The sequence below is a fragment of the Syngnathus leptorhynchus genome, chromosome 1 (genome assembly GCF_054491065.1).
Source record: "Syngnathus leptorhynchus isolate UIUO chromosome 1, UIUO_Slep, whole genome shotgun sequence".
NCBI classification, from domain to species: Eukaryota; Metazoa; Chordata; class Actinopteri; order Syngnathiformes; family Syngnathidae; genus Syngnathus; species Syngnathus leptorhynchus.
In genome coordinates, this window is record NC_141195.1 from 12,390,349 (window position 1) to 12,523,897 (window position 133,549).

The 133,549-nt window shown below is 39.6% G+C and overlaps 4 protein-coding genes across 12 annotated transcripts; 3 read left to right on the forward strand and 1 right to left on the reverse strand.

Annotated features, from left to right (window-relative positions):
• The first annotated feature begins 221 nt into the window (after window positions 1-221).
• Window positions 222-18,004, forward strand: usp19 (ubiquitin specific peptidase 19). Of its 6 annotated transcripts, XM_085913145.1 has the most exons (27): window positions 222-617; window positions 1,792-2,159; window positions 3,478-3,606; window positions 4,658-4,794; window positions 4,891-4,955; window positions 5,055-5,427; window positions 6,251-6,638; window positions 6,722-6,878; window positions 7,005-7,076; window positions 7,334-7,449; window positions 7,597-7,835; window positions 7,952-8,144; window positions 8,374-8,507; window positions 8,609-8,767; window positions 8,959-9,069; window positions 9,149-9,259; window positions 9,350-9,451; window positions 9,532-9,672; window positions 9,752-9,870; window positions 9,950-10,093; window positions 10,365-10,747; window positions 10,834-10,944; window positions 11,078-11,294; window positions 11,765-11,917; window positions 12,017-12,183; window positions 12,267-12,442; window positions 15,006-17,118. In XM_085913145.1, the coding sequence occupies exons 2-27, from the start codon at window positions 1,958-1,960 to the stop codon at window positions 15,282-15,284; spliced, it is 4,578 nt and encodes a 1,525-aa protein (XP_085769271.1). In that variant the 5' UTR covers window positions 222-617; window positions 1,792-1,957; the 3' UTR covers window positions 15,285-17,118. The 6 variants fall into 6 exon arrangements, with proteins under 6 accessions (XP_085769271.1, XP_085769281.1, XP_085769290.1 ...); XM_085913155.1 differs by lacking the exon at window positions 15,006-17,118 and adding an exon at window positions 17,125-18,004 and having other exon boundaries at window positions 4,891-5,427; XM_085913164.1 differs by lacking the exon at window positions 15,006-17,118 and adding an exon at window positions 17,125-18,004 and having other exon boundaries at window positions 4,891-5,427; window positions 7,603-7,835.
• Window positions 18,005-18,635: 631 nt separating this feature from the next.
• On the forward strand, window positions 18,636-22,777 carry LOC147061978 (uncharacterized). The gene is made up of 6 exons (XM_085928853.1): window positions 18,636-18,997; window positions 19,543-19,715; window positions 19,812-20,030; window positions 20,290-20,450; window positions 20,532-20,664; window positions 21,375-22,777. Exons 1-6 carry the CDS (start codon window positions 18,739-18,741, stop codon window positions 21,549-21,551), a joined length of 1,122 nt encoding a protein of 373 aa, XP_085784979.1. The 5' UTR covers window positions 18,636-18,738; the 3' UTR covers window positions 21,552-22,777.
• A 422-nt stretch (window positions 22,778-23,199) lies between these two features.
• klhdc8b (kelch domain containing 8B) lies at window positions 23,200-82,678 on the forward strand. Of its 3 annotated transcripts, XM_085913628.1 has the most exons (8): window positions 23,200-23,240; window positions 23,346-23,617; window positions 38,726-39,141; window positions 39,781-40,214; window positions 59,474-59,638; window positions 62,487-62,711; window positions 75,954-76,055; window positions 79,318-82,678. In XM_085913628.1, the coding sequence occupies exons 4-8, from the start codon at window positions 39,824-39,826 to the stop codon at window positions 79,512-79,514; spliced, it is 1,080 nt and encodes a 359-aa protein (XP_085769754.1). In that variant the 5' UTR covers window positions 23,200-23,240; window positions 23,346-23,617; window positions 38,726-39,141; window positions 39,781-39,823; the 3' UTR covers window positions 79,515-82,678. The 3 variants fall into 3 exon arrangements, with proteins under 3 accessions (XP_085769754.1, XP_085769743.1, XP_085769763.1); XM_085913617.1 differs by lacking the exon at window positions 23,200-23,240 and having other exon boundaries at window positions 23,266-23,617; XM_085913637.1 differs by lacking the exons at window positions 23,200-23,240; window positions 79,318-82,678 and adding an exon at window positions 78,253-78,862 and having other exon boundaries at window positions 23,266-23,617.
• Window positions 82,679-95,350: 12,672 nt separating this feature from the next.
• LOC147061980 (serine/threonine-protein kinase SBK1) lies at window positions 95,351-98,629 on the reverse strand. 2 transcript variants are annotated; one of them, XM_085916816.1, is made up of 4 exons: window positions 98,480-98,629; window positions 97,563-97,735; window positions 96,536-96,738; window positions 95,351-96,402 (listed from the first exon to the last, which is right to left on the reverse strand). In XM_085916816.1, exons 2-4 carry the CDS (start codon window positions 97,723-97,725, stop codon window positions 95,782-95,784), a joined length of 987 nt encoding a protein of 328 aa, XP_085772942.1. In that variant the 5' UTR covers window positions 97,726-97,735; window positions 98,480-98,629; the 3' UTR covers window positions 95,351-95,781. The 2 variants fall into 2 exon arrangements, with proteins under 2 accessions (XP_085772942.1, XP_085772932.1); XM_085916806.1 differs by having other exon boundaries at window positions 97,563-97,727; window positions 98,480-98,596.
• Between the last annotated feature and the right edge of the window lie 34,920 nt (window positions 98,630-133,549).

The following is a 133,549-nucleotide window of genomic DNA, read 5'->3' on the forward strand; positions in this document are numbered from 1 at the left end:
GGTAGCTGTAAAAGAAAGATAAAAAAAAAAAACACATCTATAAATATTAAACACGTGATACCACCATAAACGTGTGTACTGTACACGGGACGTCAGTTCTTTATGCCTTTGAGAATCTTAAAAGTCAGATCTTTTGTGCCTTTCAAAACTTTGAAGCGAAACGTCGTTTCACAAAAGGTCATATTTGTGCGTTCATGTGCCCGCACGAAAGGAGGAGGGGCTACAGATCACGTGATACGACCATCCAGGAAGTTGCTTGTTGTCTCTAGGCTTGGCCGGGCAGGATGTTGTCCTCAACAAAGTAGACTTATCCCGCAGATTGCCCACTCCATCAATGGCATTGCAAGACTGACTTGGCTTTTAACTGTCATCGTTTGATTAAAACACACGCACATATTTGCCTGTTCAACTAACTTAGTCCAAAATGGCTCCTGGATAAAAAGAAAAGAAGGTTCCAGAAGCACCGTGGACTACAGGGTTGCGAGTGCGTGGAGCTGAGCGGCCTGCTGTCGCGAAGAAAGCTTAGCAGCAGCCGGTGAGGACGCACAGCAAGTCGCCGGCCATCGTGTACATGTACACCAACAACAAAATCACACTTCTCCTTCAATTAACACTTGGTGAGTACGATGATTTCGTTTCAGTATCCACCCAGTCCTATTATCCTCAGATGACCCCAAAGGGTTACCTATTTTTTTTTCTAGTGTAAAATGGAGGCTAGCATTAGCTTTAGCAGCTGCTAATGACATTAGCGATTGATTGTTTTGCCTTTGCTCCAAAATGTAGGCGTTGACAATCTAATGAATGCATTGAGGTGAGTGGTATGGACAATTACGTGATTGTAACCTACTTCGCCAGATTAAATATTGAGGATCAGAACTACATGGAGTGTAAATGTCTCGATGTTTCTCATAACGACAATGCTCTATTTACAGGCGACAGCAAAAGCATTGGAGGGTTGTGAGCATCACGTATAAACCTCACAAAACTGCAGTGCAATGTTCAAAATGATGCATTTAATTGATTTCAAAGATGCACGGCGACCAATTCGCTAGTAACTGCCATCGTGTTTACGCTAGCAACAGCGAGTGCTAATACTATTGTTTATGCCAGCTCACGCTTGTCTAAACAAAATATTGTTCGTTCATGGGGTGACATGATGATCTCGTATCCCCAGTGAGGAATCCGGGTTTGTTAAATTCAAGACAAAGCTCTTGTTTTTTTTCATGAATCGCGTCAGGTTATTAATTGGTTACGCAGGTTATTAATTGTGCCTTGTGAAAATTACTGCAACCGCTGTTGAATTTTAGTATGCTTTTATCAGAAAATAATGTATAGAAACCACCTTCTGTGTGTGTAATACATACACACATACTTTATCTATGTATGTGTATATATATATGTATATATATAATAAAACAAAAAAATACATCTTTTTACACACAGCAGGATGAAACTCAGGTTTGATATATATATGAACGTCAATGAACATTTTTTATTAAAGTCAATGAACAACTTTTTTATTCATCATGATTTTAATCTCAATCAAAATTTTATTTTCATCATTTTATCATCTACTTTATAAATTTGTCAGAAATCCCACATGGTTTGGATAATTCTAACGTCAAATACATTGATGGAGTTTTTCTGTGAATTCACAATTCTTTGATCGAGAATGGTCAAATCAAATTCAAACACATGCTAAATGTCAGTCACACCAGCCACAAACTGTCACAATCAACAACCATAGCTATTGGATAAGTGCCTTATTTTGTTTGTTTTTTCTACCCTTAGGTTCCCCCTTCCCTGTTACTCTTTCTGATTGTGTTCTAAGAGAGGTAAGACCAGTATCATCGCCAAGATAGCTGGGCCAGGCAGGAAGCGGCACACCTCAGATCCAGACCCCAGCAGCGGCAGTGAATCCGGCGACGGGCGGCCCCTTAGCGCCAAGTGTCTGAAGATGTCCAGCGGTGGTGGTAATGGGGCCGGGGGCCGACGCGGCGGGGCTCCGAATCAGCAGAGGGGAGGAGGTGACCATGGGTCAGAGTTATCCTCCAGTGCCAGTAAGAAGAAGCAGAAAGACAGGGCTAACCAAGAGTCCAGAGAGGCCAAGAGAGCAGCTGCTTCTGCAGTAGATGGAGTCCTTGCAGAGGTCAAAAAAGGTAAATTCCAAAAAAAATCTCCAATCATGGTGCAATACAATATTGTAACTTTCATTGAGATCAGAATACAGTTGTCTTTTAATTTGTCATATTGAGAAATATTGATTTCTTCATTATGTATGTTAATTGGCACCCGGATTCATATCGTGTCACTTGAATTTTAATCTGACTCGATATCTTGGCAATGCCATTAGGAAGAAAAGGATTTTTGGCTTGGCACGGTATTTGCTAAAATCGAAAACCATTGGCTCTGTATGTAAAAGATTGTTTGGTCATTTTCACCCATCAATTTCTTTTTTCTTTGCCATGACTTTTCTCCAGATTATGTTTGTGCTGTATGCATGCGACAGGAAATGCAAAGTGACATTAGGCATTACGACCGCCCAGAAAGGATAGAGTGTTGTTCCTGACATTTAGAGGGGGAGAGAAAAGGAGAAAGTGTGTGTGTGTGTGTGTGTGTGTGTGTGTGTGTGTGTGTGTGTGTGTGTGTGTGTCTAGTCGAGTTGCAGTAGGAAAAGGAGCACACTCAAAACGACTTTGGAGATTATATTCAGCTCAAATTACTTCACCAATTTCGTCACATGGACAACGGTATACAACTTTTCTTGATTCCGAAGTTTTCCGTTGGATGCGATATTAGATTATGTCTTTTTGAAGTATGCACGTGTGAGTGTGGCGAGACTATACAGCTTGTGCGTGCGTGCGTGTGAGTGCAGTGGCAGGGCTTGGAGGAGTGCGAGCAGGTGCACCTACCTCAAGACTCTGACTGGAGGCTAGTTTATTTGTAGTGCTGCTCTAGTCCTACCAGTTTAATGCACAGAGCTTAAAGAAATGCATGGCAAAATGAATGAATTAGTGTCACATCTGGATTCGATAAACGTCTGGGCGTAAACTGTTTCAAGTTGGAGGATCAGAATGCAGGTTCTTCTTAAACTGTTGACTATGTGACAACCATAAGGAGATTGACATTTCGAGACTGTACCATTGATAGAATCTTAGTTCTTATCAGCAAGGCACTTGTACGATTTGCTATGTACTTTGCTGCCATGGAGAGAAGAGATTTCATTACATTGCAGCAACCAGCAGAGGGTGCACGTATTTCACGCCAGACTGCTCTGCAGCCAAAATGGGTAGAGGAAGTAGAAATCTAATTTTCATCTTGACATGAGTAAACAGCTGATTAAAATTTCACGAAATAAATGGCAATATCCTTTTCTCAATTTATAAAAACACATATTATGTAGACCACACAATAAAATAATGTATGAATAAAAGGAAATTATACCACATTATGATTTTTTTTTTTTGGTGCTTCCAGATGTGTTTGTGGATTGGAAACAAAATGCCAATGAAGTGATCATCAAGTTGCGCTGTGGGGAAAGTGTGCAAAAGATTGAGGATGTCAACACAACCTTCACTGATACACATTGCCACGTGCACTTTGCAGGTAAAGTCATCTTTGCATCACATGAACACTTGTTGAGTTTCAAAGGAATATTAAAGAAAAACAACATAAAGACTGTTTGCTTTATCTGATTGTTGGGAATTTTAAAATGTTACTCAAAACTCGGGACGTTCAATATCACTTTTTTTCCTTCTGATTCATAATGGTACAATTATTCTTTGCGTACTCATCTAGTATGAGTAACAATATCGCTAGTACTTCGGAAGTGTAAAATTTCATATACCACTCAATGAATTGTGAGCAAAAGTCTATTTTTATAAAGCAGATGATTTGCCTCTGTTCGTCGATGTCAGATGTTGTTTGCTTGAAGTATCGGTGAGCAAAATGTAGCTGGGTTTCTAAATAACACGTTTGACCTTACAGTTTTAACTGTATATTGTCAATCACTAAAAATCGATAATGTAATTGTTTCTAGAGTTAACGTTACCTGCATCCATGACCTGAATGCCTCAAAGTTGAACTGAGGTGCTTCTGTTGTTTTGGGTAAGGTTTGAGTACCTTCTAGACGCTTCCAGATAGTCAATACCCTTAACAAGGTAAACATACACAGAGAAAATATCCATCCATCCTCTATACCACTTGTCCCCATGGGGACGTGCTGGAGCCTATCCCAGCAGTCATCGGACAGTAGGCGGGGGACACCCTGAACCGGTTGCCAGCCAATTGCAGGGCACACAGAGACGCACTCACACCTAGGGGCAATTTGGAGTGCTCAATCGGCTTAACAAGCATGTTTTAGGGATGTGGGAGGAAACCAGAGTGCCCGGAGAAAACCCACGCGGGCGCGAGGTGAACACACAGGGAGGGCCGGTGGTGGAATCGAACCCGCACCCTCCTAACTGTGAGGCGAACATGCTTACCAGTGTCCCACCGAGCCACCCTCAGAGAAACTTTTCAACTGTATTTCCATTAATAGTTGTGAATATTATCATGCTTCAGTCTGCATCTATAATCCCGATCTGCCTATTGTAAAGTATTACTCCAAAAGCATGCATTTTCATTCCATTTTAATTTTGTGCATTTCCTTTTTCAGATGGCCGTGAGTGGAGCTGCCAATTGCAAGAGGAAATAGAGGCCTCTTGTAGTAGAGTGCAATACAAAGAGAAGGGAGGATTTCTGTTGCTCATCCTCCACAAGAAGATCCCTATACACATTTGGCCTTCACTAAAAGTGAGTTAGAAATGAATGTTAACTCATTAGATGCTCCCACCCATGTTACAGTCTATCTTAATGGTGACAGCAATTTGTCCATTTGTTGTGTTTAAGTCAAACAAGAAGGAGAAGGAGGTGGGACCCATGGAGACACAAAATGTCAAGGTGCCAGAATTAAGGTCTGTAGCCTCCGAGTCATCAGAGCATCTCAAGTTGTCCTCCCCGCTGGCACAGCATCAATCTCAGGCTCCCTCCCCCCCATCTCGCAACGCATCAAGATGCAGCAGCAGCACTAAAGCTGAGCGCGCTGTCAAGCGTCATCTGAAACACAAAACCTCCATGGACTCTTTGGCGGCAACTTCTAGTGATGGGGATGGCAGAGGTGCTTCACCTAAGCCCGTCCTGGTTAAGAAAGGCAACCAGCAGTCCCAAGAGCCCAGTGTGAAGCGCACCAGTGCACATCTTCCAAGGAACTCCAAGGAGGACAAGTCTTCTACTGATAGAGGCATCGACTCATCCCAGACTAGGACGTCTCATGCACACCTGCCGGCCGTAGAGCTCCCTCAAATGCCGCACAGAGATAGAGACAAGAGTATAGAAAGATTACTTAGTGAACATGTGCATGGGAGCACTGTTGCTAACAAGATTCAGGTTAGTACAAATATTTGTTGATAATTGATCACTGATAAAAATGTGTTATCTGAAAGCTGAGTTATCTTTTAAGGTCACAAAAACAAGATGACCTAATACTTTTGTAAACTAAGCTAAAATGATATCACTCTCGGCACACATCGGTGCTCATTTTATTATTTTTCATGTTATGGCCAAATAACAGGAGTGACAGTTGAAACTATTTTAATAAATTCCTTTTGCAAAGTTGACAATTTCCATAGCTCCAATTGCATTGTGCAGTTAGTTGGCTGCTGTCAAATGCTGTATTGGAGAAAGGGAAAAAAAAACATGCAACAGAATACATAAGAGAAATCGGAGCACACAACTCGCATTCTGGCCTCCTTCCATTGGCTGCTTTTGTATTTCGAGAATTTAGGAGGAGTTCTAAAGAAAGCTTTATTTGTTCTCTAAATGGTCTCATCCCATCGTACCTTCTATGGTCTTCCATTCCTATGCTCTTGTCAAGCTGACCAGCAGAAGCTTGGAGGAGATTTTTTTGCTGCTGGTCCAAAACTATGGAATTACCTCTTTGTACACATCAAACAAGGCTCTTTCCATAAAACAATCAAAACAAACAAAAAAAAAGAGCAAACTTTGCTTTCAACTCTAAGTGAGAGTCAGCCCTTGTTTTAGTGTTTTGGTCTGACAGTTTTAAACTATATAGTCAATGTTTATTGTTTTAGGTACATTTTTATTTAAAGAACATTAAGCTGTATTTTTTTTTTTAAATGCCTCTAAATGAAGTTAGCTTGACTTCTATATATGAAAGCTGGATCTGATTTTTGTTTTATTTTCTGTTTAGGAGGCAGATAAACCGTATGACTCCCCAGACACACAGTACAGAGGTGCTGAAACTGTGGAAAGTGAAAACCAACCAGCTGTTCCTATAAGTACAGGTGGCTCCCTGAAAACTTTGGACTTCAACAACTCTCTTGACTCAGCCTCTCTAGAAAAGAGCTCAGACGTAACAGGCGTCAAGCCAGACAAAACGGCTCAGCATCACGAATCGGTGCAAGATACCCAAACTTACCAGCAGCCTGTTTCAAAAGGAGTCGCCTCTGCGCCATCTCAAGATGTGTCTGCCGAACAAGACCCATCGACAAGTCTGAGGCAGAGTCAAAGTAGCTCTGATGGAGAGGAGAAGCGTGACCAGTCCAAAGAGGATCCAACCCTCATGAAGCAACAGGAAGGTTTGTCTTGGCAGTATAGTCTCTTGGAGCTGTCTGTACCAGTCTTCTGAATCAATTTAACGATTCATTTTGCTTCACCGTAGTGCCGGAGCCGATGGTAAACCTGCAGTTTGTGAAGAGTGACTCGTATGAGAAAGGCACAGACTTGATGGTAGTGAACGTCTACATGAAGGGCATCTGCAGGAACACATCCAGGGTCATTTTCAGGGAGCAGGATTTCACCCTCATCTTCCAGACGAGGTACTGGATAGAAACCTTCCAAAGTAGTGCAGCCTGCTACTTTGTTGCAAAATAAAATTCTCCAGTAAATTTTCCAGTGACAATGACAAAGCTCTTTCTTTGTCACCACCTCCTTTTTTATTACAGTGATGCTAACTTTCTTCGGCTTCACCCGGACTGTGGACCAAACACGGTTTTCAAGTGGCAAGTAAAACTCAGGTAGCCTCTCCACTCTTGAAATGGCAATGATGTTTTTATATATTTTTTTGATATTTCTGCTGTGTCTAAAATAACATTGGTAATGCTTGCTGTGATGAAATATTACTTTAAAAAGCATTTCCTGCGTTCAAGAAATTGATCACATTACGTATACGCGATGACGAAAAAAAGATATAAAAACAAAGCCCAAATTACAATTCATTTTCATTTTCATTTTTTTTTATAAATTTCTTCTCCTTCCAACCTGTCCGCTCCAGGAACTTGATACAGCCTGAGCTGTGCTCCTATTCCTTCACTGTATCCCGAGTGGACATTAGTCTGAAGAAGAGACACAGCCAACGCTGGGAGGGTCTAGAGGCCCCTGCCACACAAGGTCTGATGCCAAGCTTCTACTTGACAATGACGTGGCCTTTTTCATCATGTGTAATTTAATGCTGTCCCAGGCGAATATGGGCAACATCATTATATTAACGTGACCACCACCTCCTCGAACCACAAGGTCCATTCTCCTCTGTTTAAGGTGCAGTGGGTGGCGCCAAGGTGGCTGTGCCCTCGAGCCCTACCTGCACAGAAAAGAGCCAACCAGGCAGCAGCCAGCACAGCCTGCCGACCAAAGAGGAACCCCCAAGGGTCGGTGAAGAGAAACCCAAGGCCCCGAAAGCCCCACCCCGAGTGGAGGACAGTGGTTTGGAAACTGTGGTTTCTCGTGGAGTCTCTGACCATGATGCCATCACCAACGCCGAGCCCACTGTTATGACGGTTAGTTGGAAAATGCAGGCTTTTTTGGGCGGGAGGGGGGTTCAGGATGATGAGTTGCGTGTAGAGTTGGTGAAAGTGGTCTATTTTTTTTTTCTAACTTTTATTTCTTATGTCAGCCTAAGCCGACTTGCATGGTGCAGCCCATGACCCATGGACCCCCTGCCAGCAATGAGCACCATGAAGAAGAAGAGGAGAAAAAAGTGTGCCCGCCTGGTTTCACAGGATTGGTCAACCTCGGGAACACCTGCTTCATGAACAGTGTGATTCAATCCTTGTCCAACACCAGAGAACTACGTGATTACTTTCATGGTAAATAAAGATTTGAGTCCCACCAGTAACCTTACTGGATGGGTGCCAAACACCACACTTCTTTTCACTGAAATTCAAGTCCAGTAACTTGCTGATTTACACTCTTGCCAGTGGAAAACACATCAAGGAAATCCTCTGTTACATTGCAATGTCACTTCTCGAATCACATTCATCCGAAGAACATGGTTGTCTATCCCAAACGAATTTTCCTCTTTCCGATCTCTTTTAGATCGGGCGTTCGAGTCAGAAATCAACCGCAATAATCCACTGGGAACAGGGGGTCGGCTAGCCAATGGCTTTGCTGTGCTGCTCAGGGCCCTTTGGAAAGGAACACACCATGCCTTTCAGCCCTCCAAGCTCAAGGTCTGCGTGACATTTATGGGTTGTAAAAAGTGCTTTGCTTTTTCAAATCAACATGCACGCTCCATCTTTTCTCATACTTTAAATTTCATTTAACTTTGCAGGCAATTGTGGCCAGTAAAGCCAATCAGTTTACAGGCTACGCCCAGCATGATGCCCAGGAGTTCATGGCCTTTTTGCTCGACGGCCTCCATGAGGACTTGAATCGCATTCAGAATAAGCCATACACGGAGACGGTGGACTCCGATGGTCGCTTGGATGAGGTTGGTGTTTCGAAAGAAACCTGGCAGGCCCTTTTGTTATGAATGATGTAATTTTGCAGCTTTAGCTAGAAATGTATACTTAGGTAGATATGGAAAGGACTGAAATGAAAATCGTTCCTTCATGTTGTCTGCTGGGACACCGATTACTAACTTTGCTGAAACTTAGATAATGTTGCTGTTGCTTGTCACAGGTGGTGGCAGAGGAGGCATGGCAGAGGCACAAGATGAGAAATGACTCATTCATAGTGGACCTCTTTCAAGGCCAGTTTAAGTCCAAACTTGTCTGTCCCACGTGCTCTAAGGTAATCCGTGCTACTTTCAACATCTGGATTTAAAGTAACAGTCAGTCCTCAGTAATCATCTCCTCTGCTCTCCCCTCAGGTGTCCATAACATTTGACCCCTTCCTATACTTGCCCGTCCCATTGCCACAGAAACAAAAGGTGCTCTCAGTTTTCTACTTTGCCAAGGAACCACATAAGAAACCCATAAAGGTGAGATTAGAAAACAATTGCCTGTCAAAAGACAAAGATGTCTCATATTGAATGTTTTTTTTTTTTTTTTTTTTTATATGCCTGTGCCAGTTTTTGGTGAGTGTGAGTAAAGAGAACTCCAGCACTGCAGAAGTCCTTGAGTCCATCTCCAGGAGTGTTAGGGTCAAGCCTGAGAATCTCAGACTCGCAGAGGTTACTGTAATTTCTTTCTTTATTCTTAGTTTGAGAGCATTTTAAACTTTGATCGTACTGAGCTTGTTTCCTTTGTTCAGGTGGGGAGGAACTGCTTCCAGCGAATGTTTTTGCCCTCTCATTCCCTGGACACTGTGTCCTCCTCAGACATATTATTCTGCTTCGAGGTGCTTTCCAAAGATCTGGTCAAGGAGAGAGTTGTGTTGCTCCGAGTGCAGCAGGTAACAAAAGAATGCCTTTCTGGGATCGGTGCTTTGCAGTGATAAATGATAATGCAGTTTGCTTATTTTTCCTCGACAGAGACTACAGGTTCCCAACATCCCCATCTCAAAGTGTGCCTCCTGCCTAAAGCCTCCAGTGTCTGAGGAAGACAAACTAAAGCGTTGCACTCGCTGTTACAGTGTTGGCTACTGCAATCAGTGAGTTGCGTTTTTATAGTGGCAAGTCCATCTCGTAGTGCAGTTGCTAATTTCATTGTTGCTTTCTTCTTCTTCACAGACTGTGTCAAAAGAACCATTGGCCCAATCACAAAGGTCAGTGTCGACCAAACACTGAAAATGTGGGTCTGCCATTTTTGGTTAGTGTACCCAAGTCCCGGCTCTCCTATAGCCGGCTCACTCAGCTTCTGCATGGCTACTCCAGGTACTGAGTCTGACTCAAAGCATCTTATCGTGCAAAATGCATCCATTCATACACATTGATTATTAACTTATTCACTGCCATTGCATACATTGTGCATTTTTCCACCATATGAATTTTATTTGTGCAGAACACAGGTGTTAGTCATATTTAGAACATGTCAGCATTTTGTTTCCCTATAAATTCTAAAGCTCGGGTATGTCTCGACAGATTCTAGATGAGTTAGGCAATTGTTGTGACCTATTAAAATGCCATCCCTTATCTCCTTGTGTAGGTTTTCAGTCAATGTGTTCCAGCCTCCTTTACAGTCAGGGAGGACATCGCCTGAAATATCTCCAGTTCTCTTGACGCCACCAGTAGGTTCTCTAGGTGGCCCTGGCTCAGGAGATGAGGCCATGGCTGGAAGCAGTACTGTAGAATTAGGTGACTGTGGACCTGAAAGTGGCGGGCCGACACTTGACTCCTCTAAGCTACACACCTTTACCTCAGCCCATGTTTCCGGCGATGCTGTTCCACTTACTTCCCCCCAGACGTCTCACTCCACCGCACAGACTTCAGACTCTGGGTTCTCAGAGTCCATCTCCTCTACTTCCTGCTGTTCTCTGGACACCCACACTGAAAAAGAAACCTCTTGTGAGAAGGCAGTACGACCGGAAGGTGATGGATTATTAGAATTTTTTTTAAATACATATCCAGAGTAATTTTGTTGTCTAATATCCTTATTTATCTTTGCTGTTTCCTAGCTGCAGTAGCTGGGTATCAGCAACCTAATGATCCATCTTCAGGGCATGCTGGTCAGTTCTACATCAATTTGTTGGATTCTAACAACAAGGAGAAGCGACTGGACGATAAAGGTAGCAACTATACTGTGGATTTCATAACGTTTTATTGAGAACCTTCAAACTGGAACCACGTGTGTGTTTGAATAAAGCACAATAACACGCATGGCAGCTCTAGATTCTGATTGTATATCGACCCATTCTGCAGAGGACATTCTGGTCGATCTCCCTGACGATGCAACTGTGGAGCTGGTGTGGAAAAACAACGAGCGTCTAAAGGAGTATGTCCTGGTGAGCTCAAAGGAGCTGGAGTATGAGGAAGATCCTAGTTCTTTGAGTGAGACAGCCAGGGCAGGGCACTTCACCCTGGAGCAGTGCCTCAACCTCTTCACCAAGCCAGAGGTGTTGGCACCAGAAGAGGCATGGTAAGGCTTTTCATATTGCCATCATGTAATTAATGCATTTATTGTCACACTTTACTATTTATTAAGCAAACCGAGTTGTATTTTATGTTTTGGGAAATTGTATTTTATGTTTCTGGAAATGCTGAAAAAATATTACCCCTGAAATCTTGGCCAAGGTCAATTCAAAAGATGTCCAAATAGAGTCTGGGTACTCTTTTGTCATCACATAAACACCTGTTCATTCAATTTTTGTTTACATTACATTGCAAGCACTGTTTAACAGAGGCAAGGAAAAGACTAGGTTCCTTTCTGTTCTTCATTTGTAGCCAAAATAGCCAAAGCGACATGAAAAATTCCAACGTTCATATGATTAAATTAATATGAAAAAACGTAATAAAAACAAAAAAGAATCATCCCATCTGAGAATTCACCATTGTAATATGAACACTCCACTGGGCTCTGATAGTGTTGCTCTGTTTACCCCTCCAAAGGTATTGCCCCAAGTGCCAGCAGCACCGTGAAGCCTCCAAACAACTGCTTCTGTGGCGGCTTCCCAATATTTTGATCATCCAACTGAAACGCTTCAGTTTCAGGAGTTTCATCTGGAGAGACAAAATTAACGACATGGTTGACTTTCCTGTCAGGTGAATGCCTCTCGAATAATAGTTGCTTGGCCTTGTTGGAAGTAAAAAGAATGCACAGTGTTGATCTAATTAAAAAAAAAAAAAACTTTTGTCTTGTAGAAATCTGGATCTAAGTAAGTTCTGTATTGGTCAGAAGGACGAGATGCAGCATCCACCTATCTACGACTTGTATGCGGTCATCAACCACTATGGGGGCATGATCGGTGGCCACTACACCGCCTACGCTCGGCTGCCAAATGACAGAAACAGCCAGCGTAGTGACGTTGGTGAGTTTATTTATTGTGATGTAAATATGAACTCTCTGCTCTTCTGTTCCTTATTTCCAACCTAACTTCTGCCCCTCGCACAGGCTGGCGCCTGTTTGATGACAGCACCGTAACCATGGTGGAGGAGAGCCAAGTGGTGATGCGATATGCCTATGTCCTTTTCTACCGCCGCCGAAATTCCCCCGTGGAGAGGCCGCCACGTTTCCTCAGGCCCGTTGGAGCAGACTCTCCCCCTGCAATGGGAGCTACTGCCAGTCAGGTGAGGTCACCGGAACAAGCTGCAATGGATATCTCAAAACATAGGCATTCTTCTAAAGTGTGATTGATGGATTTGTTTCAATTTGAAATGCGATGCACAGTGAAGATTTGGAGCCTTATTGGAAATGCTGTTGAAAAGCATGCAACCTTATTTTCTGATTTTCTTCATACTATAGAATTTTTGATATTCTTTATACTATAGAAGGGATGAGTAGCACGTAATCACACTGTAATATCCTGCACAACAACAGTGACATATGAGTACGTCGATTCTATGGGTTTCTACAGTTGGGAATTTCTCACAGTTATCTTTCTTAGGCTTTTGAAAATAACACAAGGTCAAGTGTCAGAAAGTCCACCTCTTGTTTTGGAAGGGTGCCTCATTCTGCTGTATCACATTATTTTCTTCATAGTCTATCTGTGGGGTTTGTGGTGTAATCATCATATAACAATAATGTGTATGCTGAAAACATCTTTCAGCATGTTAACATTTTCCCCACTTTTGCGTTGAAATGTTCATGAATGACAATGATGCTGTGATAACAGTAACAGACAACGGTGTTACAAGTGTCAAGATAAACGCTTCCTCTGTGAACCATTATCAGTTTCATTCCACAAATCTGTACAATACAAGCAAGTGACCCTTACGGTTTTGACAGTTGAGAGGGTATCAACTCGGTTAGCAGCCTACTCCTTGGGTACTGACAAATGTGAAATGCTGCCAGTTTGATATGCACCTCTGAAATTTGCTCAACTTATTTCGAAATGCACATTGATAATTAATGAATTCCTTCTATGTGAAGATGTTGAACATGTTGATTTTGTACAATAATTTTCAACAGTAATTTAGCAATACTCATCTTTGAGAGAGTGTTTGCATTTTAAATTGACCACTTCAACACGCCTAGGAAATCACAATGTTCTATCATCGGTGCACCATTTAAAATAGGCCTGTGTGCCACTTGAGGGGCTCAAACTAGGTATGTAATTAATTGCATTGGCTGTATTTATTTTGATCAAATGTGGGATTAGACCTCTCTTAGGTGCAATCTCATGAAGTAATAGGGGCATAAAAGATTTCACAACTTGGTAGCAACAAGCTGGTGGTGCAGTTAATCAAGGTTTAAGCAGTTAAAGTACGCAATACTACCGTCATAGCTTCATTGCCTTTCATCCCTGCATGTTGAACACATTCAATTCGTTTTGTCAAAATGACCTTCTAAATACAGTATTGTGAAATTCAAGATTCTTGCATTTTCATTCTGCTACAGCCACACCTTTGCTGTATTTCTTCTTCGCAAACCTTCAAACCACGAAGAAGCTTTTGCCTTATTTCTATTGTTTTTATTTTCTTATTTTGTTGTCTTGTGACCCGTTATCTTGAGATCTTGGTATCTATTTTGTTCAGGATCATGTGGAAATGTGTTTGTAAAATAGACATTCCGTGAATACTCACCTTAAATATAACTTGAAAGAATAACCAAAAAATAACTGAGGAACAAGCTAAAATCAGAAAATACTAATATAATATCATTAGAAAAAGTAAAAAATCAAGAAATACCAGCTGTTCCTGCGTGTTGGCCTCTTTGGAGCAGTGCGGTGCCTTGCAAGCATGGAGTACACACTCAAAATGAGAAGAGTAGAAGGATGGTGCGCTTCAACTCCATCCATATATGTCGGTTTTTTTGGAAGAATGTGTGCCTTTGAGTATTGCTATACTACCCGTGTGTATGTGTTCTTACAGTGTTGGTAATATTTGAAAGAATCACCCTCCGAGTAGTCCAAGCAAATTTCTTGTTAGCATTCACTTCTTGACTAGATTTTACATTGTCCTGAGCATAAGCGCTGTTTGTGTGATTATTTTGGTTTCGTTTTGTTAATATAGTTTGACAATAAACACCTCCTGGGGTCATTTAACAGTTGAAGTCACACTGAGGGAGGTCAAAATCACATCACATCTTGTTGCACAAGTGCATTGAGGGTACTTTCACAATACTGGGAACTTGTACACAGCGACGTTAACCATATTCATCGTTTTTTCTTAAGATCGAGGGAAGCCAAAGTTAAAATCACATGGACTGCCCAGCCCTAATACCTACCTGTGGAACAATCTTCACCACTCTGGTAAAGTTAGCCCATAAGTAACTCCCGATGAATTTTATCTCCTGGACCAAATTCACTCGGGTACTTGAATAAATTCACAGAGATATTTGTCAACAGGAATCAAAAAGCTGGAAATTGACTGCGTTACAATTATTATTTTTTTTGTTTAAAAGTGATGAGGCCAACCTCTGATTCTTATGCTTTGCTACTTTTCTCTTGCTTCTATCCTATCTGCAAGTTCTCCTTTTTTGGATGTAAATTGAATGTGGTTTAGACAATGATTCTTAAAATCAGCTGCAGACTGAACAATCTAGTGAGCATTTATTTAGGTGACTCCGTGAGGAATTGCCCACCTCGAGTGTAAACAGCAAATCAACTCAAAACGTCAACTCTTAATGACAGTGTTTGTTAGACCACCACGTCTTTTCCCAGAAGTTGATACCGGTTTCCGCCAATCGCAGGCCTCTCTAATATGGCGGGAACTGGAAGAAGACGAGGAGGGTCTTGATGAAGGCCCACGCAGACCTTTCCTCTCTGGGCTGCGACGGCGACAAGCCCAAAGGACAAGAGATGAGGAAGATGAGGACAGAGCAGAAGGGCACCATCAACGCGTGGGGAGGATGCCAGATTGTCCCGACGACGATCGTGTGCGATATTTTGTTCTTGGAACCCTGGCTGCGGTCTTTGCCCTTTTGATCAACTTGGTCTACCCACTTCTTTACAAATCAAATTGGACCTGAGTCACAGCTGGATGATGAATTGCTCAGGAGTTATGCTTGGAAACTAAAGATTGGTGTTTTGGGTGGAAGCACTCTCAGTTGTCTTAGTACATTGGACTCTCCTGAGGTATTAGGAAAATATGATCAGGAAAGAGAACAAGAATGCAGAACCTGAGAAGTTAGTGAAACGAAACAAAGCAACTTTGTATCAGCTGTTCTCCCTCACATTTCCTGTCCTTATTTTAGTCATTTATTTTACCATATAATAACCCTGCCCAGCAGCCTCGTTTCTGCTCAAATTTACACATTTTATTACGGTTGGATGCCACATTGCTGCAAAATCAAGTTTTGATTTCGTAATACCTGATAGATCCCAATTTTTAGTGTCTCAGACACTTTGGGGCACTGTCCCGTCACCAATTGTTGAATGCTACCGGATGATGTCACTCCATTTACTTAGCTGACACAGCTATTGCAATCCCGCCAACACACCCACATTGGAAAAGCAAGCCTGATCAGGAGTTACTGAACTGGTAACAATAATGAAAGAAAATGAATTAATGATAGAATAAACCCCTTAGTAATGATAGATGCAATATTCATCACGGTAGCTGCACTGCACATTATTTTGAGTTTCACTTGTTCTAGGTTTGTTTTTGAAAATTTGCTGTGCTAAAATTTTAGAAAATAGGCTATACTACATTCAACAATAGCAAGATTATAAAATTGTGATCCATGAAATCAAATGTGTTTTCTATGTTTCTTCTGGTGAAAATAATTCAGAATCATAATCCATGGTCCGCTCTACCCATGTGACTCATTCATCTGTCAACCCTTTTAACACACTGAAGCTCAGGTAGAATATATAATAACAATTTGAATTGTTTAACTGTAAAATCAGCAAGGTAAATGTTAGGTCTGAATGTGAGCGTGACTTGACTGACTTTCCTTTGCATTTAATACTAGATGGCGATCCTAGATACAAAACATACTTGGTTCTTAACCTCGGTGGTTCAAGTCTCCATATTTGTGTTCAATGTTAGTTTTCAATGGTTGAGCAACCTAACATGAGAATTTTAGTCAAGAAATACTCGTTGCTTTTGCATGATGTACAATGTTCAGGACTTCAATATGCCCTCTAGTGCCCTATTTGAAGTGTTTTATTGTTGCTATCTTTTGGATCCATTTTTTACTTTATCCCCCTGCCTTTTTTCTGCAAATGTGTTACGTTCTATCTATCTTCATTTTAAGCCATAGTCTGTTGGGTTTTGGTTGGATTTATCCTCTTTCATTTTTAAAACCCTCCGTCACTGTTTACTAAAGATATCTGATGTTAGCTTCATGGTAAAGAGCATGTTGGGGTGTGTAACATTTGGTTGAGGTTTGTTATACTGTGGGAATATATTTTAAAATTGCAAATAGCAGTTTTAATATATGTAATAGGACAAATGCATCTTTGAAGTCTTAATGTTGGCTGCTGTGGCAATTCTGATATTATATTAAAAAGCAGATCTCAGGGATTTTCCACTGCAACCTTCCTGTTTGCCTTAGTCCAAATGTAAATATACACGTATAGAATTGTACGGTATATGGCTGGGATTGTATTGATTTCAATTTTATATGTGGACTGTTGAATTTTTGTGATGTGTACTGAGTAAAGACAGAAGTTATTAGTTTCCCCGCAAGAATGTATGGAAGGTCCTTTATCCAAACGTTGCTTTCTAATGTTTGCTTATGTTTGGAAATAATGATAAATAAAAAAAAGTGTAGCTTTACTTGTCTTTGAATGCATTTAGCATGATTATTGACAGAAAATGAATTCTATCCTCTGAATTTATTCTTGATACGTTTTATTTTACAGGCATCAAGTCAGTCACTATTTGGCGCAGACCTGGATTCAGAGGAACCACCTTCGTTGACCCCGGAGGTCCCCTCTGGTGTCTGCGCACATTCTGGAGACTGTGCAACAGCATCCTACAGCAACATGGAGGATGTGGACTAATCTGTGACACAGGACACAAATGTGACCCAAATAACATCTCATGGTGACGCATTGAAGTAGACCTAAGATCTACTTGGCCGACGCACATTGGTGCTCTTCATAACATCAAAGCCTCAATGGGCCGTCTGATGCTGCAGTGTTGGAAGAGCTGGATTTCAGAACTGTCATGTGGAAGTACTAAAAATGTGCTCAGACTAATCACACGCTTCATGTGGACAAATGTATCAGGATACTTGAAAATTAGAATCACCTTTATTGTCACTGTACACAGTACATCAAAATTTGAGCGCTGCTCACTTTGGTGCAAAAAGCAAATGAAAAGAGCATTAGACCACACAAATAACACTTTATGAGCATTTTCAACAGCTTCTACGCTGCGGGGAAGTCTGTTTACGGTTTTCTGTCTTGTCATATTGTCATTCAAATAGGAATGGGCTAAAGTTGATGTTGGATGAGGGTGTCACTCGTGTCACTGACATTGAGGTCAGGGCCTCTCAAGTTCTTCCACACCGAACTCATGGTTTTGTCCCAAGAATAGGGTCCATTTAGGGTAATTGATTTGCTTACATAACTATGGAATGGTGTTGTTGCAGGTATACAACTGTCATGTTCATAAGCGCCATAGGCTTTCAGAAGCTGCTGTTGAAACTGTTCTCGTCAAGAATGAAGTGGCTCATCTGCAGGGTCCCACTTGTCAAACGCAACTTGTGGTATGTCAAAATAAAAACTTCACTGTTAAGTCTGGCCAGCCCTGTTGATTTGATCTCGATTGTCATCTAGTGTGTTATGTATATTGCTTAGTTTTCTTCACAGGTTATTGCCTGGTTAGAATAGTGCGTGTCAGGATTGCATTTGAATTATAGCAACAAAAATAAAGAAAGGTGGAACGTAAAGGTAGCTTTAATCATGTGGATTCAATTGTCCAAGGCTTCGGTATAAAGTGAAACGTGCATGTCTGCATGTTCTCACATCACATGGAAGTCAACACCTTGCTTGATCTATCCCCCGTTTCTTGCTAAATTACCTGTTCTTGCCCCTATTTTCTGTTGTAACCAACCACATAAGTGGTGGTCTTTATGAAAGCTGCTGTGGATCATACATGTAAATTATTTATACAAATAAAAATAATTCTAATTGGTAACATTGAATGACTCCTGTCCATATCCCCTTTCCAATAATACACAGGGAATATTAGTTTTATCATTTCTTGTTTTACAATGTTCCCCCAGCACAACGAACGATAAGAATACTTTTGTCGTTTGTATGATTACAACATCATGTTCCCACATCAAAATTAAGAAAAAGGATGTTCTGTGGTGTGACCAATCGGTGGCGCTCAAGTAACCCTGTACGATATTAACCGACTGAAGAAGAATTTGGAACAGTTGATAAGGAAGTTAAGGGGACGATTTAACTCATATTGGCAGCAGATCAGCAAAATTGAAGTGAACTACCACACCGAGTGGTTCACTGATGGCCAACAACAGCGGGGACAACAGCCGCCATGCTGAAGACAACGGGGACACTAATAACCGCGATGTCTCCGAACCTGCGCCCGGGACAAATGACGGCCCACCGTTGTGTCCTGCCATACACAAGAAGCATAAAAAAATAATCCTGCATGTGGATTTAAACAACACCATTCTGGTGTCCGACTCAGTCAGATGTCAAGGGACAGTGGCTGCCCTGGATTATTTTATGACGACTGTTACATGGGGCAAAATGAGCAAAGGTAAACACGGCGAGAGTTGTATTTGTGCTGACTCAGGTGAGCGATACAGGCTATGTCTTTTATGCCGAATTCAATGTCAAGAACTACAGCCTTTATTTGTGCATTTTCAATCCATCGCTGTGGAATGTCAACTATGCCGAATGGCAGATCTGCAGGAGCAGTGTGAGCCAAAGAACATAATCATTCCATTCACACAAAATCCCTGACACACCAAAATGTACTTACATAGTAACAAAGCGTACATACATAGTAATTATCTCACTCTTTATTACATTCTGTAAGTAACTCGGCCTTCCCATTAAATTAGACCAACTAAATTTACTATAATGATGATGATGATGACAGATCTTTATTCATCCTGCAGCGGGGAAATTTAAGAGTGCAAGAATACAAGTGCCAAATTTAAAAAAGGATAAATAACAGACAAGGACAAAGACAAGTGCCACTAGCATGTTGAAGAGTCTGTCCGTTTTAAAGTGTAGGAAATGGGCCCAATCCTCCTGACCGGTCTGATCTACATCTCAAATGTCTGTCTGCATTCACAGGCAGGTGGAAATGGTTGAGTGACTCACCTTCTCTACTTCCGCCATGTGATGATGCCGTCAGCTACTACTCTCAGTTTGGAGGATCTCCCATGTTCACCTCCGTTGCAGGTAAACGCTTTCGTGGAATTCTGGAGGAACATCTGAACCTGCTCCGCTGGCCTGAAAATGTAAAGGTAAGTATCCTCTCAGACAGAATAGACAGTAATAGTTTCACTAATCAATAAGATCTTTAGACTATATTGTGTGTTGATGGGCTGGCCTTCCTACAGGGAGACAGCGAGCTGACAATAAAGGCAATGAATGGCTGCCTCTACCACTGGATCCTTCCCTCCTTTTTCCAGTTGCTCAAAGACCTGACGCAGGAAGGCACCGAGTTTGCCGTCCACTTTCGTACCTTTGGATGCGATTTACCTCGTGTGTTAAGTGCTGTATCCAAAGCACTGAGCCAGGGTGTTCATCCATTGTTTCCTGATCTCCCTGATCTGAAGGTAAAATAGAGTCACAATCAATCCAAGCATTGTCTACCCTCACCTACTCCACATTTTTAAACAAGAGCGCCACACGTTTTCAAGCTCTTATGCCGTAATTTACAAAGCAATGAACTTGTGGTACAAGAATTTTCCCAGATGGTTCATTGAATATTTCTCATGAAAATGATAACAAATGAATTATGGACCGATAGCCGATCAATCTCCCAGTAATTGTGCTATAATAGACACCTCCTGTCTGGACTTGTCTCCTGCTCAGTTAAGTGTGAATAAGACACCAGGCAAGATCCGTTGCAGTTCGAAGGGGGTTCTTCTGACCAGAGGTGCAGAGCGGCTGTCCTCCCGCGATGGCGAGAGAGGCCCCTACCAATTCTTTAGTGGCGCGAATGGACTCGGGGGCTTCCAGGATGACTACAAATGGTAAGTTAATTCCCCAAGTACCAATCTCCTGCATGTACCCGTAGCCATATATATATATATTTTTTTTTTTTATTCATCCAGGTGGATGATGAAGAAATTCTCCATCCAAGGTGGGAAGCCGCTGTGGGTGGACCCCTTTGACGAGGATGTTCAGCACATCTTCATAGATGACAACATAAGACAGAATGACAAGGATACCGTCGTCCATCCCAAGGTAGCACACGGCTCTTCTTGGCACAGATCATTTTCTTCCTTTATTTCCCCCCGCCATTTTCCATCTCATTTGACTACTCATTTGTAATATTTCATACTACGCATATTGAGCGAGATGCAGTGTCCTTACTCCCTGCCTCCTCCTCTGCCTCATTAATTTTTAATTGAGTGTGTTTTTGGTTATTCAAATGTCAAGTCCCATTTAGTGAGAGCAACACTTTAAAGCCACTTCAAGAACTGCAACTTCCTAACTCAGCTCTTCTTGGAGTAAACTGCTGACTCGCTGCTTGTTGTGTTGTTTCAGCCGATGAAAGTCAGACGTTGGTAATTACGAGATTGAATTAATAGAAGCTTTATTTAGTAAGAGCCCCGAAGCTTTTGTGCTTTGCTCTAGCCAGCGGCTACTTCTATTTAGTTTCATTGTGTTTGTGTTTTTGCAAATGAGTATAACGTTGAAAAGAAACGAACAAAAAAAATAGCAGAACTTGCAAAGTGTTAGTCTGATGTTTTCACTTTCATGCATTCTAAAATTGGTCACTGTGCAAAGCAAGGCAATTTGTGCAAGTATTACAAAAAGCAGAATAGTTTGGTTGTTTTTATTTTTTTGTGTGATGATTAAATGAGTCAGACCGCAATTTGCAAAGTAGCTTCCGATGCAGTTGTGTTTAACAACCGACAAAACAAAAAAACACAACCATGTGTCTGGTTTAGGTTTTCATGGAGCCGGGCGGCTCGGACACTCGCACAGCCTCTGTTTCAGAGTTTTATGACGTCGCCTTGATCCAGACCGACCTCCTCAAGGCCATTTCTGAGCCCGACTACTTCACCCGCCGCGTCCACATCTGCCAGGAGAACTATGAGAAGAATATCCAGCAGAGGTCAGGCTAGAGCACAGCTGGACAACTGTTATCCACTTCTGCTCTTGAAGAACTACTACTATTCAGGGTACGATTTTCTCAGGGCTGAGACTTTATCTTCTTAGAGGTAAAGCTTTTTATAATGAAAAAAAAAATGGTGTTTAACTTGCTTTGTTGTTCAAAAAAAAAAAAGAGTAATGATCAAAATATTCCCCAGAAACTAAATATCAGGTATTAGCAGCACATTCATAAATAGTACATTGAGACAAGACTAAGAAAACACATTTTCCATACACATTTCGAATAGTAATTCAACAAATTAGAGAGCCTCTCCTGAAAGGCCCTGTGAATAATGCATCTTCGCAAGAATTATGCCAACAGCTCAGTAATTGGGGTCAAATGGAGTCAAGCGCCCCTTTCGTCAGAGTTGTTTTCATCCATTACTTGAGTTTACAAAATTCTCTGATGAGGTTTTTAAACCAATATTGGGCCCAATACCCATGAAAAGAAGAGGCAGGCCATTTAAATTCTCATTCACACATTCTTTTATGATTTTTGTCAATGAATGATGCACTCTGGTTGCAAATAGCTTTTACTAGCTCCTGTGATGTGCAATGTTAAAGACACTGTGACCCACCATTAGGTTGAGCAGGTGTCGGGGATGCTTTTAAATCATTTTACTTTTTTTGTTATGTCTTAACACAAACTGACTGCGCATTTACTGAGTGGTTGTTCATTGTACTGATTACTGTATAATATGTTTTTTAACAATTTTATATTTCTGCCAGGCAGATTTATTATTTGCATTTTATTTATTGCTGAGTACTGAGAGACTAAAAAACAACCCCAACAATTTTATGGTGCAGACAATTTGTAGTAGTAAAAGTTTTTTTTTTTTTTTTTTTTTTGCATGATGGAGCATTTTATTTTTCTTTCAAACATTGTCCTGAATAATGTTTTCATTGTAGTGACCAAAGTCAACTATTTTATTTTGGAAGAAGTGAAGATATCGTACGAAGGTGTACAATATGAGGCGCATCCAAGTCAAGGTTGTTTGGCCTCAGTTCATTCTTCACTCCACTGATGACTTCAACATTAACATTCAATAGCATGAAACATTTGTTTGACTGCTTCTTCTGCTTGCAGTTTTTTGTACGCTTCTGTTACATCAAGCTATTGTATTTACTGTAGTTACAATATAATAACTGTTGTCTTATAATAATGTGTGACAATCATTAAACATTTGTCTTGAAATGAGACCATCGCAGAGGATCTTTGACACTTCTTTTAAAGTACGTAGTCACCGATACCGAGGGTCGATACCACTAATACTTAAGTAACAAAGAAACAACATTTTGAAGACATATTCATCCCAAGAGAGCAATATGCTTCTATTTGAATCCCGTGTGTTGCACCAGTGAGACATAAAAAACAAGCAGGACACCAGACATTTTTATCATTTATTCAGTTTAGGCCAGTGGTTGCTGCTTACGTATTGTTTATATACTGATATTGTTTATAGTCATTGACAAAAGGTCTATTCATGTTAGGATAAGAGGAGTCATTGAATAAAAAAAATCTGCCATCTTAAATTTGATAACCCCTGACTGACTTAATACAGTAAAAGGCTTGTCGGCCGCACAAATGACTGCAGTGTCTTCTTTGTCTGCATGAGGGCAGCAGCGTCTCTGGTTATTTGAACCAGCTTCCGTCCTCTCAGGTGAGTTACTGTTACCTGATTCTGTTGTAAGCTAACGAAATGCGCACAATCCAACTCACCATCATGTTTTTCTCCACTGAATGTCAAACGACTACAATTGTGCAGCAGTGTCTCAATTTGTACTTGAAGACGGCGGAAGTTGCAGCTTGAGAGCACTTGATGGCTGCGTCAATTGTGCGCACGGAGAAAGGGAGAAAGAGAGAGGGAGAGAGAGAGAAGTGAGGAGGCGATCGAAGTGCAGCTGGATAGAAACTGTTGGATGCCGGCGTTTTAGCCCAATATGGACAGCTACGCTCTGGGAACGTGATTAATTCGGTACCTGTGGGCTTACGTGGCACCATCGCTGCATCTTTGGACTGATCTCACCTGCTCGGAAGGTACGCGCATTTCTTTGCACAACTTTGCACATCTTTGAGCTTTTATTTGCTTATCAAACAAGGTGCATTCATTTCGCATATGAGTCAAGAACGCGCGCTTCAGCGGGGCGTTGCAGCGGGTGGTCAACTTCGAGTTCCAAAATAGCCATTGACATTTTTATTATTATTTTTTTCAAGTCGAAACCATTTGAAACAACCCCGCTTTGCACTCACTCACTGACCACTTCATAAGACATACCTGCAATGTCAATGGGGTGCTGAGCGGTTTCTAATATTTTGACATATGTTGCGTAAACAACTCGGCTGTCCCTCTTTGTGTTCTTTTTTTTAAATTTATTAGATCATTACCATTTTAGCGCTTTCAATGCAAATATAGTTAAAGTTCTCAGATGTGGAGTTATGTCTCGTTTAGTAACTTGCACCTTCAGTTCACTCAGTTGTATTCACTTCACTGGTTTACATCAAATTGGCCCTTTCGTGGCCAATCTTATCCAATTGAAATTCAGGATTAAATCATATTTGGGAAGAGGGGGTTTCTGCACTCAACAGTTGATTTTTTTTTTTTTTCTGTTTCTTTGTCTATTTGTGATTTTAAGGTCATATTTAAACATTTCTTTTATGGGCATATATGCCCAACTATATGCAAACTACAATGTAAAGGCTTACAAATATAAATTTATATTTTAATCATAATAAATAATTCAATGATTAAAAATGTATGTTTAACACTTCATGTCATAAATGTATATAATAATGACCTAAAATATTTAAATTAAAGAACACTTGTAATTGAACAAGGCCAGAGAGTTAACTAAAATACAGTATGGGAAACATCTCACTACACATATAGTAAAACGGAATCAAAACTCAGTTTAATTAAGCATAAATCAAGTCTTGACTTGACTTGCTCTCATGAGATTGCAATTTGCTCCATGATATCACAGCTTTTTCATATGTAGTCAGAGACATTGATATCACAAACTGTACACGACTTGAAGTAAACACTTACCTTTTACATCAGGTTTTTTTTTTCCTGATGGTTACCTTCAATCTGATGAAGTCATGTTATTAAAGTTGTCTAGTGATGTCGTTTTGATATCTTGAAAGGCACGATAAAAGCCTTCTCCATTAGTGCTGTAAACTAAGACAGTCTTTATGACTTTGTCCTTCATACACCCCTTCTTAGTTAGTATGTTATCTCTGGATGACATTGATTGCTTCACCCGTCTTTATTCTTCTGTCCTAGCAACTAGGGCCCTTTTATTTACAGTTTTCTCATTACAGTGTTGACGATAATAGGCCAAAAAGGTCATTATTTACTCAAAACCCACAACAATCCTTGTTTAGTCCGCGACTGAAATTTTGTCGCTGACAGATAAAGAGGACAAAAAAGGAGGTACCCCCCCAGACACACACACCTTAACCAAGGATGTCAAGAAAGTGTTTTTTAATCAACTTAGCAATTTAATTCATCCTCAGGGAGCATGAGAATGAATCATCTATCATCATCGTATCATATCATGTGCACTGCCATTGACTGTCAGCCATTCTTGGGTGTTTTTGTCCAATGTCAGCAGAAAATGGCACAATGGGACAGATTTGAGTTGTAATAGAAAATATTGCAGGGCAAATGGATGCAACTGTTTATTCTTCTAATTATATAAGCCAAATGGATACCATCTGCTGCTTTTTCCTGCATCTGGCCAAACAGTTGAAAGATGCGTTCAGTCTCATACGTGGAAAAGAACGAATGCAACCCTCCTGCCCTCCTTTCTCTGTGTCCTAACATATGTGCTAATCAGCATAATGAGGATCATAGCTGACATGCAGCGTCTGGTTCTGTCTCGTCAGGTTCTAGGCAGGCTTGCAAGGCGTGTTGGCGGCTCTCGTTGTGCCAGTAAAATGCCACCTTCACTCAGGAGGAGGCACCGTGAAGGCAGGCACTCAGAAATGCACAAGCTTGTACGAATGATGGATTACATTATTGAGTCGTGCGACTTGGGTCAGCGATGTCAAACTTGTTGATATCAGCAGTCACATTTACTTATGGTTGTAATGTATACAACTGGGATTTTCTGGTACACCAAAAATAATGGATTGGTACATCGGTACATAAAGTTAACAGTTTGGACACAGTAGGGAATAAAATGCTTATGGTTTCTGGAAAGAAGAAAACATTCAATGACATTTAAAATGAAAATCTAAAGAGGTTAGAGGAGGAGCTTGCAATTTAAAAAAAAATGGACATATTTGAATAGTCATGACAGTGGAAAAACAACAACAGTTATCTCCCGCTCAATCCTGTGCCTCTAATTTGATATTTGAGAAAAAAAAACACACCTGAGGAAAAATAATCACTGAGCGACAGAAGCTGCGAATTACATGTCAAATTGGTTGCTTACTCGTGAGCACTTGTTGGGGACACACCTCTGTAGCCTTGCCCAGAGATGCACCTCATTCATAATGGAGTGTTACTATAACTCTAAATATTAGCAGTTTTTTTGTTTTTTGCAAGGCTGCAAGGATTGCACAGTGAGTGTTTCCAAAAATGTAGAGAATTGACGGCCACCTCCCAAGTCACATTTTCTTTCTCTGATTGTTTTTTTTTTCCCTGTGTGATTGTTTTTTTATATATATCAAATAAGAGAAGTGCACCAATAACTATTTGGTTGGTCTGAATTATCATCCTATAAAAAAAGTAACAATAGCTTTGGCAATTTGAAGAGCCTCAAAGCGTGTACTGCACTACATTATTTTTAATGCTGTAATGATATTCCCATTGGCGTGACGCCATTTCAAAGGAGTTAACAAGTTTGACGTTTTGCCAAAAGCTTGCCCCTTTAGCAAGGACGTCCACCAGCCTAAAACTGAGCTATGTTGTGTTTGTTTAAGAGCCGTGTGGTTAGAGCGAGAGGCAGTTTACTGTTTGTAACATAGCAAATATGTTCCATTTGAGAACCCTAATTATCTCCCCATCATTTTGCATAATTGCCCCTTTTTGATTACTATCATTTTTATGGATAATGAGTTTTGAATAGAAGTCAAGAGGAAAAGATTGCTTTCAGAAGCTTTCACAGGCCAAATGTTTAATTGGTCATTCTGGATGATGCATTGGTCCCTAACTGGGATAAATTATTGTAAAAGCTCCAAAGTTGAACACCATTTATTATTATTATTGTTATTGTTGTTATTGATGATAACACTAGTAGTTGTCGTGTCCGTCTTTAGCTTTAGCACATCCGGCTCTGGCTTCCCTGCGTCGAGTTTGCATGTTCTTCTCCAGGTACTTCAGCTTCTTCCCACATCCCGAGACATGCTCTTGAAGTTAACTGAGATTAACTGTAAATGGTCTTGCACTCGAAATATATGTGGCCTCTGATCGCCCGGCAACCGGTGGAGGGTATTAACCTCTCACCCAAAGTCAAGGATTGATGCCAGCTCACCTGTGAAAATAAGCAGCATAGAAAACTGATGCGTGGATCATACCAATAACTTAAATTTATTCATCGGCTTTCAAGGGACCCAAGGAGGCTTTAGCCTCAATCGCACAAATATCCAGAAGTCGAAGCATTGTCAATCTCTTAAGTATTTTTTTCATTTTTCTTGTGCTTTCTCTGTGGTGTGACCATAGTGTTGGCAAATGAAGGTGTTCTATTTTCTTAAGAATCATTTCTTAATGTTGAATGATTATGCAAGCTTTATTTTCTAATGTGCTTACTTGTCAGTCTACTTATTTGGGCAACAAAACGCAGGTGCTGTGTATGTCATCAAAGTCGCACGCCTTGAAAAATGAAGCCATAGTGTTTAACCTAGTGTTTTAAAATGTGGTTGTTGTTTCATATTAATTTCATATACACACTCGCGCACATGAACAAAACACAAGCAGACATTGCAGACATCGCCCTGAGTGGATGAATGTGGAATGGAGCCAACTTTCCCATCAAAAGATTAAGTGGGATGCATGCAGTGGACAGTTTGGACGTTCCAAGCCGCCGACGTTGACTTTTACACCAACAAGAGAGCTTTGCAGCAAGGAGGGCATATGCGGAAGCGATAATGTAAATTTATGATCTATTATCTTCTCAGTTTTATCAGCCATAAGAATTTGGGAATATTATCCTGCAAGATCAACGCGATTTCATCTCAGTTTATATTCACATCTTGCTGGAATCATATTTGTATGATACACATTAAATGCCATGATCTGGTCTAAATGGGCAGTTGATGCAAAAAAATTAATAAAAAACCTCTAATATGACAAAGTTAAAATATTTTCTGCAAATAAAAGTGGACCACCATTCCTCCGTATTATGTGAAAGATTCATCACCGGTTATCACAAACTTTTCATTTCAGTTATTGCTGCCAAGAGTGGCAACAAACACTTATTAGGTCCAGGAGAAACTTACTTTTTCACATGGGGCCAAAAATCTTTGGATTTTACTCTCTAAATAAATAAAGCCATCATTTAGAAACAAGAGCTCCACTTGACAATGTGAAGAAAGCGTTTTGGGATTTTTTGGGGGCGAGTTGAAAACAAGTTTGTTTCTGTCATAGTGGACTTGCGGTGGTACAAATAGCTTATAAACAAAACTCTGGTTCCGGTGATGTCACATATCTGACCCAATACAACATACTTTGTTTGTGAGACTTCTATTTCATTCGAGATGACGTTACACTGTAGATATAGTCATCTTAGGTCAGTATCTGCGAATTATTGTCCAAATCTTTCCTCTTCCATAGAAAAACAGCTGTTAATTTTCAAGTGAATGGCCTCTTGATTTTCCAATTTCCCAGGGGACACGTCGATCTTCATTTAAACACTCTCGGTTCCAAGCATGCTACTACAAATTTGGTAACTGTGATTCAAAGTCATTTTCTCCCAGTGAAACATCCCTGGCCCTTGAGATATTATGCAGGAAATAAATTGTGTGGATGAATAACATCCATCTTCTGTGTGAGTGAAACCCTTAATGCTGCTATAAAGTAAAATTATCAAATTAAAGCAGGAAAAGAAATGCAGAGTTAGAATTATGCAGAAATGACAAACAGATTTAGGAGAAAATCACCATTTGCAGCCGGTGTTTGACGACTGAGCAATTTAGTGGCAAAAAAATAACCGTTTGGAGTGCACAGCAAACAATCCAGCTTTGGAGCGAATGACTATTTTCGAACAATTGCTTCCACATTTGCGCTCGTGTGTGTGTGTATGTGTGTGTGTGCCAGAGTTGGCTGTGTGCCACATGCCTGCCACTTGGAATTGTGGGCTTCATCTTGACTTTGCCAGAGGCGCAGCGATGCATCCGTTCACGGCAACCGTGTGCCCTTTGATGGTTTCGTTTGAGTGCTGCCACCACAAAATTCACACGAGTTCAGGGGAACATGACACTCCCATAGGTACTTGTAAAAACCTGCCAAAATATGGCTGAAAAATCAAATGACAAGGCAGCTGTAAATACAGACCAACACCGGTTAGATTAGATGTGAAGTGTTTTGACATAGAGCCTCCAATTTCTATACATTAAGTCAATGTTTTTTCTCATGTTTGTGTCCATCAATGTTGAACAGTGGCCTTAACACTATCAGAAGAAGGAAAACAAAGTTTCAATACTTGTTGCTTGAGTTGTGAACAGTATTTGAAGCGTTAAGTAACACCACAGATGTGCCAGATCCGCAATCACCATTTCCCCATTCATTTTACTTTTTGCTTAGTATAAAAACACATAGTAGACACACGCAGACTGCAAGTAGAACAAAAAAAAAAAGTGGTATCGGATAACCAACCAGTCGGCGGAGATGCCCTGCCGCTGGTTGCCAAGCAACCATTACATGCTGAGGCTGCGATGCTACTGAAGCTGCAGTGGTAAAGAGGGCACGCAGCTTTGACCAGCTGAGGGGATCTTTTTAAAATTGGATTGTGGCCCTAATTAACATCTTCATAAATGATTCAACGTAAGTTTGTGACCCTACTAATCAAGCATGATTATAAGCCCACACAAAAGGCCCGAGATAGGCCCCGATTGTAAACAAAAGTTTGTTCGTTTTTCTAATTGAGATTTACTTGGGACACACTACAATAGTAGCATGCAAATATGTCAACAATAGTATCTCATGACAACCACCAACAATGCATCAAAAACATTTCCAAACAGACTTTTAGAATACGTACATTGACAATAACAAAATGGTTCCTAACTAATGAAGCCTTAACTTAACTCTGTAATCATTCCTTTATCATCCTCAACTTTCTCAAAGGAAAATCCTTACTTCTCGTCCATTTTTTCCCCTTCAAAATTAAAACAATGATTAAAAAAAGTCCAAAAAGGGAAGGTAGAAAAATATTTGGTTGACACAATACAAGCAATTAAAAAAGTTCACAATAGGTTTCCTTTTTAAAGTCTCTAAAGACTCTAAAATTTCAAACAAACTACCTCCTGTCATTTTTAAAATTACATTGCCTCAGCTGCCATCTAGGAAGCCACCTCTGCCAGCGTAATATATTTTGGCATTCGCTTTAATTTCTTTTTCAATACCCTCCAAGACCTTCTGTTTGTTTATTTTTTCTTTCATCCTACTCACTCCCTCGTGTTATTTTCCCCTATTTTTAATTTCGTCTTGCCTCCCATCTATTTAGGGAAGAACACTGTTAGGAAGCTGCTGAGCCTCGTGGGGAAAACGTAGCTGAATGTCCCCATATGGCCTTTTTGTGCTCATGCCGCAATCGGGCACTTTAAAGCAACATAATCAGATGTACTGTGACAGATTGGTTTTGAGTGAGGGCAAGAATAAAAAAGACCAAATGTTTACACTCCAAAAGCTGAATCAAAGGTCGGAATACATCGTTTAAGTGAGGCATCTTTTTCGTATACTTTTGTATTGAACTAATGCTGTGAAAAATATGACAAGATGATGTGCACGCACCACATTGGTAATATTTTACGCATACTACAGTTCCAATTCTGGAGTTGTACAATCTAAACTGCCACAGATTGCACCCTGTACTCTCATACGTATGGCTTGAAGTACTTTTCCATGACAAGATGCCATCTTTTCAATAAAATAATGTATAGTAAAGACAAATGAATGGACTGTCTCCATGGCGACAGTTATGCTCGGCACAGAGCTACTACACTCGACTGCGCGTAATTGTTATTTTTCCTTCTCAATTCATCTGTATTGGTCTGTATTAGGTAGACCAGAATTGACTAATTTGAATGTAAATCGACTGAATTAACAACAACAAGAACATATCGTGCAAGTAAAGGAGCATAATGCCTCATCCAGTGTGCAGGCATACATACTACGTGAGGAAAATAAAGTGAGCATGTATAAAATCATTTGATTCAGAAGCTAAGAAGTCACACGTGAATTCTGCCCCCCTTGAGTATTTTTGATTGACTGAATATATTTGTTTTCCTGCACTTAATTATTGTCCCATACCAGAATTAGGCATAGCTATATGAGATATAAGAATAGATCAAAGACTGTTATGCAACAACATGAATGAAGAACCTTGTTTGGGTTAGTTTTGGGGGCCTGTTGCTTTTCAGTCATATCTGATCATAGGTGTTTGCACACATCTAATTTTGTAGGTGTACTGGAATGCTGGAACTCTTCCTCTACAATATATAACAATTTTCACTTATGAATGCTGCTGCCAGAAAGCTATTCATCTAAGCATTTTCTATTGCACCGCCACTCTCCCCGTGAGATATAGTAGTTTAGTTAATATTTTGACTTTCGTCTAACTGAACGAGGCAGCCATAATTCTTCCACTAAATCTCGTCCACTTTTATGAATTATGGTGAGCTCCCTCTTCTTTTCTCAGTCATTTATGGCACTTCAAGCCATAAGTCCTGATTGACTCTATCATGAATAGCATCACTTTTCACAATTCATACTACAACTCATCATTTTTCCATCACTCCAAAGCTTTGATGTTGCATTGTGACCTACTTGGTTGTTTTCTCCGCTTTTTAAGCAAATCTATATTATATTTCATCCTGGCACTATTTGCCATGTTTCTTTCTGTGAGAACGCCCGTAAGCTCTCTTGCTTTCTAGTCCCTCAGCACAAATGCAAGCAAAAGTGCCCACTGGCTTAGTAGGCCATGTGTGTGTGTGACCTGTGACACGTGACCGTGATTTTGCTATGGATTAAAAGTTGGATTGATTTGTGGAATTACAAAATGAACAGATGGAGTCAGAACACTGCAGTCTTATGTAGCCTGTCATGTACAGTGCAGCTGGTATGTTAATGCTTTGTGTGTGACACATCTGCTGACGGGCATTCTCTTTAGCCCCAACTCATAAATTGTGCGCTCTTTGAGGGTTCAATTCAAGCATTTACTTTATGTATACATAATATATTTTTGTTTTATAGTTCAAGACAACCACACACACAAAATGAAGTGCTGCTGATTACATGGCATACAATTCAAATATCAAGGAATATCGTGTTAAGTAATAAATGGTTCATTTGTTATCTTCAGAGCCTTTGATTGCATGGTTATATTACTTAGTCAACATGGCTAAAAAATGCGGTTTGATTCTTGCGGCATTTTGATGAAAATGTGACAGACACCTGGAAGTGTTATAAATTTTGCGAAAAAATGTCCAATATGCCTTTTTAAAATTCACTCAAACATGAACCTAAAAGAAGATAAGTGGCATAAACATGAGATAGATGAGCGACTCCTTTTTTGTAAGGGTGCAACATTTCGACAGCACTATCCTTTAAAACAAACAAAACAAAACCTCATTATAGTTGTAGGGATAGTAGGGATCATAATCCAAAAGGAATTCATAATATTAAAGGCACCTTGACAGTGTAAGCCTCCTCTTCTGGCTTTGTGCACACAAATCAATGGCAGCCCTGAGCCAAGAGTGACAAATAATGTGATTTTTTTTCTTATTAGTTTAGGATGACAGGGTGATGAACGTACTGAACACGATGGCATCACAATGGAAGATTCTCGTGACTTTAAACCTCAGCTCTGATCTTTCCGTGTGCAGTTTGCACGTTCTCCTGTGAGTTCCTTTGTTTTCCGAACGTATTAAAAAAAACACGACTGTTCACAGGGGACCTTGACTTGGTAATTTCGCACGAAACTTTGTAATGCATTTTGGATATTCTATATTTTTGTTCTCCTGCAAAACTGTTTCAGACAAAGTATACATGACAATGTGTTGGGACTTTGTTAGGTTGATACATGGTTTGCCAGCCTTGATGGTGATGGATGACACCGGTCATGATCGATTGCTGGTCGACAAGTTTGTTGAAACGCGTGTAATAGTTGTGAACAAACCATTTCATATTTTTCAATTGGATCCAACAATTTCGACAGAGTCACTCAGTTTGAAAGGTTGGAATTGAGTGCAAATGAGCGCAGCTCTCCGTTTAAAAAAATCCTCCATCAATTGTTACGCAGCCAGCCAAGATGAGAAGGATTACGTCTGGCAGATTAACTGTTACTCATGTAAATGAAACAAGCAGTGTGGGGTTTCAAATTCATTAGTGAAGTGGAGAACGCCTTTGTCATTCTGTGTCACCTATGTGAGCTGGGCCGTCTCCGTGGTGACAGGCAGCGGAGCAACGGACTGGACGTTCAACCTTCGGGACACGTTGTTGCCTCTTGGTGGCACAGATGGAAAACATTCAATTGCCGGGAAACAATTCCACCGAGAGTGGCCATTCGACAAAGCGACGGGATGTCATTTTGTTTTGCTCTTGTGTGGCTGTGACAATTTTGCATATCTCCCTTTTCATTTCTGGTCACTCAATGCATCCTCCCCACAATTTTCTGGTTCAGTTGTTTGTTCGCTATTCTGTCTTTGTTTTGCCATGCGAGCAATGTTGTACAAAATCACCCAAGTGCGTTATAAAGTCTGATGCTGCCAAGTCCATATAAAGAACTGTTTTCCAAATCACTGGGAAAGATTTTCAACCAGACCTGCGTGAATTAAAAAAAAAAAAACCCTCATTATCTTAAATGAAACATGCTACAAAGTTTTAAATCAAAACAGTTTTATTAAATCAGTTTCATACAGCTCATATAAAGTAGCAGTACGGCATATTAAAATGTTCATATGAGGCAAATCGCCCATCATAAAATCAGGTCAGACACACCAATAGCAGTGAACAAATCCTCCCCAGTTCTAAATGCCTTCCGGTAAACAATCAAACCCATAGTAATAGCATTGTTGCTCAAAAGAAATTCTACACTTTGACAAGTGGCTGGTTGGCCATACATTTCACAAGCTATAATCACCTGATGGCCTTTCAGATGTTTGTCTTTCATTTATTAGCCAAACTGAAGCAGCCAGGACAAATTTACTTGTAGCACATTTGCTCATATTCTTCTCTTTGTCGTCTTGCACTGTAATTACCTTCATGAATTGTGTGAAGAGCAAACGAGTGGTTTTGTAATCAGGGAACAGACTATTAATCACATTATATTGAATGATCACCATGAATAGGATTATTTGTTCCTTCCTCTCCTCATATGTAGCATATCAAGGTTATGCTGCTCACAGGGAACAACTCTGCCCTGCCTCTGTCTAATTTGATCACAGGTTGAACTTGTGGCTATTAAACATGTAACATTACACAAGGTTGACTTCGCTTTCACTGGCCCAACGTTTGGAGCAGTTTTAAATTAATGCCAAGCTACAATATGAGTTTTTTTTATTTTATGAGGTTCCAAATGATGTGTTGGTTCATGTTTGGTTTTAAGATTTGCTCTTGGATTTCCCCCCCACTTTGATGGTATTTAAAGTGATTGCTAACGTCAGTCACAGTCAACCCATGGCAGAAAGATGCAAAAGGTTCAGTCATAAAGCAGCCTGTGAATGTCCTGCATCCTTCTCTTTTGGTTTGGTCTTGTCATCGTGTTCACCCTGGCAGTGATGAGGCAAGGTTCTTCTTCTGTTCTAACCTAAAATACCTCTTGGGATCATGTGGACACTGTTAGTAGCAGACAACTGCTTGTAGCAATCATCATACCAACATCTTAATACTTCAGATGACACAAATTTCCCAACAGTGTGATCATGCTCAGACATGTAGGCTTATGTAACACAAAAGGGCTATTTTACCCTTCTAGTCACATATTGCATGTGATGAAAAGTCCCGATAAAAGATGAGTGCTCCTTATCGAATTAGAATTGCTGGTGATGCTATGGTATGATGTAAGGGGATTACAGTATCAGGAGTACAGGAAAAAAATCTCATTAGTGCTCATAGGCAGATATCACTGAGACTGTTTCACCAAGTGGGAGGATATGAACGCTTATGTTTGCATGGCAACCAGACTTGAATGCTGCTTGCCACAACATTTTGCTGCTCTTTTTCTTTTAACAATGTCTTGTGTAATGTGATTCAATGTGCCACTTAAATTGCACAGGATCAAATTCTATGTGATTGAGGAATAACTGCAATGTCACCTCAAATCAGTTTTTGTAGGATTTCTAATCAGGAAAACTCAACCAAATTTCATTTTCTGATTTGTACCACAGTAGGAAGGCATGAATTGAATTGATCTATATGCTCTAGCTAAATCGAAGAACGAAACCTATAGATTTGGAAGAAAATCACATCTGAGACAAACGAGGCTAATATCCAGGGGATTTGTCTTAGTGTTTGAGTCCATGACTACTCTGTAGGGACTACACATAGTTGAGTTGAATTCAAAGCGACTTCATATACACTAAGTGCAACATGGTCTGGTGATAATGCCTGGCACTGACTTCTTGTTGCCTTGGGACCCGTTAGACTCGAGTAATGAAAATATAAGAAAATCTCAGGAGAGTGATGAAGAGTAATAAGCTTAAGGAGCTGGAAGTTGATGCAATTCTCCTTTGAATTATGATAACATCAAACCTCCGCTCCATATGTGGACTGTAGCAACCAGAAAGGAGTTAGACCGAGATGGATGGATGGATGGATGGATGGATGGATGGATGGATGGATGGATGGATGGATGGATGGATGGACGGATTCTGTCAAAAACAGCTATGATGATGGACCACCTTAAATGAGTTGATACATAGATTGGCACAATATTTATTTTTCATTTGTACCAAAGGCTTTGACTTTTTTAGTTTGGAGAAAATACTACTTCTTTGAATGTAGGAAGTAAAATGTTAACATATTTGACCTTTTGTTATGGAAGCACGTTTCAAGAGTGTGCCACACTTCCTTTTTGGAGAGGAGTTGATGCCATGAGTCAGCCACTGACTTGGCCTCTCACGGATGTCTGTGCAGTGTGCACCATTTCTTGGCCATCTCGGACTCTTACTAAGGCCGTAATTTCCCTTGTTTATTGAACACTGCTCCTTCATTAGGAAGATGCCTGAGCATGCTGTCTAAAGGCACCCTTTAAATTGTTTTACTTTCTTATTTCATTATTTTCAGCACTGGTCTAGCTCTTTTTGCATCTGGTAGTGTTTAGGAGCATTTCAGTTTGTTGGTTTTTGACGTAGTCCTTTTAAGCTTGTTTAGGTTGGCAACATAAAATTTAATAGTCAACACTGGCTTCACGTTATTCATTTTCAGGAGTGAAACAACTGTTGTCATAGCCAAAAGGTAAACAGAGCTGCAGTGTGTTTTGTTGAATGCACAGTTTAATATGAGCTATCAGTATTAGCAATTACCATCACTCACTTCATTGCTTGATGACGGCATCTCACAGTTAGGTTCGGCAATCAGTTCCTCACAGTACATATAAGTTGGTGACTAGGTTGCTGCCTCCACAAAGGAAAATAGATTACATTTGTGAGGGGCTCGCATGTGCTCAGCCCCTACTCATTATGTTTTTCGGAATCTATAGTCACTGTTGGCCCAGCAATATGTCAGGCAGGATGAGGGCTGGTTTGTTCTCTCACTTGTAAGGATAAGCCAACAAACGAGCTGATTTGAGCAAGATACGATATCAAGCATTTGGACTTTTCTCTAATTTAGTATTTTCGTTTTGAACGTGTTGATAAGTAAATCGTTGAGTTTGGTATGGCATATGCATTCAAATCTATGTTTGCCTCTTAGTCATGGGGGGGTTTTCTCATTGTATTGATTCTTCGGAAGAAAATGCAGTGAGACAGGCAGCGAGTCCATAGAATGGGTAAGGCCACCCGTGATCTACAAAGAGGCACTTCACGCTGGGAACTCCAATAATCAATTTTAGCATTTTTTAATTTGTTCCTTCACTTCCTGTTGTGCAGCTATTCATCCGGAAGCTTTCATTACCGCTGTTAAATTTAGTTCTGAAAAAGTTCATGGGCACCTCAAAATAGCTCGACCTCTTTTCTAAATCTCTAAGCTCCTTTTTGTGAATATAAGTGTGTGTACATTGCCTTTTCAGGGGTGCGTGCTTCCTATTCAGAAATATCTCTTTCATGGTTGCCAGAAAGATCAGAGAGGGCTGGTGGCAGACGGAGCACTCCAAGAGATCATTATCGGTCTGAAAACAGTGCAATTTTACTTTTGGGCTCTTGATAGTCTAAATACGGTACAAAGTCAGAAGTACAAGGGAGTTTTTGGGCCTGTCAGAAACAAAATAACATTAATGTTACAATGCTTAAATTGTGTGTGCCAAAAAGCTGAATGAATGAATGAATGAATGAATGATGTCATGATGTTCATAATTTTATAAGAAAAAAACATGCATTGAATAAATTGTCATTTTAAGAGCTAAAGTTAAGGAAATCATGTGAGTAGTCTGTAACATGCAGACTTCACGCATACATGCTATTAGATTTGACCTAATACGTACCTTTGTTTCCGGGGGTTAATATTTGGACTAGTGACACATTTATAGATATGATCATGATGTTTAGAATGTTGAGTGGCAAACAATCCAGTGTGTGGTCAGTTGTGACAACTGGGGGTTCAGTGTCTTGCTCAAGGATAATTCGACAAGGTCACAATGGCTGGCGATCAAACCCTCGACCATTCTACCACTGAACCACGCCTCCCCTAAATACGTACATTGGTTCAATACATGTTGAGAAACATAATTCTGTTGACGAGCTTATCACTGACTTGGCCATTTCATTGCCTTCAAAAGGTCTTTGACTGTTTATCGAATAACAGTCATGCCAGGCTATCATTTTATTGTAGAAAACGTTTGAATTTCAAATAGTACTTTGTTTGTGTATACCAAAGTTAACCCAGAGCATAACATAGCTGTCTCTCTTCTTCAAGCCAACCAACGGTCAGAATAACAGTGTTTAATCGTCTAACGAGACACAAGAGTCAAGAGCCTAGCTCCCACTGCACCTGTGCTAACACTGAATTAGGAGACATTCATTTAATTCTACCAACTTCCCCAAAGTCATGCCCACAATTCAAATTGACTAGACTGCTACGTGAGCACCACATGGGAAGCAGGATTTGTGCTTTTTCTCGAGCTTTCTTTGCTCATCTGCATTGACCCTTCTGCTCTGTGTCATTTTCAACATTTGGCAACTTGAAATATCATTCTTTGAAAGATAAAACATTGTGTGCATCACAACATCGACCAATAACATTTGGTCCCGACGGCACATCCGCCTATTGCAATTTTCATCTATGCCTTTGTCGTGAACTCCGAATTGGTGGTTGTTAGCGGTGTAACATGCAGTGAGTCAAGCAATATGTTAACAACACTCAAACAAAAGTTTCAAAATGAATGGAAGATAAACCCGCAAACCTCTCTTATGTAATGAGACGTAAGAACGTGTTGAAAGCATAAAAAAAAGGAATATTATTTCACTCATGATGTCAAAACCAGTCCCATCATCCATCTTTCCATTTTGATTTGTTAAACAACATCGTCTGTGATACATGTTGCCGAATTGTTTTTGAACACATCTCAGATGAATTATATAAATGTCTCAGGTGGCCCCAAATACAGCACTCAAACAATGGTTCATACGTTACCCTAGTAACTGCATCGGGGAGCGGGGTGATTAACAGTGTAGGCTGTCTTGAGGTCATTTGAATAAGGACTACATCCAGTAAAAGCTCCCCCACTGTCTTTTCATGCAGACTTCAGATGTTTTGCTTCCTCATTTTAGCCAATTTTCTATCCTGTGACTCATCATTCTAAACCATGTTTCTGTATGTTCTTGCAGGTTGGCCCTCATCGAGGGACATTCTCCAAAGATCTTGCGTGCGTGTGCTCTCTTATGAGTCAGACGATATTCCTCCAGGACATGGAGACGTTGCCTAATTAAGGCAGGAGAAGCTTTTTGGACGTCCTGGGACCTCTTTATTTGCTCTTGTGAAGTTTTTTTTTTTTAAACTATGACCCCTCTCTATTTCCTTTTTTTGAGATTGGTTGCTGCTTGAGGTTTTGTGGGATTAGTTGTTAAACCCGAAGACACCCTCCTTGAAGGGTATATTCAAGTCCAAATAAGCTCCTTGCAAGACACAGCCAGAGAAAAGGGGTGGAACAATTTGTGAAGGGCAGATGGCTTTGCTGCTCACAAACCAACAGCCGTATAAATAAAATATTTATATAGGGGCAGACGTGACATCTGTAAGAAGGGTGAGATTCACACTGTTTTTTTCCCCTACTTTTTTTACATCTTCCACTTCCCTCTCTTCTGTCCTGCACTTCCTCTCCTGGGTGCCTACGTGCTTTTGCTTTTAACCTATGCCAAACTAATATTGTTATGATTTCATTATTGGTGTTCATTTGTTCAGTGATTCCGTATACATTGCAATCACATGTAAAAAAAAAAAAAAATCATATAGAGCCCTGATCATATATTCTTTTTTTATTTAGTGGTGTGTCATTGTTGTAATTTAAATCATATCGTTGACCCAATCATATTTAAATGTTTGGCGAAAATGAACAATATTTAAAACATACGTAGGTATTTTTATTGGGTCTTTTTCCTCCCATCTAGTTAAAGTTTTTGTGACAATATCAATAAAAAAAAATACAAACGCGTGTTCATGGCTTAGCCAATTGTGTCGTGGCCGACAATATGCTTTGCTTGACAAACACTATTATAGTTACAAGCAATTGCTCAAATAAGTTCATTAGTATTCATCCAGCCATCCATTTTATAAGGATTAAATGAAATTAAGTTAGCAAAATTGAGCAAAATACTATTCAAAGAATTACATTACAAATTTCAGTTGTACTTCACACTCTTTCCTCCATCCTACCTCATTTCAGCTTGGTGTGTGATGGTGTCCCCCCTCCTATCAGTCCCGGAGACATGCCTGTGCAGGAGATGGCGGTGAGTCCTGTCAAGTCCCTGCACTGGGAGAAGTTCCCCCCTATGTCCCAGCGCAGAGTCTACTGCACCCCCATCTACCACGAAGGGCTGCTCTACGTGCTGGGGGGCTGCAGTGAGACCGGCATGCCCCTGGACAGCGTGGAGGTGCTTGATGTGGAGAGCCAGACATGGAGCCAGCTGCCACCTCTGCCCACGGCGCGGGCGGGAGCCGCGGCCGTGGAGCTGGGGGGGCAGGTCATGGTCTTGGGAGGAATGAATCAACAACAGACCCCGTTGGCATCAGTGGAAGTTTTTCACCCAGATGAGGGGAAATGGGAACCAAAAGCTAGCCTGGGGCAGCCGTCCATGGGCACCACCACAGTGCAGAAAGGTATGCTTACTGCGACATTAAGTGGAAAGAATGCAAGTTGAGATAAAACCTTTCTGGTTGGCTTTACTGTTGGGTGCTTTTAAGAAAATAATGCTCAATAAATAATAAATGCTTTTAAGAAAACAATCGTCTCAGATTGCATTGTTGCACTGAGATGGGATTGTTATTCAGATGGGAGATTCTTTGTATTTTATGCCACTTTTAAGAAATTAGCTGAGTATCATTACATTTTATCAAAACTTTTTAATTACTAATAAAACAGTGTGACCAATGTTAACAGAAGCATAAACATAATCAACAAAGAAATCCACTGCACAGTACTTCTCATTTATAATTAATTCACCGTGGTATATGAAATGTAATAAATTAACCTATTAGCAACTCTATTATCAAATAATTATCAAATGTGTACAGATTTAACTCTAATAATTTACGATAATATGATAACTGTTCAAACACAGAACCTTAATGATAGAAATCTTTGGAGGGCAAAATGTTTTTTGAATTTAGATGTGCTAACCACTCAAGCCATACGTCTCCCTTCTATATAAATATATGAAAAAATGTGATTTTCATGACACAAAACTAACAACGAGAAAAAGCAGCAGACCAAAAGTCCTTTCTGTGAACCTTTAGACTTAATTAGATAGTTTTTTTTATGTGGGGTGAAGATGCTTGGTTGATTGACTGAGAAACCTTCTCCAGCATCCCTGGAGTGGAGTCCGCTCAAGTGTAATTAAAACTGAGTAGTGCTGAAATCAATGTCCACTCACAAGTCAAAAGGCGACCGATTAACTAAGATTCAGACTCAATGCAAATTGCACAGAGGTCCCGAGGTTGTAATTGTGAATACATTTGGTACATTCGATGTAGGAATTTATTGGTGAACTTATACAGTAAATACAGGATATTTCTGCGTGTGCTTGTGTGTGTGAGTGCTTGTGCATCAGCACAGTGTCAATGCATGTGGAGAAGAGTTGTCAAACAGTCCACAGCAGATGAGTAAACATAGTGATGCTTCTATTCATTCCTCAGACTTGAGCAGACCATCCCAGCTCATGGTTGTGTGTGTGTGTGTATTAGCATATAGGAAGTTGTACATGTGACAGTCGAGTGGGTGGAAAGAAAGAATAAACTGTTTACACGATATCGGTGGGGAGAAGATAATGTAATTGGAGGTATGACACTGTCAAAAACAAGAGAGACGTGAATTAATTTGGCTTCATTTTACATTGTTCAATTCAGGTTTATGTCAAGCTTGGGGCCTCAAGGGCCGCTACCCTTGCCTGTTTCCCACGTCTCCCTCCACTCGATTTATATAATCATTCATCACCGAGCACCAAAGAAGCTTGATAATGATCCTGATCATTTAAATCAGGTGCATTGCACCAGGGAGACATGAAAAATGGGCAGGACGGTGCCCCTTGAGGATCGGGTTTGGACACTCTTGGTTTAATATGCAGCATCAGTCTGCATGTGTGTCAAATTTCTTCATAATCTTTGTTAGTACCTTTTTCTTTGTAGACTGAATTCCATCCAGTTCAAGTCATTTTGAAGGCTGACTTGAGATGTTGACATGTCCTGTGTTTTGTCAATCACATTGGTGCCAATGAATTTTAATGAGAGACACATTCGGACTTTTACACATACACACGTATACACAGTGTGTGAAAGTTACACTGCCCTGCAGTCAAGACATTTCTTCAAATGGTGGCTGTCACATTTCCTCACATCAACAGCTCATGCTTGAGGTTCTGTTTGACTGTGACACAATCAAGAATAGAATATCCACCACCCACTGTTGGCTTTGTGGATAAATCAAACCAGGAACTAACGCAGTCATCAGTTTTTTTAAAAATTGGCTTCCGGCATAATTCGGTGAAAGCAAAAAGCGAAAACCCATTAATGTTATGTGTAAAAAGCGTAAATCTGTTGGGGTAGCGAGGTATGCAGTGCCGTGACCAGACCGAGAAGAGCCGCAGCAAGAATATTTTTGCTTTCCAAACACTCGTCATGTTTACATGGTGTGTGCTCGGATGAGCTTAGACAACGCCTACACATGGAGTAGTAGAGCCTCTGGTGGTTACATCCTCCTACTGGTCCTGCCAAGCTGTCAGCGCGTTTGCATTTTTCGGAAGGGATTGTGTTGGCCAAATTTGTTGCCATTCATCTGGCATGTCACAAAGTAAACCATCAAACAAAGATTTGCTTTGGACATTTAGAAAACATGCACAATATATTTGAATATTCGTATTTATAGTACATTTTTCTAGCATAACTGCATATCGACAGTACACAGTGAACTCCAGCTTATTGCGGGCAAATACAAAAGAGTGCTTGCGTTCCGATATACACGGCGCTAAACTCAAAACTCCGTCACCTATGCATTTACGTCCCATACATAAAATTAACAAGCTCTGTCTGAAGGCAAAATGACAAATGATTTTTAATGGCGTTTTATGTAAATTCAGGTGTCCAGGGGTTTTATTGTACTTTATTGATTCTCCAGGGGGAAAGTTCTGGAGGTATTGCATCACATTTGCATTGGCATTTGCTTGACCGGTGAAGAATGCATTTTTATGTGGACTGAAGCCACTGTGTGTGGTTGAAAGATTTTCCACTTTAGTGTGGGGAGAAAGCCTTTAACTAATCCCCGCAAGAATGAAACTAGACTAGGACTTTCTATTAAACATTCATCCATCTAATTGGCCATACTATATACTACATATTATATTTCCTTAACTCATCTCAACCACTCTGTTACTTTTCAACCATAACTAGTATTTCCATAGAAATGGAGCTGAGGAAAGTATAGCAGTATATATGATTTATTAATGACATTCGCATCAAATATATGTCACAGGAACAATATGGGTCAATCACAGTACTGTATATGATTTTGTGTGTGCATTGAACTTTGAAAAGCTAATCAGATGAATAATGGAGGAGCCCTGGTGGATCAGTGTGTTGGAACGATTAAATGATCCTCTCACTGCTGCTTCTGTTGCTGCAGTAAGGTCATGCATATGCATGACACAGCTGCGCACACACATTGAAATGCCCACATATTCAAAGTATCATCACAGTGAATGCTATGCTGTCGTTTTTGAGCTGTCTTTCTCAAAGGCTGAAGGTTCAGTCACATAACATTGAAAGATATGCATGTAACAAAAAGAAGCATCGCGGTATTGCAATTTTAGAGCGCCTCTTCTTGAGAATTTTTAATTTCTTATGACAACCATGTATATCCGGTTATCATTTTTGGATCCAGAAGCTATTTCATAAAAAGCACCAGGACCAGTTCTTATTAGAGGCTCGTTAGCAGTTTTAATGGAAGCTTTGGTACTTATTTTATTTGGTACTTATTTTCAAGTCTGTTTTTATTGGTTATTTGGATACCCAGTGTTGACAGTGCATGGAAGAGAATACAATCTTCAATCGTTAATACACAATATTCTATATTCCATTTATATAAGTCTGTTAGTAAATTATATAAGTCTGTATTGCTGTACAGTCTCCCTCAAGCCAAATTACTTTGGAATCATATTATGTTTTGTAGAGATTGTCTTATTTTTTTAGCTATACATGTGAATTATGTTGTAGCATGGGTGGGTGCATTGCTTTTGTGATTCAAGTGAGTCACTTGTACATTTTGTTACAAAACAAAATCCAATCTATTACTTTATTTATCTCGAATCGATGGTTGTCTGGTTGACTAGGCTGCTGAAAGAACATTTGTAATTGCAGATAATAAATTTTTCATGACTATAAATACTCTAAAGCAACATGGGATGCAATTAAAGAGCATAAGCTATTCAGAGGTCACTGAATCCTAAAGTATAAATGATTTGCTCAGAAAAACACGAGACGTAAAGGAGGTGTGGAGAAGTATGGCACGCAGGAAAGATAAGAACAAGTATTATAGCAAGATTATGAATCTGTGTGGATATCCATGGTTGTTAATTTTTATTCTTCCTCCATAAACTTTGTTGATACTGGCTTGTTTTTGCAAACTCTCGAGAAAGCCAAATTGATTGATAATAATCATAATTGGATAAAGAGCCACATCATTTTTGAAAAGTGAAAACCCATTCATGAGCTTAAATGTTCTTTCAACTGGGATTCCCTTTAATGAGCCAATAAAAGCTGTACTTGTTTGGCATGTAATCAGACTGCGGACGGAATGTGGCTAGATTTTTTTTCAATATACTGTACAGTGGCGGTTCTACATATTTTTACTTGGGGTGGCAAGGGGGTGGCAGGAGGCTCAGTTCGCGGGCGGAGCTTATACGCCCCCCCCCAAACACACAATATGTCCACAGATGCGCACGCATGCCCACACACACACACACACACACACACACACACACACACACACACATACGCAAGCACGCACAAGCACACACATTTTGAATTCAGGTTTAATTTTTGTTGTCGCGTGAATAAAATAGCTTAGTGTTATGTTATATAATGCAGTGTAGTCAACATGTCCCCGAAATCAGCTGCTATTAGTTGACCAATCGGATCATATGTAAAACACAGCATCTCGCAACAGAAGACAGCTCCCCTTTTATCATTTGAATTTCTGAGTACAGTTTGCTTCTGGGGTAGAAAGATCCCTGAGAATGGTCACTGTAAGCGGTTACTTCGGCTGATGTAGGCGCAGGGCTTCTGCACACAGCGCCGTGTGACTTTGTCATTAGCTAGGTACACCGCTGGGGCAATTCCTTGAGCCCGCCCGCCCGCTGCGGCAGACGCTTAGTGGATGCCCACACATATCATCCATTTATGTGTCCTTTTTATTCAAATCAGATGTGAATTCACTTGGGGCGATGTTGATTGATTTTTATCATTCTCTATAAATCAGCACTATGCGTTCACGTCAGCATAAAACTAATGTACACGAGGAACAGTCACGAGATGTCCGACGTTCTATCGGTGGTTTGTCGGATGCAACCAGTTTCTTTTGAAAGAAGGAGGGGGGGGTCAGACTGGGAGTAAATTCTTAACACTTGTTTACTGTTACTTGGTATGGTTGAGTAGTCATTCTGGTATCAGTCTGAAAAAAGGTGGCTTAGAAACAGACTGGGTCACCCAGTTACTCTTCATCATCACTGTCAAGCATGCATGAGCAAACAGTTGTTGGCAAGACTCTGTCCCGTGGTGCATCCATGAGACATTTTACTGACTATTCAGAGTACACAATGTTGCAGCAGGGTATATACCGCTGCTGCAGCTCGTGAATTCAAATGTTCTACTGGGTTTTCATCCAGTAAGTCACTTGACATTCCCTGCAGGGCTTGTGTGTGGGTGTGTGAGCGCATGTGCATGAGAGCGACATGACAGCACTGCTTGCATCCTGCGGGAGTTAGGTTGAGGTTTCCCCCTTTTCTCTGACACAGCAGAGGAGGTGAGAATAAGAGCAGCTTACACTGATGAATTGAGACTAGAGAGGCAACAAAAACCAGAGTGCGGGTGAGGTGTGTGTTGAAGAGTGTGGCAGCGAGGGGTGCACGCAGTGTCGGAGAGGGGGAAAACGTAGTGGACAGGTCGTCCCACTCTATTATTTTGCTTTATTGGCACATTACAACTCGCCATCCAATAGACAGTTTGTGATTTGTATTAACTAAAACTGAAAATAAAAAAACTCCAATTTTTGTGGACCCTGGATGTTCAACAGTAACATTGCAGGCACCTGTAACAACAAAAAAGAATGTATGACTCATGAAAAAGCCATACACATGCAGACAAACCAGAGTTGAGGTATAGCTTCCCTAATGATACCGTTGTTATTTCTGACCTGCTGAACCTGCTCACTTTTAAGACCTTAGCAAATGAATCATAGCAGTATAACGCAGTGTGGGCTGCCAGCACCTGGGGCAAGTCAACAATTTGCGCTTTCTAACCAGTAGATCTGTGGAACTCCTTTGAATCTTTTCTGAGCCCTCTGGGCTCTCGTGACCCGAGTCCAAAAAAAGAGATACCTTTTTGTGACATCGTACATTATATTGCCATTTTATGTACACAATGTCTGCAGTACGGTGGAAAAATGATAATCAAGTCTGCTTTGCAATAATGAGGGTTTGAATCCAAGTTCCAGCTCTCCAGTGTGGAGCTTGCTGGTCCTTCCTCCTCAAGCTAGTCCAGCTTCCTCTCACTTTTGGGACTATAAATTGTCCATTAGTGTAAATAGTAGAGTGTTGAAATGAGCTCTGTAATTGAAGGAAACTGAACTCTGTATCCCCCGTGAACATGAGGTCTCATAAGTGAGCTATGGTCATGGCAGATTTGTCAATTCAGAAATTGTGATTACTGTAATTATGATTAGGACCCACTTCATATTCTGATCACCGTGTATGGTAACTGTGAGTAAACATACCATGCTTTCACGGAATTTGAATTAAAGCTCTAAAATATACAACTTTTAAATCTTCAAAAACAATAAATGAAATCAAAACATGGTGTAACCGCTTGGAATCTCTTTTAACAAATAATTCCTATTAGGAATGACATTTTTGTAGAAGTAATGTATTCATATATCCATCCCCACATGTTGCAAAGCAGAAGTTCAACCTTTATACATTACATTATCATCATTTTTTTAATAGTCTGATTTTACTTATTTTTATGTTGTATTGTATTTATCCCTAATGTTTAAAAAAATTATTTGTAACTTATTTTTGGGGGCTGGAATGGACTAATTGCATTTCCATATTTCAATGGGAAACATGACCTCCATTTATGAACCGTTCAAGTCACAAACGGGCTGAGGAAACCAGTTAAATTTGAAACTTGAGGTTACACTCTACTGTATACAGTATATTACGTATATATAATTTGCTATAAATATGATGGCATGATCGCCCCAGGCTCTGAATTTCAAAGGAATGTTAAACACCTTAGCCGTAGTCGGAAAAATGCTGTGGTCATCATAATCATGCTAATCATGCATAATCATTTGAAAAGTTTCTTTTTCATCATCATATGAAGGCATCATGTGAGCCACACCATGGTTATTTTTCCTTGGCCTGCCTTGGACATGTTTCTTTGTGATGTCGTCCAGACTGCTCTCATCTCATCAACCTTTCCCTTACCTCCTCTACACATGTCATATCCGATCACACACCCCACTGCTTTACCTTTTGCCATTTTATGCAGTCACTGAGCACTTAGTGTGCTGCCACTCAACCTGTAAAAATTCCCAAAACACCAATAAATAAGGTCAAGGTGTTGCCATCGCTCCTTCCCGCTTTTCCCACTTCTCACTCACTCGTCGTTTTCCTGCATTATGAATTCTGCATAAGGCTTTGCGTTGTAATTCTCTTCAACGCAAGCTCACTTCATTTGAGTGCTTGAGATCATTACAGCGTTTGTTGAGGAACATGGGAGCTTAGCGTATGAAGATAAACAGCTGCGATGTTCTGGCTGCCTGACTTTAGGATGTGTGGGATTAATTTCACCCGCATGCACGCATGCACATTCACTGCTGGCAGAGCAAAATTAAATGCACCGTAAAGCAGGCAGAGATCCATATATGACACTCACGTGGATCAATTACCACAGACAGAAAATTCACAATGTGATTGTTTCACACGGAGGTCAGGTCTTGCACATGAATTGAACAATACCTGGTGGTTTGGGCATGATAGCGTTTTCGATGAAAAGTTGTAAAAGTATGTGAAATATCTGAGGTCTTTTGACATGATCAATGTCGTTCCGGATTCTTGCTCGACATCGTTAAAGCTGGTTGCAAAAAGTACACTAGTGGGGTCGATGTAGTTTGCACTTCGATCAATCCATCAATTCAGTCTTTTCACCCAAAAAAGAAATGGATGAAACTGTATATCCAAATTTACATCAGGTGCAAAAATCTGATCCTTTTCAGGAAATTGGACCTGTGGAGAAAAGGGCTGACGTCTCAATCACACATAAGCCTTGTAAATTGTGGATGGCTACCCCAGTTGGAATTGTGTGACTAGCTTGAGGCGAGTTGTTTTGTGGTTTCCATTAATATGTAAATAATACTTACTTTCTTACTTTAGCAAAAGACACTGAATGTTTGTGATGCGAGATACGACTTTTAGTGCATGGTTAAGGCTTATGGCTGGGGAAGAATTTGCAAATAAAATGTGATACATGAGAAGATAAATGGAACAGGATGTGATGGATCTTCAAATTTCTTACGAATGGAGGATCATACATGCTTTCATACAGAAATGTAATGCAAATTTGGATCAAACTGAATATTTAAGGCTTATGTCAAAGGTTGGTCCTTTGACAGAAGACAGATTATTCTTTTCAGATTTTTCTGTGTGCATACGAATGAGTTTTCGATTGGATTTCTATGATATTATTAGATAATAAGGGGTAAGGGGAAATGCTCTTTTGGCGTGGAAGAGAGAACCATTATGAAAAATCCAAATTGTTATCGATAAAATAAAGAGTTTGCCGAGAAAGGTGAATTGATCACTCGATTTATTCCACCTGAGTAGGAATTTTACCCAAAGCCTTTCCACATTTCCTTTTTTTTTTTTTTTTTTTTTTTTTAACCCAGGAGAGTTTGTAATCCTTTAAATGTTTAGGACTGATCTTTTTGTTCTTCGGTAAAGCCCGGTTTGACAGTGTAGATACCATTTAAGTTTCTTGCTTTGAGGAGGGAGCATGATGTACATTTTGGTGCAGATTCAGGGAAGGTGTTGTTGCAGTCCGCTTGAATTATGATGGTGTACAACAAAAGTGTTTTCATTTTTTGAGATGTGCATTTCATCATTGTCGTATTATGTATGACATGACAGGTTTTGTTTTTAACATTAAATTTGAAACATTGGCCAATCATTACACAGGACAATGCTGAAGGTTTATTCAGTCTTGGATGAAGTCTGCCCATTTTGTTTTCCCCTTCTACAGTATTTTAGAAGACTGTAAATCCATTCAATGCTACATTCAAATTCCTATTACTAAATGACATGGGGGGAAAAGGGACTCCAAGAAAGATGCACTGATTAATCAGTGTGTCAATTTCTGGATTGTCTGTGTGGATGTATGAGTAACACCCAGCTCTGTCTGTCTAAATCTCTAACTGCCCCTTTCTTTCCCTCCTCCTCCTCCTGCCATCTACCCAGACCAGAGACACACGAGCCTTATAACAAAGTTCTGTCTTATGCATTAATGAGACACCCTCTTTGCAGGAATACAGATAGAAAGACACATGTGGCATTCAGAAATAATGAAAGCTCCAAACTGTGGTCCCTGAAGACGTCGCTATTCATAAACTGTACCTACATAGCATGTGTAACGTCACAGGTTTGCATTCATTATAAATGGTGGTATGAAATGTAGGCAATCATATACTGTCCATGGAATACACGCATCTTATTTCCTTATCAGTAGCTTTACCTTCTCTTGTTTGCTAGATATCACCAGATAATGCTGGAGGCAAGAGTGGGAAGGGTAAATGCACAAGGGCGTGTAAAGGTAATGATACCATTCATTTTAAGATGAGATGTGACACCAAAGAGAAGAAAACCGAGCCGCCAGAATAGAATGTTTATTCATAAGCTGGTGCACCAGTGCATGCTGCAACAAAGTACCAACCAAGAAAAAAAGTATTTTGACATTGTATGATGTGGCTCAGGTGTGCTGAGGAAAAATGGTAACATCTTGACAGCTGCATTGCTCTCTCTTTGCAGCCCCAGTTGCTCATTACATCCATGTTAAAAAGGATTTACACGGATAGTGGAGCACTTGGTGGCAGCTGAGCTCTGCAACAGCTTGATTCATTATTGATTGCTTCCTATTCTTAGATTTGCGCTGCAACATTGGCTGAGTTGTATGTGAGCTTGTGTCTAAATAGGCAACGTACAAGTGAGTCAACTGAAAATTAGATGTGGCCGTTCTGATAAGAGCTGCCATGTCAGGTGGACTCCAAATGACAAGTTTTCCTCTTTTTTTCTTTTTTGTTTTGTTTTAAATGATGAAATACTGTCCAGTTCTGATAAATCTTTGCTTCCACATCCATGGTATTTTTCAGGGGTTGTAAATTTTCTATGAACAATAACATCCAAATGTATAATGTTTTGAGTTTAAGCTTGCAGGTTGAATGGTTATGATTGTTGCTCACATCACATTTCGGATTTGAATCTAGAATTCAGCCTTCTTTCCATAAGGTGCCTAAACAGCCTCGACACTTGGCTTTGACTCTTGACGACCAGTCCAATTTATATCAAGCCTCTCAGCCAAAGTCAGCTGGTATAGGTTCCACTACCCGTGATTGAATGTCTCAACTTGCTATGTGGAAAAAATAAAAACAAACACAAAAAAGAAACACCGCTATGCCAACTCTTAACACTGTCTCTCTCACTCATTCTTTCTGCTGTCCTCACATTTTTTGGTTTGTCACTCTGTGCGGCCAGGCCCAGTGGGGACCTTCAGGCTATAGAATATGAGAAACGTATAAGAAAAAATGTAAAAGAAAAATATAAATCTTCAGATTAGTAGATCATGTAGTTTATGAAATGTGACTGTCTTTAACAGCCTGAAAGGCTCCAAGCACGCCATCACCTCTCACCTTGCACTGGCAGCCTGATGATGGAGAAGAGTCCTACACTCACTTGCTTGTCATATTTGAGAGTGTCATTTTGAGTCAGATATTTCCACGCGCTAGAGAAACCACCGTAGTTGGCTGTGCTGACTAACAGTCTCTTAATTTCGGCGAGATTTCCAAAATATAATTGCCGGTTAGTCAACCTCAAGCTATTACGGTCATTGCTTAGTGGCATAGTCGATACGTCCTCTAGTTAATTAGTTAGTTCAACCCCTGATAGGCGGCATGACAAATAGATGCATGGACATTTCATGAAGACTTGAAATTACTAGTCGGGGAATGGTTTGTTTTAGTGTTGTGATTAATATATGATGAAGTCAAATAGCCTGGACTCCCGTTTTCCAGTAACACTTAGAGTAATTGGATGAGTGGTACAAAAATGGATGGCTGGATGTTAGTGTTTGTGAGCAAATGTTTTTAGTGAATGGATTGCAAGACATCCTCAAACTTGTTTCTGGTGTTCCCATCGGGTTCATCTCATTAGCCACAAAGCAGAATTGCCCAAGTCATTTTTAACATACAGTTCAATAAAATGTTTTTTTTCTGAAAACATTCAAATAAGTATACAATTAGGATAATGGTATTGTTTGGTAAGCAGGACACCTAGGTAGTTTTATCTTTCCTATTTTACATATTATAAGATTTGTCATTGTGCCTCCAAAGGGCTTTTGTTATAAAGAATGCTTGCACACAATCAGTGCTTTTCAACTATTTATCTGGAAAGTAGTATCAGTCTTGGATGTATTTCAAAAGTGGGCCCTCACACAGCAAAATGATATACGATGTAAAAAAGAAAACATAAGATATTCATTGAGCCATAGAAAAAGCGCATTTAAAATATTTTCTGCACTCTCAATGCGTTCAGATACAAATAAGAGTATTTGATTTATGCCTTCAGCAAAAAAAAAAAAAAAAGACATTTTGACAGTGCTGTGGAGTGTGTTTCTTTAAACGAGCCCCCTGAATTTACACCATTTATTTCTCAACAGCCCACTCAGCAGAATGCATGGAACACGTGTCTATGGGAATTGCATATAAATGATTACTTATTCAGCCCGTGATTTCATTTATTTATTTTTGTCCATGGGAGTTAAAAGTCAGCTTTCTTAGAGGTGTCGAGGGAATTGTCATGTTACCACAACACATCATTTGGGGCCTAACTGGTCCACCAGTAAGTAAATGAAGATGTTTTGTTGTGTTTTTGTCTGGCTGCGCATTGATAATTTGATGTCTTCTGAGAAACTGACGCTCTGGCATGCAATTTTGTCAACATGACAAAAACCAACAAGACAGCCTTTTCTTCATCCTACTTCAAGAGAAATTAGATGCATCGCACTAACTGAAAACATCTCGTTATGGAAAAGGTCAAATACTTGAATATCACAGCGAGAATCTCTGAAGCCTCATGTTAGCCACAACTCTCTTGTGTAGTGAGTTTGGAGGAAGAGATATGTCAAACTAATTGCTCTTCATTTGAATAAGATCCGTCAAACATTTGCAAATTAGTAGCACAGAAAAGACTTTCAATTCAAAATTTTCTATTGCTGGTTGAATAATAATGTTTAAATATATTCACTGGGCGTTCTATTAGTTAAACTTATGAGCATTGTGACACCTCCAAGGGTGAACATAATCCTTTTTGAGAAGCTTGTTTGACTTCCAGTTTTAGATTTGTTAACATTGGCTCATATAAAACGCAACCTCTCGTTACAGAACATTCCAAAGATGCTCTAATGCACTGAGATGTAGTGAATCCCGAGGCCGTTTAAATGTGGTTCACCAACACTCATGAACTGTATGAAAAAAACAAAAACAACACTTAACACTACTATCAAATGCTGTTTGGGACCTGCAATAGTGGAAGTAATCCGTTCGAGTTCCATTTGTTTCTAATATGCATGCTATTGTATTCTTTGTACTGGTGAAGCATTGTTACTTTTCTATATTCTCAGCAGAACATTGGCTAATGATCATACATTGTTTGTTTTCAGTTCATTACACCTTGCACAGTGAACAGGAAGAGCAAAGGCATATATCACGCTGATTGGCTCGTAGTAAGTCTCAGTATGTTTCATCCTAAAACGGTTTCTGAATATTATTACACAGGCAGTATCTTACTAGTTGTGCTATATAAACACAACAAAAGTGTGTCTCATCTTATTTCTGTGGTTGTTGTGTTGAAGCATTGGGATTCCTCTTATGAGGAATTCAGACTATTTCATGACATCACTGCTCGATGATCGCATGTAACATGTCAAGCGCATGATTTGTCTTTCGTTGCCTGCAGAAAGTAAGCTTGTGTGTGTGTGTGTGTGTGTGTGTGTGTGTGTGTGTGTGTGTGTGTGTGTGTGTGTGTGTGTGTGTGTGTGTGTGTGTGTGTGTGTGTGTGTGTGTGTGTGTGTGTGTGTGGGACTGTCAAGACTGTTCAAGTTTGCATGTTGGCACTTCATATGACAAATTATGACAAGGCTGCACAACATAAAAGCTATTGTCTCTGTATGTCATCATCAGCATCATCACCGTCCATCATCCCAGTCCCATTCTGTGTTGTCATAAAACCTGTTATTGTGTTACTTAGGGCATAGGCAGGTTCTGTCCTGCTTTGATTACCTACACAGGGCTCATGAATAAAAACAGCAGATAACAAACCAGTTGCATACGCATCCAATCACTTCAACATCCTGTCAACCTCCATTCAGCCTCTTCAGTTTGAAATTAGTCAAGTGGCAAATTGACATTGACGTGAAAATTAATTTGAGCATATTTCTCCATGTCAAGGAAACAGTGAATTGAAGCAGCCATGCGGATATGGTTGCATCATTAGGAACTTTTACAAAGGGACGTTTTGTATTTTTTCGAGGGGAACAATTTATTGTGAGTTTTCTTCAAGTCCACTATCTCATAGTGCATTGTGTACTCAACTGCCAGAAAGGTAGCTTTAACATTTACTCCAAAGTAGGGAGAGAGTGGCTGCTTCCAGAGTGAACATGGAAGATGGTTCCGCAAGAAAAGAGCCTGATAGCTGAAGTGTTGCTCTGCCATCCATTTTTTTGAGATTTCAGAAATCACAATGCCACCTGGGCATGTTGACCTTTTAGGAGAGGATTAAGATTTTCAATTCAATTCAAAATTTCACAGATATCCATTGCTTTAAATTACACAGAGAAATACAGTATTGTCTCTTCTTGATACAAGAAGAGCATTCTTTGAGGATATGTGTGTTTTCTTCTGTCAGATGTAATTTGTGGAGTCATCCTTGTGGTGCAAGTGCAGCTTAGTGAAAGAGCACATAGTTTGCAGACTTGATACCAGACTCCATAATAAATGGAAACAAAAATGCCCACTGTGTCCACAGTCTTAAAACAGACAAGCACTCTAAATGAGCACACTCGGTTCCTGTCACATTCAGTTCATCTAATTTTGAACTAATGGGCAAGACTTGCCCTCTGCAATTTGACAAGACTGAGGTGTACAGTTTAACATAACAATTAGTACTGGAAAGCCATATGTCATCCTGCCATTGCATTTATAAGGCATAATTGGTAAAAGTAGCAATAGAGGGTGAATTTGTGGCCACTTGGATGCTAATTGTATTACAGTATACAGCAATTGGTCATCATGTCATAAACTTCTCATGTAAAGTTTGAATGGTACTTGAATACAGATGATTTATGGATGGACAGGATCTAGCTTTGTGATTGCTTCTTAAAACTCTTGTTTCTTTTACGGGCACAGTGAAAGGTATTAAAATGGACTTACTGTGGTGTCACAAACTAAATCCAAAGCAAAGTCTGATAACATGTACCTATCTTTTGCTATTGTTTTTTTGCCTTCGTTTAGACAGAATGTTCCTACCAGCACACTCAAGTTTAATATGGCCAGTCTTAGCTTTGTGTTTATCTGGGCAGATGACATTTTCACACTGGCCAAGAGATGAGAAAGGGCACATGAGTTTACTGCTGGGATCTTCCCCAAGTATTAAGTGAGAGGACATTTTTGTGCTTGGAGATATTGCCGGTAGTGCAAGCGTAGTTCAAGTTCACACTGACAGAAATGAGGTCAGGAACAAATTTGAAACATTGTTTCTTCTAAGGAGAGATGAAATTAACTACTTCTGTGTGTGTGTGTGTGTGTGTTTGTGTGTGTGTGTGTGTGTGTGTGCGTGTGTGTGCGTGTGTGTGCGTGTGTGTGCGTGTGTGTGCGTGTCTGTGTGTGTCTGTGTGTGTTTGTAAATTTAATGCAATTTTGTATAATAAGTAATAATGCATAACCATTAAAAAACATTCAGTTTAAAATAATTTCTACTAATAATTATAAAAATAGACGATTTATAATTGTTTTTTTATTAAATTAATTTTAATTACGTTTTGAAATCATGAACGAGGACATTTGCATTTTAATAACAAGATACAAAATATAGCTTTTTGGTAGATGTTCACATATTCAGCATTGCACTCTTAGTCTGCCCATGACACTAAAGAAATTCAATTATAATGTGATGCGCAGAGGGTGAGACAAACAAAATAAATTGAATCCTTGGTGAAGGAAATTAGTGACATCTTTGCAGACAGGGTCAGGGGCTGGATGTGGAAGCAATTTAAACCCCATTTAACATGCCTAGGCGCTTACATGGCTGTCAAAGATCTTTAGATTAACTTGTAATTTACCGTGTTCATGTTATTACATTTAGTTCCCTCATGGAACTCCCTTGTTGAATTAAGGTGACAAATGTTTTCAGCCTCGGCCGCAGTCTTCTATTGCTTTCGATAAGGATACAATGCGGTAGATTACCCTTTATCAATTGAACATGCCAGCAAACAACATAAGTGAAGTTTAGCACGACGGTCCCCATACAATCGACAGCCAAATAGGATTTTGTTGTCTTCATTAAGCAGCTGAAAGGAAGCTGCTTTCAGTGATGAATTCACTTCTTTCATCCTGCTATTTAATTCTCTTTCATTCACATCGACTTTCAGAGAGAGAAGTCAATAAATTCACTTTGGTCCTTATTTACGTCATAGTGGAGGATTGGACAAAACTATTATCGAGGTTCGGTAAAGAGGACAAACAATATGGTGACTACATTTAACGCAATCCCGTCACACTAATCCAAATTTGGGAGGTCTTTCCTGTGGCGCCATGCAATTGCCAACAAGGCACAAAATAGAAAACCGCCAGACGGACAAAATGACGAGAAAATGGTCTTTACAAGTTCTTTGTCTTCATGTGGAGAGGAGAATTGATCTTCCAAAAGATGAAAGCTGTTATGCTTCCATGCCCGTCTTGCCGTCCTTCAAGGGCACTATAGGGGTTCTTTATTGATCACCTATTGACAAATTGTCATACGGATGAGTGCAGGTATATCAAACTGTGGGAGTTATAACTTTTATTTTTTATTTGCTATTATATATTATATTGAATATAACCCGCCATCTGCTTTTTTAACAAGATACAAATGTTTGTTAAGGTTAAAGGCAGCCATCAACCTTTTATGCTAAACTAATGAACAGTTCTCTCTTCTCTTTATTTTTAATGTATGTATAACATGAACTCTCCTTTCACACTTGTCTTCTGCAGTTGTAATGCTTATCATTTTTTGACATGTAACTGAAATGAAACTCATTGTACCATTTTAAGCTTCAATCTTTTTCTGTAAAATGATGCATTCAAGTGTATGTAAAGGAAGATCATTTTACAAAATTACATTGTTTGCTTATTAAGTCCTACAAGAAAGATGCACGATTCTGACTATATTCCTTCTACAGCTTCCCTCAGGATATCTGTATCCAAACTCATATCACAATTAATTTCCTCCCAAATTCCCCAAAAATATGCACGGTAGGCCCATCGACTGCTCCTAATTGCCCGTCGGTGTGATTGTGAGTGTGCCCTGTGGTTGGCTGGCAAACCAGTTCAAGGTGTACCCCGCTAGGATAGGCGCCAGTACACCCGTGATCCTTGAGAGTATAAGGTGGTTCGGATAATGAATAGATGGATGGAACAACTGGATTGAATGACACCTCATTTTCTTGCTGGGCAACTGTAACTCATAACACTTGTTCTATAGCAATTTGTTATTTTCTGTCATTTCTTCTTTTCTGTGCTATCTCCAAGACTGCTGCAATAATTAGATGCCATACAATGTAAGAGGTGTGTTTTTCTTGCCCCCCCCCCCCCTTCAGATAAGAGTGGGAAGATGAAATAAGAAAATAAAAGGATATACACAGTAGGCTGAGAAAAGGACAAACGACACGATCAATTAAGCAAAGAGTGGGAAAAACGGGCATCAAAGTGGAGTTTTAAATAGCCAAAAGGAGGCGATGGAGGGAGCGAAAAGACAATAGTGGGATGCCACTGATGAAAGATGTGGAGGGATCAAAGCATTGGATCGAGTCGTCTCAATTGCAGCGTTGGAGACGAAGCAACATCACAAAATAGAAAGCTTCACATGTTCACTTTGCTATGACTCACTGGTCTGCCGCTTGGTGATAACGCATTTGGTTGCCAGGCACTGCGACGTCAAACAGCCACACCATAATAAGTCTGTAGGTTACGCTGTGGTTACCATGGTGACTCCTGGGTGATGGGCAAAGAATAGAGCCCACTTTCCTTAATTAGAGAAGATTGCACATGATTAAACCAAGGCTGGGCCAGAACAGGAACGGACACACACACACACACACAGACTGAGACTTAGTGAGACTTATGTGCGGACTGTAACTGTGGCAGTTTGAATTTGTTGATAATTCAAACGTAATAATTCAGTGTTGTTAGATTATACTTGTATGATAATTCTAATAGTCTAATATAATACATTATTATGCAGTGTCGTGGAACCCCTATGTCAGGGTGTCAAACTTATCTTTTGTCGCAGGCCACGTGAAAGTTACAGTTGCCCACAGAGGGCCATCATGACTTTACACCAGTTTCCATAGGTATGGCTGTGAATGTGAATGGTTTCATTTTGTACAACTGATGTTCAGCGTGTGTGCCATCTCTTGCCAAAAGTCAGCTGGGATCGGCTCCAGCACTCGAAAAGCAAAGAAAACATGGCACAGAGAATTGTTGGATTCAACAACTGTACTACTTGTACTTATTATAATTATAGGTAGGCCGATTGAAGACTCTAAATTATCCCTAGGTATGAGTGCGAGTGCGGATGTTTGTTCGTCTCTGTGTGCCCTGCGATTGGCTGGCATCCGGTTCAGGGTTTCCACCGCATGCACTCCAGCATGTCCGCGACCCCCATGGGGACAAGCGGTATAGAGAATGGATGGATGGATGGAATATTCACCCCGATAAAAATTGCTGGACCAGCTTTTTACCTTGCACACATAGACGTGATCTGACTTAAGTTTAGATTGACTTTCTGCCACCAAACTGTCACTCTGCCAGGCAAATCTCCAAAGGGGCACACCCAGCTTGGCGTCAAATGGTCTGCCAAATCGAGAAATGCCTTACACTTGCACAAAAATAAGGATCTGTCAGCATTTCTGCTCTGACGCAGATGCACTGACTAAGAAATAGAGCCCTGTAGTCTTTCATGACCAATATTTGTTTCTGGACTTGTTTTACTTTTGATAATAAACAAAAAAGACAAATTCATCATCCTCAGCTCGAAATACAACTCGTGTAGTAAAATGCAGAGTGCAATGCAGCTGATGCTTTTTTTTTCTAATGCTTATTACAGGCTATGACCTAAAGTGTATTCCTTTGAAATGATGGTCTCCTCAGCCCCTCGACTCCCTTTTGAGAAGTGAACAACTAAAAGTCTCTCAAATGTCCTCTGAACAGAGAATGGCAGTTTCTTCAATTCCATCTTGCATCACATGCAAGCATCCTTTCTATGTTGAGAGTGTCATGAAACAAAATGATCTGTTAATTTTATTGTATGAAAGTGGGGAGAAACTGCTCAGTAGTAAATGCACATTTTTGCGATGATCGCACTCATGGTGAGTGACAGATTTATTAGTGTTGAATTTTTCACAGCTTGAACCACAGCTTGGTGGTTGTGTCATCCGTTTGCGTGACTGAGCAGCCATCCCCGCTGTCCCTCAGTGACTCACTTTCTCGCACTTGGACAGTCACAACTCTCCAAACACTAATGGACCGCTAATCTGGAACGCTGCAATCTCCTGTTTTTCACCCCATGCTCAATCTTCCCTTCTTTATTTCATTCCTTCCAGTCCACCCCTTCGATTTTCCGGCCTTGAATTTCTCCAACAGGCTTACCAGATTTACTCACTCAGCATTTGGCTCTCCTTCTATTTAAGTCTTAATGATTACTGACACTGCAGTACTGGAGCATTTTTACGTTTCCCTAGTATTCCTAATCGTCTATGGTAGAAATAAGCTAATGAGTCATAAGGGCAGTACCGGATGTGACATGGATATAGCAATGGGTGGCCTGAAGAATTTATACTTGAATACTAAAGTTTCTGTTCTGGACTTGAACACTATTGATTAATAAGAAAGCCAAAACAAGTTTTGCTCATGTTATTAGTGGCCTTTTGGTTTCATTGATGGCAACCTCTGTTTTAACAGATATTGTAATTGATTAAAAACATTGGTGTTTCATTTCTCCATGATGCATTGCTTTCTCACTCGAAGTTTTTTCTTTTACAAATCACTGCCCCATATTTCTGTTTCACTGCAGATGGCAAGGTGTACGCAATGGGGGGAATGGGGGCAGACATCACACCGCAGGCCCTGGTGAGAGTTTATGAGGCAGAAAAGGATCAATGGCAGCCGCTGACCTCAATGCCGACACCGAGATATGGAGCTACCCCCTTCATAAAAGGAAACAAAATCTACATCATGGGTAGGAACTTTCTCGGTAACGACGCTCCAAATTCATTCAATGCATTCTTGAAAACTGATTCAAAAAATGACAATTTTTTTTATAGCGCTCATCAGGTTTTTTTTATTTATTTTTTCTTGTTTGCACAGCACGGATTTTACCATTCGTAATTTATAGCTATGACATTTCACAAAAAGTCCACCTTTTGTTGCAACCAGTCCTTAATTCACTAATATTACTCAATATATACTACTACTAAGTATTATTATTATTTATTATTACATTTCTGATGAGGTACAGAAAAAAATAATAAGGGCTGAAACGGAATCAGCACAAAATAAATCTATTAAGATTTCCTTGCTTACTCTGTAATTGAAATTCTGTAAAAAATAGTCAGCCAAAGTTCTAATGGAAACAGTTGTCTCGAAATATTCCATTGTGCAAGTAAAATACAGGGATAATGTTTTTCAAGGTCTTATTTGTCAAAATGCCTATTTATATACACTTAAAGGAGAATGTAGAAAACTACTAGTATGAGATCGGTTCTTATAAGAACATTTAGAAACTCATGATTTTACATCTGTCTTCAACTTGACATTTTACTTGACAGTGCGGTGACTCACGAACATTCACCTCGTGTCTTTAAGTATGAGTCTGACACTTTGATTGAATAGATGATAGAGATCAAAAGGTTGAAGCACAGTAGCTTGTTGCATGCTAAGTGAAGACTTCAGTTTTGTGTGGAGCGTAAAAGAAACCTGATTTATTTTTGTCTCCTCTTGTCATTTACCGCATTTCCACGGCAGAACATTAATTTTTCATCATTCTATTCCATTCCATCAAAATTCATTCGGGCATTTTTCTACCTCATGCATTTTGTACATAAAAAGTCATGCTACGCTTCCGTCCATCCGCCTGTACATCTGTCCGTCCTTCATCCCTTCTATTCCTTGTATCTGACGTCAGGTCGCAGAAGCAGCCCCTTTAGCATGGAAGCCTAGACTGGCTTCGACCCAGCTACTCCCTTAAGATGTCTCACAACTATCTTAAGACACCCTGCGGAAGAAACTCGTTTTGGCCATTTCTTGCCTTGATCTTATGGCCATAAATTGAGAGCTTCTCCTTTCCACTCATACTGTTTTATATTCCTCATTTTAGGGGGGATTCATGAGTTTTGCTGTCAAGAACAGGTTTCTTCCGCTAATCCCTAGTTTTAAATCACAGAACGCATGGGACAAGTGATTGTCACGCAGTAGTGTAAGTGAGTGCAGCAGATTGATGCAGCTGCGCTTATGTCAGCAATTGTGCTTCAAATTGTCTGCTGCCATGACTGTTCTCTGAAGAGTTGAGCAGCATCTGACGGAGAGCAGCAATATGCCCACGCTAGTGTAACAGCTTTGTCAGGATAGACTTCAAACAAAACGGATCAGTTGAATGGGTCGCCTTTTCCATGTGCAATGTATAAGAAACAGTGATTACACCGTATCAAACCCGCCATGACTATTTCCAATCCAACCGTAGGAGCATTCCTCATTGTAATCTTGAAGTATTATTCTATCACGTCTTTGACTGTAATCCTTCCCACTCGTCTCACTTTTTGCAGTCTTTTCTAGCTGATATCAGTCTTTCGTTCGCAAGCTCTCCCTTCTCTGTTCTTTCGATCATCACTTTACATTTTTGTATGCCATTGAACTCCTCCTCTTAGCTCTTCTCCATTTTATTACACAGCCTTTGCTGCCTTCATTTGTTGTCTGTCACCACGCAAAAGATGTGTACAAGAAAACCTGAGGGGAGCAAACTGTCTTTTTCTTGTGTTCTGTCCAATTGAATCACTTGCAGATGACGTTGTCATTTCACTTTGCTGTACTGTAAGTGCCAAATAGACTTAAAGAGTGCAAGATGGGTGTGGGTGTGCAACACGACATGCTTGTTATCTTCTAAATAGTATTCGGTGGTGATGATTAGGCATATGAATTTATTTACCGTTCCATAAAAGACAGATTCATAATCAAATATATTTTTTTGTGGTTATGTGAGATGTCCTGTTACTAAACAAAGTGAACATTGTTTTTTTAGCATTTGCATTCTGCTAGTGGTGTTAAAAAAATCCTCAGCCAAGTTTGCCTCTTCTACCTTTTCATAGCACCTCAGAAACCGCCAGCCTGGGGGCTGTCGCTTGTGTTTCCTTTCTATGGTATTGCTATATTTACTACAATGAATTTGTTTTTGATTGACCCACCAGCTGTCCACGTTGCACTCTGTCTCTTGCCCGGGAGCCAGCTGGGATTGGCTCCAGCGCACCTAATGAGGACGGGCAGTATAGAAAATGCATGGATCGTTAGTTTTTTATTGAAAATGGTCAATTTTTACCGTCAGTTCACGGCAACTATCATAGCTGTAAACTAATTGGATCGACATTAAATGAACCACCTGTTTTGAAGTTGATACAAATGTTACATGCCTTAAATTCGATATGATTGATTCCCAAAAGATTAATGTGCCATCCTATTTGGTGTGACTCATCCATCCATCCATCCATCCATCCATCCATCCATCCATCCATCCATCCATCCATCCATCCATCCATCCATCCATCCATCCATCTTCTTCCGCTTATCCGGGGTCGGGTCGCGGGGGCAGCAGCTTTAGGAGGGACTCCCAAACTTCCCTCTCCCCAGGCACTTCATCCAGCTCATCCCGGGGGATCCCAAGGCGTTCCCAGGCCAGCCGAGAGACATAGTCTCTCTAGCGCATCCTGGGTCGTCCCCGGGGTCTCCTACCATCCATCGCATATTGTTTTTAACTAGAAATTTAAATTTTGTGCATTCTAGCCTTGAAGTAAGCTGAACACTTTCCTCGATATTCCCAGGTGGTCGTCAAGGAAAGATGCCAGTGACAGCGCTGGAGGCATTCGACCTGGAAATGAAGAGCTGGACACGCTACCCCTGCATCCCGAGCCGAAGGGCTTTTTCCTGCTGCGTAACAAATGAGCGAAGGCTCTTCAGCCTGGGGGGGCTTCAGCAGCCGGGACCGCACAACTTCTACTCCAGACCTCACTTTGTCAGCACCATGGAGGAGTATGATCTGGATCAAAGTAAGTGGACCACCACTTTAAGAAAGAAGGCCCATTATTTGGCTTACCGACAGGGTTGTATGTAGGATATTACATATTATACTGTGTGTTTTTGGTAAAAATAAATCCTACGTTTAAATCTTCGGGCTTTATTTCCACACACACCGCAAGTGTAGTACAAAGCATGGTCGAAATGTATGCATGGGTGACGTTTTCTTTATTTTGCTAGTATTTTCATACACCTGTGCAGTGAGAAATGGGTGTTTGCGCTGTCGTGGGCATGAACACAGCTGACTAGCCTCCTGACCAATGGGGAAGTGGAAACTTTAAAATAATTGCTTGAGTCCATGCAGAAGATGAAAATATGCTTATAAGGGGAATGATGGCAGATGGATAGGGCGATCACGGATCACCTCTACAAAGTGGGCACTTGTAGGCCACATTCCAACCCCATCCCTCGTGTCTATGTATAACCCCACCCCCAAAGATGTGCCGTAGCCAAAGAGGCTGATTTCTATGATTCACACTGTTGTCGTATTTGTAAAATGTGATCAAATCCAACACACATCTGTGAAGCAGAGTGTGCTGCACCACGATCAAATTCACCCAAATTGCATTACACCACCTCCACCACAAAATAGATCTCCTTACAGCAGGCCCAATTTCTTCTATTTCCAGCCACCAAATTGACAGGTGTGCCTGAGGAGGGTAAATGAAAAGGCCCCCAGTCCACCTCAGCGCCCACTATGGTACAGCACGGTCTGATAAATTCCCAAAAATATTTGTAGAACTCAACTGAGTTCTTTGAGTTTGTTGGGTATTTTCACTAATGTGTGAAATCATGTGAGATGCTTCTGTCAAAAATGATTGTTTTCATGGACTAGAATTTATGTATTTGCAGCGCTTTGCAGTGCAAGTCACTTTTTTATTGGCTTTGCAGAGGAGCCTTGATGCAACAAATTGACATTTTAATTGCTTACCTGTTGTACAAATCTGTCATGAGAACACAAACTACAATTGTATTATTTGCGCAGGACAGATTTTGCAATGATATTTTTAATCATTTAAGGTATTCTAGTTTTTGCGAACATAACAGAAAAGAAACTCTCATAGTCATCAAATACCAGCCCGGACCCTCGAGCATATAAACCTAAATAAGAACATAATCTGCTCAATGTTCATAATCCTATCCAAATGAAGGTAGAGTAGGCATTAGTGAGTCAGAGCGCATCAGAGGTGATAGTGATGCAGATAGGAAGAAAAGGTCTTTTCTGCGTTTGATTTTGAAATTCTCCCAAGCGTGACGGTTCTTCAACGACTTGTCGCAGGATTGCGAAGTATAACCTGTCTGTGTTCTGTGTGTCTGTGCACTTGTATCACCTTGATTTTAGTGTGCTTTTGATTGTCTGGTGGTGAGGATTTGAGGTTTTCTTTTTTTTTTTTTTTTTAATCATATATATTTTTTAAATGATTGCACTACGTTTGTTGATGCATCTTGCCATTAAGCAAGACTAAGGGATGGTAAAATAGTCAGAAATTTGCTTACATGTAACTATAACATTTACCTTTTTATTTAATTTCCGTTTGTTGCTAATTAGCTGGGATACATTAAAAAAAAGAGAACCTTCATCACACTGCTCCTTTAACTAACCCTGTGCACATTCTACATACATACATGTCACATATAACTCTAAATTTTGGTCTAACATCTCATTATGCTATTCAAACAGTCTGGCAACTGAAACCTACTTGCCGGAATGCAAAAAGAGATACACTAACTTTTCAAGAAATTGTCTTCTCTTTGGGTTGCAACTGAGGAATGCTAAAGACCTCAATTTTGGTTTTGACTGTGTCAACTTTAGCCAAGCAAACTACTAGTTGAGCACAAACAGTTATCTCTGTAGGAGCAGTGCACCTAATTTTTTCCCTACATTAATTTCGGACAATATTCTAACATCAATAATACATGATAATGTTATTTGCCCCATCTGATCCCATAAATATAGCAAAAAGCCCTTCAACATGTCTGGACACTTTTGTGCAATAACTAAAAGATATTGTCTGAAAAGCTAAACACCGCCAACAACCATTTTTGTATAGTCTTGAGTGCAATTCTAGTGATGGTGCATACAAATGCACAAAGGAGCAATGGTAATAGAATCCAGGTTTGATCTCTCACATGCCATTTTACCCACTGTGCAGCAGAGGATAAAACCTCTTTGTGCTTTTAATGTCAATTAAACAACCCAGGAAGTTTGCCAGTTTGCAGACCGTATCAACAGATTAAAAAGCTTTATTTCAATATTTGTTTAAACCCCACCTCCAATGTACCAATGATACTTCAAGTGATTATGTGCATGAATAACAAATGGAGGTAAATTTAGAACAGGCCTACACACATTATGACGTGTGGGCATATGTATCAAAACGTGTGCCTTTGTGCTTAGCACGTAAACTCGTGAATTCTCTGCAGAAACATCAGTAGCCGTGTTTTTTTCCCCCCTGACTATACTGCATAGCTTTTTCATCTTATTTGTATACATTCATGGAGAATATGACGAACACAAATAGCATTGTAACTAACGGTTCAGAAATATTATATGGTATATTCGGTTGCATTATTAATCACTGGCTTTATCTTCAAGGCTCCTGACAGTCTGGATAGCTTGTGGCGAGGTTTCATCAGCTGTATATTATTACCGCTAGGGACAATCTCAAGCAACTAGCTGACATCATAGCAATTCAAAAAAGAAGGGTTTTCGGAGCTAAGCGTGTGGGTGACTCAATGCTCGAAGGCTTAAGAGAGAAAAAAGTCATCCGCACATACTGAGCTGAATTAGATGGAACTGGACAATCGCAAGTAAATTACTGACCGTTGCTCATCTACCAACCAGCCTCAAAAGGCATTTTTATCAGGAACCAAAGTTTTGAAGTATCACCTTCATTATTTATTGAAACACGAACAATATTGCATGATTTTTCAAGATAAAAATGGTTTGCCAGAACAAGCCCCATAGGGACAGGTAAGGTGGGCTTGTGGGATGCTAGGCACAATAGGAAAGGTGGCCAAGATACTGAACACATGGTGCTCCTCCAGGCTGTTTAGGCGTACGGCCCTGGTGTGAAGCCCCATAGGGTTGTGGGGACCAGGCATGAGGTTTTACCTGACAACATGAGACGTACGACACATGGTTCAAGGGTAGCTCCACATTGTGCGCTGCTGGAGAAATGTCCAATGGCATACACAGGTTGTGCACAGCCAGAAAGAGACAGATAGCAGCCGCAAGGCATGCGTTACTGGAGAAGGTTTGGACTTTATGCAGTCATGCTTGATTTGGCTGGAAGATTTTTCCGTGTCATTTTTTTTTTTTAAATCCTGGACATTTAGTCGAGTGCTACATGCTGCTGCAGTGAGTGCCCCAATATCCAGCCACTGTTTCGCAGAAATTCTAAATGGATAGATTGTGCTGGGAAGTGCAACTGTACAATGAACTTTACAAGAGACTCGCTGTGGCGGTGTGCCAGGTGGGAAAAGCCGAAAGTGAAAATAACAATAGCAACAGCAACGTTTTTTTAATTGTTTTTTTTAAATACCCCCCCCTCCAGAATGACATTAACAATCACAACTGAGTCATTTTCATATATTCCGAGCACTCAAAAGAGAGATATTTGTTGTGCTTAACTTTCCCATGCGAATATTTCCTAAATTAAATAGTGAGAATTAACAAAATCTTCAGTCTATAAAAATCTGGTTATCTCTTATTTGTTATGCACCCTGCTGAGTATGAGGTTTAGAAATGGGATCTTGGTGTGATGTCTCTCCTTGTTGTTGGCTTAGTGCATTAAATCTCACTGGGATGTATTACTGTATTTTAGCTACCTTCTGTATTTGCTTCTTGGTGTGTGTTTGGGGGATATTCGGACAGATGGTAAGTAAGTGAGCTTCATTGTTGTCTGTCGAGAGTGTTGTGTGTCGATGTCACTGTAAAAGATGTGCTTGCTCTCGCGTGAAAAGATCCCTAAGAATTTATGAGGAAAATAAAGCCATATCTTAGTAAAGGCACATTCTTTCACACTCTTCCTTATGACGGTGATCTTTTTGTATTAATAATTTTGCTGTTTAATCCTCAATCGGGTTAAATGTGCACAGCTTGAAAGGATAATAGCCTTCTGCCAACTAAGAAAGCCTCTCTCACCTTATCTTTGACAGGGAGCCCATACTTGTGCCTCCAAGCTGTAATAACTTATCTTTAATGCTGCCTGTTTGCACAGTATGCATGTGCTTTGGTGGAGCCATACAAATGCGGAAGCTATTGAAATACAAATCCTTCAGTTCTGTATGCCATGTTTGAAACATCTTGTTAAACATTAGTCTTTCTCTTTATACAAACCAAACTTTGCAAACTTGAAAAAGAAACAAAACAGTTTAATAATAAAACGGCACAAAATCAGTGTGGTCTTCAGTCGTGCAGGAAGTATGGCTAAGAACATACGTAACAGTTCTCTATTGATGTACAGTATTTACAATATATGCAGCTGAAACAAAGCACTTCACATGGAGCAATGGGACAACCACAAAGACAGTGAATATAATGAAGTGAAACACAAATTAATATACAATAGCAGTACAGTAACAGTATATGTACTTTCAGCTGCGTATATACAGTAGCAGTACAGTAACAGTTGAAAGTCAGTTGAAATTCAACACCCAGCTAAGTGTCTATAATATTGACAAGTGGCCTTGAATATAGACTCTATATGAATATAAAAACGACATTGCCTAATATTATGTTTTGTGGAATTAATTTATTCCCAGTTAAGCAGCAAAATTCACCCATTTTTACAAGAACGATGCTGAAGAAAATTGTCTCCACTCAAACCAGTCAACTGCAGTCATGATGTAAGGACATGGTTTCAATTTCAAATAGACACCATTCAGTGTTGAATCCAGGTGACACCCCATTTTAACAACGTGAAAGTGTCACACAGGCTTTTTCTTTTGATTACTTTAATTATTATTTTTTTTTAATTGATGCAACTGTTTTTAACACAGTCCGTAAACTCTTAACACTGGCGGATTTGCAGTATGAGCAGAATTACGATGTTAGTTAAAAGGTTGAGGCTGGTCTTATCACCCATGATGAACTAGTAACCTTATGATAAGGGAAACCACAATGACACCAGGACAATGCTTGCATTATCCGACAACTGCTAAATGGCAAGCTATAGGTCAGTGAAGTAGACTTAGTGGCAAAAGGTCACCGCTTTGATGCCTCGGATGAAAAAGAAAAAGTGGATGTGAGTCAGCAATCACAATTTAAGGTACCCAGCGATAAGTCGGAAGCGAAGTAAAAAAATAGCAAAGTTTTGTGGTTAAAATAGTATGATTTACTATGAGTGCAGATGAGGAAACATTATCTGGTGTGAAAGAACATTCCACTGTGATTATGGTCTTTAGTGGCGGCTACAGCCTTTCTTTCATTTTCCATTACCGAGCAGATTCATTTTAACAGTGTCTGAAATGTAATCAAGGTGATTTGCATTTAAGTGTTTTCTCTGGCGTTCAGCACAGCCTGCAGCGTTGTCATCATGTTAGAAATACAGTGAAGAAGGAAACTTCAATGTTTACCAGAAAAACAAATATATTTTTCCATGTTCAAGTTATTTTAATATTGAATTAGCAAGTGATAGTAGGGTAAATTTGAACATTTTAAATATTTTCAATTTGATTATTGGTGTGACAGTTTTGTCTATTACCATTTTAGAATGAAACATCTAAAAAAATAAATTAAAAAAAAGTTGCATTAAATCAGTTATCTGAGCCACTTCACTTCGATAATAAAAAATTAATAGATTGCCAATAGAACTAGCTGAGCCACAGTTGGCAGGGGTCCTTCAAGCCTCAGTTATTGGTGGCAATAGCTTTCATTTGACAACAAGTGGCCTTGCATTGTTTGTGCAGAAACTTATAATCATTCCTAGTTAGTTTATTTACCCACAAACACTTCTGTAAACAGCTGAAGATACAGTATGTTGAGACGCTTTCACTTCAAAGCCTGATGAGATTGATACGTAACGACAAGCTTTTTACACGGCTTGGACATGCTGTTGCATGAAGTTATAAATAGACCTTAGGGGACTGATGGGGGTGAAGATGAAGGATGATTTATTTATTTATTTATTTATTTATTTATTTATTTATTGCTTGTGCGTATACATTTCTATGTCTATACTAAGTCACCAGGGTGATGGCAGTTGACAGCTTTCCTTTGAAAGGATAGTAAGCAAAGACATAAATTTCCAAATAGAGCAAATAAAATGACTTTAATAAGTCTCTTCATCTAAAATGCGCAAGTCTGTCAGTGTATAACACACACACACAGCAAGCTTGAGACAGCAACTTTAAGCGATCACAAAGATAGAAATGCACTCAAGTAACATGTAATACATACTAATCTTACTGTGCTGATGGTAAAATGTGATCATGACCTTGAGTTATTGGCGCTTTGCCTTGAGTCTCAAAGGAGAAGCACAGAAATGAATAAATCATCTATTTTAGCATATCGCAATTGTAAGAAAATACAAGAGCTTGACTTGACTGTAACATGTCATGTAGAGGAAAGTGTTTTATTTGACAGGTTGACCACTGCAGGAACATGAAGCCTTTTATTGAACAAGAATTTGCAAGCACGCCATAGTAGTCTAGGAGTTATCTTAGCACAGGTTGGTGTCTATGAGTCGCCCTCAAGCACCAAGCCTGCTATAAAAATAGCTTCCCAATGATGGGACATTGTGATTTCCTAGAAATATTGATTAATTGATCTTTTCAAAAGGTAAACACTTGCAGATATTTCTAGAAAAAGAAAATCATATTGACATTTGTCTGTTTTCTACATTGTTAACCCATTGTAAGAAAACGTATTTCATTTTATTGAAAGAAATCAACATTTATGATTGATGCGGTTTTTACGGTGGTGAATTCTTCCCTGCTAGCTAGGTGCTTAATATTACACTGCATGTAAGAAAAATGGGTAATTATGCAAAGTAATAAGAGTCAATGTAAAATGTGTGTCATAGGACGAATGAATCATGCCCAACCCTTGACAGATTGACAATTTATTAATGATTAGCATCCACGTACACATGCCCACACATGCACATGTGCACAATAATATTATGACATTATAAATCGAGCTTTATGATCCCCCAAAAATGAAATGAGTGCCAAACATGTTGGAAAGAATCTTTATTCTGTGTTCCAATCCATGGCAGCTTTCCCGGGGTTCCTCGAAGGTAGTCTAGGCTGTTGCTATGTGCTAAAAAGGGTTCTTTCATGTCTGTCAGCATTCATCCTTGCTGTTGTTCTTTTCACTGGAGCAAGCACTATGATTATACGTCAAATTTATTTTTGCTGGTTACAAATTTTGTCTAAAATAATTACAGTACAATTCAGTAAGACAAGAGACTGCAAAGGTACTGTGAGCAGTGTGATCGCCCCTCTACTGCTGTCAGATCTTCTGAAGTCTAAATCTGTTTACTCTCTGTGGATTGGCATATTTTCACTCTCCCTTGGATGTCTTGTTTTGTGAGTGGGTTTTGTTAGCTTTGACCTCCCGGATGAGCAAATCGGTCTCCTCTGTGCTGAAATGGGGTTACTCACACTGTCTCTACACTCTCTCTGGAAGTCAGGTGTGCCATATTTAAAGGGATGGGAAGAAGCCGCTTGATTGATTGGACACAGTTGGAGTCGGCTGTGTTGACGCCCACATGGCGCAGACAGCCTCTGTCTAGCTGTGCCCAACTGCATCGGTCTACGAAAACTGCCCAAATGCTGTCTGGCCCCACCCCTTCCACATTTGAAAAATGGGAAAATAGGCCCTCAAGTATTAATAATTAACATTCTTTATCTACAAATGGGCCACTCTCTGGGCAATGAATCATATTTATATATAACAAGTAACTTACTTCAGTATACCAGTATCCAGCAAAACCATGTCTTTTCTCTCTGGCAATCGAAGTGGCAAGTGGTGACAATGATTGCTTGACAGGAAAATTGACAATGATGATGCACGGGTGTCAAACTCATTTTTGTCGCAGGCCACATCGTAGTCATGGTTTCCTTCGGAGTGGCGTTATGACTGTAAACCCAAATAAATGTATGAACGTCTCTTATTATATACACTATAGGCTACACAACAAACTGATGAATAACGTATTGAAATCAAAGAGTCGAGTAAGAACGGTTCAAATTTTTTAAAAAGATGAATGGTAATCAAAATGGCTAGAAACATCTCTATTTTTCAAAAAGTGAACACAATCTGTAATTGTAGTGTTGACACAAAGTTGAAGCACAATTTGCCTTTACGGGGACAAATATAATTACACTGCGGGCCATACTTGGCCCGCCGGCCAGAGTTTGACACCCGGGTTCTTTAGTATTACAAAAACTAACTTTTGTCTCGTTAGGAATTAGTCTGCAGAGTGAATATTTATTCAGCTGAGTATCTTTTTCTTCATTAGACTATAAAAGGCACATCATCTTTGGCTACCAGCCATCGCTCATCCTGCCGTTATGGTAGAGGAGGATGCAGTGCAATCACTCTTCATTTATGGGAGCAGCGTACTATGCGACAAAACCACATAGCCTGTGCACAGTGACGAATTAAACATGTCTCAAATGAACTGAAAGAGAGACTTCATTGACTGAGGGCCGTTAATGGTTCCTTTTGATTGTTCAAAATTTTCATTCTGTGTAGTACACAGGTGTCAAACTCAAGGCTCGGGGACCAGATACGGCCCGTCATATCATTTTATGTTCCCACGGCACGTTAGCCAGGAATCAAATAACTAACTTTTACAAGATGAGCTCATGTTAAAGCAAAAAGAGAACGTCTGTATGTTTGTATAACCCTCAACTGTGGTTCTTTCTGAACTTGGGTTTTCAGTCATTTCCCTTGGCAAGCTCGTGCTTCTAAGCAAGAATCAGGGGGCTGGAATTACTTGCACTTTATTGCAGTCGGCTCATGTATTTGAATGAGGATTAGCTCGGAGGCTCCCGCGTCATATTAAGAAAAAAAAAAAAAAACATTCATGGGATTCAACCATAATGTGTTTGTAGTTCAGGGTTTGTGCTATGCTTATGACAGTGGGACAGATTAATGGCAACTTGCACTTGTCAAGCTAGCCTCAAGACAAATCAGCCAAATGGAACCATTAGCAGACTGGTGCAGCCTGCAGTTGATGCACCCCACTGTTCTTGAACATCCCTCACGGCCCTGCTGAGGTGCAGTAATTGCTGTGTCAAGGATCATCTGCTAAACGCACATCTTTCTACAAATGCAGCCAGACTCTCTGTCCTCACCGAGGAGCACACGAGAGCCCAGCCACTCAGGTTCAAATACAGAGTGCCCATCCTCTAGGAATACTCTCTCAATCTTTATAAGAAGTGCAAATTAGTGAATTGATCACAGGATGATCAATAGCAGAAGGCTATTAATCTCACCCACATTGCAGCACTTGTCTAAAGCTGTGCACAAAATAAGTTACTAAATTTTTGCCAAATAAATCAATTATTATTATAATATCACAACTTTATTGTTGGAAAGTGTCACATTTTTCTATTTTGATTAACACTATTCTTTCCATTTTACATTATTATTATTATTAGTATTAGTATTAGTATTAGTATTAGTAGTAGTAGTAGTAGTAGTAGTAGTAGTAGTAGTGTTTCAATTAAAGAACTTTAAGATTTTCATCTTCGTGTTAGCAAAATGTTATACGGTCAAGTTTCCCTTCAATTAATGAGAACATCCAAAGAGATAGTCCTCTAACAATTTGGGGCTGATACTAATTAGGCTGCTGAGGTGGAGGTTTGACATCTAATGCAGCGCCCACATTTTTTTGCATGATGGCGAGGTTTCACCTAAAGCAAAAGATTGACAGACCAGCACATAAACAAATATAAACATATTATTATCAATATAATTCACCATTATGCAGAAAGTAGCTGTAATAGTTAGTGTAGCTGTTGGGAGCTCTGCACTTGCTTTAATGAGACAGACCCATCTTGAGTTAATGGGACACAACAACGGCAGAATTTTGTTGTGGCATTTATGTCAAGACTATACGCCATAATTGTGTTTTGTTTGCGATCATTGCAGAAAATCAGGTTTCACAAAAGTTTGACATTGGAAATTGAGCCAAGTATATAGTATTCGGTGCTGACTGACAATCTTCATTGCTTCATTTGCAATCCAGTTACCACATATTATGTAAAGTGGGCTTCTGTGATAACCACCAGACATTGTCTCTTCAATATTTTTTGTTTTTCATTGTCATAGGTTCTTCGATTTTCTCTTGGGCTTACTTTTTTTTTTTTTTACTACTGTATCCTGTTAGCGTGCTGACTGGTTTGCCATGCGTGGGGAGGGACAGGCATGTGTCGCTGGTTTTGAAAAGAAACCTTTCAAGTGATCAATAAAAAAAAAGAAAAAATCAGTCTCTCAGTGGGGCCCGGTAGTTGGAGATGGCTCCTCTAATGGATCACTGACAACCTCTTCTGTGTTTCAGCTGACCAGACAGCCTTTTAAACAAAAGAAGACCTTTTTTTCATGACCGCAAAGTGACTAAACAATACTTTGGATCAAGTGCACCACTCAAATCTGTGCAACACTCCAAATGTACCTTGTACAGTAACAGCAACAACAACCATTATATTCATCTGCATTCCCGTCAGGGATTCAACCTGCTGTCTGACTGCCTGTTGCAAACCGATCTTATGGCAAAAGCTTGTCTTTACTCAATTAAGCAAGTGCCGACTTTATTTTATTTTATATACCACACATACCAGACTACAAAGTGCTTGCACATGTCATTCACACTTTGCTTCAACTTTAGTCGAGTAAAATAAATCCTTTCAAAAGTGAGCACATTATTCTACACATGCTCAGAGGTGACTCCAACACTAATGAATGATTGCCCAAAGGGATCCAGGCTCCAGCTCACCCGTGACCCTGAATAGGATAAGCCGTAGAAAACACATGGACCGATCAAATATATGCAAGGAGGGGATTTGTGTTATTATGTGCTTGCTCTTAGGCAAGAGATGCTCTTGAATAGGTTTAGTGCATACATATTTGTGAACCTCTTTGGGATTATGCCCAGGGAAATAGTGGCCATCGGGAAGTTTGGGAAAACTCTCGTACAGCCGGTCCATTTCATTCCTAGGTGGGCGTACATTGAGCCAAAGGCTGCAGCAGAGAGCACAAGGTTGTCTAGCTACACCTAACCAGGATAGTAGTGTGTTGCACCACCTAATTATGTATAGAGAAGTCCCCATAACCTTAAATGTTAACAAACATCATATTAACTTGACAAGACGGAAAGTAAGGTGGCTCTGAGAAATGTCAGCAACGTTGGCGTACATGCCACCTTTGAAGACACACTAAATTAGTCTGAGTGGGCTTCTGAACTCTGAACACAAGCAGGGAGTGGAGCCGTTTCTGGATGCATTTTTGCACAAACTGCTGTCATTGTTTCTCATATCCATGTTCTCCTTGCAATGACATTTGTCTTTTTGTCTGCGTGACTTGACATTGAGCATATACAGTGTGTGGACATCTCAGCTGTAGCTGTATTTGCTGATTTGTGTGTCCTTCTGTTTCAATCTCTTAGGTCTTTTTGAGTGTGTGTCTTATTGAACTTGGTGAAAGCAGCAGAGTGCTGCTGTCTAGAATGGCAAAACAGGAGGAAGGAGAGGATTGATTCACAGCTTTAAATAAAAAATGCTCTCCTCCAGCTGAGTCCACCAGGCAGAGATCGTGAATTTAACCTGCCTTAAACTGAAATAGAAATTGAAAATACCCCTGTAAAAAAAAAACCATATATATATATATATATATATATATATATATATATATATATATATATATATATATTTTTTTTTATTTATTTATATATTTTTTACATATGGTATATCTATCTATATATATATATATATATATATATATATATATATATATATATATATATATATATATATATATATATTTGTATGTGTGTATATATATATATATATATATATATATATATATATATATATATATATATATATATATATATATATAGATAGATAGATAGATAGATAGATAGATAGATAGATAGATAGATAGATAGATAGATAGATAGATAGATAGATAGATAGATAGATAGATAGATAGATAGATAGATAGATAGATAGATATATATAGATAGATATATAGATATATATATAGATATACCATATGTAAAAAATACTGTGAAGTGTAACCTGCACAAATAAGAGACAAACTGACTTATGCTTGTACTAGAAGTCACTAATGTGGTTACGGCATTTTTTTGAACATGCACAGTATTGTTTTGATGTCAAGCACACCATTACCTTTTTACATTGGGGCCAAGTTCTAGCTTTGGTTTTGTTAAACCATAATACATAGTGTACACACTGTCGACAACTTCCAAAACATTGCTTTAGTAATAATACGCATAACTTGATTGTCAAGTAAAGAATGAATCCAGAAAGGTTCAGTAAGAATCCAACGGCAAATTATGGCCATTTTTGTGTGTTTATTTATAGATGCTTGCCAGTCAGCAGTGATTGCTCCAGGCTCAAATACCATATGAAAACATTACTCTCTTCTCATACATTTACATGTTATCTGACTTTCCTATTAGCTACGGCAGAATGGCTGATCTTCTGCTCTGCAGAAAGTATGTCAGAGAACTCATAGCATGGTGTGCCCCCCCTCCCCCCCCTTCCTCTGACTGCAACTCTCCAGCCACATCTGCTTATCTGTTAACAGCATTTCCTCTCCAACAACTATCCTGGGTAGCGAGGCATGGTAAATTTTGAAGAGCAGTCTGGAAATGTAAACAGGAAATTATCAGCCGTTTGCATGAGCAAAACTTGAATGGAAGAAAATCAGCTGTGCTAAAATATGTCTTGCTGTTTTTGTTGATGCTAAAGCAGTTATACCCCAGGGATTTTGTCTTGTGTTCAAAACTGGTGAGCATTTCCTGGGAAGTCAGTATCCCCCAGGCTCAAAATGAGCTCCACATATAAACAAATATATATATATAATAATAATAATAATATAAGAATAAATAATATATATAAATTATATATGTAAGATATAAGATATCAGTGATCTAATCTTTGAAATATTGTTTGTTTGGTAAACAATGCCTCCGGACTAATCTCTTTGTCCTCTCTGTCACTTCCATCAGGTGTTTGGCTCAAACCCAGTCGAACGTCAAAGATGCGAGAGAAAAGGGCGGACTTTGTAGCAGGTTGTCTAGGTGGACGGATCATTGCTGCTGGTGGTCTTGGTCAGTACTTTTTGACCCTTGTTCTTATTCACGTGTAGTGTACAGCCGTTACAGACTCATGTTCCATGATCGGCTTTTTCTCAAAGGACACAAAACAATTACTAAGTGACTTCAGAAAGCTTTTTCACTGTCATGTCACATTACCATACTGCACATCCCCAGAAAATAAAGTCCACTGTCTTATCTTAAAGCCCCTGTCCGAGTGAAGGGAGAACAATTGTGTGTTTTCGAAGGCAGCAAATTTTGCTCTCTTAGCAGGGTATGTCAGGGTTTGTTTAAGGTTGCAAAATATTTGCCAAATGATCAAAGTAAATGATATTAAAAACAATTAAATTAAAGCCTAAAAACTCTCCCCAAATCACTGACAAATATTTAATACACAGAAAATGTGGTGTGTGGGGATGACCTGACACACACAAATATGTTAAGATATTGGAACATTAAATAATTATGAATTTATGTAAAACACGGCTGCACATTTTGAGAAATCTTGGATTAACTATGGCACCAAAGAAAATTCTTGCTATGAACAAAATGGTGTTTGCTGTAATGTCTGATTTTGTGGCTCTGATCAATGGCATCATTGACCAATCTGCAACTGATGACCGCTTTTTCCTGAAGTGCCAAATATCTGCCGATCCGATCCAGCAGACCCCATCTGCGTCAAATCCCATTACTGTGGTGTCTTGAGGCAAAAGAAAAATCTTCACAATGCACATGACCAGAAGAATTACAAGACATCAATATCATAGCTTCGACTTAATAAATTGAGTGGTCCATGCAGTAAAGCTATTATGTGCTATTTATGACAAGTGGCATTACCTGAATGCGGCAAAAATGGCCAAAAAAATGTTGTAATTTTATTCAGTCTATCTCTGATTATGCATGTTGAAAAGAATTGTTGTGGACTTTATATTACAACAATATCGTACATTAGACAGTCAATGATATTTTACTATAATGATAATAATGAATCATGTGACAAAAATTCTCTCAGGCAGTATTTCCTCGATGTATACTTCATGACAAATACACAGGAAATATTTTATGAAATTTACACTCTCGTTTCTCGACTCCCCCCCCGACCCATTCTAAAGTATTTTCCATCAATTTTCATTTTCTCCTTGACCGACTAAAATTTGTTCAAGTAAATACAGCGTGAGCAATCGTTCAATTAATCAGGGGTGAGCTATTTTCCTCTCAATGACTTGCTTATTAAGCAGACATTGACTTGTTGTTGCGCAGCCTAAAGTAATATTAATCATGCGAACTGTTACCAGATTGAATTTAAACGCCATTTTCTCTTTGTAGTGCTAATACACGCATTTACACACACCTCACAATTCTCTTTTCAATATGATGTGATCGTTTGCTATGAAATTATTAATAATTAGATATGCAAGTCCCCCTAAATCAGGGCTCTAGACTAACATTATTTTTTTTTAATGAGAAACACAGTAGCTCCTATTTAAAAAAAATTAAGAAGACTGAAAAAATGTAGGGTCTTGAAAATGAAATATTCACATTTTGCTCAATTTTCTATGTATTACTGATAAATACTTTCAATTTACATTTTACTGTGCAAATTTCAACAACATAAACCCTACAAATATCTCATACGGCTCAGATACTTAAAGGTAAAGTTAACATTTAAACAAGCAGTGCAAGTATTATCTGCAAATTCTGCACACAGCGCATGTTTGTGCCAACAGAATTTGGCAGTAAAGTGAATTTGTTCACCTGACCAAGGTGCAAGCAGTGTCTGCTCACTTCCTACTCAGTGTCAACTCAAAGTCAACAATTGTCTCTCCATATGTGCTCTACAATTTACCTGGAAACTAGTCTGTCTCCTCTGTTACGCGAGATTAATTGCAGAAAAAGTAAGCACCAAATATCCTCTTGACTGTTTTTCCTCGTTGGAGTGATGGTCCAACATTTAAGCCTTTTTGTGTAATAGTCATGATAAATTACTTTTGACATTTTAGTGGTTATTTCATAGTATCGTGATTGTGTACAACTAGCATTTGTGGCAATGATTGTACGAATCTCACTAAAATCAAGGCATTGCATTTGCAAGCATTAAAATTAATGCTTAAAAAAAAACAAGTCAGTTACTAACGTAGTAAAATATTTATAAAAAACAAACATTTGCCGCATGCAGAGTTTCCAACGATCACTTGCAATTTCTTCTCTGCAGCGGACCAAGTCCTTAAAGAACAAGATACCAAAACACTCAAACTCCAGTCCGGAGCTTCAGATGTGTGCTTCAGATAAAAAATCTGACTAAAGTAATGCATAATAGAAGAAGATGATTTGAGACAAGACACCTTGGAGAGGAAAGAACCAAGATGTGAGTAGGGGCTGATGCAGATCAGAGGAGAGTCAGTAGAAATTACTGCATTGACAGAAGAACTCGTGTGGTTAAAAAAAAAAACAGATAAAAAGGTCTGAGAAGAAAAGAATAAGATGAAAAAAATCTAAAAGATTTAAAAATGAACTTGAGAAACAACAATAAAGGAAGAGCCAGATAAGGAATGGCATTAATGGAAGAAAAAAGGACCAGCTGGAGAATCGACATGACATCTGTGGGCCGAAAAATCAAAGCAATGACGGGAAGCCTTTGAGCAACAGGAACAGCAAGCGCCATGTGTGTGTGTGTTTTCAAGAAGAGAATGGGGGGAAACAAAGTAGTCCAAGCTCAAGCCTTCCCATCACAGCAAAGCTCACCCTGTGATGCGGGTCTCCATGGAAACGGGAATGACATGATTTTACGTGATATATAATGACAACTCTGCACCTGAGCTTAGAGGGGGGCAAGAAGGGAAGAAAGAAGTGATTGGAAAAAGAAGAACATTTCAGCAGACTTTGGAAATGTGGTCATGCGTCACCTTTACATGTTTTTGTGCTTTAATTGAAGTGAGTACATCATGGATTAGGCTTGCAGATGGGCCATCAAGTAATGAACATTCAATGACTATTGTTCCACATTACATTTGCAATCATATTTGTTCTGCTGTTAAAAAGGTGAGTCTAGTTTAATAGAATGTAACCACTGATTCCCCCTTGTACTATTACCCAATGTTTTTACACTAAATTGCACATGTGTCTTCTTTTCTTATTGTTTTAATTTTAAATTAGTCGAGACCTTTGGGGCTGCATGGTGACCACTGTTATTTGGTTTTATATCATCTATGCACATATGCATTTTGTTGACTAGTGTCTTCTAATTGCTTTGTCTTAAGTGTGGTGTATGTCTTTGCAGGCAACGAGCCAACGCCGTTGGGCTCAGTCGAGAGCTACAATCCCATCAAGCGACGCTGGGAATACGTGGCGCCTATGCCCACCGCACGCTGCTCGTCTGCTCTCCTGGAGACCGCTGGCATGCTCTTCGTGATCGGTGGGGTGGCGCAGGGACCAAGCAATGCCGTGGAAGCCCTCTGCTTTCAGGAAACCGTGTGACACGTGCGCCGAGGGCACATCGCTCACAACGGAGCAGGTCCACATTGGCCTTGATATGTTCTCAACTCTTGCGTGGAAAAAGGCCTAAACACATGGCTTGGATATGGAGGCTATCATGCTCACATACTTTTCAATCTTCAATGTGCGACTGATGGATTCCTCTTGATGGTACACATATTCAGCAAGCATTTTGAAAAGAAAAAATGGCATCCAGGGACATTTGCTGACAGAGCTGGACGAATAAATACAAGGACAGCTTAGATTGCTGTGACTGATAAGGAGAGGGAACTGACGGCTTGTGTTTCTTGCAGATGTCAGGGAAAGATGGAAGAAAAAGAGCAAAAAAATAGACACACACACACACACACACACACACACACACACACACACACACACATACAACAGTATCCGAAGACTTTACATGCCTTTGAACAATTGAACATTTTTTGAGAATAAAAGCAGGGTACTTTTCTGGATATTAAAGGAACATAGGGCCATATCGGTGTTGCGCTCCCCTGCTGCTGCATCAGCAAGCTGACATTTTTCTATGATTCTTTGTTTTCTTTTTTTCTAGTCGTAATATGCGAATGGGACACTTTGTTTTTGTTCTTGAGTGTTGTTACAGCGTTAAGAGTTGCTGTTTCTGGTGACTTCCACTATCTCGTCAAGATGAGTGACTCCTAGTAAGCAGTGACAGTGGTGTTGTTAATTACCCTTGAACAAGGCAGGTACCGTGACTCCTATAGTATTTGGATTGATGCTTTATTCACTGGGTAACTAAAGCCTGAGTTTAGATGGATACCACATGGTTCACGAATCGATTATTTTTCACATGTCATTATTATAAATACTTTAATAAATATCGTCTAATACACAACTTGGCTTAAGGTAAACCCCCCCTTCACTCACCTTTGTTGGATTTGAAATAAATCAATACTTGACTTAACGCTTAATAACAATGGTAAATGGTGTGCGTTATTAAAATAATTGAGGATATCGACTTGTATGACACATACTTTCTCTTTTCACAGACATACATTGATAATTGATAGGCACTAGATTAATGTTCCCGGTATTTAATTGTGCCAAGGCACCTATTTTACATTTTGATACAGCATTAAATACCCCCCCACCTTCGAAACAAATGACTTGGATATGGAGGCTATCATGCTCACATACTTTGCGATACTTAATACTGAAATAATGCTGATCTCATCTAATTTTACTCACAAAAGGATTTACTCTATGGGAATTTTGAGGCTGTTTAATCAAACACTAAGTTTGTATGAAGAAGCCATGACTAATTCTGTTGTATGAAAGGCAACAGGTGGACACACAGGTTCATCGTACCTTTAGCCATCTAATGGAAGAAGATCATTGTTTTCTTCTGCCTATTTAGCTAACATAGAAATTTGAACAAAAATATCCTTTTCAGTGAAAAATAATAATTTTCAGCCAAATTAGGTCAAATTGGACAATTTTCTCCGGGCACACAGCATCCTGGTTAGCAATCACCACACCACATGTCCATCCATAATGGCGGAAAATTGTAATGCCATTAAGCAACAATATAAACAAAACTCTCAAACTAAAATTACTGAACATGTTTTAATCCAAGTCTTTGAATAAATCTTCGCTCGTTAGACTTGAAAATGAAAAGAAACTTAACATTGCATGTGGTTGGTGTAAAGAGTATACTATTTAAACTACTTCAAATTTGAAATAATTTGTGAAAAATTCATGTATTGCATTCAATACTGAATATACGCTTCTGTCTGGCATACAAAAACATATATTTTTTCAGCAAGATCTTTTTGAGATTTCCTGCTGCCAGACATGACTGCATTCAACCATGTTGAAGATCCATCCATCCACACCAACATCATCTGTTGTTGACCACAGTCACTGTGCTTCTTTAATCTCCAGCCATGAGCAGCAAAGTGATTTATCAACACTGATGTTATCCGTCGCACTGTAGTAGGCTTTGTTGTTGGGTCGTTGTTTGTACACACTCAATCATAGCTACTGCATCCAATCCACTCCTTAGACAGCATTACCGACGTTGGTTGCATTTCCCCCACCCGCCGCCTCCGTTTAATGAATGACAGCAACAAAGTGTATTTATTACCTCAGCTTGATGTCGAGCACATTTCAGACTCAACAGATAAATCATCTCAAGGTAATGTGAGACAGACGGCTTTTGGAAGTATTAAATTGACTTGAAAGTACAGAGCAAAACACTTGATGCCATATCATTGTTTGTTGGGTGGATTATAGGCCGGTCCACTCAGCTTGTTCCCAATAACACCAGCCCAGATTTGTTTTGTCCACTTTCTTAGAATACAAAATTGTTTCTTTCCCCCATTTGTAATATTTGGGTGAAGCTAAGCAATTCTGTTTGCTCCGATGAGTTGAATTTTAAACACCATTGACAACTTGAAGTCTTGGCACAATTGGTTGATGCACAGCGGCCCACTCTTCTGGGCAAACAGCCTCTTGTGCCTGTAAATTCTTGAACTGTTCTGCATGAAGAACACTTTTGTGGTTTCTCCAAAATGACATTTAGATTAAGGAACCTGAGACAGCTCCAGGATAGATTCAGAGCCAATGAATTGTCAACTTGGCCTTGCCTTTTGGCTCCGTATCTTGTTGAAGGCCTCAACTACAGCTTTTGGACTAATGAATAAAGACTAATCTTATCATGTATTTCCTTATGTACGTATCTTATGAGTGCAAATTGACAGCTAGTATTTTCTGACTGGCTTCCATCTTGCCATCACTATGGACCCTGTACGTTTGTAACTCAAACATCCTAAAAAAACCAAGTGATCCACAGCAGTGTTTCACATTTGGAATGTGTGTACTTAAGCCATGCTGGAGCCTCTCCAAATGTACAGTCTATGGTTGTGGACCTAAAGCTCCATTTTGATGTTGGATTCAACTTAAGATGTTTTATTTTGGTGTTGTTCTGTCTGCAGGCCTTCTTGTGGCATTGTTGTGATAATTGCTTTCGTCTGGTGACTCGACCATGTAGTCTATTTTTCTTCAATGGCCTCCTTATTGTTCACCTTGAGACAGAAAGTCCTCCATCTCACAAGTTATCTGTGGCATTTCTTTGTGCCCTGAAAGGTTTTTTGGAAAGTTTTGACTGTGGCTTATTTCCACTTGGGGTTCTTTTTATATAACGTAGAACGTTTTCATGTTTTATAAAGTTCAACAACATTCTCCTGCAGATGCTTTGATTATTGCTTTCCCCATGGCTACAAATCCAGCAATGTCAGTACGGAAGTGGACGAAAAATGGAAAGTCCTTTTAAAAACCCAGAAAGTCTCTCTCTCTCACACACACACACACGCACGCACGCACGCACACACACACACACACACACACACGGACACATTTTTCTGACATCATGATGGTTACCCTTCACCCTTTACTCCTTGAGGAGATGTGTTATTAAACTCACTTTTTTACATTTACACACCCGAGAAATTACTCGGAAATAAAAGCAATAGCAGGTCAATAAATCTAGAATAAAATCAGACTGGGTGTTCAGATGACAAGATGTTTGGACCAGCTGACCACTCAATGACAGATCTGATGCATCATTTTTAGTTACTATTCGTTTGATGCATCAAAGTGACTCATGTAATTCAAACGAGAGAAGTCTCTCTGATCATAGGATAGTAAATTCAAACATAGTCAGTCATGAATTCACAGAAGGAGAGGGAAAGAAACATGCTTCAGATGAGTGAAAGATAGGCACAGGACCAGAAACACGCGCTCACGCACACACATGCTTTTCCTGGCTGTTGCAGTTTAAATTGCTGGTCTGTATCCAGACGGATCTTGTTATCTTTTTTGAGGAAGCACATGAGGTTGGTGCCAGTAGACAGTCAGTTATTTTTGGTGTTCACCATTTGATTATGTTGGGTGCAGGTCATATAGCACAGCGAGAGCACACGCACGCACGCACGCACTCACACTGGATGCTCATGAGAGAGCAAATCCATTTTCCGCTCAGTTATGATAGCACAGTTCTATCTAGGAACAACTCGAGGGGGGGAAAAAGGCTTGGAAGCCATGAAGTAAAGCCATTTGGTTGTGTTTTTTTTACCCCAGTCTGATATTGCGGGGGACTGTTGTGTCATTCTGGCAAAGTAAAACTGAAAACTATTGCAGATTTAATACATTTTCTATATAGGTCTATGGTCGGATTTACAACGGTGAAACTGACGTGGGTGGTTGTGAAACTGGTCCAATGTGTCAGTTTGCAAGCAAATTGGTGTCTGCACATTTCTGGCACAGTTCTTTAAAACATCCATTTGTTAGGTGAGCCATCTGGAGCGGTACAATGACATCGTCTAAATGCGTCTTGTGTTTTTCTCTGCTATAAAAAAAAACATCGAAAGAAATAGAAGGCTTTACTCGGTTTCCCACTCCCAATCGCCCTCCCCCTTTTTTTCATTGATCCATAGTCACCCATGGATCTGATTTTTGCTGTAGTTGCAGGTTAGTTTTAAATCGTATTAGAATTGCACTTGTAGCACCTTTCACAGGCTGTTGGGGAATAAAAGCAGGATGAATCAGAGCAGGTAGAAGCCAATTACATGCTGTATCGTTTAAAACAGGCCATGAGGTAATGATGCACAAGCCTGCATGAACGTGGATGTAAATGCATTCTTGTTGAAAGCAAAAATATATTACCAATCTAATTCTCATAGCAGCAGATATTCAGGATATGGTTTGAGCTCATTTAGTTGGTTAGTTGGTTAGTTGGTTAGTTAGGTAGGTAGGTAGGTAGGTAGGTAGGTAGGTAGGTAGGTAGGTAGGTAGGTAGGTAGGTAGGTAGGTAGTAGAAATAATTTATTATGTTTGTGCATATGGGGACTTGTATTCAATTTTGCTGATCCAACATTAACTTACTAAAGAAAACATGACTATTTATTAACAAGTTCTTATATCATCCATGGTCATTACTACCTGAAGGACCGAAGTGGGATCTTACTTAATTATTGACTTATTTATTTATTTATTTATTTATTTGTAACATACGTACATTCACCATAGGTCAGCTGTCTTCTGTTACATTTCTTTAGCATCAGTAACTTTACTGCCATCTATACGATAGTCGTGTAATTGTTTATAATTCGAAAAGCACCTTGCAAATTTGCCGTTCCATGGTGTTGTTGACGATCCTTACATATTTGTAGAAAAAAAAGAAGCTTCAAAATTATAAAAACCTTTGTCTCTGCCCTCAAAGGCTGTGCACCTGTCTGCTGAAGGTGCTAAAACACCAAAACTCTGCTCAACTGTCAAATGTTAAACCTATAGTGGATAGGAGTGCATAGGCTACATGTTCCTTGAAAATGATGGTAGCTCACACAATGTAAAATCCCATTGGAAGCATCACCTTCAAAGCTGAATAGATACCTAATCATGAAATAAGCACACAAACCAACTTACACTTGTTAGTGGGAACATCAAGTGACTTCCGATTGGTCGTCCAATTCTGTCACTGGGAAGTTCAAGTTCTGACATAAGTGGGTAGGCGCAACTTATGCCAGATGCCCAAGTGTGTCACTGGGTGGCGAGTTAGCCACTAAAAAACAGGAACAAAGAAATGGTGTAATATAGTTTAACACTATTTTTTGGTAAAAACCCTACGCAACGTGTGGAGACAGGTTAGAATTGATGAACAAAGGGGGGGTTGCGCCGCTGTGGGCATAATAATGAATTCCTTTGAATGCGCCTACGAGAGTCAGATCGCGGAAGCACGTGTTGAGAATGTTGGAAGAAGTTGAGTACCAGAAGAAAGCCCATCCAAACAAGATAGTCGGAGATGTGATTTCCGCCCCTCAACTGGGAGCTTGTTTTGTGTGTCGTGGTTGTCCAAAATAAAACTCAGGCACTCAGGACTAAACAATGTGGGATGACAAAATGGGGATGGAAGATGCTGATGCAGATATGCTATATCCATACAAGCTGTCGTGAGTAATTTATCAATTGCAAATGCTTTTGTTTTTTTAAATCACACACTGATATTATGCTCTCATTGAGCTGTTGTTTAGGGAAACTTAAAGACAGAAATGAGTGACAATAGCGTCCCTTCATGCAGATGCCATTGGGTGTCTTTTTTTTCGCTTCGAAAAAAGGTCCCATCAAAATAATAATATTAATAATAATAATAAGAAGAAGAACAAGAAGAAGAAGAAGAATTCAATGTGTTTGTGGTTTTAGTATGGGAGTTATTGGAGATTGTTTGTAATGTTTTTATATACAATATATATAAATTATGGGTATATTGTGTTGTGCATTGAGATTGTTAAATGACACCCATGCCTTGGTGTTGTTTTGTTCTGAGTTCCTGCTTTCATAAGGGTTTCTCACCAGTAGCTCCTGTTGACATCAAACAGAAGTGAGCAAGCTGTGGCGTGCAGGCCACTCTGCCCTAAGCATTTAAATGTTTCAGGGTCCTGATATATTGTTTCAATTTTAATTTTATTTCCACAATCTAATTTTTATCCAATTATCTGATAATTTGGTTAATTTACTTCTGTAAATAATAAAGTATGACATGAATTTACCAATTTGCTAATCATGTTATTTCTTGTTTACAAACATTTTACATATACTACTATATAGATTTTTTATAAAACACCTACAAATCACTTGACATAAATAAAATGAATTTAATATGACCCTTGAACACAAAGCTTTGCTCACCCCTGAAATCAATGTTGATCATGTGAGTGTTGCATTAAAAACTATCGATGCTATGAGCCTTAATGAACACTGTTCAGTTTGACTCAGCATTTGATGTAACCACAGTTGATTTGAGGATTAAAATGAAACTAGTTTGGACACATTTTGGAATGAAAGAGAGGAATTCTGCTCTTTTTGTGATCTCTCTTGCTGTGCCGTTTCCCTGTACAGTGATCAACATGATAGAAACCTGGGGAAAAAAGCTTTGTACTCAGTGTGTGATCTATGTCTGTAAAAGTGATTACTGCACTGGATGAAATGTTCAGAAAATTGGCATGCTGGGAGGTGAGATCAAACTATTATCATATTGATGATTATGTATGTGATAATGATTTATTTCCCGCGTACCTTGTCATCGCTATGACTATGTGCTGAATATCTTGTTTCATAATCATAATTGCAGTCAGCAAAAACTTCCCTCGCACTGATACCTACATATCCTGTTCTAATAAGAATTTAACTGAAAACTCTTCAAAGAGTAGGATTCCTTGCTGTTGATTTCTAACCTTTTATCATCCTGAAAACTGACAAGTTGTCAGTCTGCTAAAACTTCCACTGATCACCGACAGAACAGCAGTCAGGCAAATGTAATATTCCAAGCCCGAATTTGAATACAGTTTAGTTTGACTTCGACGTCTCTGATATTTGCATTGATTAAGTAACTAAAAGGAATGGCATTTATGTACATAGCTCTGCTAATTACAAAAGTAAGTCACGCTGAGATGGAGGGTAGATTTTACTTGCAGAGGCAAATCACTCGAAAGAGCGCTTGCAGAATTTGCCTGACAGGCAAACTGCAATCGCATTGGCGAGAGGCGTAACGCGTAATCTCTGCAAATAGTCTAAAACAGCTGAGACCACTAAATGCCCCATTGTGTGTCATTTAGGGTAATTGTACATCTGTGCCGTAGATGTACAACCTTACTATACCAAAAATAATTAACGCCACTTGATCGTCCCTCTATGAGCCAGATACCAGGTGTGCTTTTTCCCAACCATACAAGATGTGATATCATTGTATTTCATTGAAATAATAGGAACCATATTATTTGTAGGTGTTGTGCTTGTCATAACAGATGAATGTGAGACTTTGTTGTGTTCAAGCTGTATCAGTTGAATTAACGTGTATGTATTTCAAAGAGCAGTTATGTATTCATCTGCTTGATAGATGAGGCTGTCATGTAGAAATAGAAAGCCTCCCCGCAAACTTGACACACACCATTAATGTGGCTTCAGAATAGGTTTTTGATCCATGGAGTTCAAGATTCAGCCATACCAATGAACCACGACATAAACTACATGACATCAATTCTTTTTACCTACCGCAACACACCAACTGTTTAGATTGTATTTCAGTTTGTCACTCAGGTTGATTAAATAGGGATGATGTGTCTGGCTGGTGTTGGTTTGCCACAGCAGGGCAGTAGTACAGTGCCTATAATAAATGTGAGGTAGTGCCTCAAATATGAATACTGTTCTATAATAAACTATTTTGACTTGCTGTCTAAAACTCTTCTGTTCAACAATTTGTTTTTGCCATTTTCTTTGTTTCCTTTCCGTGCTGCCTTAGCGACAAAAGTGAGATGAAGGGAAATGCATTGGCAAAAATACACCGTGCGACCATTCAGTACATAGTATAAGCTTGAATTTGATTATTTTCCAACAATCAAAGATCAACCAAAATGCTTCACTTCCCCCCACCCTCACAAATGCTGGGATTAAAACCAACCCAATTTGGGTTAGAAATTGTTCTGATGCAAGATGTTGGTTAATTCTGCATCAAACAACCATTTATTTGTGCAAAATAACTAAAGGATTTGGATTTTTTTTAAGTTGGGTGCTATTGACCCAAGTCCAGCACACGACCATCGTGAGGATAAGCGGTGTGGGAGAAGAATGAATGACATACATTATTATCAAATGTCAAGTTGCCCCCCACCCCCAAAAACCACTCTTTTTGATGCCAGAACTATTAATCTATCAAACTATTAAATTAGCCACAACAAAGAATCAATGTTCATCATGAAGACAGTATAGTGAGACTTCTGTAGTACAATTTCCCTTTCCTTTTCTGCTATCTAGTGGGGAAAACATGAAACTACAATTGAAATGAGGTAGTATATCATTATTTTTTTAACTTATTACAACTCCTGTGCTATTGTTGTTTCTCTTTTTATACATTTACAGGAGATCCCAGGTGCTATAACTGATAACTATATCAGGGATGATATAACAGAAATAATTAATCAATATGTATATATATATATATATATATATATATATATATATATATATATATATATATATATATATATATATATAAATAACTGTCAGTCAGTTAAAACCAATTCAGCCATTCGCACATAGATCATTTTTAAAGTCATACAAAATAATAATTTGGAAAAAAATCAAGTACCATCAAGGTTTTAAAATGTAGATGTTCTTTATTGGAGGTTAAAGGTATAGAATGATGATGAGCATCTACCAGTGATGTTCTATGACACAATGCAGAGAAAACCACGTGAAGGGAAGTATTTGGTGTTTAAGGCAACTCTATCATTGACTGTGCAAGGCTCTTGGGAAGATGTAAGGTCATCTTCTCTGCCCTTGGTGCCTCCAGTCATGAACGGGTATTGATTTCAGCCTCAAATAATACGTTTTCTTCATCTCTACGTTATATCACTGCTCTTTACAGCTGCCAAACATTTGTAGATCAACTGCTTTTGAGATTGATATACTGGTGGACCATCTAGGACATCTCACAATGAGCATGACTTCCAATGTCACTGTGTGTTTAAAAAAACAATTCATTTAAATAATCGTGTACCTTGACTGCTGTCTGATTGTTTTTAGCACCGCAGTTTTAAAGTATTTACACGTGCCCTTTTTGAAGCTTTAGGGATGATTTCAGAATTCAGATGCACATCCACTTTTGTTGTTCGGAGAAAAAACACACGTCTAAAAATTAATTTGATGTGTTGATTTGATTGAAGAGTTTGTCCTTATTTATTTATCTATTTATTTATTTATTTATTTGTGAATAATTGGAACTGTAATGTAAGCTTTAAATAATTAACTGGTGTCATTTAGAAAGGAAAATTACTGGATCATTTACTTTTCATATACATTGTCTCAACAAAAACTTCCACACAATTTACATCACAAATTTATTTCAATAATTATAAGAAAGACTTTTTTTCCTAATGTCCTATTGACAATTTAGTTTTCAATTAATTTAAATTGCTCATTTTTGGAATGTAGTAGAACGTTGGTGTACCTGGAGAAACCCTACTTCCAAACATGTGCTTTGTAATATTTATAATATTTCTGCCAGAAAGTGCCACAAAGTGCAGCCCTTCTAATACATAGAGTACCGTTAGGCTTGTTATGGACTTCCAAGTATGTGTTGGCAAGTGGTGGAGAAATATTTTGCAACCCGCAAGAGAAACTGATCTTCGTTTCCAGTCCTTTAAAAATTCCATTCTGGTATTTCTATTGCTTTCCCTTGTAGTTTAGTTTGGTATCACCCTTTCAAACAAATGTCATGGTGAGGTGAGGATAAATAACACGCTCATTGGAACTATAATTATTCACACTTAGTTTGCCAAACAGCACATGGCAGCAGGGCTCTTGATGGTGTTGTCAGTCATAAACAACTTGATGAAAATCAAGAGCAAGCATGTCACTTGTGAGGATGACTATTACAAACTTGGCCAGTGTGAGAGATCTACACAAACAGTGGCTAATATGGTGTCAAACAATGCAGTCATACAAAAACTATAGAAATATTGCATTTCTATGTTATTACTAAAAATCATGTTTTCATTTTATTATCATTCTTGTATAAAGTAGAGAACCTAATTGTAACAATCACAATGAAGCATGTCAAGAGCAGTAATTCCCAAACAGCAGCCGTGGGAGTTCATTGGCTTTTAAAGTCAATCTGATAACAAAAAGGGTTTGGTGCTGCTATTTTAGTCTGTTGGCATTACCAGGCATTAAATCATAACCAATCAATGAAAAGTGATCCAAAATCCAATTTATTGGACACATAGGAAGTGTTTTATGTGCTACTTTAGTGATTCTAAAATGTTGATGTTCAGAATGTCAAATAACAATAATACAAAGCACATTAAAACTGGGGACAGCGTTTCAAACTAGGGTTTCAAACTAGGGTTTTAAACTAGGGTTAGGGTTTCAAACTAGGATTTCAAACTAGGGTCAGTGTTTCAAATTAGGGTTTAAAACAAGGGTTAGGGTTTCACACGGGTTTAAAACTAGGGTCACGGTTTCAAACTACGGTTTCAAACTAGAGTTAGGGTTTCAAACTAGGATTAGGGTTTCAAACGAGGGTTTAAACTAGGGCTAGGGTTTCAAACTAGGGTTCAGGGTTCAAACTAGGGTTTAAAACTAGGGTTAGGGTTTCAAGCAAAGGGTCTAATTTCAAACTAGAGTTTCACCATCGTCAGGGTTTCAAACTAGGGTTAGGGTTTAAAACTAGGATTTAAAATTTGGGTTAGCGTTTCAAACTTGCGTTTAAAACTAAGGTTGGTGTTTCAACTAGGGTTTGAAACCAAGGTCGGGGTTTCGAACTAGGGTTTCAAACAGGGGATAGGGATTCAAACTATGGTTCGGGTTTCAAAGTAGGGTTAGGGTTTCAAACTAGGGTTTCAAAGTAGGGTTAGAGTTTCAAACAACATAGTTAGGGGTTCAAACTAGGGTTTAAAACTAAGGTCAGGGCTTCAAACTCGGCTTTCAAACTACGGTTAGGGTTTCAAGCACAAAAGACTCAACAGTGTCGTAGAGGACCTAACAGTGTTAGATAAGATAGACAGATGTCACCGCATGCCTTCAAGAGGTAACCACAGGACCATGATATCACAGATGCAGCCATACACCCAAAGGGACTCATTTGCGAGCCGCAGTCCTTGACAGCTGTGTAAACATTAGATGTTGCCTGATGTTTAGCTGATTGATCACAATGTAGGTTTGAATCTGCTTTGCATCTGAAGCTAAAAAAACGACTACCAAAGTGGGAAGAAAGTGAGCAAGAATTTCTAATCGCTGCAATTAGTTGAACCCATAAATTAACATAGATACAGGCAGTAGGTTTGCAGTCATGAGGAATTATACGTACAGTAATCCGCCACAGTTCGTGGGGCCTACGGACTAAGCCCTGCTGTGCCTGTGAATGATGCCGCACCCAAAATGTAATTAAATAGTATGAACTGTAAAAAAAAATAATAATAATATCAATCATTCGAACTCTATTTCAGTTAGTTTTACATGGTGCCTTGTTTTATCATTCTTGTTACTTCATATTGACTTCCAGGCCAACCAGGAGTGTTTCCATCAATGGGTCGTACTAGACTGTACTTGCCTCAGTAATGCTTCAAGGCTATAGATATGAGAAAGGTCCCAGTTGTGGAGATTTTCCATAACAGACAGCATGGCAACAGCTGCTTTATTAATAGTTCTCCCACATGACGGTCATCAGACTTGACTGCCTTGTCTTCTGCTGTTTCTGTGTTTGTACCGTTGTGAAGTGTGGTGTAGTGAACGAGTGTGTGAGGGGCACTATGGCAATGTGATGCATATTGAATGGGCAAATACTTACAGCAATGTTCCATTATTTCTTCTTATTCAGTTGGTTTGCTAAAAGTGATGGTTTTGTCGTATCAATAGTGTGACTGTACTCACAAAATTGTCTGTTATAATTTGAGTATCAGACTAGTAAGAGCATAAAATATCAAGGAGATCAAATGAAAACAAAATGTATGGATCAAGGGTTCAAGTGATCAAGTGGAGCAGTGTTCTACGAAGATGGAAGAGAAGAACAGGGCAGTTGGAAACTGATTTTCATATTTTTGAGAAATGTGTAACTTCATGTGATAAAGAACAGTTTTATGCAAAATAGTGCAGTGAACAGCAAAAGCAAATTCATAAGGTTATGAGATAAAGCATTTAATAATTCTATTTAAATCCAGAATGTGAACACTCGTGAGTCTGCATTTATCATAAAGCAAAACTGCAAAACTAGTTTAAACCCCTATTTTGAATACCTAACCCAATGGTGAAAACCTAACTTTAATTTCAAACCGTACTACACTTAAATAACCCTAACCCTAACCCTAACCCTAGCCCTAACCCTAAACTCGTATTCCTAATCTCTTACCCCAATTTTAACCATAAACCCTAACCCCATATTCCTAACCACTAGACCGAAACACTTAATCCTAACATCAAACCTAATTATATTCTGCAGATTATTTTGTTCAGACAAGTAAAAAAATAATAATTCTAACCTAATTTGCAACCATCAAACCTGATCATATACTGCAGATTATTTTGTTCAGACAAGTAAAAAAATAATAATTCTAACCTAATTTGCAACCATCAAACCTGATCATATACTGCAGATTATTTTGTTCAGACAAGTAAAAAAATAATAATTCTAACCTAATTTGCAACCATCACTTTAATTTGAAACCCAATTTTAAAACTTAACCTTAGTTTACAACCTTAACCCTAGTTTTGAACCCGACTACAAAACCCCAATCTTAAACCCCTACATGAAAACCTTAACCTGAGGGTGAAAAGATGACTTTAGTTTGAAACTACTACAACACTTAAACAAAAACCCTAGCACCTAAACCATATCCCTAACCCCTAAACGATATCCCTCACTCCTAACCCTAACACCTAAACCCTAACCCCAACACCTAACCCTAACCTTAAACCCTAACACCATATTCCCTTAGTTAACCGTACTACGACACTTAACTAATTACCCAAACCCTAACACTTAAACCCTACTTTGAAACCTTAACCCTAATTTGAAACCTTAACCCTAGTTTTAAACCCTTCTTTGAAAGCCTAACCCTAGTTTGAAAAGCTGACTTTAATTTGAAACTGTACTACAACACTTGATCAATAAGTGATCACTAAGTAACCCTAACCATAAATCCTCTGCAGTTAGAATTACACAGGCTTCCTCATTGTGCAGTCAGGTCAAGGGGTGATCTGAAACAACTCAGGGAGTACGCTGCATAGCATGAGTTGCCATCAGCCCAGGACCAGCTGGAGCTAAATGCCAAGGAATTATTCAATAGAAGGTTGGAAAATGAGATGAGAAGAGGATAAAGATGTCGAGTGACAGCCACACTAAAGTCACACGGAGGTCAGTGGTCTTTACCATAGCTTCAAAGAGTTATATGATACATATCTGGCCAAGAGACTGAACGCAAGAATGTTAATTGACAGATGGATTTGTGTAAATATTTCTTTCCATGCACCTGCTATCACAGTGTAGCCATATACAGTATTAGATATATCGTGTTATGCGATTGGAAACAAGCTGTGCATTTGCTGCTGTTTCTTTCTTTTTCAGCAAAAGATATTGCTTAGTAATCCATTGACAGATACTGTTTTCTTGTTTGTTTGATCAAGATTTTCATTACATACATGCACGTGTTTACAAAATGTAAAGGTAGTAAACTTTCTTATGCTCATAAATAGGGTTGGGGATCGTGTGAATTTGGATGATTCCGATTTCTTATCCTAGATTGGATACTGATTTTTGAAGATTTTCTATTTCGATTCTTAAAAAAAAAGAACAAAAGGTCTAGCTAACATGTATTTTTTTTTGCTGCTCGTTAACTTTACTATAAATTTCTCAATAGGCTACTGAATTTCTTACCTCTATACTAATCTCAAACCTTATGAACTTACATTTTTCAAAATGGAATATTATTTTTAAGAAGCTTAAGAAAATACAATCGTGTTGTTTTTCTCTGGAAAAAAAAGTATATAGGACAAACTCAAAAAGTGTATTTGAGGGTGGTTTTATCATATTTGAATTGCAATCTTCTCTGCGCAGTATTATTTTATATACACATACATGGCACTAAGCAGACTGGCCTTTCTTTTGTTTTTCAATTTCGATCTCTGCCGAGTGTTATTTGATGATTGCACACACTTCTTGCTAGTTCTTTTTCATTTGCGTCTGAGGAGGTGTCTATTATTCCCTGCCACACGTTCACGTTTCTTATTGGTCCTTATTCATTTGTATTTGAGGACTTCCATGCAGCAAACTGGGCATTGATATTTAGCAGTTGATCAACATTTCAAAAGCTGAACAATTACATGAGACTGGAATGTTAGTCCCACTCAATTCTCAATGCCCAGCATGAAAGATTGGCAGTGGAGAGTGATACATGAGATCCGCAAAAATATTCAGGACGCCAGTTGTTATCACCAGCTCATTCTGTATTTAATGAGGGTACTCGCTTACATCATTCATTTCCACGATAAACGGAGCAGTGACAACACTGCAGTTTTTTCCGCACATGGGAGATGTGTGCGCGCCACGTTCAAAAGTTTTGATTGCCGGCAAATAGAGTCCATTTCTACCCACATTGGCGCTAACCAATGGTGCATCCATGTTCTGATCTGACCTAGTGTAGTTGCCAAAGGTGGCAATCAAAGATGGCTGACCTTCTGCTCATGTGCAGGATCTTCTTTGCAAAAAAACAAAAAAAAACAAATGTCGCCGTCAACTACTGGAAGATCTTTGCCAGCTCACCTGGTGTTGTGTTACACAGAATAGGTGTCTTAAATTGAGGTTGTAATAAGAATGCGAAAAGAAGCTGGAGTACAGGAAGGCTACAGATGTGAACCTGAACCTGCAGACTGCGAGCCAGACAAAGAAGAGGCAGGGAAGAAAACCGTCTTATTCTCATGCTAGTCGGACCACGGCACTGGTACATGCTGGCGGACATGGCGGCATCAACATGGTAGCTTGCATCTATTACGGTACTCAGATTTAGACACATCACATTCCTAAGCCTACTCAGTTCATGCAGAACATGTTGTGATGTGTTAACTTGATACATTAGATTTTCACTCAGCAGGGTGACCTTGGTGGCTACGCTATCGCAACACCCATGAGCACGTCCTTTTACTCATGCACATCCCAGCCAAAGAGTTCAGTATTGTGCCAAGCTGTTATTAAGTAAACAGAAGACAGCAAAAGAACATTTGCATACTGCAGGGCTTTGGCCTGCTTATTTATTACACTTGTGAAACATTTCTGGCCCGGGTTCCCTTCATATCACGTAGTTAAAAAGTGCACTGGTTTACTTTTAAATGAGTGAAACAAAAATGTGGCAAAGTTTTTCTGAACCCTTTTCATGCTAAAGAAAAACACATACGAAGTATACACGTGTACAAACAAGAATTGAATTTGAATTTGAATTAGGATGTACAATCATTTCAATAGATGCAACTTAGTGTAGGTCCAAGGATACAAACCTGGTATTACATGACACAATACTTTAGGTAGTCGCATGTTTTGAAATGGAAAGTCAAAGGACAAATCCATGGTTGTTTAAATCATTCAGTCATTTTCAAATATACTTAGGGACTGATGCTCAATAGATGTACATGGTTTCAACACATGGTGCAAATAGACATTGTATTGGTCAGCTCTGTATGCCCAGGATTATTCTTTGTCTTTTTCTACTGACATCTGCTGCTCCATCCCATGTTTCTTCTTAAGCCAGGCCTTGCCTACATAGTCCCCCACCACCCCTTCAGTGCACCTCTTTTCTGCATCCACAGCCAGCAATTTAGTGAACAACTCCATGGCTTCTGGAGTGAACTTCTTCCACAATTGAGGATTATTGTCCTGTTCAGTGTTGGCATTTTCACCCAATCTTGACCAGTCAGCAAACTCTTGGTAGCAGTCATCTGAGTCTGTGCAACACTCCCAAGGAAAGTAGCCCGTCAGGATGCAGAATATAAGCACCCCAAAGGCCCAGGTGTCTAAACTTGGTTCCACTTTCAGTGGAGGGGCAGTGACTTCTTTCTGGCCCTCTTGGAGAGCAACGTTACAAAGCTCAGGAGCCATGTAAGGCAGGGTCCCTGTGATGAAACTGATCAGAGTGCCTCTTTTCTGGGCCAGACCAAAGTCAGCCAGCTTGACCTGGCAGCAGTCATGATCCAACAGGAGAATGTTTTCAGGTTTAACATCTCTATGGACCAAGCCTCGGCTGTGGATGAACTCTAAAGCGCTGGCAATCTGGACGACACAACGTTTAGCGGCTGACTCGGGGATGCCCACCTGAAACAGATAAATGATTTTGCAGTATAGCAAATGAATGGGTGGCTATACGTTCTTCAGCTAAAGTTCTGCCAAAACACAATGAACCGACTTTGTTTTCTATTTCAATATTTTGCTCAGTTACCAGCCATACCTTAGGCTGAATGACAGCAAATAGGTCCCTCCCAATGACAAGCTCCTGGGCGAAGCAGTAGTGCTCATTAGATTGAAAGACGATGCCAAAGAGGCCCACGATGCAGGGGTGGCAGGACAGATGTAGGGAGATGCAGTACTCTCGCAGGAATCCCTGCAGCTTCGTTGAGGATTTCGGCATGACTTTCAAAGCCATGGGAGTCCCTGCGCAAAATCCATGTATAAAATATCTCCCTTCTACTAAATGAGAAACATTAGCAAATTAACTGATTCTATTTGCCTACTGCTAGAGAAATATGTAAATCTTAACTTAAGACTTATTTTCACACACTCACATTTTGTTAAACAAAGTAATTCATTATACAAAAATAAATCCATCCATCCATTTTCCGACCTGCTCTGGCCCCATGCGGGTCGCGGGCGTGTTGGAGCCTATCCCAGCCGTCATCGGGCAGTAGGTGGGGGACACCCTGAACCGATTGCCAGCCGATCGCAGGGCACACAGAGACAAACAACCATCCGCACTCACACTCATGCAGTGAGAGTCGGCTGCAAAACCGTGCAGAACTCAAAGCTAATGAATGAACACAAAAGCCTAGGACTTGGTCGCGTCAATTAAAATATTTCGCGAGTCCAATGTCCAAGTCCAAGAAGAGTCAGAGTCAAATGCCAAGGAGTCCGGCTCAAGTCTAAGACATAGACTTGAGGATTCTGCAGCCCTGAATGATACATGTCCGATTTATATGTACATAAAAAAGAGGCATTGGTTGAATTTGAAAAAAAAACCAAAACTGAATTGTACTGTCCTCATTGATAAGATTTTTTTAAAACATATCACAAATGGGAAGAAATTTAACATGCAATTGATCTGTAGTATGAACACTGCCAGTTGCTTTATCTACAGTATGTATTTATTTTCTATTTAGTCACACACAATTTTTTGTATTATCTGAAGTCTCAGGAGAACAGGTTCCAAGACAAACATACTATTGTATTTGATATAATGGTTAGCGATTACAAAGGCGTACCCCTGAAGCGATGTGTGACCAGCAGCACTTTTCCATATTTTCCTCGACCAATTTCTTTGATGACGTTGAAGTGTTCTTTGATCTCCAGTTGGGTGAGGCTCTGGGACGTTAGCACCATCAGTTCATCAATCAGGCTGCCATCAGTGAGGCCCAACTCCATCATCTCTAGCCCACTCATAAGAACAACAAAGAAAATACTCGTATTATTTCTCAAAAGTCGGTACCAAGACTTTTTTTTTTGTCTTATTTAAAAGTGTCATCACTTGTAACGTCAGCTGAAACGAGTATTGGTCACCTTCTAGTGGCCATTTTACCACCAGGAAAGAGAATTTGAGAAATTACCATTAACATTATGTATTTTAAGGAAGATTTATATTTTGGTATATTTCCATTATCTGACACTGTTTTGTGGGGAAATATTACGTATCAAAAGTGGTGGTATAGGTCTGAGAAAAAAAACTGCTGTCAAACTTCCCTCGTTTTAACAGATATACCTGAATGATCATCATAATCAGCTAGAGTTTTTTTTAATATTATTTTATATTATTCATAGTATGAAGGGACAGATCTAGATCAGGTAAAGCACTGTGCTTCAAAATGAGCAACTTTATTTTCAATCATTAGTCAGTAAAATACTAAAAGGTTTTCTGCAAAAAGACTTTTTAAGTAACCCAAAGCACGTATTTTCCTATTAAAAATATTTCCATGTTTGAGCTAGACAAGAGAACTTATGCATTTGTTACATTTCCATTGATGCTATCCAAAGAAGACAATGTTAATTAGTCATTAGATCAGAACTGGCAACTACATCCATGATTAGAACAATAGCAATAAGAAAGTATGCCATTGTGAATTACTTTGATAATCTGAGCATAATCCTAATAAGTATAAACAGTAGATTTACATTGAAGTCTTACCGTAGACCAAACTCTTCAAACACCTTGTAGTTAAGAGTGCACCAAAGCAGACGATGTCAATACAGTATGTTGTTCGCATCCACTGCCACTGCTTGGATGAACATACCGAGGGGACCTGAGAGCTTTTCCCTGCCCAGCACATAGCTCAACTCTCAGTGGCTACAATGAGAACTTTGCATGCTTTGACAGCTCATTACAAACAGTCTCTTTGAAGAACAGTTACGCACTCACACACAGTATACACATCCTCTCGGTCGACATGGTTACGTTTTAATGTATGCAGTCAGTAAAAGCTATACCTGTTTTTTTTTACAAGCTCTATTTACTGACAAAGGACATCGCAATATGCTAATGTATATCGACAACTGCTGTGAGTCTTGTTATTTATGCCTAAACGACTTCATGCATGCATTTTATAGATTACAAATTAGCATTTCATTTGCATGAATTGACAAAAAGATGTGTTCATTTATTAGGCATACAGCAAGTATGATAAAAATGCATAAATGTGCCTATAGGACTATATCGAGTCAATTTGCATTTTATTGCATTTATTAATGTTATTTTACTTCACTCATTTTCAAAGGATTATTCTCAGGGATAAAAATCACAGATAATTCTTATATGCACAAAGAGTGTAAAAAAAACTACCATGATGTACTTCTACCATTCAATTTTAATCATCCATGCACAGTGTTGAGTACATGTTCATTAATATGGAATCCTTGGGAATGTTGCTCCCATGGCCCCGAACGAGAGGAATATGTGCCCTCCTACTGTGAAAACATACTGCAATACTACAACTTGGGCACAGCCTAATGGGACGTTCTTGTAGACTCTCGTATGTGTGTGTGGAGGGGGGGCAGTTTATGGAAAGCCACTCAGCACTGTGACCCTTGGTTCTATTCTTGGAACACAGGCATCAACATGTGCAGGACTTGATGACACAAAGAAACAGATACAGTACGCTTGTGTTTTCTCTCGTTGGCACTTGCAGGACGGGCGGGATCATAATGTGTCAGTCGCTCTGGCTCAGGGCTCGGTTGGGCTAAAGCCAACAGCTGTATTGAAAACTTGAAAAACGAAACAAATGAAAAGCAGTCAAAAGGGTCTTAAGACATTTTCTTTTCTTCGATTCTGCATCTCAATAAAACTATTATGATGTGTTTTGACAAAACCAAGTGTAAGTTTTCAAAAAGGAAAATTGATGTTTTGCTATGTGGGCAGAGCAGATCTTAAGGAATAAGAAATTTTAAAAAGTAAAATATTGAGAAATCAGCATTTGAAATCTGGAGGACATAATATTAAAACTCATTAGCATACCTTTGACTTTAGGTTTTACTATTAGCATTTGTTAACTTGTTTTTCCATTTGTGTGACAGTTAAGAATCTTAAAATTATACTTAAAAGCAGTACAGTTACTACAGGTTTAACAATGGTAACATTTTGACCCTGCAATCGTTTATTTCTATTATTTCTACGGGAAACATTATTTACAAATCGACATCATGGGAAGTTACTTTACTTTACTTTACTTTAACGAATCCATTCACTCATTAGTGTCATTCACTAACTAACTAACTAACTAACTAACTAACTAACTAACTAACTAACTAACTAACTAACTAACTAACTAACTAACTAACTAACTAACTAACTAACTAACTAACTCACTCACTCACTCACTCACTCACTCACTCACTCACTCACTCACTCACTCACTCACTCACTCACTCACTCACTCACTAATTGACAATAACTCCTTAAATCTTGGATCTCGCACGGTTCTTGATTAATTTTGTTGGTGAATAGTTGAAGCAGATGTAAATCATTGTATAAACGGACATATTAAACTGAACTTTGACATAACACTGCCGAATGCTTTGTTCAGTTTTGGTACTGAACACATGTCCAAATGGGCAGGAGGATGAATGATACATGACATTTGGCACAGGGCTTGAACTTTAATATTGTGTCATCATCTCCAAAAGTGTCCAGCTTATCACACATCCAATCTGACAGCTGCACTGAGCCCCATGCAGGCCATTAGAGGTTGTACTCTGTGTGTGTATTCATGTTTTGACATTTTGTCTGGTTTGCAGACACTTTGGTTTTATGTGCTTTAGAGTGCGGCTGTGCGTGTGTGTGCTTTCACGCTATGTATACAAAGGTGAAATTGTTCACACACCACGGAGTAAAATGGGGACATGTTTGGACGCACTTGGCAAAAGCACCTGCTGTGAAAGTAAAGGTCCATTTAACACCCGCGATCATTCTCAGAATAAAGTACCTCAGTTTGGCCTGACCTAATGAGTCCTCAAAGTCCGAGTCCTGTCCACACACTCTATATGTATATCTCCAGATTCAAACAAAGACACACACATTATTGGGTACACATTTATGAATTTATAAATTAGGAGTTTTCGGGCAGCACACATATTATCGCTACACATATACACGTATTCAGAGTGGAGCACAAACTGTGAAGTCCACATTGCGAGATGCATCACAGTGACATTCTGTCTCTAAACAGCTGAGCTGAAGCGATAATTATGGTTGTAAGCTATGGTAAACAGTAAACTGAGCTCACTCAAAGTGTCATGTACTATAGGATGCCACTGATGAAACGTATCATTAAGACGGGCCTTAAAGTGCAAGCTAGAAAACTATGACTATGAGTGTTGATGGAGTGAGAAGACAGGCTGCAAGATGTGGTCTGATGCCAAGATTCTCTCTCAGAGACATCATTCCTTTAGAGAGTTGTCCCTCTCAAGACAACTTATTTCGTCAACAAAGTCATATCTATCTTTGCTGGAAGAGAGACATATTAGTGTATTTCTTGATTGTCATTTATTTATGCTTCTTTCTTGGGAAAAATTGATTTGTAAAAATTGAAAGAAAAAGTTGTAACACAGGGGTCACCGAGCTTTTTGAAGCTACTACCCATTGGTGCAACTGGCACCCAGTTTGATGTGCACTTCTGAAATAAAAAAAAAATATATATATTCAAATGACCTTTAATAATAATTTAGTAGACAACATTTAAAATATTTATTCAAATAGGAGCACAATGTTGAGCACCAAATGGCTTTTCCTCTCCTTTAACCATAAGTATAACTTTAATAGGTATATTTTCCCATCATGCCCCATCACCCGATAGCTCATACTGCATCATTTCTATGTAGAGCGATACCACAAGGGGGTGCACATTTCCCATACAAACGCCACAGATTTGACAGGTCATACCATAACTCTACTTCAACTATTTATAGAGCACTAAAACACACTAAAACAGTAATTTTACTTCGCAATCTTTTACATAGCTATTCCTGCGCCATGTACAACGGCATCTAATGCACATGCCAGAGTCTGTCATTGGATGTAAGGACTTTCCTCGGCAATTAAAGCGAGGCTCTGTGGCTCCTTGTGCATTGGCAACAAAAAGAGTTTTCTTCAAACTGTTCCCACATATTTGTAAGAATTAAGAGGTCTAGCCTAGCCCCTAAGCGATAAATTAAATGGATGAAGCAGTGTTTCCCACTGCTATTGCATATTGGGGTTGGTCAAATATGGCCCATTGACCATCATATGCATCTCTATTCTTAAATTGGACCTGCAGAACATTTTCATGACCAAGATTGTTAAACTTATTTTTCATTTCATTCAGCCTTTCTTTCATCAAATTGGTTAATTAAACCAGATGTATAGACGGACGAAGTAGGCACAATTCGTTCCTTCAAGGAAACAATTCTTAGATGGATAGACAGGTGGATGGACAGAAACGGGATATGAGTGTACATATATGAGATGAAGCATAATTGTAATCACATTGCCCCGGGAGGGAAGTCACTAATACATTAAAAGCTGCAGACTTCAAAACTTCAATACAGCATTATGTCCTATATGTGAATGTACATTGAGAGGACATGCACAGTTTACAAGTTTGTTTGTGCGTACATCTCTAGATCAAACATATGCAGTCAAAACAGGAAGTGTTTTTTTAGAAGTGAGTCATGAGAGCTTTTGACTCTTCCAGGAATGAAGTTTGCTGACCTGATGTAAAGGCGAGACCACATTCACACCCTCTTCTTCCCTTTTCTTTGTGTTTATTTCGCCCCATTGTTTTTGTTCTGGTGTACTTAAAAGAGCAAGTTCATGTTTTAAGTAGTGACAGAGGGGTTTGTTTTCTCACACATAACCACAAGATTGATATTTTAAAAGACAACCATAGATATAAATATTATATATATTCTTTGAAAAGTATATTGTAAACCCTGTAAGTTGTTTACCAGACATACATATTTCTACTAACATTTCATGGAACTTCAGAAACAAAATAAATGTGTTTTATTATTTTATGGACAAATTACAACTCTCTTGCAAGCACTAATTTTGCATGTCGATTTAGAGAGCAGGCGGCTCGGTAGGACACTGGTTAGCACGTCCGCTTCACAGTTAGGAGGGTGAGGGTTCGATTCCATCTCAGGCTCTTCCTGTGTAGAGTTTGCATGTTCTCCCCGTACCCGCGTGGGTTTTCTCCGGGCACTCCAGTTTCCTCCCACATCCCAAAAACATGCTTGGTAAGCCAATTGAGTACTCCAAATTGCTCCTAGGTGTGAGTGTGGATAGTTATGCATCTCTGTGTGCCCTGCGATTGGCTGGCAACCGGTTCAGGATGTCTTCCGCCTACTACCCGATCACCGCTGGCGATGAAGCGGTACAGAAAATGGATGGATGGATGGATTTAGAAAGCACCTGCACCGTTTCTATAAATCATTATGATCAAGTGGTATTTGTTCTGTGGCAGAAAACACAAGCTTTCATGGAATATGAATAATGATACACGGTTGATGCTACTTTACCCAGCAAGGGGCGCTCTGACACTAGTAAAATATTTCCTTGAGTTTTGACATTGGCAGTCGTTTTGCTTTTTCTCAAGTATGCTGTAAGGGTTAGAGTTAGGGTTAGGTATTTTTCCATAATTTATTCGGGGTCTTGCTGAAAGTGAGCAGGTGAAAGAATGGCAAAGAACACCCTTTATCACTTCCATCCAGAAGAGTTTCACTATCTGATCATGCGGCCACGTACTTCCTTTTTCTTGTAAACAAAAGTATTTTCTGTCTGTCTCATCACCACAGCGAAAAGTTAATTTGCGTATATAATTTATTTGTGTTCCACTTTAGGTTACATGCATTAAATTGTTATATTTTATTGTTCATAGAATTGTTTATAATAATGGTTATATAATCATATTGTTTTATTGTTGTCGTAAAATGCGTTTGTTAAATAAAGAAATCATGAGTCTAAAGTCTAGCAAGTCTAAAACATAGACTTACACTGAATATATTATATTGTTCATATAACTGTTTAAAATAATGGTTATATAATTATATTGTTATATTGTTGTTGTACATTGCATTGCTTAAATAAAGAGATCATATATATGTACATATATTCATAAATATATACGAGTCTAAAGTCTAGCAAGTCTAAAACAAAGACTTACACTGAAGGCTCAGAAATTGTCTTAAAGTGTGAATGGGATTATTCATGTTTTTTTGTCAATAGATGCCCTACATTTGCAGGGTAAAGGTGTACAAGTTGATGTCCATCTCACACCTAAAGGCACCTGCAACCCTAGTTTGGTAAAAAAAATGGGTGCATCCCTGGATGTCATACCAGTGTTTTTATGCACATATTTAAAAAGATTATAATTTGACAACTGGATTAGCACAAATTAAACGTTGAAACTTTGGTGTGCTGGACCTTTCATACAAAATTGAGTTGCATTGGTTTTCTAGAAATGGATCTCCGGTGTAATCTGAGGAGTTATGTGGCTGTGTGCTGCACCACTGGAAGCAGGGGCGTCACCTACTGGGGAAAGAGAGAAAGAGAAGGAAAAAGAAACCATGTGATTTGAAAAATAAATGGAGTAGAGGTTAGAAAGAAAATCCCAATAACATTGTAGTCACTGCATAAGAATGTGTTGTAACAGAAGCTTTCCTTGACATTTTCCAGTCCCTCATTCCAAATTGACGAGTCACTGATAAGAGCGGGAAGGTCGCTCCTCTGGAATCCCCAGAATGGAACCTCTGGAGCGGCTCAGGCTCCACCCACATTTTGGAGGAATTTGGCCTTAGTGCATGCACGTGGTATGTTTTGATACATCTGTCAAGGTTTCTCACCCTCATTCAAACTCAATCATAACTTTTATAGCATCAAAGTAACAATCTGGATTTTAATGACAGCAAATATTCTTAAATCATTCACCTGGAAATTCATGCTCATGTTCAATCCCATTCAGTTGGTTTCTTTCATGTGTGAAGGTTTTGCTTTTATTGTTGTTTAGCTCCATATGTAAAGTGCCTTTAGACTAGCTATTGCTTTAAACTGGCACTATGTCAATAAAATTGACTTGCCTTCATAAATTATGCACTGAACAGCAGTGGTCTCCAACCACAGGTCTGCAGTGATTTAAAAAAAAAACATTAATAGTCTATCTATGTATCTATGTATCGATCGATCGTGGAGCATACTGCATACATCTTGATTGGAAAAGTATGTCATTCTTGCTCGGCGTTGTCGTAGATACAGCTTTTTCATTTCATGTTCGTCACTGATTACTAATGCCGAAGACTAAGAACAAGTCGTTAGAATGTTCGACATGAATAACGTTTAATTTTTCATCCAGCTCAAGAAATGAATGCTTGAATAAAATACTGTGCTTGTGAAAGGCATCTGATTCAAGTTTAGATAAATTGATGTGACAGAAAGAAAAATATCTGATCGATTAATCGCAGAAGTGTGCATGAATATTACATTTATGGATCTTTTACCCCGGCTTGTGTATTTGATTACGTGTAGAACCGGATGATGTTAGTCTGGCCCAGCTAGAGGGGAATGCCAAAATCAGTCAAAGTGGGTCGCTCCCTTTGGAAGGCAGGTTGCCTGGGTAACATGGAAGGAAGTCTGCCAGCCAAATTTTTCAGTCCCACAGTATTGATTTCATTCTCACTATCCACACATCTCTCCCTCAGTTGACATTGATGTTTGAGTGTCATTATTTCCAGCCTACATATACGTATGAACATGCGCAAATATTGGTAAAGTGGAGCATAGGGTAACCCCACCTCCTTGTGCACCTTTAAAATGTCCTTCTAATACTAATACAATTCTAGCATTTGGGGGGGGGGGGGTCATTAAATACTTTTTAGTTTTCTTGTCGTCGTAAAAGCATACTGTAAGACACATACATATCTGTTTGAATACATTCTTGGACTGATGACGACACACAGTGGTTTGTGCTCGACTCTGTCTTTTAGGAAAAATCCATCTTTCTCCTTCTGTGGAAGGAGTGAGTGTATGGAAAACTAAATATTTTATAAATACATTTTAGAATATCAAATAAAATGCTGGACTGGTTTGACTGGAGCCACAGAGATTTCTGACTGAGCTAAAGCACCCCAGCTAAACATCTTTCAAAAATAGACATACATTTATTTTGTGTGTGTCCCATGTGTGTTTTTGCTGATGTTGTTGACAGGTGTGGTTGGTGAGTGCATGACCATTTCTGATTACAACTGCTTGATGCCAAGCAACTTGTTAGTGGTCATTCTACCCAAGGTGTGAGAACACTCTTTCGGAGAGAAATGTCAGGACATTGTTGGCAAGACCAAAAGTACACGTACCTCCCCCTCTTTTTCAAGGGGGCTGTTCTATTTTGCATCTTTCACACCTCTCTCAAAGCACTTTGACAATGTTGCTCCTTGACAATGTAAAATGAACTCACGCTGCTCTTCACAGTTTCATTTTGTTGTTAAAACACTCATTCTCATTTCTGGGGGTTCTTTCAGGACAACCATCAAACCAGTTAGAGACAAACAATCTTGAAAAAGTGATGTTTGCGCTCTTAAATTTGAGATGCCATCACAATTGAGAGACAACGGTCTGAGCTCCATGAGACATTTAGTAACCCAAGAGCCTTCATCAGAAGCCTTTAAATTCACTTTGACCCCAATTTCATCATGCCCTTCCAGCTCTCTTTGGGAGTCCTGCATCGACTGTAATGGGATGTGACGGATGTTTGAGGGCAGTGCTGTGAGAAAACACGACGCAGTGTGGTCTAGCGTCTGGACACTCCATGGGAAGAAGAGCCTAGTCTGGCCTATAAGCCTCCACTCTCCCTCTGGGGCTCCTTCAGATTGTTGTATGGCTCGTCTTCTCATTACCTTCCCTTGTTTGACATCCTCCTTCCCTAGCGTGTCCTCCCGCTCCTACGATGACCCATAATCTCTCCATCTTCTCCCTCCTTTTCTTTTATTCCCTGCCTTTTGTTTTCTCAGATCTGCCTGAGCGTGAAGCATGGAATGCTGCTGGCAGCCCCCATACTGCCCCCTCCTTTGGAATTCCCATGCTGGGTCATTGTGGGTGGGATTGAGTGATTGGAGGTCATAACCAAGGAAGTGAACTAGGAAGTTTTCCCAAGAGTTCGGCTTTTTCACATTTGCCTTAGGGAGAGACACTTTATTGTAATGCATGAATCATAAATGTAATGTAATATTTGAAGAAAAAAAAAAAAATGTCATGTAGTGTATGAGACAGCTTGCTTTCAAAATATAATGACAAGGATTGGCTTGCTTTTCAAATCTATTTTATTCAAAGTCAGGAATGTAAACTGGGAATAGAAATACCTCAGGAATCGCTTGTCATTGCAGAGTGTCGTGTGACAGGCCTGGAATGCTAACCAAACTAATGAACCATCATGATTCATGATGGCAATATACATTTGTTGTAGTGCCCTGTCATGTTCCTTTAAGATTACTACTATATTATATTCTTCCACATCATTCTACATCATTCGACATCATTCAAAATCTTTCATTCAATATCATGCCAATGTCAATCAAAAATAGTGTCATCCAAGATGAGTCAATAGGTTTTCATTAGACATTTCAGCATTCGCATGGAAATTTTCCAGAAAGTATATTCTCTAGCAGCAATACATCTTTGTGCACAGCGGGACTAGAATTATGCTATTTTACTAGTACTGCTTTTACATTTGTCAAAACAATAAGTTTGGGAATGACTGTAATTGTTTGTCACTGTCTAATTTTCCGCTTCCTTTCATAATCATATCAATAGAAACATGCAATCTGCTGGTGGTCACATTCCTGTTTGTTTAAATGTGGAAAGAAAAAAGCCATAGATGAAACAAGTTGGGGGTGCACGCAGACAGCCACGACACATCACACGCAGAGAGCGCTGGGCTGGTGGCTCCAACGGTCAGCGCTGGTGAAAAGATTTGTCTGTAGTTGCTGCCATTCTATGGTCTGTAGCCTTTGTGTCTCTTCCAAGAAGAGCAAGTTCACTGAGGCACAAAGGGAGTGGCATGAGGAGGGAAAATTTCCTTCCTTTTTCCACTTCAAAGACGACACTTGCTACTTGCCAATCATCACTTGGAGGCCAACAAAAAGTCTGGAATTATTTTTCTTTTCTTTTTTTTTTACCTACACACACGCTGTGTTGTGAAAAAAAAAAGTTAGAGATGATGCCAGATCAAGGCCCAACACACTGTGCGACGTGGCTGAACCCAAGTGAACTGTTGCACAGTTTACAGGGATTGGCAAATCATTTTTGTGAGTGGTCGACCGTCGGCCACTAGTCTTGCTGGATGGCCAATCAAAAGCATTAAAACGTTGCAGATGTGATGTCTCATAAAAGATGCCATGAAATATCACATGATCTTTCCCAAACAACATATTGGGCTTCATACAAGATTTAGCAGGCCTTCATCATTGCTCTGAGAGTTTCGCATTGAAATAGTGTAAAAAGTGCCTGAAGCGCAGGAGCCCAGGTGGTTTAACTCAGTTTTTACATAGGGCACTCAATGAAATAGCCTACTTATAAATTCTAAATCTGAACCCCAGAAAGTCAAGTCATATGTGTTTTGCTTTTAAAAATATAAAATAATTAGAGGAGCTTCAGTACCCCCGCACTCTTGAAGTACCCCCCGATAAAACTACCGACAGCATTCTCCAAGGCAACAAAAGACACTGAGGAACTGTGTCAACAGCAAATGGCAAAATGCATCGCCTAAGGTACATGAAAAATAACAAAACTATAAAATTATCATAACTTTAGATGACATTTTAACTTTTATTACTGCTGAAAAGTGAAGTATCCATTTGAAAGAATCCTATCTCTGCAAATTTTGGTTGAAAGGCAGACAACAGCCTGGCCTGGTCTCCAGGGTGCACATGAAGACAGACCACTCACACCGTCACTAATTGGGAACTGAACCCACGCAGTTGGCACAAAAGTCAAGTCAAGTCAGTCTGATTATGGTAGCTCCTTTCGGCTTTTTCCCCGAAGTGGTTGCAACAGCGAAACAACTGGTTTTGTCCAGATGATTCGCATGAGAACTGTTTGGCACAGTTTTTACACCGGATGCCCTTCCTGACGCAACCCTCTGCATTTACCCGGGATTAGGACCGACACAGGGGAGACACTGACATGTGTTTGGTTCCCTGACCAGGAATCAAACCCAAGCCGCAGGCGGTGAAAGCTCTGCATCCTAACCACGGGACCATCAGGGACACGATGTCTGACGATATTATCTGCTTATTAACCACAAGATAGACAGCAATATATAACATGCGTTATAGTACACAATATAGTATGTATAGAAAAGACAAATATGAAGCATATAGCACACACGTTTGTGCACTGTCCGGTTGGACCTGACACAGGGCCATCACAAGCAATTTCAGCAAAAAGCAAGAATTGCGGTTGTTACCCTTAGTGGTCCACAACGAAGGTGAGGAGGTCAAAAAAGAGAGTCACAGATCACTGAGGTGACCACATTTATTTGCCACAATGTGTGCAAGAAGTGCTTGACCTGGATGACCCCATCAAGCCCCATTTGCATTGGGGGAGTAAAAAGGACATGCTGCACAACAATCAGTGAAGGGCTTAGCAAAAACGAAAGAGACAAGATCAGAAGAGATGAGACGGGAGAGTGAGGTGAATGGAACAAGGCCGTCGGTCTATAGGCCTGTGTCTGTAGCTCTTCTTGAGGTGAACTAATGGAGACAGGACAGATAAAAGAGAAAACAAAGGATAAGAAGAAGTGAAGATTAACCCCAAAGAAAGTGTGGGAACAGACACTGGAAGCTCAGTAGGGGGGCAAAAGGGGGACGATGACCTAAGGGACGACCTCAATTTTGGGGTGCTTAAAGCAATAAACCACCTCACATTCAGACACGGGAATGGGAAATAAATATGACTATGTTGAACTACTAGTAGGTTTTTATTTCTGCTTTTAAGGAGTTGCAATAACTTCTAAATGTTATTTTTAAATCACAGAAATTGAGAATTTGTTGAGAATTTTGACAGCTAAAATGTTGAACCATAATTTATTAAGTACGTATAATATTGACATAGCATTGCATATTCAATTAGAATTTACACATCCTCAATGGTTTTTATTTAGATGCTAGAAAAGGGTGAAATAAACTCCCAGATTGAATTGTGGTCTTCAAACAATACGCACCGTTTACTGTCACAGCACAGCATCATATCTGAACAATTTCCATGTAGTGGTGGTGGTGGTGTGGGGATCATATCAGATAAACATTCCAAACAAGATTTTTTTTTTCTTTCTAATGAAGGCAATGATTGTTTCATCATCCCGATTCTGCTCATTTATTCCAACATTTGTTGTAAGAAGCAGCGTATCCCCTCCCCAGCACCCCCAATTTTCCATTAAATCCAATTATCCTATCTCAACTCATGTAAAATAACATGCTTGAAATTCAGCGTAATATTAATTTATTGTTGCCTGCCTAATTGATTTTTTTCCCCCATTGCAATAATTTATGGCGCTGTAATTGGGTGAGATTCTGCAAAGCGCTAATGTGTGTGCATGCAAAATGTAAATCTATAGGATTGAGCAGAGGCGCTTGTGTTTGTTTCGCATGAATGGCATACTAATGATGGCAGTGACTCTTGTACCCCAAGTGGCCAAGAGCTGAGGGATTGGCTCATGAAATTAACAGTGGTCCCTTCCCAAATGATGGCAGTTTTTTTAAAGGCTCTTTGGTGAAAATTCAACAATGTCTTTATTTTTTGTCATCTTCTTCTCTTCAACTGTTACTCTAGTCATCTGAGCAAAAGGTTTGAGAATTCATTGATTTTTTTTTGCCATACAAATGCACAATTCAATCATTAACAATAAAGGTGTTTCTTAGCTGAAGGGCTTATGTGCACTTTAGTGGCGCGATAGATGATGGGAAATTTGAGTTGTTACAGGGCCAGAGGAGACAATGTGATGAGGCTGAAGGAGGCTGCCAGCCTTTGTAGTGATACCTCCACTGTGGTGAGCCGTAAGTGCTACGAGATGACTGACACATTTACTCAAACATGCCTGCACATGCACACGCACAAATACACGCACGCACGCATACACACACACACGCCCTCGCATACACACACAAAAACCTACACACAATTCATATGTAAATGATGGATTTTCATTGGTCCCCAAAGTGTTCACATGAATCCCCCTGTGTGCTACCCCCCTACTTCAAACGCCCTCATTGAACTCGTGAGTGTGCGTGCATGGCCCGCCTGGATGACCGCCTCAATGTCTGTAGATCACCCGAGGCTTTTAATGGTGGGGGTGTCTTTCTTTGTGTGTGTGTGTGTGTGTGTGTGTGTGTGTGTGTGTGTGCGCTTGCGTGTGTGCATGAATGTGCATGTGTGTGCACGTGTGTGTATTCATTCATTCACACGCACGTACACATGCACACGGACACACAAATTGACTATTTAATGGTAAGACATATCTAATGTCAGCATTTCGCTTCTTCTGTAAAGTAATTTTGACATATGTATTTGGTAAACAAATTAGGATTTCAAAATGGAGCCCAATGACCCAACTATAAGGCAATAGAATCATATGCATCCCATCCAATTAAAAACTGAAAATTAATTGTGTTTGACAGATTGTCATATTTATAATGACTGATTTCTTTTCATTTCTGATTTAATACAACTTAATTGTATACAGTTATTATTAAAGCAATTAATAATCACAATGAAATACTGTACACTATCATTGTTAAAAGCAAATTGAAAGCAAAGGAAAAAACGGTAATTGAGTTGGGTTGAACTTTTAAATGTATTTCTGTGTTTGCTCTTCAATGGCAATGTCATGCCACACAGTAAGGCCAAAGAGCCGAGATTCAAATTTAGCACCTTTCATCTGTGGGTCAGATAATCACATGCCCCACTGTGCTGCCTGAAAGAAACGTGTCACGTTTGCTAGTGATGCTCTCTAAATGATTTCAATGGAGTGACATTGTTGTTTGTTTTTTTGATCAACTACACAGTGGAAAGAGCAGGGACAATATCTTCCAAGACATGGAAATTATTTTTTTCCATAGAGGTAAATCATGGAAAGAGAAATAGTCTGTTGGGGTCAAATTTTGATCCATCCTTAAACTTTCAGAAACTCTTCTTGAAATATGTTGATGCTGCAAAGATTGTACATCTTAGTATTTTTAGTATTCCAAAATAAAACTTGCTGAATGTTTTTGATATGTTCATCTGTTCACTGGTCTATCACAATATGAAATATTCATGCATTTTGTGTATGTGTTTGTGTTTCAAATTGAAAAACATAAGCTTGTCTATGGTCATAACAAACTTGATGAGTCAGAGACAAAAACAGAGTTGTCTCTTAAAATGAAAAATCTTTGACCACGTGATGGGAGCCCCACGCAGACACTATATGGTATATATATGGTACAACACAGACCCACAATTCTTGACAAATCCAAATACCTAGAAGAGGCTGCATTCAATTCAGCCTTGGGGCTTTCCGGTCCTTTTACTAACAGAGGTAATATTTGTGAGATGATGGCTGTGCACATCAAATGATCCAAATATCAAAGCTCGTGCTAGGGCTGGCCTAGAAGGCCATCATCCTCTTTGGCCTCGTGATAAGCAGCAACTCAAACCTGCAAAGGTTTCCTTCATTGCCTCGAGAGAGTTTTTACTGTATACAATGATGCTATACAGTATGACTTGAGTTAAATTATGAATTTACATTACTAAAAAAACAAAATCTTCATTTGAATTTAAAGTTGGGATTATTATGAACAGATTTCAGGATAATAATATTCACTTTGCTGGACTACTTTATATCAGATGTTAGGAAGACAAGAAAAGTCAAAGGAAAATGGCAAAGATGATTTTCTGACAGCCAAACAGAGAAACGTAATCCCTTTTATCATCCCCATTTCTGTGGACATAAAGTAGAACCGGTCAATAGAATAACAGCTTGGCCTCTGAAGTTACACAAATTTTAAACCGAATATTTATTATGCTTGCAATCGTGTGCTCAATGAACATCCAAAGAATTCTACAACAAAAGTGTGTCTTTCTTTAGTGTGTGTGCATGATCTCTGGTATTTCATTTTTTTTTCTCACATTCCCAAAACAAGTATGTTAGGTTAAGTGAAGGCTGAAAATTGCCAATTGGTGTGAACGTCGGTATGGAGAAGGTATGGTTGTCGCCATTTTCTGTCCATATTCAGACTATATATTGTATACGATAGAGTCAATTGTATGTTACTAATACAACTGATCGTATTGTATACAGTAGAGTCTATTGTATACAATATAGAGTCTGAGTATGGACAGAAAATGGCGACGACCATACCTTCTCCATACGCTATTGCACAGGTGTCAAACTCCAGTCCTCTGGGGCCGCATTCCTACATGTTTTCCAAGTTTCAGTCAGAGGAAATCTTAAGACCATCAGTTTGAAAAGGACAAATGGCAGCAATGTAATAGAGAGTCAGCAGATTAAGCAAAAAGGCAATTTATTCATCCATGTCAAACACAATTAAACATGAGTGTTTACCTAAGGATATTTGCCTTCTTAGGGTAAGTCGAACATAATACTGTATTTACATTGACTGTATATAGGAAATTTTGTGTGCTCAACACACACACACGTTTATGCACACAAACGCACGCACGTGTGCACGCACATTAAATGAGTGTAACTCATAAATATAGTTTGTTACCCACCTCTGACAGAGACAAATGATAGAAGTTTCAAGAAATACATATTCACTCACGTGTGCACACATGCAAAGAATTACACGCAGTTTCCAAACCAAGTCAAATCAGAACAAATCAGCTGATCATTTTTCTAATTCAGTTGCTTGCACAGTCACCTGATAGAGATGGTCTCTCACACACTTCTTTGTAAGTAAAGACTGCACAAGATTCCGGGCTAAAATGTCAAACATGAGCTAATCAGAGCAGACACGATACACGTGGGTCTCATCATCCTTCTTTTCATTCCTCACGTTGGTGACATTTGTGGCTTGTGGCTGCTGTGGACATTGGGTATCTTCATGGCACCATGCAGAGAAGGCCCGCTTACTGCCAAACAACCAACGTGCATGTCTTGTGATGGAGCTGCTGACGCAGAGACCTTTTTCAAGTCATGCTTACTTGCATGCATGCAGTGGCTTGGAGAGGTACGAGGATGGTATCAGAATTTTGAAGCCTGTTTTTTGGAAGGGTCAGTCTGACACTGATGTCATACATGATTGTTGGGCATGAGATAACTGTGACTCCATGGAGCCTCGTTCTCCATATAAGGATTGCTCCCTCCATTCATTCGGTTATTATTAGCAAGACTGCACAACAGCTGGCTCTCCAGTGCGGGAAAATCAAATTGCACAAATTCTCATCGTTGCTGGGTTTTGCCATAACAAGCTTATAAATAGATAGGAATCACTTTTTTTTATATTGCTCTGTATTAGTACCAAATTATTTGTGTCTTGAGTGTATTGACTTTATAATGATAGGAACATCCTGTCGATTTTCTTTACTCATACGAAGAGTGACAAAGTTCTTGAAATGATTGAGAATTATGTTTAGATTGAGATGTTTTCAGGAGAAAGTGCAGTTGAAGGTTCATTAAACTATTTTATATACTACAATTCCAACTACAGCAACAAATGCTGGGAACAGTTGGACGGATCCACAGGAATCACTATGGCAATAAAACAGGAGTATATGGAAATGCGGCTATTATAGCAACTAGAATAGAATAAAGTGTAAATACATACAGTATGATAAACTCTTGTTTATTTGAGCTAAAGAGTGTTTGTTCACCTTTGGTCACGTCTAAACTCGTGTTTAATCTGTCAAAATCTCAGACATCACCATGTTAAGTGGATCTGAAACAGTTGACGCTCTAAGAAATATCATTTAAGAATCATCACTTCATTATTTAATCATCAAAGCAATGTCGCTATACATATGTGAGTTCATTTCCTTATTTACAAGTGATCAGTTTCATTGCTAGTTTTGCATGTTCATCTTACAAACTAAATGCCCAATGCGTAATCATTGTGCTCAAAGTGTTTCAACATATTGCTTGGGGGAAAAAATCCTCTAAAATGAAACATTTTGCATGGACTTCCATGCAGCGGGGTTTATTTGGAACTGTCAAAATGATAAACAATGATGTTGAGTTAAATGATCATTATTATGTAATATGTGAGGTGGGATTGACTGCAAAACATTGGAAAAATCCTCTTGATCTTGTATTTGACCTTGCAACACATGTATGTAGCCTTAAAATAGATACTGAAAATGTGAACATTTGCATTGAAAGTATTTCAGGTGACCTTCAAAGGTGTACGAACCTTGATAATAAAGTGCAGTGGGTCAGCATGTATTCCCTGCGACAATCAGATGAGTGACCTTCAACATTGTGATTTGATTAACACACCGGGGACCTTCATCCCCTTTACATTAGATTCATCTTAAATGGCTGTGATTGGATGAAAAAGAAAGGTTGACATGGTTCTGTTGCAATAACCTTGAAATGCATGTGCATAAATGAAACGCATGTACACATACGCACACACACACACACACACACACACACACACACACACACACACACACACACACACACACACACACCATAAGATCACAACTGGGATGTTTCCCTGATAAGCTCCTCTTGATCCACTGGGGGCTCCCTCCAGCCACTCTTGGTACTGTAACACCCACACTGGTGCACTCATACCTCATCTGTGGTGAAACCTGACCAACGTGTGCACTCAACAGCTGCGCGCCAGTGCGGCTCCTCTTACCCTATGAAAGCATCACTATGCCGAGCAAAACCTGAGACCTCCCAATTAATACACACGCGCCACTTGGAATTTCATCTTGGCAGCAGTCACAAGGCAAACATGCACGGTTAGAATGACAAGAACAGCACGAGCTCGTTTTTTTGGTCAGATGTATGTGTTGCACAAGGTTGTCAAGTGTCATTGAAAAAGAGAAAGCAGGGGTTTTCGATGTGGCTATGTTTGCATCTGAGGGTGTGCAAAGTAGTGCTTAGGGGAAGCCCCCCCCCCCATACACGCACACACCTTCCTTCTTTTTGCTCTGCCTCTGCAGTGAGCCTCACCCATTCGCTATCCAATCAGCTTGCAGCCACATGAGAAGAGAGAAATGATGGGGGAAGCCATGCTGTGGATAGTGACAGCCTGCCGGGATGGGCGATGGGCGTAAGCGTTTGTGTTTGTTTGTGTTTTCCAACGTAACATATTTCCTATTCAGGTTCATTGAATGTTTATTTCTAGTCGTGTAGCTGGAGAGATATGCAGTAAGACCTCCATTTATTTTTTCTGTGCAAGCATCATCAAATGAAATGCAATTATTCGCTTCCATCTCACAAAAAAATGCATATTTTTGTTTTTTTTAAGAAGACAAATGTATTTCATGATTGAGCAATATTATACAATCAGTAATTATCACAAATAAGCAAAGTAAACTATGTTTTTTTTTTAATTAAAGCAGCAAATTGCCACTAGCCATTAGTGACACATGTTAAAAGCCAACTTGGACAAAATAAATGAAGCAAGTGAGTTTTTTTCACAGTAAAAAAAAAATAGCATGTTTAGTCTTCATCATATCTAGTCACATCACGTAATTACATCATTTAGTTGGAGCTTCAAAAGTCTTGCAAATTCTTCTGAAAGCTAGCTAAATTAACATATTGGCTGAGTGCCTACTTGCATGTGAGTGTTGAAAGCTGTCGAAATACAGCATATTGTTTGCAGCCGAAAAGAGCTATTGTAGCGGATTGTTGCAAATTAGCATCAAACTGAATTTGTCAAATATCAAAAAGACATGTCATACGCACGCTACCTTGTCATTTCAGAGATGCAAGTACATACTAACCCCATATGTAGTCCAAAAATGGTGGCTATAGTGTTTTCCCCGAACTGATTTTTTTTTGCCTCAGTGTGCTTGTTTGGGAATCTGCTGGGCAGTCCAGCATCCTGATACATTTAATTTGACATGGTCCCAGCGAATGTATGGCTGAAAGAACTCACTAACCTCACTTCTGCTGGATCCAGGTCTAAGTACTGGCACAAACACTGTAACCTCGTTTTAGTTCTTTGTGTGTGTGTGTGTCTTCAACAATATTGTTATATAGCAGTCTCCTATTTCTTCACACATATCTTTTCATTTAAATTGAAGTTTGAAATGTCCTTCTGGCTACAGGGGTTGGATAATAGAGGGCAGGTGATACAGTGCTGCATGGTATGGTCTCCACATTTGCCCATAGTTGGCCCAGTCTTGTGGCCCCATTTGTTTCAAGCAATCCGTTTTTGTTCCCAAGCGGATCAAAGATTGCCGTTGGGTCCACAATGTGTCTGAATGGGGAGCAAGTTTTTCAGCACGCCGCAATCCCTGTCAAGTGATACCCAGATGCCACTTGCGAATTCTACCAAACACTTCAAAAGCTGAGCCAAAGACAAGAGATGTCCAGAAGCTCTACAAACAGCAGAACCCCCACTGCCTAGAGTGGTTTCGGTGAATGTGATCAAGATGCAGGCAGACAGCTCCTCAGGCGTGTGTGGTTGATGTCATCGTATTTCTTTTTTTATTATCTCAACAGCGCATCAGACCCACTGAATCATTGTAAAAATCAATTAATTGAAGGCATTACTATTATCACATAAACATACAATCGGCATGGCAGACAGTTTTCGAGTGTCCATTTCACAGCAATAATCTGTGTTAGTCCTGGTCAACTGAACATTATGTACTGGACAAGAAACAACACTGTGCTATACTTTGCTTGGATATTATCAGTTCACAAGGGTGTGAACAGATAGCTGTTGTTTTGTGAATAATATAATCTTAAATTTGAAGAGCTTGTCGGTTTATTCCATAATTTCTAAAAATACTGCGTTTTGTGGGGCAAAATTCTATTTATTGAGCATGACAATGTTTGTGGAGTATTTTATGGTAACCCACCCCTGAACCCCAACTGAGTACAATGCCGCAGGAAATTGAAGGAACCAACAAAGGTGAATAAAATATTAAATTGTCATCAAAGGATGAAATAAACTCAACGACAATATATCCTCTTAACAGAGCAATTTTACAGCAATATTTACACGCCATTAAGTTATTTCTCATGTTGCAAATAGTCATGTGGAAGCAAGTCTCGAATCAGGAACCCTCGGGGGAAATCTGTAGATAATCAGTGAATTCCAGAGCTGCTCAGCTCTGCCTCTCCTCACGGTGCTCTCCTGGGACCAGGACGTGTGTGTGTGTGCGCGTGTATGCATACATGTGGTGTGTGTGTGTGTGTGTCCACGTGTGCAAGGAACAGGTCGTGAAGAAGGAGGCCAGCATGCAATTAAATCCTTATTATCTCCCTCAAACCTAAATCAAGAAAATGACTCAAGTGACCTATGAGGAGAGATGAGAATGACTATGGGCAGTTGAGGACCAAGGTTTGAGGTCCAGGGTCATTGTGGTGACCAGCAGGGCTGCCTTTTTCGATGTATCGCTCCCTCTTTTTTTCTCATGTACTGCACACTGCATCTGTCTTCCGTCTTACATGAGAAATTCATCATGATATTCATTATCAAGTGAATCTAGTCTATTTGATCATAGACTGCTGTAAACTAGTGCTGGGCGGTCTGGGCCTTCTAGGGCCCCAAGCACTTTCCTACATTTAGCCCTAGGGTTGAATCTTTTTTGTGGACCAATCACATTTAAAATTCATTCAAACGGTTGAGTGGCGTCTTACTTTAAATGGCAAACAAAGTATCAAGTAGTTTATTTTAAAATGTTTATTTGAGATTTTATTAGATAAGAACTGATTCTGAATGGCTCCAGATAATGTAAGAGCTACATACATTTATTATACCCACTCCACATATATTATATGTTTGTATAGAATTGTTGTTTCTATAATTGTGATGTGATGTAATTGTGATACTGTATGATGGTGATGTGATGGTATTCATTAAGATGGACTTGTTGTGCAGGGCAAACAAAATGTCAAAATGACGACTTGATTGTCTGACAACATTTGCATAGCAATAGAAATAAAAGACGAGACACTCTAAAAGTGGAGAAAACATTTCATAATAATGCAGATATGATTTGTATCCACTGTCAGCAATTGTCATTATCAATTTGAAGAATTAAAGTCCAATTGAAACAAATTGGGTAGTTTACATTTGGTTATCAAAATCCATTTTGTTTTGTCATTGTCTCATCCTAGTTGCCTTAAAGGCAAAAGGGAAAATTTAACTCTACATTTGTTGGAACATTTTCATCCCATCTCCTTTATGATCATAGGAGGTATTACAAAAAAGGCTAAACTAATGATGAACAGCGATGTTCAATGGAGCATGAACAAAGGATACGCTAATGCACCGTATTTGAGAATTCAAAATGTACAGCCATCTAAAAGATCACCTTACACTCGTAAAGAAATTGTGAATGCTTAATAGAGTCAAACCTTCAAATTGGAAAACAAGTATGAGGGCTTAATTTTCCTAAATGTGAAATCCAGATTTTCCTCCTCAGACCACCTCACGATGGGTGCAAATGGTGCTGCTTGTCGACCACAATTTTGCTGAAGTTGAGTGAGGTACAGGCAAACAGATTGTGAGCTCCACAGACATGTGGTGGATGTCGTCGTATTTCATTCATAAATATGACAACGCTCGGCATCAAACCCTCTGAATCATTGCAGAAATGGAGAAACAATAAAAACAGAAAATTATTATCATCATTATTTTTATTAATCATTCTTCAGCCATCAAGCATTGGGGAAGGACACTTTTTATTAGTTAATAGTTATTTCTGAGAAACTTGGTGAGCCACATTTAAAGGGAACGAGCGGAGAGGCTTTGAATGGAGGTGGATATGCAGTCTGCTGCGTTCACACCTACGTCCATTGGCGCAAACTGCTATTTTTATCATGCATCACAAAATTATCACCACCTGGTCTAACTTGCACTTGTCTTTTGTTGGTCATGGATATAGAGCTCTATTTCAAGATAAAAATCAGTGGGAAAAAAAACCCTACAGATTCCAGGGTCAAACGAGTTGTCAATCTTTTTCTTAACTATGCACTCATGTGAAGATTGCTAACAATAACCTTACATAAGGATAAGAGCAAGTTAACCATTGATAGTCTTTCTCTAGATAGTCATGTTTGCGGTGTGCCTCATACTGACACACAGAAACAGAATTTTACTACAGCTAGGAAGCAATCACAAAAAATCAGTCCACATTGATGACAAGTGATGACGATATTAAAGTAAGTCTGCTTACGTCACATTACTACTTACGTGCTGTACTGTATTGTATTTTTCACCTCTTGTCGAAGCTGCTCTTTGAGGAATTTGTGTTGCAGTTAAAGCCAATGAAAAAGCAAAACACCCTCGAAAAAGCAAAGGGACTCCATTCTTTGATGCTCACTGCACTAAGGTTGCATGCAACAATCTCTGATCATGCTATGCGTGATGGCGCTCAGAGGTTTTGCACGACGAGAGGATTTGCTCCATTTGCATGACCTCGGGATGTTGTAAATCCGTCATCTGTGTAAATTTCCTCCATCGTATGCTAATGTACTTGTCCAAAGTTGAATGCAAATTGCAATGATTGAATAATCAAAAGTCGTTTGTTTGGAATGTGTGTGATGATTTTGTGTTTTATCTAAGCCTTACATAACCACCACCAGCATGGCATGCGTGTGATAGATAGCCTTGGGCGGATGGAAGTGGGTTAGCAGGCCTTGTGGTCCCTGGGCTCCTCCCCACCCTAATTCTTCCCTACTTCCCTCCTGCCAATGTAAATGCCTGTGGTTGTGGGGATAGTGTGGCAGTGTGCAAGAAGAGCAGGGTGGAGTCCTGACAGCGGGCCATATCTACAAGGAGGGGCGGACAAACTCTGTGACCTCCACAGATGCGGCTGGCACACGCTGCAATGATTTATTAATGACGCCATTAGTAGCTGTCACAAATCCAATATTGAAGAGGCATCATCAGTCTGTGTCAGGGAGATGAGATGGCATTGTATCTGTGCTAGCAGGGCGTCTTAGAAAGCTCAGAATCAGTTTGAGAAACAAACCATAAAATCATGAATTCCCTCTTTTAATCACACTCACAAGTACAGCTTCGTCTTGTTACAGTATCTCTTTACGCTCTTTTCAGCAAGCAGTCTTACTCCCCAGTGGCTCTTTGTCACACGCAAGCAGAGCTCTGGATCTGAATGACAAGCACCCTCAGCAGGAATTAACAATTGTGCTGATGATGGTGGTGCTCGGAGGGGGTCAACGGGACTTTGCATCATTGCTGCCGGCTCACAGCTACACTTCTGTATCGCCTCACTTGTCCACGTCACCCCATCTCGGACGTCTTTGCGGATGATTCACGTTCCCGGAGCCCAGCATCACGACTCACCGACAGGCAGAATGAATGGACGCTGCGAGGGAGGGAGGGGCTGCTCGACTGCACATCATCACACACGCACATTCTGACGTCAAGAGTCCTGTTCCTTGTGCAGAACTTGTACAGATTCTCGCTCTCTCTCATACACACACGCACACACACATAATCCTATTGCCGTCATCGTCCTCTGCCACGAGCGCTGAACCGGTGGCAACATCGATCTGCTGACTGTGAACGTAGCTTGGTTTTGTAACACTTGGTGTTTCGGACCACATGGCAGTGCGGAATGCTTGTCCACAAATGCCTCAGTGAGGCGCGAGAGAAGCAGAATCATTATTTTAATATAAATCCAACAATAGCTTTGACTATCACTCTATAGGACTTTGAATGAGCAAATCATTTGACATTTGTTCAGGGTCACGGGCAGCCGGATCTTATGTCAGATGACGAATGCTGGATTCACACTCATGATTCATGACTCTGATCTGGACAAAATCATTTTGTGCTTTTTGGATCACATTTAACCCTGGCTGATGTAAATGGGAATTTTATCAATGCACCAAAAGTTGCCCGGTAGAAAATATGTACATCAGGGATGGGCAGCTTAAATGATGTATGAGGCCACCATTTTTGATCAATGATTCATTCTCATCTGACATACGCTCTGCCCGAATACATGACAAAAATGCCATTCTCTTTTACCTCAGTGTTTCAGAAGATATCTCATGCTCAATGTATATGTAAAAGAAAATATAACAAATAGAAAAAAGAAAATAACCACACACATAATTTTTCGAACAAATACTTATAAAAATAGGCACATGCGCATCTGGAGGATGTCACACATCACGCACAAAGCAGCAAGGATATGAAGAGTCATCGATTTCCCAGAGACAAATATAGATAATGATGGCAATGATGACTCCGATCTTTGTGAAGTATATTTATTGTCCCTTATTTTCTCCAATATAAGTAAGACACAATGAATAGAAATCAATCGATAAGGCATAGAAGTTAGTTCCTCTACCACATATTTTGTTCAATTATCCCCCTGGCACAACATAACCCCCTGCCAGATCTGCCCATTTGTTCTAATCAGGAAAAATAAGTAGACCAGTGGCAAGATGACCTTGCGGTCCATATGTACATACATCACTGTGATGAATTTCTGATGATCGAGGGAGTAGGAAAAAAACGTGCACCAGTAATGCGGCAGGCGTGTACTATCACATAGGGTGCGGCACGCAGGTTGGGCGGCAAGCTGGTGCCTGTCAAGCGAGTTGGTCAGACTCTTTATATAAATATGGGACCGGCTGGCCTGTGAATCTCAAAAAATTGCTTAGAATTGATGCCCATTGACATGCATTGGAGAAACAAAATCATATATATTTTTGTCAATCCCCAAAAAGATGTGAACTCCTTCCAGCCCTCTATAACTGTGTGTGGCCAGGGGCATTTTTAAAATATACAATCAAGATGATATTGCATTCAATAATATATGGCAAATAAAGTGCTTTGACATGATGATATATCATCCACTGTGGAGGTCCGAACACACTTGTGTAAATTTGTGACGACGCATATCTGAACTGGTCTCACAAAAGCAACAACATAATTTGTTTTGAGTTCATGCGTTGTGTTGGTTATGTTCTTTGAACAAGGTGATGTTCATGCATGGCTCATTTTGCGCACCAGGAATAAACATTGATGTCTTGAATTTGAAAACAATATTTTTTTTCACTAAAGAGGGGTTCTGAAGTGCTGTGTCTGTGTTTTGATTGGATAACTATGTGTATAAATTATTAAGAGTATTTACACATTGATTTACATGATAAAATACATAAATTAATAGGAATATGTACACATTGATTGACATGATAAATAAAACAGCATAAAAGTATGAAAAATACATAAGTTTGTATAAAGTAACAAAAAAATGCTCTCTCTTCACTTCTCATCCAGTTCAGTTCTAAAGATACAAACACGACCTTTGGCTTCACTTGATGATAGAGAGCTATCTGAGCGGAAACAATGAGATGCTTAAACATTCCTACTTGTATGCCAAATGGATTTTTGTTCTTCAATTATGAATGATAATCAGTCGCGTGATAAATTATAATCATGATGATGCTCATCTTATGATGCCCTTCTCATAAAATCTGCACCAAACACAGGCTGCTCCATACATATAACCTTGACATGTAGAATTGAAAGTATTGATTGTAACATGGGTGCGAGTGTGTCTAAGTGTGCGCGTGCTTGCGTGTTTGTGTGTTAGAAAATGAGTCGGAGAGGAGGTCTCTGCATCTCTATTCATGCACGCAGGATGTTTTCAACATGTCCCTTGAGGCTGCACAGGTCACATAAGACAGTGCTCTGTCCTTCTGTCTCCTTTGAAAAAATCATGAATGCGGTCAATATGATTTATGTCCCAATGTATGGGGTAAGGGAAAGCCTTAACCTTTAAACGTCAAGGTAGCACAATTGCATTAAACAATCTTCACTGTACATTTTTCGCTAACCATTTTCAAGTAGCAACCTTTTAATATATCAAAACTGAAAACATTTTTTAAAAAAAGTCTTTGTTTTTACTCTACATCCTCCATTAGCTGTTCCTCTCAAGAGACTTATGCTGCACACTGGAGCTCAATATCCTTCAATATATAATGTGTGGCATTGACACGGGAAGTCCACGTGACACAAGCATGCTCACAGCTGGACGTCAATGCGAATTCTTTTCAGAGGGCACCTACCTGTATGGTGCATACGCAATAGAAAGGAAAGGGGAAGAGTATGTTTTCCAGTATAATATGCAGACAGATATGAAAATTCGTTCCTGGCTGACAAAGGGATGAAAATGGGATGACTGTGGAGTGCGCCATTGGCAGAGATAAATGGCCGCTGAGTGTATGTAGACATTTTTCAATACTGCAAGTAAAACCTTGAAACTTTGTTCACTGTGGGAAACCGAAAGCACACCTGTGCAAGAAGATATAGTTGTATGTGGCTTTGCATCACATGGTTTTGCTCGAGGGAGGGAGAGAGAGAGAGAGAGAGAGAGAGAGAGAGAGAGAGAGAGAGAGAGAGAGAGAGAGAGAGAGAGAGAGAGAGAGAGAGAGAGAGAGATGGAAGCTATAACAATGGTGGTGTTCTTGGTTGGAATATCAAAGGTAGTTAATTCATCAGATTTACTTAAGCTGCAACGAAAATGACATTTTGGCTAGATTTGAAAATTCCTTGTGTGATGTCCAACTGCCATTCTCCAATCTATGTGGCACAATTAATCCCCAGAGGAATTAGGAGGGTAATGGTATTGATATGCTGCATGTTTATTAAGAAGAGTCCTGTAAGGACTACTTTAGCGTTACATGTTTGCGTGTATGTGTGAAATGTTGGGAACAAATCTTTGATGTAGAGAAACAGTGTGATAAGACTAATTCATGGGTAAAAGATACACTCTTATTCAGGTGAAGGTGTTCAAGGGGTTTGTTTATTTAGGTGAAGGCCTTCAAGGGGTTTCTTTTTTCACTATGTCTGTTCAAATGATTGTTGTTTTCACATTTGCCGTATTTGTCATTTCATTACAAAAATGGGTCAAACCTCCAGCAACATTTCTTAAAGTGGTCTGACAGGATGTAATATGTGTGACTGCATTAACGGACTGTACCAGCCATCTGCAATGCCCCCACCCCTAACCTGCACACACAGACATAACACATAAAACGTAATGAACTGAGACCTATTAAAAATCAATTTTAATAGCATGACCCCCTTGCTTTATTTTATGTTGCCGTCAAAAAGCAAACACATGCTGAAACCACAGAACATATGCTTGATAGATTGTGGCTTGCGTTTTTTTCAGGATACCTTACTTCATGTTTTATCACTTAATATCTTGATGTTTTTTCTTTACGTTCATTCGGATGGAACGCTTTGAGAAAAGCTGCACAAAAAGTGTAAACCGATACAACATCTTTAGAAGCTGTTCTTTGGGCAGGGGAGCATCTTGAATTACACAGTTTGAAAGTGTTGTGATCAAAGAGAGATTGTAGTTCTGTTTCATTCCTTTTTTGAAGTCTTTGTTGTTTATGAAGTATGACGGACTGCAGGATAGTGTGACACGTGACGGACAGCAAAGGGATTAGTGCTGGCTGAATGATGGTGAGAGGGGCGGATAATGCTACATTGCCTCGCCTCCTCTGCCTCTTGTCCGTTTCTTATCCTTCATGTCTCGAAAACCTATCCCACTTGAGTGGTTTTAAGGGCTCCTCTCATTTGAACAAGGTCCAACCTGTACACAACTCGTGGTTGCCTGCTTCGAATAACCACAGCATGTGCTCAGTGATTAGAACTCTTTCATGTTAGAGATTACTGGAAATTGTCAGAAAACAATGACATTTGCCATCTACAATGCTTTCGGCCACCAATGTTTCAGCACCCGCATTGAGAAATACTCCTCTTCCTTTTTTTAAAAAAAATCTATTTTGCCCTGCACCATAATATTGACGTATATGTCTGTTTTTCATATTTTTGTTTGTTTTCCTCACAAGATGAGACGGCACAGCGAGGAACAGCTCAGCCACAAGGGAATTTGTTGGATTTCACATGAGAAAAGTAGCCCTGTGAAAATCATCATCATCATCGTCATCAGCATCGTCATCGTCATCATAGCAGATTCCCATGCAAAACAGAAAAAAACTACCTGGGGATCCAAGAAATCAAGATAATCTACACTGTCAAATTGTCATGATTTGCCCCCAATTTGAAAAGGGCCTTGGTCCTTAGAACGCAAGAATAAGGCAAATCTGCCTCTTTTTCATTTTCTGTGTACAGTTTATTGCAAGGTCAAATAGAGGGTGATTAGGTTGATAACCTTAAACAAAGAAAACATTGCATTTTAAGTTTAACTAAGTTCAGTAATTGCTTACATCTACCAGGAAAATATGAAGCGTAAGTGAAGCAACTCAACTGAGTGTTTAAACATAAGCATATGCCAAACATAAACATCTACTTTGCCTTTGTGAATTCTTCAAATTGATTGAGCCACACAAAGTTCAGATAAACACAGCTTGTAGCTCAAACCAAACATTTCAAACAAATTAATCATTAACCAAACTTAGAACTATAGTATCCAAGTCTATTTCCTCCCAGTTGTGTGTGACCAGGAACTGAGGAGTCTCTGGGTTTTTTTTTCTTTGCTTTCTCTGTTTAAGCTTTTTTTTTCTTTGACTAACAGGCTGGCCCTTGTTTGTTTCCCCAGTTCACATGCTGGTCTGTGGGCAATATGGCCATCCCTGGCATCTAACAAGAAGCTTGGTGAATTGTGATGCGGTACACAGGGAGAGCCGGAGGTGGAATCGAACCCACACCCTCCTAACTGTGAGGCGGACGTGCTAACCGAGCCGTCTCCATTTTTTAAATATTTTTCAAAATAAATTCTTACTCATTTTTGCTAGCATTGCGGGCTCGACTGGGGAAACATGTCACGTGACCGGGACGAGCGTCTTGACCTAAATTAATAGATTGTTGATCATTTTTATTTGTTATTTTCGGACCGGTGTTTGGGGACCCGCGCTTTATATCATATATCGTATAGTACAAGTGCTTTATATCATATATCATATAGTATAATTGGCAATCCATACCAAATAGACATACATCATCACATTCATCAACGTAATATACGTATTTCTCATGTGTAGTTGAATTTCCACAATTCTTTCACCTCCATCTTGTGTCGTCCTCACTTACAAATGCCAGATACCCTCCAAACCTGGCAGTTGCAATGCAAAAAGGTGCTACCTGGTTCCCAGTCTCCTTAGCTACCCAATACTGCCATCACCAAATGCGGTGCAACCGTGCAAGTAGGGCCATTACCAAAAAGACCATGATGTCGGTCAGTAATGGAAGTGCCATTAGAATATTTCTAAAATATTAACAACCAAAGATTCCCTTCATCTCCTCAAATGAGCACTGCTCTCAGATCACATGCCAGCGTGTGTCTTTTAGCTTGCATGAGTGTGTGAGTGCGTATTGATTTTGGAGGAAGCATTAGTTCTCTACTTATTAATAGCCTGAGGAGGGAAGCCTAATGGGAGCTCTACTTCCTCTGGTTTATTCATAGCAGGATCATTACTACCATAATTGACCCCCTTCCTGCTCATCTGTTGGACTGTGAATCTCACTGTGCGTGTGTGTGTGTGTGTGTGTGTGTGTGTGTGTGTGTGTGTGTGTGTGTGTGTGTGTGTGTGTGTGTGTGTGTTTATGTGCTCTAAGGAAAGTGAAGTAGCCCTCTCTCCCTCTGTCTCTCATCCAAACGTACAGAAACAAATGCACAGATGCTGCACACAATCTCAATTTTACAGTAAGAGATTTAGTAGAAACAGAAGGAACTGTCAAGCTCAATATTTTTTTCTTAACTATAACCAATAACAAATTTCACATATGGTACAGTTTATACGTATGTAGCCTATATGTATATAATTTTAGTTCCAGTTCAACAAGATTATGAGTTGATGGTTCTTGTGCTTTGTTCACTCTATGCTCCTTAAACGACAGCATGCTGCTGCTTTCCAATATCATGTTCCACAATACAATGATCCCCTCCTTCCCCCTCCATAAGCCCCTTGAGGCAACAAATTATCCATAAAATGTTTCCGTTCTTTATAGCTATGCTTTCAAAGAGCATTTCCTTGTCCATCATTTAAGCTGCTTTAATGGTAAATGTACTGCATGTACAAAAGCTGCATGAGGATTCAGGAAGCTGCTTGAAAAGATATAGTAGCCGCAAACATCACACTTGTCTTATATTTTGGATATTGCCAACTACCAGCTATCTGAATATGCATCTGTCAAATTATCCATCCATTGAGCCATCCATTGATCCATCTATTGATCCATCCATCCATCCATCCATCCATCCATCCATCCATCCATCCATCCATCCATCCATCCATCCATCCATCCATCCATCCATCCATCCATCCATCCATCAGCGTATTCCACAACACTGCCAGTGCCAAATACTCGATTGAGTTTTAACGATTTCAAATCACTCCTGCACTTATGTAATATATATCCGGACACTGAATGGGTAAACTTGGGAACAGGAATTGTTTTTGTCATAGTTCTCAGCTTGGATTTCCTCATGGTGTTCTTCCGGATTTGGCTACATAGTTGCACACCAAATTAGAAACAAAACATGACAAGGTGCATACACATCCGTGTGCACTAATGAACAGGTGAGTATACACCCACACAAACAGACAGCCGGACAAATTCACAAACACATGCATTCACACACAGATGTTCATTCTCAACTGAATGCACACACACACACACACACACACACACACACACACACACACACACACACACACACACACACACACACACACACACACACACACACACACACGTCAGCATGCCTTCCTTCCGACTAAGTCAACAACTCTGAGGGGATTTTTTTTTTTAAAGAAAAAAACACTGGAAAAACACTAGTAATTTCCTCTTCAACTTCCACTCACACAGGATGTTACAGCGATGGAGTGTTTCCTGTGGACACACAAAGACAATGTCAGCATGAAGAGCCATTAACCTCTAAGTCACATTCATGTAAAGGACAGCAGCTCCACTTCCACAACATGTTTATCCAACATCGTACACAGGATGGATTTTACTGCTAACATTCTGCACACCCTCCCCTTTAAGTTTTGTCACTGAAAGGGGTTATTGAGGTTGAGGTCTTTGAATATTTCTTTCTTCCTTTTATGTGGCATATCCTGTTCAGGGAATAGAATAGAATAGAATAGAATAGAAATGTGTCCGTTCCCAGATAAAAACAGAAATTAAACTTTAACACATCTTATTCTGGCAAGCATCCAATAGTCTCTTCCTTGACACACCCCAATATTCCAAAAATTGATACAATCAAATGAATGAGTTATTGCTGTAGAGATGAATGACTTCTTGTAAATGTTCTTTCGGGCCAGTGGCGTTCCGTATTGTTTGCCTGATCGCAGCTGAGTTAAAAAGTGATGCAGGGAACGAGAGGCCTCTTCATTGATGCTTGCCCTAACAGATTTTTAGTTGTCGGTCAATCGCAGGGCATATAGAAACAGATATTCAAAAACCTGGGAAAATCTATTTTACCGGGTTTGGTAAATTGGCAGACCGCTGTCCATTCATATGAAGTACTGAATAGATGAAACTGTTATCTTCTGGTTAAATCGCTGCACTTAATTGTTTAACAAGCCTTTGATACACTTATTATCAAATCCAAAGATAAGATGTTGGCAGAGAATTCATCTAGCAGCAGGTACTTGTGTGAAAGCCTTGCAATTACACCGAACTCCATGGATAACAATAAAATAAAGAAAGACAAGGAGGACGATCAAGTGTCTTCACTTAGAAAATCAATCGATATTTTCTGTCATTATCGCAAGAAACAATAAATACAATTAGTCAGAACATGAAATAGCAATAATATATAATTGAGAGCATAACTCAAAATAAACTTTAAGATCGAAGCAAAAGTCAGTGAATTGAATAAGTCAACCCTTAAAAGACACATAATGGAGAAAACAGTCACAAAAAAATATTACAATTATTTCAATGCTCAATCTTGTGAAATTCAAATACACTACGTAATAGAGAAATCATTCCCTGAGCTTTTGTTTCCAGTGCTTTGCGGCATACATACACACCAATGTGTCAAATCCCACCACATTGGCACATTAGTAGAGTGCAGGCCTTCAGATACTTTCATGGTGCTGGGAGGCAGGTGCACTCCTTTGCCAAATGTAGCGTGAAACTGATTTTAACATTTAACTCCTGCTGTCATACCTGAAAAGAGGGTTAGTTAAGGAGAGAGGAAGGCATGCTAAAATTTATAGTGTCAGGGGATGTGTGTGTGTGTGTATGTGTGACAGGGATGGGGAGTAGGGAGGGGAGCCCAGTGTGAAAGCAAGGAGTTATTTTTAACTCCCTCTGGCAGCCTAATAGGGCACGTCTATATTTAGTGAGGTGAAGGCAGCTTGGGTTACATGGACCTGTGTGTGTGTCTGTGTGTGTGCGCGCGCGCACGTGTGTGTGTGTGTGTGTGTGTCTGTGCGTGTGTGTGTATGTGTGTGTGACACAGTCCAACTGGAAGCAGAGTACTGGATGCCACATACACTCCTAATGGTCATGCCAATCGTCACCACATGATCTTATTTAATCCCGTCACTCAGCGCATGGACACAACAGTCTCACATTTCCTTTTCTTGGGCTCACAAGGAGCACACAAAAGTTTCATAGAAAGTTGAAGCTGTTTTTTGTCAATGATCAAAATTACTTGGTCATCACTGTTCTGATTATGAACCCTCCGAAACCGCCAGCCCAAGATCAGCGGATGCTTTGAGAATAATTGTCAATTGATTGTCTATGTGAAGCCCTTTGAGACTGCTTGTGATTTAGGGCTATACAAATAAACTTGACTTGACTTGACTTGGCCATCCCTGTGGGGTGGCCCGGCCATGACTTTTTGGTCAGGTGACCACTGAAGCTCCAGGATGTGGCTTCCATTCAAGGGAATGGCACCTAACCAGCGATGCCTGCCCTTGCAAAGAATTTCACCCCATTCATCTTTCTACCCATGCATCCATTTACTGAACCGTTTCTTCTCGCCGGTGTACTGGAGCCCACTGTCAGATGAACTAGCAAATCTGTTTTTCACAGTCAATGGTCACAGTCAACAGTCACCCCCTGCCCCTTTCTCCATTAGCTGGAAATTTGCACGCCTAAGCATCCAAATTGGGTACAATATAGTACCCTGACTTTGGTTCCTTGTTCTTTTGCAAAATGTTCTTCTAAGAGCCTTGTGGCTTGCATCCACCGTGTAGCGTTTACAATTAAGCCCTTTGAACTCGGCCAAGCAAAAAGGGGCAATGCAAATGTGTGACATGGGCAAGAAAATCTTTACGAGCAAGACCACTGATGGATTGTAGGTTACTATGTATACTGGCCAGTTGCTTACATTATTTAAAATGGTCCGGTGTGAACAGAAATTGAGATTTTAAAAAGCAGCTTTTCGTTTTTTTCATGTATTAATGACTCTAGAGACAGTCATTAAGAAAACAGTTGCTATTGTATGTGTTTTCTCCATCCATATCCTGCTGTGTTATGCAACTGAAATCGGACCACTGGTTAAAAGTCACAGTTGGCTACTGCTGAGTCGAGCAATTCCTGACAACTGCGTGTCCTCCCTGTTTCAGCATATTTCCCCAGAAAGCCACGTTATCGTATTCTGCGGGGGTCTTTCACTGTAACATCTCACTGAATGCAGATGATTCCGGCGTAAAGCAGCAGCGGCAGCAGATTGCCACTGGCAGCCAGCAGTCTGCTCTTCCTTCTGCATTGTGTTGCGCATGTGATAGGGTGCTTTCCAGCTGAGTGGCCCGAGAGATAAGCCTCGCTCGCACACATGCACGCACATGCGCACGTACACCCTCATGTGTGGACATACGTACATAGGGATAGAAAGAGACGAAGGACTACATCTGTGCTAGGTAGATAAGGCCACTACTGAACATGAGCCACTTGCACACTGCCATCTTTTGCCTTCTTTCCACTTTCAGACACACATGCAGTCACAAACACCATTGCCGGCCTTGCCCCGAGAACATCCACATGCACTCCCGCTGAAATTTCTACCTGCATCCGTCTCGGTCACTCCTCACATTCTCTTGCTGTTTCTCCCTCATTGGGTTTTAAACATTAAAGAACTAACACTGCAGCAGGCAACGTCGCCTTTCCTCCTGCTATTCGTGTCAGACTTGCTTTCTTATCTCAGCATGTTGCTGGGAGCGTCATGGACAACTACTGATGGACAATTGGAGATCAGCATTTTATTGACAAAATTTAATTGTTCTGTATGCATAGTATACCTAGAGCTAGTGGGGCCAATATCCTTGCCTTTGCCAATTCACTACACACCCTACCGCTTTGGCCGATCCCACAGGTGGTAAGCTAATAGAATGGGGACCTACGTTGCATCTTCATCACTCGTGGCCGCATCATCATGTTGCCAAGAAATAAAAACAATTGGAAAAATACATTGTTTTTTTTCATTGATGAAAGAAAATAGTGATTTCATATTATTATGATATACGTATATTACTAACATTATTATATTAGAGCACTTTTTGATGCAACGTGGTCTTAATTTTAACTTTTGTTGACCATCTCAGACAATACAATTATATTATTAGCCTTCTGTGTAACTGGACATCATGTTTTTGACTGCTGTGTAGCTTTATAGTCGTCAATCCTAAATGAATATCATTTAGATTGTCTGGGCGCTGTAGAAGACAAATGTGATGCAGATGCGGGTAATGAAAAAAGGCACACACAGTCAGGCTAAACTAGAAAGAGAATTGTCATTAAAGCGAGAGTAATGCAAATTACTTTGCTGTGACTTCATCTGTTCTTGTTATTTGAACTTAACAGAAGAAATCAATCACAGCAGAAACGCAGCAGATGTTAATGTTAAAAATCCCATTCGAGCAGTCGACCATTGCTTACGTAAACCTGCTGATTTATGACTCCATGTTGCAAAGGTTCCAGTGTGTTTGCATTGTTTTTATTTTAATTAATTGAAACTGGCAGGCGTTGCAGTTGAGGTTGTTTATCAGTAACGCGCTGCCCTTATAGTCAAACACGGTAGCTAAAATGCTCATTGTTCATTTTAAAAACCCTTCAGACTGAGTGCTTATTTTAATAAACCTGAACATTTGCATAGGCAAACAGCCTTAGAACAAAAAGCATCTTTATGTGTCAGAGATGTTGCTCTTATTCAAGGGCCCGGCAGCCCCCTCAGCCATTGCAATGAATCACTCGAAACACAACTGTCACACCAGGGAATTCTCACTGTGCTTGTGTGCGTGTTGTGAGTGTGTGTTTGTGCATTCATTTGAACATACACAGTTTTAATTTGCGTGAGCATCTGTGTGAATGTGAAAACCCCCTGCCGGTCATTTTCCGTAACGTCGCTGCTTGTGGGCTCTGGTGGCCGCGGAGGGGAAAACAACTAAAGAGCATCTTGAGTGAAGAAGATTAAGGGGAAACCACCAATGTTGTTTTCAGAAACTACATCTCGTCATAGGTCATACAGCTGTCAGATATGTCTGGTTAATATGACGGATGGAGAAAGATCTCAAAATGTAATGTTTACACACATTGCCACGGAACTTCCCCATTTTGGTTTTTATTAATG

Bases quoted from the DNA above. Each gene is read 5' to 3' on its own strand.
- LOC147061980 (XM_085916806.1), bottom strand. From the start codon at position 98,558: ATGCGAACAACATACTGTATTGACATCGTCTGCTTTGGTGCACTCTTA. The intron at 97,728-98,479 runs GTAAGACTTCAA...TGAGTGGGCTAG, and splicing joins TTTGAAGAGTTTGGTCTACG to AGATGATGGAGTTGGGCCTC. The intron at 96,739-97,562 runs GTACGCCTTTGT...GATTTTGCGCAG, and splicing joins GGTCACACATCGCTTCAGGG to GGACTCCCATGGCTTTGAAA.
- usp19 (XM_085913126.1), top strand. From the start codon at position 1,958: ATGTCCAGCGGTGGTGGTAATGGGGCCGGGGGCCGACGCGGCGGGGCT. The intron at 6,639-6,721 runs GTTTGTCTTGGC...GCTTCACCGTAG, and splicing joins CCTCATGAAGCAACAGGAAG to TGCCGGAGCCGATGGTAAAC. The intron at 10,094-10,364 runs GTACTGAGTCTG...CTCCTTGTGTAG, and splicing joins CTTCTGCATGGCTACTCCAG to GTTTTCAGTCAATGTGTTCC.
- klhdc8b (XM_085913628.1), top strand. From the start codon at position 39,824: ATGCCTGTGCAGGAGATGGCGGTGAGTCCTGTCAAGTCCCTGCACTGG. The intron at 40,215-59,473 runs GTATGCTTACTG...GTTTCACTGCAG, and splicing joins CACCACCACAGTGCAGAAAG to ATGGCAAGGTGTACGCAATG. The intron at 76,056-79,317 runs GTCAGTACTTTT...ATGTCTTTGCAG, and splicing joins CATTGCTGCTGGTGGTCTTG to GCAACGAGCCAACGCCGTTG.
- LOC147061978 (XM_085928853.1), top strand. From the start codon at position 18,739: ATGGCCAACAACAGCGGGGACAACAGCCGCCATGCTGAAGACAACGGG. The intron at 19,716-19,811 runs GTAAGTATCCTC...GCCTTCCTACAG, and splicing joins GCTGGCCTGAAAATGTAAAG to GGAGACAGCGAGCTGACAAT. The intron at 20,451-20,531 runs GTAAGTTAATTC...TTATTCATCCAG, and splicing joins TTCCAGGATGACTACAAATG to GTGGATGATGAAGAAATTCT.